Here is a 143,519-nt window from a genome sequence, read left to right on the forward strand (position 1 = left end):
TTCTCTACAGTAACTCTGAAGATTCCAAGGAAGGCAAATGTTACTTATGCAGAGTCGTACTCATCTTGCTTTTAAGGCCATCAACATCATTCACTGAAAATTAACTCTATATTGGTGCTATAGACGGAATGTTTTGTGTCCCTTCCCCCCAAAAAAACCTATGTTGAAATTCTAACCCCTAATATGATGGCATTAGGAGGTAGGGTCTTTGGGAAGTGAGTATGAGAGTAGAGCCCTCATGAATGGGATTATTGCCTTTAAAAAAAAGAGACCCCAGAGAGCTCCCACACCCCTTCTACAATGTGAGGTCACTGCAAGAAGATAGTCATTTATGAATCAGGAATTGGGCTCTCCCCAGACACTGAATCTGCTGGCACTTTGATCTTGGACTTCCTAGTCCAGAACTGCGAGAGATTTTTGTTCTTTATAAGCCACCTGGTCCATGGTATTCTGTTACAGCAGCCAAGATGGACAAAGGTAGAAATTGGTATCAGGAGTGGGGTGCTACTGTATAAATACCTAAAAATGTGGAAGCGGCTTTGGAACTGGGTAATGGGTAAAGACGGGAAGAGTTTTGAGGTGCATGCTAGAAAAAGCCTACATTACTATGAACAGGTAAGGGCAATTCTGGTGAGGGCCCAGAAAGAAAAGTAGAGAGCCATAGACAAAGTTTCAATTATCTTGGAGCATATCTCAGTAATCTTGAGCAGAATGTTGGCAGAAATATGGATGGTAAAGGCCATTATGTTGAGGTCTCAGATGGCAACGAGGGACACATTATTGGGAAATGGAGAAAAGGTGATCCTTGTTACAAAGTGACGAAGAACTTGGCTGAATTGTGTTCATGCTCTAGGGTTTTGTGGATGGAAGAACTTGTGAGCGATGAATCGAATATTTAGCTGAAGCTATTTCTAAGCAAAGCGTTGAAGGTGCAGCTTGGCTCCTCCCGACTGCTTATAATAAAATGTGAGAAGAGAGAAATGACTTAAAGATGGAATTGTTATGCAAAAAAGAACTTAAAAGATTTGGAAAATTCTCAGCCTTTACATATCACAAAAAATGAGAACATTAAGGATGTGGCCAAGTGACCTTTTGGTAAGAGTATTAGTACGGATCAGCCGCCTCAACAGAAGCATGAAGCTATTCTCTAAGACAATAGCAGAAGGTGATCCAGAAATCATCAGAGCTGCTGCTCCAATCACAGACCCAGGTAGAAGGGCAGGCAGCGGGTGGAGGGAGCAGAGTGGCTTCAAAGGAGAGACCACTGACACCTGTGGGACCTCGGCCCTTCTGCATGGCACTGCGTTACATCACAGGCTCCACTCTCTGCACTTCAGCATCATACTCATCAATCTCCGCAGGTGCAGCTCCCATAAGCCCCAGGGCAGCACAGGCCACAGTGGCTACTCGTCCAGAGGGCACAGGCAGCAGAACACAGAGTGCAAGGATTGGGGGACATAGCTGCCTCCATCTAGGTTTCAAAGAACAGAGGCAGCCAGAGCCAGGGGTGCATGACCCCAGCCAGGGAGAACTATGCGTGTGGGAGGAGGTGCAGTGGACAGCCACTGTGGGGCTGTCCTGCTGAGCCATGGGGGTGACGTTGACACCTCAGTGGTCCTGGAAGGGACAGCATTGAATCAAAGAGGATTATTCTCGACCCTGAAGGTCTGATGGAATTTTTACCATCAGGTTTTGAACTTACCTGGGAACCTTCTTCTTTCCCGTTTTTTTCTTTTAGCATGGGAATGTCTAGGCCATGCCTCTCCCACCATTACCATGTTTTAAAAGTGCATTAACTTGTTTGGCTTCATAGAAATTTGTCTTGGGATGAACGTATCTTGAGTCTCACTCCTCATATCTGGTCTAGATGATATTCAGATGAGACTTTGTATTTTAGAGATGATGCTGAAATAAGTTAAGACTTTTGAGGCTGTTTGGATGTAATTAATATATTTTGCATGTGAGAAGGACATGAATTTGGGGGGATCAGGAGCAGAATGCTATAGATTGTTTATGTCCCCCCAAATTCATGTTGAAATCCCAACCCCTAAGGTGATGGGGGATATTAAGAGGTGGGGCCTTTGGGAGGTGAATAGTCTACAAGGGTGGAGCTCTCATGAATAACATTAGTGCCCTTATTAAGAGACCCCCAAGAGAGGTCCCTCATGCCTTCTGCCATGCGAGGACACCGGAAGAAGCTGACCACGTATGAAACAGAAAGTGGGCCCCCGCCAGACATTGAATCTACTGGTGCCTGAATCTTGGACTTCCCAGCCTCCAGAACTGTGGGAAATAAATTTCTGTTGTTTATAAGCCACCCAATCTATGGTATTCTTTTATAGCAGCCTGAACAGACTAAAACAACCAAATTCTCCCAATGAATTGTCATCTCCAGCAGGAATTGAATCCTACTAATGACTTTTTTAAATGCACAATGTAAAGTTCAGGTCTGTACTTTGCTTGGATTTGTACAGTGTTTTATATTAATAGATATTGAGCTGGTTCTCCTATATCTAATACACACTGTGTGGCTGAAGGAATGATGCTCGTTTTTATGTCTTTTATTTCTGAGTAGTACATAGAACACTGTTTGCATTTATTCTATTAATAGTAATAATGATGACCCCAACTGATATTCTAGTTACTAGAATCTAGTCTTTAACAGCAACAAATTAGTACTCAAGTTCTGAAATTTTATATTATATATCATTTCTTCTGCATGACCAAAGGTCAAAATTGCATCCATTTTTAGGTGAAGAAGTGACGACTACTGACTAGCACTAGTAATCATTTTCTCCAACATTTCTGAAAAAGTTTCTGTCCACCTTGTCATACGCTTTGAAGATTGGTCCTTGAGAACACGCCAAGTAACATGTACAGAAGCACCAAACAGAATGTTGCATCGTACAAACGCCTTCACAGCCAGGATTCATCCCCCACAACAGCCCTGTGAGGTAGGTCACCTTCCTAATCCTATTTTGCAAATGGAGACCGAGACGTAAATAGAAAGGTGTGGCATAATGAGATCCACACATGTGAAATGTACAGAGGGGCCTAACGTGGAATTTAAATAGTGTAGCTCCATTCTGCAGGTTAAGAATCCTGCTATGAGGACATACTTCTCATTTCAGAACAGCAATTGTCAGATGAGAATTCATCGTCTTATTACTGGAAACCCTATTACAGAAGCAGCAAATGGTTATCATAAAAATAAAGTCTCAAGTCTGTGGATAGTCAAAGAGTCCTAAAGAACACATAATTTCTATTGTTTGAAATACATCCCATTTTCAATCCCATGGAATTCCCTCTTCTCTATCTTCCTTCCCTTTTATACTGCATTCAATGATCAATGATTTTATTTCACTAAATTTTCTCAGGGATACACACTTTAGAAAAAGTTTAGAGAGGATTTTATTTATGAACTCTTGATGAAGAACTAGGATGGAACAAGATTGCATAAAATGTTGAGGTCTAAGACATCCATGCAGCATATAAGCACTGGATATTTGCTTGCTTAAGGCATTTATGGAGAAAAACAGAAGCTACCATGATAACATCTTGCCAGACGCATGAATCATCTCTCAGGCTTTCTTTGGGGGCTTTTTAAAAAAAAAACATTTAATATATAATTTAGAATCTGGCCTTTAACAATTCCCCCTTTCCAGCCCTTACTTCTTTGATAATATCAAACAAAATGGCCAAGATAAATCCCCCTCCATCCCCAAAACTACCCATGAAGTTACGCTCCTTTCTCCAAAGAGCGTACTTCCTTTGAATAATACACAGAAGTTCTAAAATAGTTTGTTACCATCTTAGTAAAGACATCTACAAAATTCAACTTCTTAATGGTGATAAACAATTAAAGAATGTTACACAGAAAAATCTTCAAAGACCAGCTCAATCATTTCCCTTTAGATGCAAAAATTAAAGTCCATGGAGGTTAAGAGATATTTCCAAGATCACATTTACTTGATGGCAGAGCTGAAATTGGGAAGAACCCATTTATAAACACCTTCTCCCACCCAGCAATGTGGTCCTTCTTGCTTCTAAAAGAAGGTACAGGGATCAGTCCTCACTGCTCACATGCTGGCTGGCACGGCCAGAAAGAGCTGCATACAGAAGACACTGCCCATTGCCAAAGACACCACGGGCACCGCCTGCAATGAAAGGAGAGCTGGTCCTGAGGACGCACTCCTAAGTTTCCCCTTATGCCGTATCGTGGACGTGTCAGAGACCTTCCTGTCCTCTGGGTGCCCTCTGAGGCTTACGGCCTTCTACGATAAAGAATACGGAAACCGTGACATGTCGGTGGCAACAGGCTTTAGTCTCACCTGGAAGCCTCCCCACTCTCACATGGAAGGAAAATGTGATCCCATGTTGCTCCCCCCTGTTTTTTATGGAGCTCTGGTAGATGCCCCAGACTAGACAGCTGAACCTTCTCTGTGGCAGGATAAGAAATGACGGGAAACGCTCACAAACTGAATGCCTGTGGCTGTCCACCATGACAGGCTGCACATCGTCCTAAGCAACGACAAATCGGCTTCAACACAATAAGAGTTCCTGGGGACATTCCATTTCTACTCTCCCATGGATCAAAACGCACAGGCCGTCCAGCCGGAATCATACAACTCTCGCTCTTATTCTGCTCAGCAGTATAAGGGACAACTGGTAACATCTCACCGACCAAAACACACAAGGAGTCACGGCTTTACAAGACATCCCACTCTGAAGGCAAAGCGGGAGGCCCCAGGGCCAGGCAGGAGTAAGGAAGGTTAGAGAGACGACTCAGGGTATGGAGAAGAAGGTAGACACGCATATGTCCTTTTGACTGGAAGAGGAGATGGCAGACAGGCCTGAAACAGCTTTTATTACTCACTTACATCCCTGGAAACCAACAGATGGGATCTCTCATTGCCAAGTCCTAATGCACTTCGTGTTCACACTCAGCATCAGAGAACACGGGGCTTCCAAATACCAGTACACTGTTGAGAGTGCAGTGAGGACCAAAATTCCACAGCTAGATCCTCTGCCTCCATCGTGCAGGGAAAGCACTCGCTCTGACTCAGGTGAATTTCCACAAAAGGCAGCAAGTACGTGAGTCTAGACATGTCAACTGAAGGTGACCAGTGTCCATAAGAAATATTTACTTTTTTAGTATGAAAATATACAGAGGCAACCCCTAAGGGTAATTCACATCTATTATTTGACAGGGCTCATTATGAGTATTGCAGCAATTAATTCTTATCCTGATGGATAGTCAACAGAAAAGCTGTTAGGTTCAAATATTAAGGCAACCCAGAAAATACACTTCTAGAAGGTTCTAGTCTACGTCATTCCGATACTTTTTTGAAATTAGTCCTTGAATACTAGAGCCCAAAACTCCTGAGCTGAGAAATTTTGATTCCTATCCACCAGCCACCTTAGTGCCTGGGCTTCTTTCTTGGATTGTTCAAAGCTTCGTACCCACATCTCTCGCAAAGAGCTCCGACGTGGAGCCTGGGGAGGAGAGAAAGTAAACGTGGTAGGCTCCGGGCAGCTCAGATGAGTATCTTCTGCCTTCCATCTTTTGGGTGGTAAGCCCTGCATTGAGAGAAGGGAGAAATGAATTTAAAATATATGACAAGGAAGCACAATTCCTGTATTCCCATCTCACAATCATGGGACACAGCACGTATTAATCCTTCCCCTAAAGCAAATATCTTTAACTCCGCAGAGTTGAAGGGAAAAGGGAATATCTAACATTTATGAGGAATATTTTGTGCACTAGACACTCTGCCAGGCACTTTGCACAAACTGTCTCATTTAATTCTTACAGCAAGCATATTAAATAGGCACTACTATCCCATTTTTACAGAGGTGGGAACTTAAGGCACAAAAAAGTTACATAAATTGTCCCAAACAGTATACCCAAGATTGAACCTTGTTTTCTTCATGTCCTAAAGCTTTCTCCTCCTTCTTGTTATTTGTTTGATTTGTTTCCTTATTCTTTTCCCCCTCTATCCCACTACCATGACCCTCCTCCCCACTGGCAAACATTTTAATATGTTTAATGCAGTTCTTTGTATTTACCTGTAAGTGTATTTCAATGCCTTTTGCAAAATGTGTTCTCATTTTCTGGGCATCTGTTTTTAATTTTCTTAAACATTGTTATATTTTATATCTCATTCCATTTGCTACTTTTTCACCAAGCATTGTTTTTACATCTATGTTGTCACATGTTACAAATAATCCCCTTGGTTTTAACGTATTTCCACCACACGCACCTGTCTCTGATACTAAGATGTTTCCACCAAACAATAAGAATCCCTAACATTTGCGTGGTACCTTTCAGCTACAAAATGCTGCTGGGAGCTTGGTCCATGCTCGGTCTTGGGTTATTTTCATGGTCTCCTAACTAACTGCCCTGACTCCACACCCCCAGGGCACTGCAGGCTACACTCAGCAGCTCTTCTCGCTCCCAGTTAAAGTCCAAGTCCTTCAAATTGCCTACAAGTTCAGGAGACATTATGGCTAAATACAACCTAGTATCCTGGATTTGATCCTGGAACCGACAAAGGATGTTGGTGACATATGGTGAAACATGACAAATGTCTGCAGGTTAGTAGCTGTGCACTGATACAAATGCCTTAGTGTTGACAAATGCACCTCGGTTATACAAAACATTGGCATTAGTGGAAGGCTGGTGAAGAGGATACAGAACTCTGAACCATCTCTGTAACTCTTCTGAAAACAAAATTATTTCAAAATTAAAAGTTTTCTTTAAAAGGCAATGGCAAAACGCTTTCCAAATTGTGAGCAAAACTGATGTCCATTTTAGTAGTTTACGCTCAGCTAAATTACTGCTTAAATGACAGAGTAGAATGAAGACATTGTCATACATTCTCCCATGTACCAAGTACCTCTTCTAGGGAAGCCATGATCAGCCAAAAACCAGGGAATGAACTAAGAAAACAGGGGATAAAGGGTACAAGAAACAGAGGTGTCAACATACACACACACAAAAAAAAAAAAAAAAAAAGAAGAAGAAGAAAGAAAATTTCCAAAATGCTAGAGAAAGTAGATCTCAGGCTGCAACTCTACGCCAAGGCAGAGGGCAACTACACACATGGGATTAGGTCAGAACGTTCTGGGAGAGCTCCCTTCCACAAGATCAAACAAGCTGGATACCTGGTATATCTCAACATCTCTGGAGGAGATTTAAGCAATCAACAAAGATTGAATTAGGGACAAGTACGTAGAAAAGCGATCAAATAAGACAATTATTAACTAGAAAGAGACAAAGAGCTGTACAGGTAAGGCTAAAAAATCATAGTATACTACACAGTTCGACACTCACACAGTCATAATCACATAAACATTGAATGGCAAAAAATAGTGTATAAACGTGTTATTTAGAAACATCAATTAAAGACTGAAATAATTAAATAATTACCTAAATAATGTGGTCACTACTGGGGAGAAGGGAAAAGAAGTGAGAGACTGTTTTTGTTAACTACCTTTGTAGAACTATTTGATGTTATTTAACCTGTGTGCATGTATGTCTTTTCCTACAATAGTAATAATAATAATGGGAAGATAGTAACATGCATTGGGCTTATAATGATTAGAATCTTCATCCATCCCAAATCTAGAAAGCAGAATAGAAAAACCAATTTGGAAATATAAAAATTTGGGTGCTACTTATGATTGGATCAACATGTTCTCTTTTCCTTAAAACTCTCATAGGAAACATATGAGAAGACATTAGAGGTGTTCGGTGTGAGGAAGAGATGACTTTGAATGAACATAAAGTCTGTCTTCGAGCACCTGGAGGTACTGTAAGTACAAGTGTGCATTAATTTGTTTGGTAGAGTGTGAAGGATAGAGCTTCTCAAATCCTCCCTTTCTTACATGTGCCAATGGAGTTTGGCTCCATGGGCCTAGAACTTGAGCAGGGAATCTTTACCAAGCTCAGAGGACCAGAATGCAAATCCATATTGCAGACCATTAGAAAAGGCTAATACGTAAAACCTAGGAAGTCTAACTACCAACATAAAGTTCAAAAAACTAGAGGTGGGCTCAAAACCAGGACTATATTAGCCAGAGTTCACAGTTGAGACCGTATCTGGAGCAAGAGCAGAACAGAATCAAGTAAGGAGGTCCCAGGGTAATTACCATAAACTTTTGAGAGGCCACTGCCTACCTTAGTGGCTGGTAGGTTCCAGATGCCAGGCTGTAGCTCCCTAATCTAAAGGATCAGAAGCAAGCAGCTAAGAATTAACTAGGGGAAGTTTGGGTTCACCATAGAGCACTATAAATATAAACAAAAGATAATATATATAAACAAAAGATAAAAATAAGCTATCTTAAAAAATAATGAAATCACCAGCACTAGAAAAGTTCCAGCACAAATTAGCAGACACCTTGTTCATGATACTTGAATCATGAGTCCGCTGGTCATTGTACTGACCATATAACCCTCCATAACCTTCCCAACCCTGACCTTGCATAACTGCTTACGGGATAAAATGAGTAAAACATTCTATTTCCTTGCCTACCCACTCAGGAGATGAGTCCATTCAACAGCGTAGGATAAAGTTCCATCTGAAGATGACATCACAGAGAAAAGAATCTTCTGAAACGGACTCTTTCACTCTAATACTCTGCCAGAAATATTTCACAGTGTGACCTGAAGGACGTGTGTCTGATGAAAGTTATGACATTTTTAGAAGTAACTAAGTTTCAGCATCCCTGTCCAGCTGAGGTCGTGGGCAGGAAAAACAGCTGCTTCTAAAGGATGATTTTAAAAGATTTTGCCTCCCAAGAGAACATGGCTCCTATTCTAACAACGAGAAAAAAATCAGATAATTCTCAAATTCATAACTTCTTGAGCCCATCAGGGAACTGAATCCCAAAGAGTGACAAGCCCCTCCAAGGAGAGACAGATATATGATCGGTTTCACCTTTGACAGAACAGAGGAGGAAGAGGTGACCACCACATAAACAGGTAATAAGAAATCAGTTCAAATTTTAATATATATGTATTTTTTGAGACACGGTCTTGCTCTGTTGCTTGGGCTGAAGTGCAGCTGTATCATCATAACTCACTAAAATCTCAAACTCTTGGGCTCAAGCAATCCTCCTTCTTCAGCCTCCTGAGTGAAATTTTAATAAATTCTTAAAGATGAAATATAAACAACCATGTCAGTTTGGAATAGCTAGAAGGCCAAGATACAAAAGGAGAGCATAAACTCACTCAAAAACTGTTTTCCAGGGACCTGGACTGCTCTAGTCAACATCTGATATTAATGCCCACCAATAAGTACCCACTGAGAGGACATTCACAACAAGCAGGTAGACAGTATGACTTGTCCTTGTATTTCAGCCAGCCTGTCCCCTTTGTTACCCCAATGCTGGTTCCATGGGCCCACGAGCAGAGAAGACATTATGGGAATGATGAAGGCTATGCAGGAACTGAAAACCTTTGGTTCCCACTCCCAAAGGCAGAATTCATCACTGACTATGTTGAGTATCTAACCTACCAGCACAGCAATGATCAATGATGACCTTTCGATACGGCACCATTCCTTGATGAGATCATACAGCCTCTTGGTGACAGACTAAAATCCTTTCACCCCAGAAGGAACAGCTATTTGTCCTTGCTGAAACTGACATTTACTCTAGATACATGTATGGGGGGTGTCCTTGTGTCCCATACCTCTGCCGGCACTATCATCCAGGGGGTTACAGAATACCTTGTTTAGCAACATGATCTCTTGTACGACGCTAACTCAGACCTAGGGACCCACTGTGTGGTGAAAGAGGCATCATAATGGACACGTGCCACTGTGACAAAGACGATGTGCCAGTGGACACAGGACTCACTGGTTTCACTCTGTACTCCATCACTCAGAAGAAGCTGGCCTTAAAGGACCGTGGAATAGCTCAGGTACCAGCCCAAGGACAATACTCCATGGGTTTGTTAAACCAGCGGTCCATACATGGGACTGTACTCCAAATAGCTAGACTAGCTACAGGCACCAGGCAGTTGAAGTAGGATTGACTGATCTCACCATCATTCCCAGTGACCCATTTGCTTATTTTGTGCTTCTCATCCCTGCAAACTTAGGCTTTCCAAGCTTCCTGGTTCTTGGTTAGTGGGGTAGGGGACATTCTTTTCCACAAGGGGCACAGGAAGGTTCCCACTGAACTTGAACCTACAGAACTGTAACTGCTACCTGGTCCATTTGAGTTCTTCATGCCAGTGACCAGCAGGAAAATAAAGAAATGATTGCCCTGGGGGTGGTAACGGACTACACAGTAGAGGCAAACGGAGCATGTCCAGGGCCGGGCAGTGTCCACGCACAGTGATGAAAGGGAAAGTGTCACTGCAGTGATCACAGCCCAAAAGGGGCAAGGCAGCTGCAGATTCCTAAGGGAAGAAGTTCAGGGTCACCCTACCAGGCAAGCAACACAGACTAGTATAATCGCTGGCCAAGAGTGAAGGGAATAAGAGTGGGTTGTAGGGGAGGAAGAGGATGGATTCCAGTTGCTGCCTTTGGACCAGCTGCAGCAGTGGGGTCTGGGACTTGTGTCCCTAACCCTCTTGTCTGAAGTTATTCAGAGATTTGCACTGAGTGACCTTTGCAAGAGAATTCCATAACTAACTGGACTTGTACTTCCTTTCAGAGAAAAAACGATGGCATCCCCACTCATATTTGTTAAATGCTGTAGCATAATATCTGGATTTAACAGGAACACAAAGGAATCTGAGTGGTGAAAGGGAGGACTGCATTAGACACCATTCATTTCATCACTTCAGGTGCTCTCAGCATAAATGGTGTCTTGTTCTAGCTCCTCGTGGGCTCTGACAGAATTCACAGAGACATAACCTGGCAGAACGTCACCTCTCATCACCTGCTGCCTGCACCAATGCCTTTCGTCTCCTGCCCAAAAGCTGCCACACTGATGTCGCTCTGAGACCCCACAGGAAGCTGACAGGCACATGGACATTCCCCAAGTGTGCGGAAGTTGACACCTCATGGGACAAACCTATGACCAATGGGAGACAGGAACCAGTGGATAAATTCTTCCCTCTTTCTTCCTACAGAGAAAGAGATCTTGAGAAAGATTATGTAGCTTTGGGGAGTGCAGTCCCATAGACGAAGCCATCAGTCATGCTTGTAGTGGCCAGCACAAGATCACATCTTTGTGTTGTCCCTTCTTCCTTCCCTGCTTCACTCTGCCTGTCCCTCACACTCGCTCGCTGAGATCGTACTCCCCGGTAAAAATAACAGTGCAAAAGCCCTCTGCTCAGGCTGTGTTCTGGGGGGAATCTAGGCTAATACGTGACTTAAAACATGCGGGAATTACATGCAACTTCCAATAATGAATGCTGGCAGACTCTACTTTCTCCTTCTGCTCGACAAACAGAACATTTGCAACCAAATCAGCACCTCCTCTGAAGGAGACTAGAGAGCAAAGTGATAAACTGGTCAATTCATGGAGAGGATGCAATACTAAACACTTCTGTACATAATAACAGCCTGAAAATATCTGAAGCAAATATTGACAGAACTGAAAGAAGAAATAGGCAAATCCACAATTAATTCAATACTCCTCTGAATGAATAACGGAAGCAAACAGAAGATCACAGAGGATATAGAAGACTTGAACAATAGCTATCAACCAACTTGATCAAACTGACATTTATAAAACACTCTCCCCAACAACTGCAGAATATATTAATACTCAGAATATATTAATACTCTTTCCACGTGTACAAAAAAAAACATTTACCAAGGTAGACCATATTCTGGACCATAAAACCAGTCTCAAATTTAGAATGATTGAAGCCATACAGTGCATGTTCTCATAACACAGTGGAATTCAATTAAAAATTAATATCAGAGCTAGGCACAATGACACACACCTGTGGTCCCAGGTACTTGGAGGCTGAGGTGGGAGGGTCATTTGAGACTAGGAGTTCAAGGCTGCAGTGCGCTATAATTGTACCTGTGAATAGCTACTGCACTCCAGTCTGGGCAACATAGTGAGACTCTGTCTCAAAAAGAAACAAATTTTAAAAAGTAAAAATTAATATCAGAAAGGTTTTGGGAAAATCTCCAAAATCACCCACTAGGATGTCAGATATTAAAAAACTGACTACACCAAGTGTTAATGAATGGAACTCTCACAATGCTGATGAACAGGTAAGCTGGAACAACTTTGGAAAACAATTGGTCATTTCTCAAAGTGTTAAATATGCATTTACCATACAGCCCAGCCATTACATTCCTACATATTTACAGAAGAGAACTGAAAGCATATGTCCATATGAAGACTTACACATTCACACTTTGCATGACTGTTCATAGCATCTTTATTTATAACAGCCAAAAACTGGAAACAACTCAAATGTCCATTAACAGGTAGGTGGACAAGCAAATTTTGGTACATGTATATTTCAGAAATGGACTACTGATGAATGATCATGAATGTCCACATTATCACAGCATTGCATATTATATGATTCCATTTATGTAAAGTTCCAGAAAAGTGCCTGGGCTTCTTTGTCAAAAGTGACAAAAAGCAGACGGGTAGTTGCTTGAGGAAAGGAGTGGAGGGGGATGGGTTAGAAGGGGACATTAAGGAGTTTTGGGGGGGGATGATAGAAATGTTTGTCATCTTGACTGTGGGGATAGTTTCACAGGTGTCTGCATAGATCATCACCAATCAAACTGTACGACTTTAATATGTAGTTTATTGTACATAATTATACCTCAATAAAGCTATTTTTTAAAAGGTTGACCTCAATCCCATGAAGCTATATTTCTGATGATTACATGCGGTCTCCCCTTTTATAGCCTCTTTGAGGATGGATCATTTATCAATAAATGCTCTTTAGCTGAATAAATTTACTCATGGGGTGGCCCCTTCAATGCCGAAGGACTTTCCCCTACATAGTGAAAGTGTAAAAAGTAGAAAATACACTTATTCGGATTCACTAGAGGTGGCTCCCATGGTCCTCACCTCCTGGTATTAACACCCTTGTGTAATCCATGCCCCCCCTTTTGTTTTAGTCCATTCTGGCTGCTATAACAGAATACAATAGACTGGGTGGCTCAAACAACAAACATTTATTTCTACACTGCCGGAGGCTGGGGAGTCCAAGATGAAGGCACCAGCAGATTCAGTGCCTGGTGAGGGCCTGTTTCCTGGTTTATATAAGGCCATCTTCTCATTGTGTCGTCACATAGCAGAAAGAGACAAGAGAGCTCTCTGGTGTCTCTTTAAAAGGGCACTAATCCCATTCATGAGGGTTCCACCTTCATGACCTAATCACCTCCCAAAGGCCCCACCTCCAAATACCATCACATTGGGGTTTAGGATTTTAACATATGATTTGGGGCGGGGTGGGAAACAAACATTCCGTCCACAGCACCTTGCCTGTGGGTGCTACCTCTCGCTTGCTTCTAGCCAATAGAATACGGCAAAGGCGACAGGGTCTGTGTGATTACGTATATAAGACCATGGCACTGGCCTTGTTGGAGTCTCTGGCCTCCTTGCTGGCTTTGGGGAAGTGAGCAGCCCCGAGGGGGAAGCCCACAAGGCAAGGAACTATGGGTGGCCTCTTGGGGCTAAGAGAAGGCTCCAGCCTCTTGTCAGCAAGAAACTTGGTCCCACAGCACCAAAAATCTGCCAAAAAGCATGTAAGTTTAGAAGCAAACCTTTCCCTGGTTGGGCCTCCAGATGAGAACACAACCTTGTCTGACACCTTGACGTGGCCTTACAGAGGGCCCAGGTAGGCCATGCTGAGAATCCTGACCCACAGAAACTGTGAGATGACAAATGTATGTTGTTTTAAGCCACTAGGCTTGTGGTAATATTGTTGCACAGCAAAAGATCGCTAATATACTAGGTCTGCATACCTATGAGACAGAGAGGAGAGCAGAAGCAGAGTAGACAAATGGAAAATGCATTTGATATTCTAATAGTATTGTCTGCATCCTAACACAGCAATTTAAATGATTATCAATTACAAGACAAAAATAGTCAGAGTTAGAGGAAATCAAATTATTTCTTTCAGCTTTTCTTTGGCTAAAAGAGAAAAAAAGAAGAAACTTATATTCAAGTATCTTACTTTAAGTTTTGCTGTAATAAATCTGGTGAAATAAGTGCAAATAAAAACTGTTCTAATACCTTTTAATTTGCTTTCACAGTATGTTTTGTTCTGCTTTTCAATAATGAGCACATTAGCATTTTAGAATTGTAACTACTTAATTGAAATGCAAGCAAAGCCTTCTGATCATCTTCGCTGACCACCTCTGGGGGAAATCAGAGCCCACTGGAGGAAAGCCCACTCTAGCTCATTTTCCTCAATGAGTCCAAAAAGAAGGACGTTCAGTTATGGCACTGTCAGGCATTCTGAAATGCCACCACCAGTTAGCTGTTTCTGTTGGAAAAGCAGGAACGACCTCACATCTATTTAAAAGGTGTTCATCAATGTCACCACACCCTGCCTAACCATTCCATCAGGGCTCAGTCAGGCCCAGGAGCAGTCAGGGTTTGCACAGTTCTTTCAATTTTCTGTGAATACCATCTCCAAGCCTTGAAATGATCTTGAAAGCTAGCCCAGGCCAGTCATCACCCTCAGAAATTCCATTTTCTGCTTTGATATATTTTGAGAATAAATAATTGGTATAGCATGGGCAATTAATGTGGACTCTACTTTCTCATGTGTTTTCACAGTTGTATGTGTGTATGTGTACATGTGTGTGCGTGCACACATGTGTGTGCGTGGTGTATTTTATTTTTTGCTGAAATGCAGCCCTATAAATTAGATCATACAGGAAGTCACTGGAAATCAGGATGCATTCTTTGAGAAGAATGACGTAACATTTAGCGTGCCTGTTGCTGACCAAGACACTTGGCATAAAATAAATGATTTCATGAGCTAAATTGTTATATAAAACCATATAGAAGAATTTAAATTTTCATAATTATTTAAATTATGAAAAATGTTTCAAATATTTTAAATTTGTCTAAACATCTACATATTTAGTATATGAAAGCCCCATACAGTATGTGTACAATACCTAAAAATAATTTCACACACTGTTTAGGTTTATGCTTCACCTGAAATTAATACGAGAGCCTAAATAAACATTTAGATATTTAACAAAAGTCATTTGCCTTAGAGAATTTAAGTAAAACATCATGCATATCTAGGAGGCAGACAAGTGGTACATGTGGGCCCCTTCACTTTTCAAAAATTTCAAGAGAAGTCGAAACTAATCTTTTTTTCCTATAAATTTCCTTTTAACAAATTTAGTTATACATAAAGTGGGATCATTCCCATTATAAATAAATAAAGTAAGCAAATGCATGTCAAGAGTAACCTAGACACGTGGAGACATGGCTATGAACTTCCTAGTAATTTAAGAAAAAGTTTTTTAAGGATTATCTGCTTTATTATTTGAATAGTTTATATATTAATAAACATGTGTGGGCACACAGAGAGAAAAAGCAAGAATCAGAGAGAGAGAAAGAGAGATAGAGGTTAAATTGTGTATGCGAAATGAAAATGAGTTTCAAAATGGCAGCCATGGGGCCAAAGCGTAAAAGTTCTGGCGGAAGTCACTGTACTCCTTTGCCACAGCGTCAGTAGAGAGGTTAAAGGACTGACCATGTGGATGATATGCAAAGCTCTTAATATTTTTATGCTTGGGCCTTGTCCTCTCTTTCTACAGCTTCCCTGGGTCACTGCCCAACACTGCAGTGCAGCTGTCCTCCAGAAGGAACAGCAAGGAGAACTGAAGCCCTCGGGAAGAAGGACATGGCTTGTAAACTTCAGTCCCAGAGAGAGCAATGAAATATTCAACCATCTTGCAGAGCCCAGCCACTCCCACAGGATAAAGAACAGTAATGAGGCAGCAACCCCAGAAGGGAGAGCAGAGACCATCCAGGTGGCCAGCCTAGTGTCTCTCTGCCAGACCCTGCTGTGCTTACCTTTTCCTGAAGCCTGATATTATCCCACACCTTGGTGCACACCATACACTCAAACGCATCGATGTAATTGTCCTGGTTGATGTCTTGCACACCCCATTTCCGTTCCCTGAGAGCTGTCAGAAGTCTCTGGTTAGAGATCTCACCCTTCAGCTTCCATTCTATGTAGGCCTCATACAATCTGTCATCATAATCCAGTCGTTGGATGTAACTTGCCAGCTCCTTGGGGTGAGAAAATTCCGAGATGAGAATAGCGCTTTTGTTACTTGGAAGCCAGTCTGTGATGCTGGGGGATCCGTAATATACGGGGACTACGCCTAGCTTCAGTGGTCTCCAGAACTTCTCGGTGATGTAGTCATCACACACCGCATTCTCAAAAGCAAGGATAAACTTGTACTGGGCAATGATCCTGTAAAAGCCATCGGCATCCATAGAGACCGGACTTTTCAGCTGCCGGGGGAGATCTTTGTTTCGTAAACACTCCCCATAGGAGTCGATCTCGATGTAAGTCATCAGCTCGCGAACGTAGCTGTCCCTATCGGATGGTGGGTCACAGTCTGACTGTACGTACACCAGCGGAGCAAGTCTTTTCCTAAGGTTGTTCTTGGACTGCAGAGGAACTAGGTATTGGAGGGACTTCAGGACTTCTATGCCCTCCAAGTACTGGGTGGTCAGTGGCAAGTGGGAGTGCCTGCTGAATGTGGCAGTGTAGTTGAACAAGGTGACGACCGGCTTATGAAAGAGCTTGTAATTGTTTTTCGGGGACTCTTCGTGGAAAAGGGCCCAGTCGTGATGGGCTTTCCTAGGCAGAGGTAAGCTATCTATGTTAAAGTCGGTACCTAGGAAAAGAAAAGAAAATATTAATTAGTATGTCCAAAAGAATTTTGGGGTCTCAGTTTGAGTCTACCTGGTAAGATTAGCATATGGAGGAGTCTGAAGCTATAAATGAGGAGCATGTGACAATGTCACTGCAAAGCAGCTGGCAGCCAATCGTGAGGCTTTCACCCCAGCAACTGCTTAGGGGGAGGATCACTTAGGAGAACTATCTTTCTCATTTTATGGAAAAGGAAATGGGAGTAGTGTCTAGCCGGTGTCTAAAGGAGAATTTATTCCACTGCCTCTTGTAACTGTCCTTTCTTCCCCGGAGGTGCTGTCTAGGAGAGGACAGGAGAAATAAAAAGAGATAAAGATAGACAGCTCTTAAATAAGAAAAGAATAAGAAAAATGAAGCCAAAAAAGGAAAGCAACCAGGTTGGTGGATTAATTGCCAAAAAAAAAAAAAAAAGTGAAATCATGCAAAAGTAGCCAGAAGAAATATACAGGATAGATTTTTAAAATCCAAAATGATTGATTTCAACAAAGTGCAGTTAATCAATCTTTGTCAAAGTGGCAGACAAGAGGCTTTTAAGGACGAAATAGCTGATAATAGCACTATGTCACAGACCACCGCAGGATGGACAGGAATTAACAAGCACATCAAGAAATAAAAGAAGGCGTAACAGGATTATAATTATGAGTGATTCTGGCTTCCCCAGGATTAATTGGCAAACCTTTGAAACATGATAATGTGCAGACAGAATTGATGGATGCGGTAAGCAATTGTTTCCTGACTGCGTGGGTCGAGATCCAATCAGGAAGAACTTATTTCTATAAACGAGAAAGAAGAATGGAGACAATATCACAATAGGTAGTAGAGAATTTCTGAAGTGTGCCTGACACTGACGATTTTTTGGACCCTGATTTGAGTTTTTAAAAATAAACATGAGGAAATGGCCAAAAAAAAAAAAAAATTGATCTTCCAGCACCCACTAGGGGGAGAAAAAAATGCCACCAAAAGAATACTTGCAGCAGAATAAAACAAATCCTTTGATGGAGCTCATAAAAATTAATTATTTAATGGCAGTGCATACTCGCTCAAATAAATAGAAATTCTCTGGTGCCAACAGTGCATCGAGAAATCAATTAATCAAGAAAGCCTTTTAAACAAAGATCAGATAAGATTATGTCAGAGGGCACATGCTCAGCACAGAAAACTGCTGAAGAAAGTACCTCTGCATTTACAACAAGCGTTTATTCTAAATCATCAGCAATCACTAACGTGTAAAAAATAGGTATATACTCATTTACCTGACGTTTGCTATATTTGATCTTTAGCATCAAAAAGAATACTCACCTAACATACCTGAAATTTAATGGAATATAGAGTTGGATGGTTGGCAAAGGTGAATCATCATTAAGACAGAGAAAAGTGAGGACATGAAAGGGAATTTGAGAAGAAAGGCAATTTGTCACGTTGAAGTACAATAGTTGCTTATCAAAAAGGGCAAAAGCTGGTCAAGTCGCCAGTGACGGGAAATGGAACCTGTAAAATTGAGTTAGGACCTAAAGTTGCTACCTAAGGCATAACAGAGAATCCAGGCATTTATCTAGGAGAGAAAGTATTAGAATCCAATCCATGGGAATCAGAGACAGGGATCAAAGTTGTAAGATTAGTGACTAAAGAAGATAAAATTCAAACAAAAGTAAGCCCAGAATTAACTGGGGGGCGGGGGGGGGGTGTGGTTCAGGCACAGGCGTTCTGAATGAGTGACTCAAGCACAAGTCACCGTCCGCTGCTAATTGCCAGATGGCGCATGTGTGGTTCTTAATCTTAGTGTGGGTGCATCACGGCAAAGATCTCAAATGCAGAGCATGGACGCAGAAAGACACAAAGCCTGCTTCAGGGAATGAAGAGGGCTCAAATTCTATCTTAGCTTGTCTACATCACTAAAGTATAGGAAGAACTAAAACTGGCTGTGTCTAGACTCTTTTGTGACCATGATGAGGGTCCATTCAGGTTGTGTTGGTAACAGAAATAGGACTTGAAAACCCGCACCGGTTATAATGAGCCTGCGACTCATGCTGCTTGGGAGATGTGGGCTTATAGGTTCATTCTACCTCCATCCAAGTTGCTATTAGAATCTCCATGTTGGAAGGAGAGGGAGAAGAGGATGAGGTCCCGCGCACATGCAATCTACAGTAGCCAAAAAAGCCTGCAGAGTCTGAGCAAATAATATTCACATTCATATATGAAGGAGCAACACACCTTTTTAAAAATGAGAATGTGAAGTTCTCCTACATCCGTCTGAATTCTGTTTAGTTTGTAGGGGTGGGGCTCTCTTTAACAGTGGGGGGGGGGGTGCCTCTTTAATAGTTAAAGGGATCTAACTGTCTGGAAGTATTTCTCGTATTTACTATGTAAAAAAGCATTTCCTAGTAACTTCCCGGAGATAACACACACAGAACACAATCACACACGTGCTCAGGCAGGCACATACATGATCCCATTAAAATGGGTTTTGCTTTAGATTGTTTCAAACGACAATCTTTCTCTGGGGAAGAGTAGAAATAGGTCATCTTGCCCTCTGAGCTTCTCTCCTAAGCCTCGAGCTTCAGACGGTAAACATTCAACAAGAGTACTGAAATTAGAACCATGACAGACCTAAACTATTAAAAATAATATTTCACCGGGGACTTCATGGCCTAGAATAGGAGCGTCGATACTGAGCAGTTTCTAAAAGGTATTGGACGTGGCTCAGGAAACAACTGAGTTATTTAGCTCTTCCCGACTCCAGTTACCAGCAGACTACAACAAAAGAGTTGGAACTGGGGGCTGTAAAGAAATGAAAATCAATTAACCGATGGTAAATCCGTACAAATGGGACGAACTTGCACTCGAATGGTTCACTAGTTTCCTACGGTCATCTTCGCTGCCTCTTAACATTTAACAACTTCAGATTCAAACTTTCATTCCTCCGGGGTGTTATGTGTTTGCTGAATACTGACAAATGTGTATGTTCCCTTACATGACACCCGACAAACAGATCTTAAGCACGAACGTGCGCTGAAAAGGGAATGGCAACTTGGAATACAAACGGAATAAAATGAATGCTGGCAGAGGATGCCAGATTGCCGACGGTGGAGCCTAGATCTGAAGTAGCCGGGAAGCCGAGGAGCGACATACTTCATGGGATGTGTTTACGTGCCCCCTCCTCCGGCAGGGACACGCCCTCTTCCTTCATTGCTCACACACACACTGGTGAAAACAGAAGGCGACGTGGATTATGAACCCCACTTTACTAACGAAGTGTGACTCAATTATTTAGAGCTGCAAACCCCAGGTGGGGAACAGATATGTCAGGCTTGCTGACAGTAAAATACCAGAAGGATCGCCGACGAAGGAATGACTCCTTGCACTCACAAGTCCACGCACAGAAATGCTGGCCAGCTCGAGCACGCGAATGACGTGGACACCCCGGGCTGCTCGGGAAGGTGGCATGCCTCAATCTGGGAAACAGAAGTGCTCCCGCAAAATGCTCTCCCCAAAGGTAATCTCTGTTGTTTTTTTTTTTTTTTAAAAAAAAGAACCTCTACCATAAAACTGTGTCCTCTAAAATGTGGTCCCACCAAAAAATGCTCCAACAGAATTAAAACTTTCAAGGAAAACTAGTTTAGACCGAAGGGCTACCTCGTATGTTATCATCTAGCATTTGCAGAGCTCACTGCTATTTTTGAAGACTTTTCACATGCATTTTCTCAACTTAATCCACACGACTCCGTCGGATCATTTATTTTCTCCAAGGTTCTGAGGGTTAACTGAAATTTGAAAGAATGGCGCCAGTAACTGGGAAAGGCTCCTATTACACCTCATGCTGAATTCTGAACAAAGGAACTAGCCGCACAGGCAGCTCTGCAGATACCCTGGCTCCAGCCATTGCAGGGGGGCTGTGGCAGACCACCGGACTCGAAGAGCTCCCATACTGACTTCTGCACCCATGTTCCTCCCTCTTCTCCAGCCATCTCTCTTCAAGAGTCCTTTTAACCAACTATCATGCAGCCCTCTCTCAATTACACATGTTCAATTAAGTATGTCTACACTTCTCCTGGGCATGGTAATTTCTCACACCCCTTATTGAGCCCGTGCTGTAGGCCGGTCATTAACTTTGCAATCAGGGCTTGACACAAGAGTACAGAGTCCTGTGTACCAATGTCTATGTATTGAAAAGCTATGCGTCGACCTAACAAGCTGCTAAATGTTCTGTCCTTCCACCTTAGCATATATACCTTCATGATTAAAATATATATATTTAGGCCGGGCGCGGTGGCTCACGCCTGTAATCCTAGCACTCTGGGAGGCTGAGGCGGGCGGATAGTTTGAGCTCAGGAGTTCAAGACCAGCCTGAGCAAGAGCGAGACCCCATCTCTACTAAAAATAGAAAGAAATTAGCTGGACAACTAAAAATATACAGAAAAAATTAGCCAGGCATGGTGGTGCATGCCCATAGTCCCAGCTACTCAGGAGGCTGAGGCAGGAGGATCGCTTAAGCCCAGAAGTTTGAGGTTGCTGTGAACTAGGCTGACACCACGGCACTCTAGCCTGGGCAACAGAGTGAGACTCTGTCTCCAAAAAATTAAAAAAAAAAAAAAAATAAGTTTTATCACAAATTACAAACCCTCTCCACGGTATTTCTTGACACTTAATGTAAACAATAATAAAGACTTTCTTATTGCTCAAAGATTTTACTCAAGAGCCATTTACCCATCTAAAGTGAAAACTATGGTCAAAAGATGTTAAAGCTTGTAGAATGACTGGCAAAACATGACTATGTAGGAGATAGCAATAGTTCATAAATTACACCTATTGTTAATCACCTCAGCTGTCACTAAACTCCCAGTGACCTCGCCTAGTTCTTTTCTCATGTCCTGCCTTGGATTAAATCGTTTGTTTCATGAAGCTCAAAAGCTTCATTACAGCTGTTACAGCTGTCTACAATAAGCTTAAAGCAAATTAAAGTACTTCTGACAGCTTCTAAATCCAAGCGCACAACGAAATTCAGTTTCTCCCAATAATTAGAAAAAGTGAAAATTGGGTGCTGTGAAAAGGGAAGGTTTTGGGAAAAACAAGCTGAAAACAGAGCAGGGGTAATAGCTTGCAGTGCAGCCTAAGGCAATGCCCTCCGTCAGGTTGCAAAGCCAGTTCAGAGAGTTTCCAGAATGTTCTGCTGACCTCTGATATGAAACTTTCATGACAAGGCTACATAACTCCATAGAGGGTTTTTGAATATCTCTGAAGACATGTGAAGAATTTATTCTCAGTTATTATTCTCAGCTATTAAAAGTTACTAAACATGGTAAGGTGTTTCTGTGCGTCACACATGGGTTATTCTATTGCAGTCAACATATCTGGAGACAGGAGACAACACTATTAACTCAGAAAAGCATGGCCATTTCTAAAAAGCAAAGTTTTACTGAGTCCTGCTATTTGGAAAACATTAAACTAAGAACTCTGGGGCTTCAAAGATGAACAAAATAAGCCCCGAGGGATTATTATGATTATAAATGTAAATGTTAAACCATTAGCTGAAATTGAATCTTGACTAACAAAAATGCAAATAGCCATGGCAGGAGAAAGAAGGGAGTAATTATTTCTGACTGGTCAAAGAGTTAGGGGCTGAATTACTGATAAGGACATGGAAAATTCAGCAATTAAAAAAATAAGACCCAATTACCCAATTATTAACTCAGGGCAAACAAGAAAAGTAATCAGTGTACTCTCTGGTTCACCCATGAATATCATTTGCATAGTGATAATAATGTAAAGAGTGAGTACTGATCTATCAAATGTGATAATATATGTGGAGGGGGGATTCAGAAAGGGTGAATATGTATCTGTTGAAAGGAGAGAGTAAAAGAGTGAATCCTCATCTTCCAAGATAAGGAATCAATCGATAATGCTTCATACTGAAAAATCATGTTATAGTAACATCAGCATGTTAGTTACAGATATGGCGACAACCAGAAGAGTCAGGAAAAAAGTTTTGAGAGTGATAGCCTCAGGAGATAACCATTTGCTATGGAAACTTGGAATACACATAGCTTTGTTTAAATAAATAAATAAATAGATAGATGGATAAATAAAGTGAACAAAAGATTACATGGGAAAAGTAAGTCTCCCTCTCCATACCCCAGCCAACCAGGACACTGCCCTCTGTCAACAGTTTCTTGTATGCTTTGCATTTTTCAAAAAAATTAATGGATGGATGGATGGATGGATGGAAGGAATGAGGGAGGAAGGAAGGGAGGTAAGGAGGAAGGGAGAGGACAGAGACAGAAGGAAAGAGGAAAGTATATGCAATTAAACTATGATATAATGCTTTTTTATACCTAGAATTTTAATTTATACTTAGTGAAAGGTCTTTTAAATTTACTTACAGATTTTTATCACTCTTGTGAATATCACTTCTAGAAAAATATAAGTTAAATTGGTTAAAGTATCAAAATTTCAAAAGAGTCGGACTCTTCTCACTTTTTCAATCTTTGATGTCTGTTTTTCTATATAATATTTTGCCCTATAATATTAACACTGTTAGCAATAAAGTATTGCTTAAAAGAGCTCCATTATCATCTCTGAGATTTTCTTCCAAGCCACTGACAACATCTCCAAGTTTTAATGGTGATGCTTTCTTGATATTACCAGAGGTTGTCAAAGAAAGTTTTCAGACACCGAACTAGACTCATATTCTTTCTTCAAATGGTCATTCAAGGGTTTGTTGATGGAAGCATCACAGGGCTGCAGGTGCCCCACTCTTCTAGATGAAAGAACCCAGTTTCCATCCATGCAAGCATTCACATTACATCATTGCTGCTACCCGGCTGGCAAAGACTGGCAGGAGGTTATCCACTGCAAAATACATGTTGGTTTCAGGGATGTTAAAATTTGGAAAAAAAATATTTTTAGAATTAAAAAACTTTTTTCACATAAGTGAAAACATACACACTGTTAGGAACCGGGCATTATCTGTATAACTACCATGGAGATATTTCCATATCAGTACATACAGAGCTACTCTTTAATGATCACATGGTATTATTCCATTGTGTGTATACACTCACCACAATATTCTCCCAATTTTTCCACTTCATGGGGCAAAATCTAAATTATGAAAAGTGGGTGAAGAAAAAGCTATTTTCCCAAGTTAGGTGCATTGCATCTGAAGGTACTTGATACTGCTAATATCTTCAATAGCAACTAAAATTTCAGTGCACATTATCCATGTGCCTGCCTTAGACTCTTGGCTGGAGGGACATTTTACTAAACATACTAAATACAGCCATCAGTCTCCAAGCTAATTAAATCAAAGGTTTATCTTCTGAAACTAATGATCAAGACACCAACTGAGTGCTTTTTTCAAAGCAAGTCTATCCGCCAGGTAGATATAGAAACTGCCCAGTCATTTTACACCACGTAGCCTTTGGGGCACATTTGACCTCAATTGGAAGCTGTGACCTGGAGAAATAAACTCTCCTCATTCTCAAAACCTGCAGTGTTCCACTCCATTTAATCATCTTAGAGTCTCTCTCTACCCAAGAGAGAAACAGTACGGAATAAAGCACTGTCCTCCAAAGTTAATCATGTCCAGGATACTCCCAGTTTGATTTTCTAATGTGCAGGTGTCATTCCTGAAACAGCAACAAACTTGGTCAAGGATTTTTAGGGCCACATTAAGAATCCCTAGTAATATAATGAATAACTTGTATTTTATAGACCAACATCCAATACTTTAAACAAATAAAATTCAACTCTCCCATGGCAGTCAAAAAAGAACAAGACAGTGAAATCATTAAGCAGGGGACATAAATAAACGTTTTCCAATAATTTTTTGGACAGAATAATCAGGCAAGGCAAAAAAAGGGTATCCAAATTGGGAAATAGGAGGTCAAACTATCCCTGTTTGCTGATGATATAATCTTGTATGTAGAAAACCCTAAAGACTCCATCAAGAGACTCCTAGAATTGATAAATAAATTCAGCAAAGTCTCAGGTTACAAAATCAATGCACACAAATCAGTAGCATTTCCTTATACCAATAACAGTCAGGCTGAGAGTCAAATCAAAGACTCAATACCGTTCACAATAGCTACAAACAAAATAAAATACCTAGGAATATACTTACCTAAGGAGGTGAAAGATCTCTGCAAGGAGAACTATGAAACACTGATGAAAGAAATCGCAGAGGACACAAACAAATAGGAAAACATCTAATGCTCATGGATTGGTAGAATCAACATTGCTAAAATGTCCACACTGCCCAAATTGATTTACAAATTCAATGCAATCCCCATCAAAATACCAATGTCATATTTCATAGATCTAGAAAAAATAATTCTATACTTCATCTGGAACCAAAAAAGAGTCTGAATACCCAAAGCAATCTTAAGCAAAAAGAACATATTTGGAGGCATCACATTATCTGACTTCAAATTATAGTACAAGGATGTAGTAACCAAAATAGCATAGTACTGGTATAAAAGTAGAGATATAGACCAATACAACAGAACAGAGAGCCCTGATATAAAACCATCTACCTACAACCAACTGATCTTCAACCCAGCAGACAACAACATACACTGGGGAAAGGAAGCCCTATTCAATGGTGCCAGGAAAATTGGATAGACACATGCAGAAGAATGAAGCAGGACCCCATCTCTTGCCATATACAAAAACTAACTCAAGATGGATAAAAGACTTAAACGTAAAGCACGAAACCTTAAAAGTCTAGAAGAAACCATACAAAAAACTCTTTTATTTTCATTTTTATCATCAAATTTCTAGTAATAATACATGCTCAATACAAAAATATTTATTGAGCTCAAAAATGCAAAAGAAAGAGGGAGTAGGAGGAGGAGGAAGGGAAGGGGGAGGAGCATCACTCATATTCCCAAAGAAAAGAAATGTCCAACTGGCCCTTTTTTCCATGTATGTGTGTGTGTGTGTGTGTGTGTGCAAGTGTGAGATAGAGTGTGTGTGCATATGCAAGTGTATGTGTGTGTTATGAGTATGTGCATACAGGATTAAGTGAGAACATACTGATTTCAACTCACCAGTGGAGTCACTACTGACATGTCTTGAGTAAAGGACTTTATAGTGAGATTAGTTCATCTCTTATTACTTATACCTAAAGCAAGGTAAAATTTGTCTCCAAACACCCTATCCTGTAGACACTATGGCTCAAAGAAAGAATAGAGGGGCCTCAAAAGAAGAGAAGAACATTTCCACATCTACTCTCATCATAGCAAGGGAAGCCCGACAGGCAAGGCTCCTTGTTTCGTGGCTCAATTTTTCCCTGTCCTCCAAGGCTGCAGCACAGGTGTGACACACGTGCACCACATGTCTGCAGCTGAGCACAGCAGGCAGCCAACAGGCAAGCAGGTGCACACGGCAAAACACATGACACGGGGGGAGAAAATGAGGGTTCTCAGAGAGGGGTCTCTTCAGACAAAGTTAGGGAGTTGTTGGGTGTCCTTGGATAGGTGAGGTCACAGAGCTTTCAGCTGCTACCATCATCATATGATCACAGGGAAAGGCCTCATTGACATGTGGCAAAATGACAGAAAGATGTCTTCAGTGACATGCTGAATACTGAACAAAACAGGCCTGCCTGCCCCAGACTTCTGGCTAATTTAATAAATAAACGCCTTCATGGCTAAACCACTTTTGGTCAAGTTTTTGATACATGCGGCCTAATGCATTCGAATGAAGATGGCATTAGTCTATGGCCTAGGGTCTGGGAAGTCTGCATGTTGATGTTTAAGAAGCAATGGTGCAGATGTGACATTTCCTGGTTTGTTTCTCGATAGGCTAAACTGCTACTGCCAATGGGACTCTAGGAAGTGAATACTTTTGCAGGAAGAGCTTTGCAAGTTGCCCAACTTCTCATGTTAGTTGTTCCCTGTTCACTTATTCTGTGGCTTGTTGCGTGGATCTAAGCCACAGCATTGATCATACTCAATTGCAATTACGCACGTACCTGCCTAGCTCCCCATCAGACAGGGAGCTCTTCTAGTTAACCTTTGCCCAAAGAACCTAAAAGAGTATCTCCAATGTAGTGGGTACTCAAAGAGATTCAGAGAATAAATAAATGCATTGTTAGGTCTTGCCTTGTAAAAGCCAGGCCTTAGCTCATTCTGGCAATACAAGGTAGACAGTACACAAGAAGTAAAAGTAGGAATTGTGTACTAACAGCATACTTGCATAGTAGTCAGGGAGATAGAGCTCAAATGTGGAACCAATGGGAATTCTAAAAAATCTTAAGGCTGAGTGCAATGACTCACAGCTGTAATCTAGCACTTTGGGAGGCTGAAGTGGGAGGATCGCTTGAGGCCAGGAGTTCAAGACCAGCCTGGGCAATAGCAAGACCCCATCTCTACAAAAAAAAATTAAAAATTAGCTGGGTGTGGTAGCACATACCTATAGTCCCAGCTATGCTGGAGGCTGAGACAGGGGGATTGCTTGAGCCTAGGAGTTTGAGGTTGCTGTGAGCTATGATGACGCCACTGCACTCCAGCATGGGTGACAGAGCAACACCCTGTCTCAAAAAAGAAAATCTTAAAATTAAATCAAAGCATTGAAATATGGGACAGCCCTCCACACAAGTGCCATCTGAAATATCAGTACACCACAACCAAACAGGAATTTCAGTTCACGTTACTAGCTGTTAGATTTCATGACTTCTATCTCTACCAATTGAGGTCAACAGGTTTCTGGGAACATAAAAGTCTATCTTAAGTTAGGGAGAAATAAGTGAAACAAATTAACGAGAAAATCACTATATCATCTTATGAACTTTTTCTTGACTCATTTACTCTTACAAATATAGTAGCTTTATTTTAATTACTTGTGATAATATTTCATGGTAGACTAGTGACATTACCACCTCATAAAAAATAATGAAGACTTAGCAATATTATGGCATTCAGTTATTAATTCTTTGCAAAGAAAATGATTTTTCACAGAATCAATGATTTAAGAAAGAATTAGTGAATTATAAGAATAGAAAATGAGATATTAAAGAAATACTAAAGAACTCAACTGTTACCCTGAGCTTTGGTAGGGAAGATCTTTCAGTTGGAGTTAATTTCTTGATTATTCCATGCCGACTACATTTTCATGAGTGTTTATTATATAGAAGCATCTTAGCAGTCAGTCATGGGGAAACACTAAGATTCATTCTAATTCTGACCTCATGTGAAATCTGTGAAATTATAACTGGCACATAAATCAATAAGCCAAGTGTCCTAAGCTTTTCTGAGAAGTTTTATACAAATCAAATGTGTAAGTAAACAATAAATAAAATTTCATTAAAAGCAGAACCAATTCTCAATTTGCTGTTTGAGCTTGCAAAATTGAATTATCTATTTTTATTTTGCTTCCAATTTTTCACATGTTAAAAAATTCAAACTTGGAGGGGAAATTGGTACAGGCTTTTCAGAGATTAACCTAGCAATGTGTACCAAAATTTTAATTTAATTTATCCATTGCCACAGCAACTCAGATATCCATAGAAATAATAGCACATATTAAATATAAGCAGAGACACACAAGTATGTTCATAGTAACATAACAAATAACCTAAAAAAAAATTGACAGGGGAATGGTTAAATAAACGTATTAGTTCCATACTCCAGAATCAACATAGCTTTAAAAATAATTAAGTAAATTGATATAGTCTAACATAAAAAAATCTTCAAAACATATTCAAGTGGAAAAAGCAATATATATCTATGATATGATTCAGTTAAAGAAAAAAAACAGACAAAACTACAGGCTGAATTCAATTTTACATAAAAATTCTGGAAGGACAGCCATTAATCTGACTGGCATGGGACTCAAGAAAAAGATAAAATTTCATTTTTTGTCTGGCAGACTTCTTTATTGTTTAGATGTTACCGTAGTGACATATTTATGCATTAATTGTGTAATTTTTAAAAATCTAAAAATTAGCAGAAAACACAGAGACATCTCTCAAAGTGAAGCATGAAAAAGCCTCACAAACTTTGTATAATACATAAAGGCTCACAGACACACTTCAAAACCACCACATCATCTCAACAGTACTTAGGAAATATCACCCTTGGAATCCTACCTGCTTATAAGCATATCTTATTTCAGAATTTATGTGGAAAATTATGTGGCATGATCACATAATACCAGGTATTTCATCTGCCTCCAAGGAAAGTTGGCAGATTATATTTTACTTGAACATAAACAGGTGCATGTGTTCTGCAAACATCCAGCTAATGAATTATCTCAGATGTAAAGGAGAGATTTGCACACGTCCTCTGAAAAGCCCAGTGAGAACGCCTCATAGTTCAGCCGAAAAGTTGGCTGGATTTTAAAGATTAAACTGGCATCAAAGTCATCAAGCTGGAGTCCATCAAATCAAGCAGCTTGAAATAACAATTCTCATTAATTTCATTTGTTCATCTTAATGCTTTCAAATACATACTTCATAATCTTGATTACATTTAAAAACATTAAATGTTGGCAATGTTCAAGCTCTTAAAATAGTATTCTGGTAGGTAGAAAAGTCATAAAACATAATATGTCCTTAATAAAATACGAAACCAAACCATAAAGAATGTGCTCGGTTGAAATCAGGTAAGTGATGCAAGCCCTCGGCGAGAACCTCCAGCTGGACTTGGCTTCCAGAGAGATTCTCCCAGAGGTTGGTCCCTTGCAGATGAGAGCCTCAGAGTAAAGAAACATAAAGTGTTTATTTTTCTTTTTTAAAATTTTATTTATTTATTTTTATTTCAGAATATTACAGGGGTACAAATGCTTTGGTCACATAAATTGCCTTTGCACCGCCCAAGTCAAAGCTACAAGCATGCCCATCCCCCAGATAGAGTGCAACGTACCTGTTAGGTGTGAGTTTACCCATCTCCTCTTCTCACCTCCCACCTGCCCGATCCCCGATGAATGTTACTTTCACATGTACACATAAGTGTTGATCGATTAGTACCAGTCTAATGGTGAGTACATGGAGTGTTTGTCCATTCTTGGGATACTTCACTTAGTAGAATGGGCTCCAGCTCTACCCAGGATAATACAAGAGGTGCTAGATCACCATTGCTTTTTGTGGCTGAGTAGAACTCCATGGTATACATATATCACACTTTACTAATCCACTCACGTATTGATGGACACTTGGGTTATTTCCACATCTTTATGACTGTGAATTGTGCTGCTTTAAACATTTGAGTGCAGATGTCTTTTTTACAGAATGTCTTTTTTTCTTGTGGGTAAATACCCAGTGTGGGATGGCTGGATCAAATGGTAGGTCTATTTTTAGTTCTTTGAGGTGTCTCCATACTGCTTCCCACAGAGGTTGTACAAGCTTGCCGTCTTGTCCTTCTCCTGTTGGATAGAATCTCCGACACCTGGTGTCTAATGTTCTTTATAGAACTCCCGAGAGGAGGCTGGGTGAACAACCTGTCTCAATTTGCCTGGGACTTGTCTTTTTTTTACCACTGAAAATCCCATGTCAGAGGAACTCCCTGAATTCTGGGTAACTCAGGACAGTCACTTCCGGGCCATGCTCCTATCCAAGAAAAAAAAGTGTTCAGGCTCTCCTGTTGCCTCGGCGTGGGCAGAAGAGGCGTACAACTATGCTCACCCAAGCCTTATTCGTTGTCATGTGAGCTTACAACACAGGCTGAAAATCAGAGTTTAGTCTGTTGATTGGAAAATAGAGGAATCGCAAAAACATGCCGTGCAAAAGATACCAGACCAAAAAAAAAAAAAAGAGTACATAGTGTACAATTCAATTTATATGAAGTCTCTAAACTGGCAAAACTAACCTGTAGTCATAGAAATAAGCTCAGTGGTTTTGTTTGTTTTTTTTTTTGGTGGCCCCAGGGCAGGGACAGACTTACAGAGGGGCACGCGGGAACCTTCTGGAGTGAGAGGAAGGCTCTGTATCTTGATCAGGGTGGTGATTACTGAAACATCTGTCAAAACTCATCAGCTGCAGACGTAAAAATGTGTACATTTATTTTATGTAAACTTCACATTTAAAGAGCTGGTTTTAAAAAGCAGAGTGAGATTTTCTATCAACAAAAAGATCCAGGACAGATTGAGCGGTATCTTGTAGGGCTGCCGCCGGCGGGGATTTCTGAGCTAGACATAGGCCTGCTGCAAAAAGCTGGGGTCACTTTTAACTCTGATTTTCAGGACTCTAAGGGGGCAGCACATTACTCCACTCCCTTATCTAAAATAAATTCAAAATTCACTCGGAATCTGTACAGTAGTCCTTCATCACAGGAAACTGTACAGATTCTTTCTCTGGAAATACCTAAAGAAAAGCATAGTTAATGTTCCCCTATTTCATGTCGTTTTGTTGTTGTTATAACTATGAACTCGTCAAAGACCAGAAGACCAGAGGCACAAGAGAAAGGGAGATGGTATAGATTTCAGTGCCTCTGAATAATGCAACAGACCAGACCAGCACAAATGGCTCCTAGCGCAGAGATAATCCCAGCTGTGGGAGACTAATCTAATAAAAACGTGTGAGGTAGCTCTGGGTCAGGAGGTGGGCTCTGCTCCTATCACCATGCCTGCCTTACTCCAAGGAAGCATCCCAGCGTTGGCTGGATACTAGGAAAGAGAGGCATAGACTTCCAAGACAGGAGGATGCAAGCATCTGGGAGGGGAACAGAGGATGCAAACAAATGTTCTTCAATGCACCAAGTGGTCCTTCCATAGGCAAACAGTCCTTGAATATTCGATTTTTAGCTTGTCCTGATCCAAAGATCACTTTTCAGTTCCCTGCCTCTTCTGCGATGCTAACACCGCCCAGCAGATTGGCGTGCACTGCAAACCGTTGGCATGTGAGGCTGGAACTGACGGCATCTGCCTCGTTGCTGTGCGGCCCCGAGATAGGAGCGCAGCACCCACGGGGGACGAGGTGCTGCCTACTGGTGACGACTGCGGGAGAGAAAAGCAGCCTAACCCTTAAACAGCCCACAGGGAACTCCCTATGAACCCGCACTGAAATTTTTTTCAAGTGAAATGCCAGAAATCTCCCACTCGATACATATTTGGCAAGAGATAAGACCCCTGAGCCTTTGGATGTGTGTGTGCCTGTATGTTTCCACGTGCCAAATGTCTGCCGGTTCCTGTTAGCCAGTAAAGCGGCTCTTTGCACCGTACCCATAGAGCCAAGCGTCTTCCCAGAATTATTACCCGGTTGGGAAATGGAAAGTTATTAGGTTGACTCCTCCATCTGATGGTATGTAATGAAGTCCAGTACAGAGCGGAGATCCAGCCCGCTAAAACATCAGAGCCAACTGTATCCTCTGCAGCCTGAAAGCAGAGCTGGCACGCAGGGACCCCCGCACAGCACCATCTGCCCAGGCCAGATCCTGCAGGCGGGCTGCCCGTTCCTCCTGGCCACCCCTTACAGCCATCCACTCGGGCTTCCTACCACCTCACCAAGCCCCCTCTGTCTAATAACAAGCAGTGGAACACCACTGGGTGTTACGGTCCGGGCTGTTCCGATGCCAAACCTTGAAAATAAATCCTCCTCCAGCAGCTTGGAGCTAGTGCTCGGGAAAAATAATGGCACCGCAGAGATACCATTGAGCTTGCATGAAAGGAATTAGAGGATTAGAATTGGTGGGTGACGTTATGAGAAAAATAGCACATTCGCTGATCCAAGGTACATAAGAAAATGAAGATAGAATAACACAAAATCAGGATGAAGGGGTGAGACCGGGAAACGCCGAAGTCGTTTTAATCTACAGCACAGCTGGAACTAGACCAAATTGAACCACGGAGTCATATTTTTATATTTGTATTAATCTGTTCTAGCAGATATGCTGAAGAGGGTGTGTTGGTTTCCACTTCACTGAATGGCTCTATCTCAGAATGAACTCACACAGCACCATTAGTTACTAAGAAAACAGATTCGAGATTTTTTTAAGTCTTCATTTTGGATTTAAAACAATATGCCAAATGAAGACAGCATAATCTAGAACACTGTCTTAGGACCAGCTCTAAAAAAAAAAGCACCTGTCAATTTCACTGGCAGCATCACAAGGCTCTGAAACTCCAAACTCTTCACTGTGCGTGACCAGGCAATCACCATTTCCAGTTCAGAACAGGCATTTGACAATTTCCGAGTTTTCATTCACAGGTTGGACACTGAGAGTCACATCTGGTCATGCACATCATACAGGCAACACAAACCACTTGACAGAGTGAACATAAATAACAAAGCATTGTATTTAAAGCCCGTCCTTACCAAATACGCATTTTTATCTTCATTAGTCTAAAGAACTAGGACAGAAAATCCTCAATGTTATTGAAACTCACAGCTTTTGAAATCAACATTACCAAGTCAGTTGTTTTAATAAGGCCTCGAAATGTCTTCAAAAACAGTAAACACAGGGCTAAGGAAGACAAAAGTGAAGCCCAGGGAATCGATAGTAAGTCAACAGTGAAAACTTGAAAAGGCCTCAAAAACTGACACTCAGCAATGACAGTACAGCTAGAATTGTAATTTGATCCATTCAATTCACTCTTCAACTGCAAAGCCATGCAGGAAGGCAAGAATCTGAAACCAGTGGCCGTGTCGTTCACAGGGCTTCAGCCTCGCTGTAGCCTCATAGCACGGGAGCCCCTAGGTCTGGGATGTTATTAGTATTATATTTTTGCTCTGGGTCTGGGTACAGCCAATGGTATGAAGCCTGTCAAGCGAACCACTAGGAACCACTCCTTATTCAAATGAAGAACTTCTCTCATGTCACTTGTCGTATCTCTGCTTTGCCATCTTAAGAGACCCTGGGCACCAAGGCATTGCTATAATGGGTCCACGCATAAGAAAATGAAAACATACAAAACAAAAAACATTTCACTTCCTAGGTACATAAGACCGTGAGTGGTTTTGTTTATTTTATTTTTTCATTTATATTTATTTTTGAAAAAAAAAAAAAAACGTGCTGGCACCGTGCTATGGATAGAATGTTTGCACCCCTTGAAAATTCATACAATGAAGCCCTAATGCCATGGTATTGGGGAATGGAGTCTTCGGGAGGTAATAAGTTTTAGATGAGGTCATGACAGTGGAGCCCCCATGACGGGATTAGTGCCCTTATATGAAGTGGAAGTGACTAGAGTTCTCATTCTCTCTCTCTCTCTCTCTCTCTCTCCCTGGTGAGGACACAGCCAGAAGGTAGCTGTCTGCACAGCAGGAAGCCAACCCTCACCAGACACCAGATCCACAGGCACCTTGATCTTGGACTTTCCAGCCTCCAGAACTGTGAGAAATTTGGATGCCTTTTATTTTTCTCTTGCCTGATTGCTCTGGCTAGAACTTCTAGTACTATGTTGAACAGTAGTGGTGAGAGTGGGCATCCTTGTCTTGTTCCAGTTCTTAGAGGAAAGGATTTCAGCTTTTCCCCATTCAGTATGATGTCAGCTATGGGTTTGTGATACATGGTCTTTACTATGTTGAGGTATGTTCCTTCTATGCCTAGTTTGTTGAGAGTTTTTACCATGAAGGGATGTTGAAATTTATCACATGCTTTTTCTGCATCTATTGAGATGATCATATAATTTTTGTCCTTCATTCTGTTGATGTATCGCATTTGTTGATTTGTATATGTTGAACCATCTTTGCATCCCTGAGATAAATCTCACTTTATCATGATGTATTATCTTTTTGATGCGCTGTTAGATTTGGTTTGCTAGTATTTTGTTGAGGATTTTTGCATCTGTGTTCATCAAAGATATGAGGCTCTAGTTTGTTGTTGTTTCATCTTTGTCTGCCTACTCTCATCACTCCTATTCAACAGAGTACTAGAAGTCCAAGCCAGAGCAATTAGGCAAGAAAAAGAAATAAAAGGCATCCACATTGGAAAAGAGGAAGTCAAACTGTCCCTCTTTGTGGATGACATAATCTTGTATCTAGAAAAACCTAAAGACTCCAGCAAAAAACTCTTAGATCTGATAAATCAGTAAAATTGCAGGATACAAAATCAAAATACAAAAATTAGTAGTGTTTCCATCAACTAATAATGAACTAGCTGAAAAAGAAATAAAGAAAGCAATCCACTTACAATAGCTACAGAAAAATAAAATAAAATACTTAGGAATAAATTTAACCAAGAAGTGAAAGATCTCTACAAGGAAAATGACAAAACATTAATGAAAGATATTTAAGAGGACAAAAAACAAATGGAAAGACACCTCATGCTCATGGATCAGAAGAATTAATATAATTAAAATGACCATGCTACCCAAAGCAATCTACAGATTCAATGCAATCCCTACCAAAATGCCAATGTCATTTTTAAAAGAAATAACAAAAAATAATCCTAGTATTTGTAGGGAACCATAAAGGAGCCTGAATAGCCAAAGCAATCCTGAGGAAAAAGAACAAAGCTGGAGGCGTCACATTACCTGACTTCAAAATATATTACAAGGCTATAGTAACCAACACAGTGTGGTATTGGTATAAAAACAGACACACAGGCCAATGGAACAGAATAGAGAACACAGAAATAAATCCACATATTCACAGCCAACTGATTTCAACAAAAGCACCAAGAACACACATTGGGAAAGAATATCCTTGTCAATAAATGGTGCTTGGAAAATTGTATGTCCACATGCAGAAGAATGAAACTGGACCCCTATCTCTCACCATATACAAAAATCAATGCAAGGTGGAATAAAGACTTAAATATAAAATCCAAAACTATAAAACTACCAGAAAAAAACAAAGGGGAAACACTTTAGGACATTGGTCTAGGCAAAGAATTTGTGGCTAAGACCTCAAAACCAAAGGCAACAAAAACAAAAATAGACAAACGGGACTGTATTAAACTAAAAAGCTTGTGAACAGCAAATGAAATGATCAACTGAGTGAAGAGAGAACCTGTTGAGTGGGAGGAAACATTTGCAAACTATTCATCTGACAAGGGACTAATATCCACAATATACAAGGAACTCAAACAACTCAATAGTAATTTTTAAAAAACCACTAAAAAGTGAGCAAAGGACATGAATAGACATTTCTCAAAAGAACACATACAAATGGCTAATAAGTATATGGAAAAAACGCTAGGCCCGGTGCAGTGGCTCATGCCTATAATCCAACTGCACAGGGAGGCCAAGGTGGGAGGATTGCCAGAGGCCAGGAGTTTGAGGCCAGCTTGGCTAACATAGCAAGGCCCCATTTCTACAAAAAAACCTTTTTTTAAGAAACAGGAAAAATGCTCAATATCATTTATCATCAGGGAAATGCAAATCAAAACTACTGAGAGATATCATCTTACCCCAGTTAGAACAGCTGTTATTAAAAAGACAAAAAATAATAAATGCTGGTGAGGATGTACACAAAAGGGAACTCTTACACACTGTTGGTGGGAATGTAAATTAGTACAGCCACTACAGGTAACAGCATGGAGATTTCTCAAAAATCTAAAAATAGAAATATCCAATCCAGCAAACCCGCTGATGAGTATCTATCCAAAAGGAAGGAAATCAGTATATCAAAGTGACACCTGTTCCCCATGTTTATTGCAGCACTATTCACAACACCCAAGATATGGAATCAACCTAAGTGTCCACCATTGGATGAACAGGTAAAGAAAATGTGGTATACGTACACAATGGAATACTAGTCAGCCATAAAGAAGGATGAAATCACGTCATTTGCAGCAACATGGATAGAACTGGAGGTCATTATATCAAGTGAAATAAGCCATGCACTTAAATAGCTCATGTTCTCACACGTGGGAACTAGAAAGTTGATCTCATGAAGATAGAGAGTAGAATAATTGTTATTAGAGTCTGGGAAGGGGAGAAGGGAGAGGGAGAAGGCGACAGGTTGGTTCATGGGTACAAAAATACAGTTAGATAGAAAAAATAAGATCTAATGTTAAATAGCAGAGTAGGGTGACTATATTTAATACACTGTGCTAAGACTGATAAAATGGAGGGGCAAAGGTGTTATTTTATACCTTGTAAAAAAAAGCTTATGAAACTCATTTCGCCAAAGAATATTTTCAACCTCAAAGGCTAAAAAATAAAATTAACAATGATATAATAAATTCAAAATAACTTGGCATTTAAGACATTCAAAATGCTCTAGCATAAGTATCTAAAATTATGAGATTAACATTGTAAGTAACAATTAGGGTTGAACAAACCCACATTGGTTAACAACAATATATTGTATATTTCAAAATAGCTAAAAGAGAGGACTTGAGATGTTTCTAACACATAGAAATAAGAAATACTCAGTGATGGATACTCCAAATACTCCGAGTTGTTCATTATTCACTCTATGAATGTAACAAAATATCACATGTACCCCATAAATATGTAAAAATATTATGTATCAATTTAAAACAATGAAGAGAGAAGGAGGGGGACTGTAAAATAATCTTCCCTGTGGGGAAAGTAAAGTTGATAGATTATGTAACATGTTAGACCATTTATTTAAATTTCATTTATCTAAAATTTATGTATTTATATGTGTGTACATTTCATATAGCTGATGGAACACAGTTAAAATAAAATTAACAAGTAATTAATCAAAACTAAGAAAATTGTAAGAGAATTATTAATTTTAGATAAAATATACAAAAAATGAAATGTAATCACTGGTTCTATGTTAAACAATAGTTTCATAGTCGTAATAATGTAAACAATGCTGGTGAAAGGATATGATGTTTAGAATTTGTTTAAAATAATTGGGAGGAGGAGCAGATACATGGGGATAATCAAATACAAATCAAATAAGAAAACCACTGGTTGTCAAAGCTAGGTGAAGAGTATTACAGGCACTCTTTGTATCATTCTATCTGCCTTGTTTGCATATGAAAATTGCTATGATGATAAGTTAAAATTATAATTTCATTGTAAATATTAACTTCTGATGTAACAAAATTTGACTGTAATAGATTTGGGGGGAGCAGAAATATGTGTCTGGGGAAATTCATTCAAAATAAACCAAATAATCACTTGCCTCAAGAAATGTATGTACATACTGTATAAAAATATGAACGTAAATTCCAGAAGAAACTATAGGAAAAGCAGGCGTGCATAAGAGGGGAGGAGAATAGCTTTTAATGAAAAAAATTTTAATACTATTTGATCCTTTAAATTATTATCCAAGTATTACTATGATACAAATTAAATTAACAAAATTCGTCATCCTCTTAACATATTTTTATGAAGGTATATGATTTCAATATCTTTTTCCCTTTATTTATGTAATGAAATAAACAGAAGAAAGGAGTGATATTTGAACATAAGAAAAGCATCATTGGATTCGCAGAGTTCTGGACGCTAAGAAGGAAGAAAAGAAAAATAAAATAAGAAAATAAAAAGAAAAAGGAAAGCATCATTGGAAGTGCTAAGATTCAGCAGTCTACTCCCTTGCGACGTTTTTACTGTACACACTGCCCTCTAGTGTCAGGTCATGGGAAAGCACCTTGAATTCTGTAAACTAGAAAATTATTATTATTATTTGTTAATCTTCAAATGCCATCTTCTCTCTTCTTCTTCTTGGATCTTTTATCCTCCCCATGTGATCAGGACCCAGAATTCATGCTGAGACTATTAGTTTTATAGTATTACGGACTCAACAGGTTTTGATGGCCAGGCCTGGGAACCAGTAGGTTCTGAGTTCTAAACAACTGTTTATGCAGCCGGGGAAAAGAACCCGTTAGTCTGTCCTCAGCTCCTTGACAGTACTGTATATGCCTTCGGAATCAAATACAGGGCTGGAAAGAAATTTGACAGGTGGTAGATGCTCAAAGAACATTCAGTAAATTTGGCAATGACTGATTTCAGAACTCGTTTTGTTATCTATGGGCAATCCGCAGTATTCTTTTAAGTGTGTCATGCCATATAGGAAAGTGGTCACTGTTATCATTAATAAGGGCTTTAACTTAATTCCCTAACAAATATGGGCAAGGCGACACGGATGATAGGATCGGAATCATGGCGGGAGGGAGATTAACTGGCAAAAGGCCCACCTTGCTGCCTTCCAGCCCCTCCTGAAAGGAGAAAAAGAACAAAAACAAACCAGATAAAACTGCTTTTGCCCACACTCTTTTCTTTGCAATGAGAAGAATGTATTTCCTTGCTGAGCATTATTTACTATTTGATAAAATCACATATTTCTCCCTGCCAAAACTTTGAGACACGTTCAGTTCCAGGAAGTTTTTCCTCTGCTATTAGATAACAGAAGGAGACCGCCCTGTGCTCCCCCTGGCTTCAATAGTTTGCAGCTTCCAGAGTTGCTGCTCCTCCACCCGGAGGCCCCAGGCCCGAGACCTTGGGTCCCACACTTGCTTTGCTAATCAGGAAGATCAGCTTTTGCTACAGGCAGGCTTGGACTGGGGTGTTCCAGTCATGCTGTGCTCAATAACTACGACAAGGGCATTTGCTTTCCACTGAGAAGTGCTCTCGTAGAGGATTTCACAAGAATGCTCCTTCCCTGGTAGTTCTAATCAAGGTCAGAAATTCTTTTTTTTTTTTTTTTTTTGAGACAGAGTCTCACTTTGTTGCCTAGGCTAGAGTGAGTGCCGTGGCGTCAGCTTAGCTCACAGCAACCTCAGACTCCTCGGCTTAAGCGATCCTACTGCCTCAGCCTCCCGAGTAGCTGGGACTACAGGCATGCGCCACCATGCCCGGCTAATTTTTTCTATATAGATTTTTAGCTGTCCATATAATTTCTTTCTATTTTTAGTAGAGACGGGGTCTCGCTCTTGCTCAGGCTGGTCTCGAACTCCTAACCTCGAGCGATCCACCCGCCTCGGCCTCTCAGAGTGCTAGGATTACAGGCGTGAGCCACCGCGCCCGGCCCAAGGTCAGAAATTCTTTAGGGAGCTTCTAAGGTGATTCCAATTCTGGCTCATGCTCTATGAGCAGAAATCCTTTTCCTTACACTGGGATTCACTTAACACTTTGACCAAAAGAACCTCCCGGTAAGTTCGTATCCCTCAATTGAAAAGCAAGATGACAATTCTTGCAAATTCTTGCCATTTTTGACCCTCGCAAATTCTTGCCATTTTTGACCCTCGCAAACATGCCACATAGAACATGGACATTTCAACTTCTAAGTCTTTGTTGGCAATCAGAGATGATATAACTGTCAGCCTAAAATGCAATATTTTGTATTTATGGTGCACTTAATTTCCCACAAGCCAACAAGAACAGGGATAATAGGTTCTAGTATGAATTTTCAATCTACCAGAAGGGCACACAATTGAAAGGGGTAGATTTTCCTTTAGGCATAGCAGGTGAAAAAGTAGCCATTACCAAAATTTTTAAGACATCACCAGAATACATGAGAAAGCACATGGGTTTTTGAGCCGAGGGAATTAGGGTTAAAAACTCAGTTTAGCCACAGGATGATTTGAAGCATATTACCGTAACTTTCTGAGCCGCAGCACCCTCATCTTTAAAATGAGGAAAATATTGGCCTTATCAGACTACGTTGTGCCTATAACACAGAGGCTATGTAGAAAATGTTAGTTTTCACGCTCCCTCTTCTTCCCTGTGTCCCACAGCCCGACCTTGTTAGCCCTATGTCCCATGCAAGGGGTAGAACTGCCACGACCTGCCATGCCAGAAGCTTCCAAAGCAAGGCTGCTGCCAACAAGAAGAAACCAGTCTCTCCCCTCACTATACTCCCTCTGCCTGCATCATTACGGCTTCCGGGGATACCAGGGCGGGGTGCTTTCCAAACCCCCAAAGGCCCAGGGAGGAGCAGGGTGCTGGGTCGCCGACTGCTGCACCACTCACAGCTGAGACCCCTTTCCAGCCTCCTCTACCTGACTCCAGCTAGGAGCTCCTCATGGCCACTCCATTTTCCTTCTGAATAATCTGTTTCTCCTGCTTCTCGGTTTCCACTTCCACATTCCTCCCTCCGCTTCTCCATTCCTGATTCAACAGCCTGACAAACTGGATTTACTACTCTGACAAGCCGGAGGCCTTGACTGTGGCAGCTCTCTGCTGCCCCCTCTTGGCAACAAATAGAACAGGTCACTGCTCTTGCCACAGAAATCTCATTTCGGTGGGGGGAAAGGCGGTACATGGGCAACGTATGTAACCTGCAATTCTGTATCCCCCATAACAATAAGATGAAATTAAAAAAACCCAAAAAAACCACAACAACAACAACAACAACAACAAAAAAGGAAATCTCATTTCGGGTTTCAGGAACGGGCGGCATTTATTGAGGTGGGTGGCAGGCACTGGGCTAGATCCAGCGGATAAAATGGCGAGCACAATTGGAAAATGTCCCTGCTGTCCTGGAACTCACGTGCGGTAGAAAAAGCAGGCATTAATCAAACAATCACGTACATGTCAATGGAATACCAGAACTCAAATGTGTTATGAAATGCTATGAGAGCCTACAATAGGGGATTTGACCTTGTCAGAGAGGTCAAAGAAGGCTTCCTGGAGGCAGCAATGCAGGCTGAGATTGAAGGATGAGTGGAGTAAAGAGAATGAAGAGGGAGTAGGAACATTCCAGATGGGGAAGCAGCTAGTGTTACAAGGTCTACGGTAGGACTCAGCACGTTATGGGGGCTAATAGAAAAAAAACAAACTCTGTAAAATAATTTAAAGCGGTTTATTGAGACCCAGTGTGTGTAACCATGGCCCTAGGAGCATAGTCTCAAGATGTCCTGAGAAAATGCACCCAAGACAGCCAGGTTATGGTTTGGTTTTATACATGTTTAGGGAGACGAATATTGCAGGTAAAACCATAAATCAATACATAGAAGATGTACATTGGTTTGACCCAAAAAGGTGAGCTATCTCAAAGGGGTGGGGTCTTCATTACAGATTATAGGTGGGTCCAGACATTCTTTGATTTGCAATTGTGTTTTAAAGAAATAAAGCTTTGCCTAAAGGCTCGGAATGTTTTTGTTTGCTTGTTTGTTTTTATTTCAGCATATTATGGGGGTACAAAAGTTTAGGTTACATATATTTCCCTTGCCCCCCCCCACCCCAGTCAGAGCTCCAAGCGTGTCCATCCCCCGGCTGAGATAAGAACTCTGTTAATCAGAGAAGAGTCACAAAATATCTGTTAAGTAAATTGATACTGTGGACAGTAAAGAGTAGAAAAATGTGAAGTTGTGAAAAATGGGGGCTGTCTCTACTCCATCTTCGTGCTAAATAGTCCTAGAAAAATGTCGACCACGAGCTATGAGGCTCACAGTGATCTTGTCTAAACAGCTTGAGAAACCTCAGGAAAGAAAGCACAGCAAAGATGAAAGAAGCTGTAGGAAAAGGTAATTGTTCAGTGAACAGGTTGCAAAATTTGCTAACATAGTACTCAAATGCCGCAGGGGAAATGAAGTGTATCTTCTGTGTACACCAATCCAGTTTTTCTCAGGAGTCCCCATCCACAGAGCATAAAAAGGAAAAACAATAGATTCGATCCAATCTAACATAAAAACCTTAAACCTGTCTTCTCAGGATGGTTTTAAGCAATATTCATTCTCTTTAAGTAAAAATGTCTGCCTTTCAGATTTCCTGGGTCCTGCTACCCTCCCTAGGTCTCCACCAGGATTGCATTTGCCAGGGGAGAGAAGGTCCTGGGAGCCAGGTAGTTTCTGTCCTCTGATTTCTCTGACCTGGAGGTGGACATCCTGCTGCTTTTGCAGCTGAAGTCGGCACCTGGTGTCATCTGTGATCTGGCCCCAAAGGTCCCAAGCTCCACTGACAACTCAGCCCCCTTCGGCACTCACAGAGGTAATACCTCTCTGGAATAAACTTTTAGTTTTTGGGACATCTTTGAGAATGACAGAGGGCACTAACTGTAAAGGACACTAGGACAGCAGGTGAAAACTGGGCTGTCCTGGGCAAATAAGTGTAGAGTCACCCTACACGTCTCCACCACACACCTCTGCCCAGGTTTTGGCCCGGGTGCTCACTTTGCACCCTCACTTTAAGCAGACATCTGACATGATATAAAGACATATATAGGGTGTGGTGGCTCAAGCCTGTAATCCCAGCACTTTGGGAGGCCAAGGCAGGAGGATTGCCTGAGGCCAGGAGTTCGAGACCAGCCTGGGCAACACAGCAAGACCCCATCTCTACAAAAAATTTTTTAAAAAGACATAAATAAAACATCCAACAGATATAGAGTCCACTTTATATCTGTAATCCCTTTAAGAAGTGATCTTTAGGGACATGTTGTAAAGTTGAGGAATGTTTTTAGATAGTAGGGTTTTGTGAACTTTTAAACTGAGGTATAACACTCATAAATTTCTCTAATGTTAAGCATGTGGCCTATGAAATTCTAGAGCACACAGAAGCTTGGGGAGCAATCCAGAAGCCCCCTGCCTGGCCATGCCAGTCTGCCCAGTTAATGAGTTTAGCTCAAAACCTGTTGTCTTTATGTTTTCCTCAACTTATCAAGATAACTCTAAAGTCCCTTCTTCAACATCTGATCTCAAAGCAGAATTTGGAGTTGGCAAGAGCAAATACAAAACACTGGCCTCTACCTTCCTCCTCTGCCTCCCTCTCCTGGTTCTTTCCCACCGACACCTGAGATCAGAAGGCAGGGAGGTCTCTCCCCTTCCGCCTGCCACGGAGCAGCAGGCTCATGACCAAACTGCCACAGCTGGACGGAGCATGTTCACATCAGGAAAAATCTATGCACTGAGTATTCTAATCTTCATTCTTTTATGTAAAAGGGGACCTAAAGAAACTGAGAAAGTCCCCTCAAGAGAATAGAATAACTTTCTGAAGGTTGTTATTCTTACCGGAAATACCCTATTACGAATGTCAACGTTGAATATGAATGTCAAACTTTTCTCCTATAATGGTGCTATTCTTTCCAAAATAGATGGATACCCTACAACAAGAGAGATGGTCACCTACTCAAAAGAAAAAATATCTTTTTCCCCAAAAACCATCTTGATTAGTACAGTTTTTTGAATACATTTGCTACAGTTTGAATGTGGCATTTGAAAAGCGTGTGTTGGAAACTTAACCCCCAGTGCAATTGTGGGGAGGTGGGGCCACATGGGAGGTGTCTAGGTCACGAGGGCTCCACCCTCTGAATGGATTAGTGCCAATCATAAAATTATATAATTGGATTAGTGCCAATTATAAAAGGGCCTGAGGCTGTGTCATCTCCTGCTCTCTCTCTCCCTCTCTTTGTCCTTCTACCTTGAGATAACACAGCAAGAAAGACCTCTTCAGACACCAGTCCCTCCACCTGGGACTTCCCAGCCTCCAGAACTGCGAGCCAATACATTTCTGTTCAGTATAAATTACCCAGTCTCAGGTATTCTGTTACAGCAGCACAAAACAGACTGAGACGATGTTATGATCCTATTACCATTGCTCTTTAACTTTATGTATTAAAAGCCGCTCATCTGAACATGAACAGGATGTTTAAGTCTCAGGATGCAACTTACTGACAATCTACCACACCCTGGGGCAATATGTTGCCCGCTTTACAGGAATTATATTTAAACTTCACAAAAGCCCCTTAAAAATTGGGTTTACCATTTTCATTTTACAAAGAAGGAAAGAAGCTTGAAGAGATTAAGTCAAGGTGCCGATGTCACAGATCTAACAAGTGGCAGAGATGAACTCAGCCCAGCACTCACTGACTGTCACCCCAGGTCTTCCCATTACAACACAGCGTGACGTAAAGGTTCTTGCTAACGTCACGGGAAGGAATTTCAGGACGTGCACACAACGAGCAATAGCAGCAAGTTTATTGAGGGAAAGCGAACAGGCTCAGGAAAGGCTTGCGCAGAAGTCAAAGTCTGTTCTCGAGAAAGTGACCCTGTTTTTCCCACAAGGTGGGGTCAAAACCACAATGTTAATTTATTTTAATTATGATGTCATGGGGGACAGGTCACTTTGTACCTGTGCAATGGCGGGAAATCAATGGCTCTTTTCTTCTCCTCTGGTCTATTGCTTCATGGGCTGTTTGTTCGAGCCAGTTGACTAACTTTTCCGTTCCCTCCTTTCTTGCTCATACCTAACTGACCACCTGCTCTAACAACAGGGTTTTGCAAACAATTGGGGCTGTACAGCTTAGCTGTGGCATGCCTCACCTCACCCCATCCCTGCCAAATAATGTCACCATTACCTCTACAAAGCATGGAAATGTATAAAATTAGACCTGCCTTTGTTCGTCAAAAAAGAAGTTCTTTCTGTTAGCCTGAGTATTTAATAAGACTTTGACTAATGTAAATCAACTTTCAGCTTTTTTCTTCCAAGAAATAATACGGTATAAAACAGACCAGGCTAAGGTGGCATGAAGAAGACCTACCTGTACTTTCTATAATTCATGACAGAAACACGTAAAGCAATTTGGGAGGAGGAGGAGGGGGAGGAGAAGGAGAAAACAATCAAAATGCTGAGAAATAAACAGGCAGAGGAGGTACAGGTATAGACAATAATGAGGAGAAACACTTCATCTTAAATGAAATGAAATCACCCAGGTCATGTTGAAGCCTAGCAAACTTCCCCACGTACCTAAACTCACCACCCCCTGTATCACCAACCCCATTACCAGCCACTATTTCATACCCAGACTCTGACTTAGAATCAACTACTTGTCTGAGCACGATGGTGTCCTGGCACCTGGTACCTTGACCTTGAAAGAGCCTTGGCCAAGGGGCTCAGCGTTACAGGATGAGCAAAAGCAAAAGCGACTTCGTTGCCAGGAAAACCAAAAATGCTCATTTCATCTTCGTGCCTTCAACTCCTCTCAACCTACTGGGGACTCAACCAGGGACAGTTTGGGAAACTGAATTTAGAGGCTGGAAGTAGGAAACTTAGGAAATTAAGAGTGTGGTCATTTGCCTTCGCTTCAAATCATGGGACGATTTAACCAGGGAGCTTACCAATTGCTGGATGCCAAGTATGAAAATAAAAACCAGCGTTTGGTCACCTTGAGAAGAAAGGGAATATGGCCCAGCCAAGCCAATCACATGGCAAAGACCTGAGTCTCAGAAACCAGGAGCTTTATTGATCATAAAGGAAATTTTTAAAAATTGTTTTGAAGGGAACTGGGAGCTTGTGCACGGTGGCAGACAACTAAATCCAATGACCTGAAACCCTCTTCAGCCTCACTAGGTTTACAGTTTTTGGGCACCATGAGCAATTACCCTTGAAGAGTGCACACTTTGGGTTTTTCTTGGGCTGGGTGGAGACAGCAGAGAAGGATTTACATCTTATCCCTCCGGATCCATGCTTCTGTTCCGCATTAGCTAAGTAAAAGGATAGTATTCTAAGCAGACACCGCTGGTTCTGACACCTTCACCCATCACCAGATGCTGCATTAGTCCAATAACTGAGTGCTCCTCAAAGACAAAATCATGCCCACGTGGCTAAAAGAATACCCTAATTGCATAATTCCTTTGAAAGAATCATCAAAATTCACATTTTCTATTGCAAACGGCTTTCCAATTTCAACACAAAACATTCTTGGAAACTTCACCGGAATTTCAACACAAAACATTCTTGGAAACTTCACCGGGGATGTGGATGTCACATTTAGACGCTTGTGCTCAGCAAAGTAAAATATGGAGATGTCAATAACCTTAAGGATTAAATATTTATATGCCTGGAGAAGCAAAATATTTCATGAGCAACAATTTGATGGCATTTTTTTTTCACCCACCAGGAAGGAAATAAGTAACTGTATTTATTTTTTTTATGCATCGCAGTTGTGTGAAGCTGCTAACATGAGGTTAAACAAAGTGTCTGAGAGGCCGAGGAGTTAAATGAACAAGCACAGTGAATTTCTCTCTTTGGATACCTGCATATATGAAAACAGATACCACTAAACCATCAGCAAAGCATAAATTCTATCTTCAAATCATATCTCAAATCTACCCATTTCTTTCTCCACCGCCTCCCACCCAATCAAGGGCACCATCATTTCCCCTTATTTAATAAAAACTGTACCTTGCTTCTGTTTTCATGTCCCAATCTGTTCTCCATGGAAAAGCCCACAGGGATGTTTTAAAACATAATCCCAGCCCTTTGGGGAACCAAGGTGGGAAGATCGCTTGAGGGCCGGAGTTTGAGACCGGCCTGGGCAACACAGCGAGATCCTGTCTCTACAAAAAATAAGAAAAATTAGCCGGGCATGGTGGCATGCACCTGTAGTCTCAGCTCCTTGGGAGGCTGAGGCAGGAGGATTGCTGGAGCCCAGAAGTTCAAAGCTGTAGTGAGCTATGATTGCACCACTGCACTTCAGCCTGGGCAACAGAGTTGGACCCTGTCTCTCTCTCTCTAAGAACAAAAACAGGCCGGGCGCGGTGGCTCACGCCTGTAATCCTAGCACTCTGGGAGGCCGAGGCGGGTGGATCGCTCGAGGTCAGGAGTTCGAGACCAGCCTGAGCAAGAGTGAGACCCCGTCTCTACTAAAAATAGAAAGAAATTATATGGACAACTAAAATATATATATACAAAAAATTAGCCGGGCATAGTGGCGCATGCCTGTAGTCCCAGCTACTCGGGAGGCTGAGGCAGTAGGATCGCTTAAGCCCAGGAGTTTGAGGTTGCTGTGAGCTAGACTGACGCCACGGCACTCACTCTAGCCCGGGCAACAGAGTGAGACTCTGTCTCAAAAAAAAAATTTAAAAAAAAAAAAAAAAAAAAGAACAAAAACAAAACAAAAAAACCCATAAATCTGAACCATACAAAATAAAAATCAGATCATATCACCTTTGCTTAAAACCTTCTGATATTTTCCTGTGGCACCTAGAATATATCCAAACTTCTCACTCTGTGTAATGAAGCCCCGGTGCCCTGGCCCCTGTCTCTTGCTCAAACCTCATCTCATACACCTTCCTCTCCTTCCTTCCACCTTCACATCTTCTCATCTTTCCGGTCTCAGCCCCAAATGTCATGTCCTCAGAGAGGCCTCCCTGATCACTCCCAGGTCAAAATGCCCATTGCTCTCCGGTGGCATCCTCTGTACACATGTCACAGGTTCCACGAGGGCGGAGCCTGTTCTGCTCACCACTATGACCCCAGCAACTGACACACGGCTACACAGAGAATAAATGTCTCTCAGATGCCAGTGGTGTTAATGTAAATGGCTAAAGAACAGACTCTGACAGCAGCAAGGGATGCATCCGGAGACACTCTCGAATCCTCCCAAATACCAACTATTACAGCACATGATTTCTGATATCCTTAAAAAATGGAGTTATTTCACACAGGCCCAAACCATCCAGTGAGTCAAATGTTCGGCTCTTTCATCTATTTAAATTGCTATTTTCTGCCTAATAACCACTGTTTCTTAGAACACGTGACTTTGTCTTCATTTCCACTATTAGCACTACTAGTTGACTTCCTTCAGACAGGTTATTTTTTCACTAATAAAGTTTTTAATATTTTTAAGGGTATCCCAGAATATGCACCAAGTATATCACACAAAGCTGGTTGAGAGACGGACGCCGGCTGGTCTCGCCCAGAAGGCAAGTGGCTCCCAAGTGCCCCATCTCCCAAAGGCCAGGAGACTTGAATCTGTGCCTAGAACAATCTAGATAAGGCGGGTCAAACTCTGAATGTAAAATCTGTAAACAATAAAGGTTCTGCTGTCCTTACTCTTCCACGTAAGTTGTTTTGTTTTGTTTTAATTTTTAAGAGCAAAGAGAAACACATCAGCCAAAGCTGCATGGCTTGATTTTGCGTGCCTACGAGACATGGTTGTCTGCCCTGAAGAATGGAGCTGCCAGCCTGTGTCACGGGATTCCTGGGTGGCACAGGATCTGCCGAGCCCCGGAGGGAGGCCCCAACTGCAGAAACGGCAGCAACGAAATCTGTCCCCTGCCTGGTGACACCAGTCAGAAGAGAAGTACCTGGGCTGTGGGCACTTGTCACTTCTGTGCTTCCTTTCAGATCTTTTAAGGGTAACCTGAGAAATGCTGCCAGATTTCAGCCACTCTTGTTCTCCCTTTAAGGTTTATGTATCACACACTCGAGAAGGACAGAGAGGGTTCTGCAAGGGATAGGCTACATCAGAAACAGGCTAAGAGAATTCCCAGTCCTAATGGAACAACCCTTAACACTGAACATTGAGTCTCACCAAAGCCATTGCCCTTAGAATCTAGCAACATTGCATTTACTTTTTTAGTTGGAAAGATTGGAAATCAAGTAATATTAATATGTAATCTTTTCAAGGAAGGAAATGAGTATCTTAGCTATAAGAAATACTAATGTCTTTACATAATTAACATTGTTCCCAAAAGTTACCTTATAAAGCAAAAAAGCCTAGGAATTGTATAATTCATTAAAAGGGCCAGGCACAGGACAGCTGAATTGCAGTCCTTCAAGGTGGACCAACTCCATGGTCTTCCTACTCCTAACCTCACCAAAAACACAAGCAGTTCTCTTCTCTAACTACCCTCATGCTGGTGAGAGGCCCTCCGACCTCTCCTTCACGAGGGACACCCGTCAAGGGAACTGTTTAAAAATGCAGTTATGTTTTTAAATCACTACAATGACAGTTTGTGAGACTAACTGCAGCAACTCTATAGACATTGAATTAAAAAAATAATGTACTCACTCATGATTCATTAACGTTTGTTTCAGAGAATTGTTTTTTTTTTTTTTTTTTTTTTTGAGACAGAGTCTCACTCTGTTGCCCAGGCTAGAGTGAGTGCCGTGGCGTCAGCCTAGCTCACAGCAACCTCAAACTCCTGAGCTCAAGCGATCCTCCTGTCTCAGCCTCCCGAGTAGCTGGGACTACAGGCATGTGCCACCATGCCCGGCTAATTTTTTCTATATATATTTTTTAGCTGTCCATATAATTTCTTTCTATTTTTAGTAGAGGTGGGGTCTCGCTCTTGCTCAGGCTGGTCTCGAACTCCTGAGCTCAAACGATCCGCCCACCTCGGCCTCCCAGAGAGCTAGGATTACAGGCATGAGCCACCGCGCCCGGCCTCAGAGAATTGTTAATGTAGCTAAATCCTTGCAGTTCTCAAATGGAAAGACAACACAAACTAAAAAACGTTCTGGTTTACCAAAGCTTGGAGGTCACATAATCCTTTGAGTTTCCTGTACCCTGAATTAGGTCAGCTTTTGAATCATTTTTTTTCTCCCTCTTCTTTTTCAATCCTGCTGCACCAGAGTCCCATTTGCAGTTTGAAGTGACCTATTTAATTAGAATTTGGAACCCTTAGACAGAGAAGTGTGCTGTCTTCATTCTATTTTGCTCAACAGACCTTATTAATGAATTGAATTTCTAATTCAGTTTGTTAAAAAGAAATAAATAAATGTGCGCCTCTGTAATCCTAGCACTTTGGGAGGCCAAGATAGGAGGATCACTAGAGGCCAGGAGGTGGAGACCAGCCTGGGCAACATAGCGAGACCCTGTCTCTACAAAAAAATACAAAAATTAGTGGGGCACGGTGGTGCACGCCTGTAGTGCCAGCTACTCGGGAGCCTAAGGCAGGAGGATCACTTGAGCCCAGGAGTTTGAGGCTGCAGTGAGCTATGACCAGGCCACTGCACTCTAGCCCAGGGGACAGAGAAACCCATCTCAAAAGAAAAAAGACAAAATGCACCTTCATCTCAAAACCCAAATATCCAGGGTTAATTATGTTCATGAGCATCCATTCAAATATGGTCTCGGTGAAAGAAAGATCACCCGATCAGGTGTCAGGACACCTTGGTTCTCCGCCCAACTCTGCTGCTAACCGCTGTGCAATCTTAGCACATCCTCAACCTCCCTAAGCCTTAGTCTTCTCACCCTTACAAAGAGGAGTTAGACTCTCAGGTCTTCTATGGCTCTAAGTCTCTGAATATTTTCTGAGCACCTACCGCATACAAAGCACTGAGCCACATATAGGGGCTGGGAGGAGGTACAAAGATGAACTGATGTTGTCCAATCATCCAGAACTTTACCCTCTACTAGGGATGAGAAGATCACACAGTACAAGACCAAATGCCGTCATTACCTTATTTATCTTCTCTATTCCTCATGATTGGCACTGTGCCTGCCATATATTAATAGTAGCTGCTCAATTAAATGACATAACGGAGCTATAAAATGCCCTTTGGGAATTTAGAGAAGAGGGGCTCCATTTGGTGGGGGCAATCAGGAAGGTTCACAGGTGCTATATTTTTTTTGTCGTTGTTGACACATGGTCTTGCTCTGTCACCCCGGCTGGAGTGTAATGTTGTCATCATAGCTCACTGCAACCTCAAACTCCTGGGTTCAAGTGATCCTCCTGCCTCAGCCTCCCAAGTAGCTGGGACTACAGGCATGCACCACCACACCTGGCTAATTTTTCTGTTTTTTGTAAAGATGGGGTCTCGTTCTTGCTCAGGCTGGTCTTGAACTCCTGGCCTCAAGCGATCCTCCTGCCTCAGCCTCCCAAAGTGCTGGGATTACAGGCATGAGCCACCTCAGCTGGCCCAGGATCTGGATTTTTAAATACCTGGAATGTCCCTGAGTTGTACTTATACCAGGGCACTGGTGTCCACTGCTCAGTAGCCCTGACCAGCTAGTGGGGCGTATAAACCGCCCGATTCCTCCCGAACCCATTTTCTGCTTTATTTAAGCCGTCGTTAGGCAGAACACTGAGAATGATTCAGCCCCATTTCCCAATCTCAGTTCTACCTCTCCCAAGCCAGCATGAGACATACACACACATACACACACAAATGCCTACACCCACGCTACAGATTTCCTTTCACCGACTCCCAACGTAAGCGATTAACCTTGCCTGTATTCAGTCCGTTTGCTTGTCTATTTCCCCACCCCCGACCCCTGCCACCACTCACCAGCCAGGAGCCCCACCTATCTAACTGGGGCTGGCATCCTGCTAACTCCACCTCCCTGGGTCTGCTTGCCCTTCAATCCCAGCATGACAGGTAAGCGGCCTCAAGAAATGCTGAACACCAACTTGCCTTGGAAAGCTGATGCCAAACAACCTTTTCATTTTTATTTCTGATTAATCTGACATTAAAGAAATTAAAGCACATCATGTTTGGCTTCTGTCCAATTACACATCTGTTACAGTAATCAAAATCTCCCGGCTGTGTTATCACAAGTGCCAGTCTGAACTGATGTCAGCAGGATGAGGAGTACCCAACTCTCTGCACGTCAGATTCAGTAAGCACAACACCTGCCTGAAGAAAGGTGAGAAGAAAGCTCGCTTCTCCTCCGTAAATACCCAGTGGCCTGGCCAAGCACCTCGACGATGTTGGTCAGACCTGTTTGTTTACTGTATTTGCTAAGGGCTCCAGCCTTCCACAGAGCACATGCAAATGAAGTCAGGGGTGTCAAAGTGTTTTCAGGGGGAAGCATCACCAGCTCTTTCTTTGTGGGCAAGCAGTGACTCGGCTTTGGAGAAAGACAACAGCAAACAAAAGGACAAAGACATCAGCCCCACTCACCGTAGAAGAGGAGAGCTTTGGTCATGTGATGATGCAGGTAGGTCCGGTTGATGGTGAAGAAGCACGTGTCTGCCCCACACTGGCCCAGCCTTCCCGTCTCCCCGGTCAGGGGGGACCACCAGAGCATAACGGGGTAGCTGTTGCCGTCCGATGTTTTTTCCCTATGCACGGCCAGCGCTTCCTTCTTAAGGAATGGATTCAGAGGTTCAGGCACTTCCTCCATCTCCGTATGTCCATCTTGCAAATCGGAATCTTTAAACTTCGTCCTCTCAAATTTTCCCAGCTCCACCACCACCTACAAGGGAAGACGATTATTTCCAGTTGAATTTCCTTTTGCATATGTCCCATTCATCTTGATGACAGAGGCTCTTATTAGTATTTTACGGCTGCTGCGACAAATTACCGCAAATAGTCATTTAAAACAACACAGACTTATTGGCATACAGTTCTGGAAGCCAGGAGTCTGAACTAGATCTCAGTGGGCTAAAATCAAGGGGTCAGCAGGGCGATGTTCCTTTCTGGAGACTCTAGGAGAATCTGCTTTCCAGGTTTTTCTATCTCTCAGAGGCCATCCCCAATTCTCAGCTCACGGCCCTCTTCCTCCACCTTCAAACCAGCCACATTGCTCCGACTCTTCTGCTTCACTTCTCTCTCTGACCACGACCAGAAAGGGCTCTCCACTTCTAAGAACTCATGTGATTATACTGTGCCCATGTGGATAATTCAGGATAATCTCCCAACCTCGAAATGTGTCACATTGATCCCCTCTGCAAAGTCCCTTCGGCCACGTACAGTAACACATTCACAGGTTTCAGGGATCAGGGTGTGGACACAGCCTCCAAAATACCTACCGACCGGCAAGGATGCTTAATAATTCTACTAAACGCTTACAATAGAACATTTCCCCTCCATTTTGTCAATATATATAATATCCAGAAATAGTTTTAAGTCTTAATGAAACCTAGGATAGGGTTATTACTTGACTACTGCCAGAGATTACTCTAGGAAAAATAAGTTATAAATTACCAACTGGTTTCTTTTTATGACAATTAAAGGAGTCATAACATGGGTTTTATGTTTCTAGGAATACTCACTATAGCATTGAGATGGTGAAGTAACATTGAACGTCAAAATTTCCTAGAGTCTGTGTTATCCACATGGTAGACCATGAGCCTTAGGTTTCTACTAACTCCCTCTAAAAACCACATTTTTTATTTATTCACAATAGTCTAAGCCCGGGTCACGGGACAGCTAAGCCGTTATTAACAGCAATCCAGAGGGCAGGGTAGGTGCAATAGAAACTCCAGAAGTGCTGCCTTTTCATTAGACTTTGAGATTTGATATTGATATGGCATTGTAAAAATATGTTAGAGAAAGGATTGATCTGTTTCATATGCAAATGACTTTAGTACTCAAGACCAGGAAGCAAATAAAGCCGTCAAAAGGCACGTCCACATTTTTATACACTAAATCCTCCACCGGTCAGCCATGGAGGGCTGTACAGCCCTAAGACCCCACTTTTAGCAGCCAATAGTGTTGCCTTTTTTATGTGCCTGCTACTCCTGGTGTCAGAAAAAGGCCATGATCTTTGATGCGTGGAGTTATAACTCCCCACAGGCAAGGCCCATAACTTTCATTAGATTCTCAAAGGTGTCCAAGGCCAAAAAAACATATATACATGAAGAACTCTTGAGTGAAAGCCAAGTAGTACTCCAAAGAAAAAGAATTATATTAGCTGAAAAATATCATAGATCACCTGCGACACCAAAGTCAGCATTAGAGCAGCAAAACCACCACTGAAAACTAAAGTCTAACTGTTGCCAGTAGCTTTCTCAGCACTTTTACAAGGTAATATTGTGGCTCTTCCCCAGTAGCTTGATGAATGGAGTTGACTTGTAGCCACAAACTATCTTTTCATCTGACCTTCCCCTGCAGTGACAACTGGTCACTTAAAGGCTTTTAGAAAGCCCTGAGATGTAACTTCAAAGATAAAATTTGTTCCACATTTCTGATCAATGTCTACTGTACGAGGTGTTAGTTCATTTCCAAATAAGAGGAATTGTTTTAACGATAGAGTCTTCTGCCCAACAGCTTAAAAAATACACTTAGCTTCCAATATCACTACCAGGTTGTAGGAAATATGGGAGAATAAGAGGAACATATTAAACAAAACCATGAGGATAAAATCAGCCAAATCTACAATGTAGGAAATTCAAAAGGACGAATGACCCAGTTTCTTCAACAAATTCATGACATGGAAGAAATGGTGGGGCAGAAGAAACTTTGATGGTAAAAACAAATCAAAACATAAAACTTGAGACACACCAACTAAATACAACGTGTGGGGCTGGTTTGTTCCAGATTTAAACCAATCCATTATAAAAAAAACTTTTTGAGACAATTGAGAAACATTGACCCTGGCCTAAGACACAGAGGGTAATTATTGTTCATTCTTTTGGGTGTGATACTAGTCATATGATCACATTAAATTTTTAAAATTCCTATCTGTAAGAGAATCGTGCTAACATATATCCAGGTGAAATGCTATTACATCTGGGATTTGCTTTAAAATATTCCAAATGTATCCTTGAATTCTTCGTGCAAGTAAAAAGTAAATAAAATTCAAAAATACATAAAGATACATATACCCCCCAAACTTAGAGGGTATATATATATAGTTAAATGTGAATAGAAAATAATGTCTAAGATGAATGATTTCTTCCAGACAACTACAATGTTTTAGTTTAACTGGAGGTAAGCATAACATTTTCATTTTTAGATTATTATTAATTAAATAATTTATGTTATAGAATCTGCCATGGGCTGAGTTATATATATCTCAAAAATTCATGTGTTGAAGTCCTAACTCTCAGTACCTTAGAATGTGACTATATTTGGAGACAGGGTCTTTAAAGAGGTAAGTAAGTTAAACTGGGTGGACCCTCACCCAGCATGACTGGTATCCTTATAAAAAGGGGAAATTTGGACACAGAAAAGTACAGAGGGAAGACCACGTGAAGACACAGGGAGAAGACAGCCATCTATAAGCCAAGGAGAAACAGCCCAGCTGACACCTTGATCTTGGCCTTTCTAGTCTCCCAAACTGTGAGAAAACAAATTTTGGTTGTTGAAGCCACTCAGTCTGTGGTTTGTTACAGCAACCTAGCAGACTGATACAAGAGCCATGACACGATTTCTTAAATTCATTCTTCCTTTATCCTACTCATGGGGCAAATAATTTCACCTGCCCAGCCTACAAACCACTCAAAACAGGAATGGTTCTGATTCTGTAGGTATTGTATTTTTTTCATTTCCGGTGGGTTTTTTTTTTTTTTTTTATTGGCATTGCCACCATGCTGAACACTGAAGCCTTCGGTGTGGTAGTGAGAACTGGGACACAGCCCAAACCATACTGTCAGTGACAAAACTGCAACTGGGCCACAAAGGTTTAGCTCCAGTCATCAGGCCACTTCTCACGCTCTGGAAATGGCATGCACATCAAAAACGTAGCAGTGTATTCAAACGGAAAGCATCTTAGCTGAGATGCAGGCATTCCTCACAACCAGAAAAAGTGCCAGAGTGAACGCCTAGTAGGATCAAAGCTCTCTCACAATTTCCCACAGAAAGCAGCAGAAAACTGCAGCCCTTTGGTGCAGCAGGACCTGCGAACCTCCAGACAGACAAGGAAGGAGTCAAAGCTTCCTCTGACCAGAATCCCAATCTGGCAGCGGCAGGTGGCGGAAGTACGTGCCAGACGGGCTGCCAAAGTGCTCGTATGAGCACGATCTCGTTCAGTCCTCATCAGAAGGGAGACCCTACAGAGCAAAGCAGCCCCGAGAACACCTACTTTCCACCAGTCCCACACCTGAACCACTCACGTCCACAAATCATCTTCGTAAGTCCCTTGGATTTCGAAATGGACAGCTGGCACTTGGATGGGTGCAAACCATAGCCAAGCTGATGGCTATACTTTCACTACCACTGGTGAATGTTTACTTCAAGTTGAAAGCAGTAAACCAAGTTCAGAATAACTGACTGGGGGAAATAAATGAAAAGACTAAAGAAACGTTTCAGTTCATTCACCCAAACGCAGTTCTTGGCCTTGTGGCACATATTAAGAAATTTATTTACGCAGATGTTTGTATTTTGCACTCACTGCAAGATACAGACTATCTTGTTCTCAGGATGGTGCCTGAATCTTCAAGAATGCAGTCTTGCAAAAGTGGTAACAGTAGGAGATTTTGAGGAAGCCACCCCACTTTGACCCAATAAGACAGAGCTTTCCTCTCTGTTTCTCTAAAACCAGGACTCTTCAAGAATCACAAACTGACCTCCCATCTCAATGACTTTCTTTCTGCCTGGCACATCCACTCACTAAACTGCAGTTTCATCTGTTAAAAAAAAAAAAAATTTCCCTGTCTTAAACAGTAGAAAACCCCTGATCCTAAAGGATTAAGAAAAAAGTAAAATACTTGGAGTTCTGAGAGAAGGGGACGGGGCAGGAGAGGCAGATGGCAAAGGCCCAGGAATCAACTGCACAACCCAAATTCTTGGTACCTGGAGTGTGACGAGCAGGAAGACGGTAGCTGTGATGCACAGGCAAGATGCCAGAAACTTCCTCCGCTGAATCCGCACCATGCTGCCCTGCCCTGGGTGACTGACGGGGGGCTAACCTAGCTACCAGGTGTTCTCTCGTCAGCCCACAGCCCGAGACGGCTTCACGTGGAGGAACCATCTGGGTGCCAATTTCCTGCACCGCCATTCCTGCTGGGACCTGGTCTCCATGAAGGACTGAGATCCGAGGTTCTGAGTGGGCCTGGCTCGGCATGGAGAGGAAACAGCATGCCGTCTTCTCAGGCTATCATCAAGACCAGCTGGAGATTCTTCAAACAAGAAGGTATCAAAAAATTCTGTAACAAAAGAATAGATCATCTTTTAGCCACGGTGCAGAAGATTTGATAAGTGTAGTCCTGTGGGGTTATCGTGTGGAAACTAGATGTTTTAAACTAAAAGGAACCTTTGAGATCATGTAGTTCTGATACCTCACTCGCAGGTAAGAAAACTGAGACCAGAGAGGTGAAGTGACTTACTCAAGGCCACACAGCCCATTAGAAAAAAATGACAAATCTATAATCGGGTCCCAAATCTAAAATTCTCTTTCCACTTAATTTTCTCTGCCTTCAGAAGATTGAATTCCAAAGTCATTTATATGAAGTCATTTCTTTCTACCTAGGTTTCAAAGGAGAAGAATAGTGGAATAAAAACCACCGGGACTATCTACCCATTCCTGTAAAAATTAGGAAGAAAATAAAAGGTTCAGGTGTTGATCAAAAATCATGATCAGCTGGCCCCAATGCCCCGCCCCCTCACCAAGGACACCGACTTCAGCCACCACATAAGGAATTCTGTGAATATCCATTCACTTGTTAAGTCTTTTATGGCAAATGCAATGAAGCGGTGGGTTGTTAGGGCAATATGATGCTCTGGAAGATTGAAAATAAGATTTTCATCTATCTGAAATGGAAGGTCTTTTCAAAAAGTTTTTAAAAGGAACTAAAGGGCCCCAGAGAATGTCTTTTATTCCCAAGATTCTATGAAGTCCAACGTCTTGCAGTTCAGAGTGGAACAAGGATCAACATTCCAGAGGAAGGGAAGGGTGGCTTCCCAGTACTCCAGAGATCGGATTCCAAGTCAGATCTACATAGCTCTGGGATATAGAATGGAAGATATAATTAGAAATGTAGAAATGATATAGCACTCTGGTTAAAAACCTTGACCTTAAAGGTGTGCTCCCTTCTCATGGGTCTACCTTGATTTACTTTTTTTTCCCCTCAACAACAAAATGACTCTTGGTCTTAGAAATTGCCAAAAGCATACTCCTCTTCTTTCATCCATGGAATTCCCAAAACTCAGTGACTACGAGAATGGGCTCTAGAGTGAGCCCACCAGGATTCAAATCTCGACTCCCCAGCTGGCTTAACCCAGCCTCTCCATAATTCAGTTCCCAAAAGTAGATGATAATGGTTCCTAATCAGAGGGTTATTGTGAGAATTATATAAGATTGGTAAAATACTTATTTCAGAGTCTGGCACATAATAATAAACAATAAATGTTTATTACACTTATATTTAAATATTATAGTTTTACTATATCTTTAGGTGGAAAATGAAACCTATAAAATATATTGCTGCCCCATCAATTGGAACTTCAAAATGGAAAATGCTCACTTTGCCAAAGAAAAGGAGATCGCTAATATTTACTGAGTAACCTATTATGAGCAAGGCCATTCTTAAATACTTAGCATGCATAAGCTATTCAAGCCTCCCAACAACTCCATGAAGTAGCAATGACTATCTTCATCTTTAAGGGTGAAAAAAACTGAATTTGAAGGAAGTAAAGTAACTTGCCCAAGACTATAACTTGGATAAGGACTACAACCTTAAGTTCACGTGCATTAATACTATGAAATCCCCACCAGGTAATGCTAATACTCACAGGTTATCTGCCTGAACCATAGGAGAAAAAAAGAGAAAACTTGTGTAGAACATCTGTCTGTCAGCTGGTAAAAGGAACAAAAATCTATAAAAGCTTGAAAAGTATGTTTCCTTCCAATCAGTAGATGCTAGTAGCTATTAACTACATAAAATGTGGAGGTAGCATTTTGGAATCCAATCCTGGTTTAATATATTATTAAACATAATATATTAATAAATTTGTACAAGTTACTGTACCCTTGTAAGCCCCAGTTTCTTCATAGCAAATAATAAATGTTAACCATTACTACTTCTTTCCCTTGCATAACAGAAAGATTATCAAATTTTCATTTTATGTGCAAAAGCAATTTATTGTAGCTATAATTAATGTAACCCAGATTCAGTAGTGAAATAATAGTACCACCTTAAGTGGGAGTAAAATTATATCATTTTCCAAAGGTCTTTAGATATATCACTCTACTCAATCTTATTTATAACCATTTGAAAAGTAGGTAAGATAGGTATTATCATTCCCAGTTTCCATGAATAAGGATCTTCGCATGGCTGTATGAACAATGACAGAAGAATTTAAGGTTGTAAATTCCATTGCATCCAGAGAATCTCAACTTAGGTTACATTCCCAAGGCCAGAAGTATTGAAGTCTCAGGGACCAAGCTATGGTCAAATACTCACCACTCAAGAATAGAGCCCAGTCACAGTAGACAGGGGTATTTTGATCGATAGCATGCAGCCATCAACCAGGCCTCGGGCACATTTACAGCAGCAATAGTCAATCTAATACTGTAGATGGTATTAACTATCCAGCAGTCTGTCACCAAATCAGCGGTCCTCCAACGTGTGGGACAGATGGGCTTGCAGAGAGCACCCATCCTGAAGCACGAAGCCCAACAAGCTCCAATTGAACAAACTCTAAGAGGAAAGCTCCCTCTGTTTCATTGTTGCCTGCAGGGTGAATCTCAAAGCCCTCCAAGAACATGCCCCAGAATACTCCTTTCTAGGACAGAACCGTGCGTTTATTCAGACAGCCATGGTAGGCAACATCTGAAATGGACACTCACTCACCAGCCCTATCAACCCTAGGAGCTGAGCTTCTGAAACGCACCACTCGGCTGGTGTGCACTGCCCGGGCTGGCCACCTGTCACCCAGGGGGGGGGGGTTTGGAGCTCAGTGTGACCTCGTGGGTGCTATGCCATCAAAACCAGCACCACTTTCATTCTACAATAATTCCAAATTTTCCACTTTACTTTGAATTAGGATGGACAGAAGAGAGACTGAGTATCTTAAAAAGAATTAGCAGCTTGAGGGTGCCAGCTGCAAACGTTGGCCATACAGGGTACAGGTACCTGTTGAGTCTCAGAATTGTAACCAAGAGATGATTTCTGTCCCGTGTCTCTGACAAAATGAGAAGCCAGCCTTAGGTGACACGGGGAGCTTTCAGAATCTAATAGTTGGTGGGTCCCTCCTTTTCCCTCCCTCTCCCCACTGAGCAGGAGAGAGAGGGGAGGCGGAAAGCAGGGAGCTCTGTCTGGGAAGACTCCTTTGCTCATTTCTGCTCCAGGAATTGGGGGGTCAACTGGGTTAATAAGTGACCATCTTAACTGAGCTAAAGATAATGCCAGGGAGAGTTTTTAGAAGAAATGTATCTAACATACTTACGCTACTCACACTAAAGTGCAATTTCTCAAGTAGGTTTGACTCTCCCATGGTGTGATCACTGTGTAAGGTATAAATCTCCAGAACACTCCTTACGTGGTGGCTGTCTTGGAAAGAGATGACGTGGTAGGCTGATGAGGTATCTGAGGGTCCCTGAACAACTCTCCAGGCACTTTTAACTACCCTCCTCCACTATAGCTCAACCCCCTCACTCATCCCTACCTGGTTACTACAAAAGCCCAACAACTGGAGCTCTTTTCTTTTGCATTCTCCATTCGGCTACAAAGAGAAGTCCCTAGAATACAGAATAGACATCCTTCCTCTGATTAAGATCCTCCAATGGCTTCTCAAAGACTTCAAGATAAAGATCAAACTCTATTAGCTTAGAAAACAAGACCACATGGATATAGACCCCACTCTATTTCTCTAGCGTCCGTTCCTGGTCTCCACCATGCATACTCGGCTCCTTCTACTCCTGTAGCTTCCTGTTCTGGGCGCTCCTACCTCCCTTGGAACACAGCCACCTCTCTCTCCCCTCCACCTCCTTTGGGAAGCCTTGCCCCTCCCAATTCCAAGTCGGTTTGTAGACCCACATCAGCATGTGCTCGTTTCTATCAGAGCAAGAGAGGACGTATGAAGCTGGGGGATTTTAGGAAACTTTCTACAGCTGCTTTATCAGGTGTATAGAAAACAACTACTGAACATTAAAAAGTTGGCCCATTTTGTTAATTTGCAGAATGCCCTAGTACCTGAGACCATCTCTTGGGCACCTGATGAACGTGGTTTGATGGTCCTAGTTTCCCCTTTTACCCAGTTTTATCAATATTTGTATTAACGTGTTCCTCACTCTTTTTTAATGGACTTCATATTCTGCTCAGCATTTATTTTTACGCAAAGAGTGCTTTGGGTTGCAGATTTCTATCTGGGAAAGTCATCCTCTTCAACCAGGCACACAGTTCAGGCAAGACCAATGGTGAATAATAAAGGAGGAAGAGACATGGGTAGCCATGTGAATCAAGACTGGAGATCAGCGGGAGACAGACGGTGTGGCCACAGCACCTCACATTTCTATTGCAGAATTCTTAAATTCCAGACACATATGGAAGCCCTAAAATTATGCAGTGTTAATAATACAGCCTCATAAAAATGGGTACTTAGTGGATTTATTTAACGTGGAAACTAAATAAAAACCGAGACCTAGAGAGACAGATATAAAACCCCAATTAGAAGCATAGATTTTAAAAGGGGGGGAAGGCTGGGGGAGGAGCACAAGACTGTGAAGTTCATGTATCACACTAAGAATCGTGGCAACTCCTCAAGAGAAGGGACTCTTTTTCATCTTTGTTTTCCTGTGAGGTTCCCTTGATAACTATTCTTTCTCCAAGAAGGGCTTATAGGTTACCTTGTGACAATTTTTCCCACCTGGCAGGAGATCTCAATTAAGATCGTTCATCTGCTCTTACCATTTACATAATCATGCATAAGGAAGCAGTTAAATAACACTAACAGGTGAATAGTACCCCACAAGCCTAAAGACAAAAGGCTGGACCAGATGACCTTCTAGTGGTTTCATCCCAAAATTAAGCTTCCTGATCCCATGAATAGTGTCCAGGAGCAAAAACTCTCCATAGAAGAAAGATGAATCAAGTAAAGAGACAATAATCAAAATAATTTGATTTATCACAAATTAAGATTTCTGGAAATATAAAACAAAAAAAATTTGTACATAACAAGTTTAGGATTACTTTCACTTCATTTTTCCTTTTTAGTAATTCAACATTTTCTTTTTGAAACTCTAATTTGATTTTCAAGGAAAAAACTACCTGAGAAACATTGTAAATAAACTTAATTTTTTTTCATTTTCAAAAACCTATGTTCAGAAACACTGTAACAAATGTTCCTTGTAGAATACCAGTAGCTGAATTTGATATTGAATTTCTTGCTGAAATCAACACTGTAAATTACAAATATCAAAGCTATTTAAATGCGGGTTGGAGTCCAGGTGCAGAGGTTTTACGCCTGTAATCCTAGCACTCTGGGAGGCTGAGGAGGGAGAATGGCTTGAGCAGATCCCTTGAGCTCAGGAGTTTGAGACCAGCCTGAGCAAGAGTGAGACCCATCTCTACTAAAAATAGAAAATATTTAGCCAGCCTGGTAGCGAGCACCTGTAGTCCCAGCTACGTGGAAGCTGAGTCAGCAGGTATGGCCTGAGCCCAGGAATTTGAGGTTGCAGTGAGCTGTGATTATTCCACTGCACACTAGCCAGAGTGAAGGAGCAACTATGACTCAAAAAAAAAAAAAAAAAAAAAAATGGGTTGGAAATGTCTGCCTACTGAACAATATGTATACATATATGAATAACATTGTCCAAACCATAGTGTTTTCTTGAGACATAGTCGCACTCTGTCACTCAGGCTAGAGTACAGTGGTGTCATCACAGTTCACTGCAACCTCAAACTCCTGGGCTCGAGCAATCCTCCTGCCTCAGCCTCCCCAGTTGCTGGGACTACAGGCGTGCTCTACCATGCTCACATAATTTTTCTATTTTTTTTTTTTTTTGAGACAGAGTCTCACTTTGTTGCCTAGGCTAGAGTGAGTGCCGTGGCATCAGCCTAGCTCACAGCAACCTCAGACTCCTGGGCTTAAGCTATCCTACTGCCTCAGCCTCCCGAGTAGCTGGGACTACAGGCATGTGCCGCCATGCCCGGCTAATTTTTTTTCTATATATATTTTTAGTTGGCCAGATAATTTCTTTCTATTTTTAGTAGAGATGGGGTCTCGCTCTTGCTCAGGCTGGTCTCGAACTCCTGACCTTGAGCGATCCACCCGCCTCAGCCTCCCAGAGTGCTAGGATTACAGGCATGAGCCACCACTCCCGGCCAATTTTTCTATTTTTTGTAGAGACAGTCTCGTTCTTGCTCAGCCTGGTCTTGAACTCCTGACCTAAAGAGATCCTCCTGCCTCGGCCTCGTAGAGTGCTAGGATTACAGGCGTGAGCCAACGTGCCTAACCAACCCATATTTTTATTTCCTACATGTAACCGTAGTCGAATTTCTTCTTCAAAAAGGTTGTTTGTAACATAAAACTTGAAAACTTACTTTTTTCTTGTTGAAGAACAAAAGATGAGCAATGGCAACATAGTAGCAGTTGAGACTGTATTTAATTCACTGTGACACACACTGCCATCTAGCTAGAGCCCAGCAAATGAAGAGTTATCACAGCAATTTCAAAACTGGAGTAGACCTTAATGATCACCTGACCCTACAACACTGCCTCTGGCTTGTCCTTTCTCACGAGAAGGAGAAAGTTCTATAACTGAGACTAGGGTGCTGTCTAGATTGGTGGCTCTTAAACTTTAGCGTGCAAGTACCTGGGTTGCTTATTCAATGCAGATGGCCAGGCCCAGTCTGAAAGACCTCCACTGGAGACTATGGCGGACCACGGAGAAACAGGGCCAAAGTTGTAGCGCGACATCAGTAGCAAGCCCAGGATTGGTCAGGAGCTTCTGGGGAGTCTCATTTGAGAAGGAAGCATGGATGAAGGGAGTAAGGTCCTAAAGACCAACTTGCTGTATTCAAAGTTGTACCCAGCCAGAGTTGCAAGCATTGCACAAATGCAATTAACAATCCAATCACATCAGGCATAAAATACTACCCAACTATTTCAGGGAGTTGTGGCAGCCAGTAGGGGGCAGTCTGTGGGAGCTCTGGCGTTAAGAATAAGTCATTTTGCGTGGCATTTGCTGTATACTAAAAGATGCCCAGAAAATGCCTTAAATTCACATGGATGTTACTTCTGTATCTTACACAAAATGAGTTCTGTTCTGAGGGTACGAAAAGGGTGTAAAAATACCTAAGATGAACAGAGCCTGTGCTGAACTTAAAACACAACAAACCCTAAGAAATGGCTTGCAAATTGATAGCCAAAACCTGCTGTTGTTCTGGGCGCTCTCCCGGGCACTTTCCCCATGAAATACACAATGCTCTCTGCAGCTGGAAAGTCGGGATTGCTACTCTCGGGCACAAAATTCATGCAACAAGTGATTCTCAAGGGAGACCTGGGGAAGAATGCAGCAGTTCCCAACACGTCGCTGCAGAGTCAGGTCCTGGACCCGTGGGCCGCGGGCCGGGCGGGACTGGGAGGACCGCGGAGAACCGGGGAAAACCTCGTCCCCGGCGGCCGGGAGTCCGCGCTCTCCCCGGCTCCAGCGGAGGCCCCGGCCCGTCCCCTGCCTCCCCCCGGGCCGCTTCAGCAGCCGCATCGGTTCCGATCTCCGGCAGTGGCTCTGCCCGGGGTGCCTACGTCCCCCAGACTCGGATTCCCGCTCAGCGCACGGCTCCGTCCCTCTCTTAAACACACACTCCCCTGTCGGCGCACGGACGGGTTTCCTGCGGCCGGGACTCCGGCAGGCGGCGGCACCGCTTCCAGGGCCACCAGTAAAGTGTCTTTCTGCTCCCCGGCCCCGCGCCCCGGCCCCCACCGAGCTACACCGAGGCCGTAGGAAACGCAGGGCTCGCCACTCACCTGGCGGGCGCGGGATGCTCCCCGCCTGCGCCCCCGCCTGGGCCTGGAGACCGGAGCGCGGACACGGAACGGCGGAGGCCGCGGGCAGCGAGCCAACGCCGATCGCTTCCAGGCTTAGCTACACCGGATCCGGGTTTTCACTGATGCCCTATTTAAAAACACGTGGGGCGGGGCGCAGGGGCTCGCGCCTGTGATCCCAATACTTTGGAAGGCCAAGGCGGGAGGATTCCTGGACAAGAGTTCGAGACCAGCCTGAGCAACATAGCTAGACCCTCCTCTCTACAAAAAATAGAAAAATAACCGGGGGTGGTGGTGCCCGTGGAGATCCAGCTACTTGGGAGGTTGAGACAGGAGGATCACTTGAGCCCAGGAGTTGGAGGTTGCCCTGAGCTATGATGATGTCACTGCACTGTAGTTGGGGTGACAGAGCAAGACCCTGTCTTCAAAAAATATATAAAATAAAATAAAATAAAAATAAAAACATGTGGGACCTCGGTTCCAGGAACGCGGGGCTGCCCCTCCCATGTGAGCACGGGGTGCAGCCAGCCAGAGGCCTCACCCCTTCTTGAAAGTTCTCGGGAAGGCTCCTGAGGCCCCCTTCTTCAAGTTACAGGGGACTTTCTGCTTCTCCAGTTCTGCTAGGACTTGAGCATATTCAGAGTCACCTATTCAGGAAAATCAAGAGGCTTTTAAGCTGCACTAAGGCTGGGTACCTTTGAGCTGTCTCCTCGTAGTGTTTGGTAGAATGAACAGGATAATCATTTAGTTTGATTTTACTGGTTGCTGTGGTGCGAATGTTTGAGCTCTGCCCCCCCCAAAAAAATTCACATGTGAATTTTGTGCCTTTATAAATTTATAAATTTATTAGTCCCTTTATAAAAGAGGCCCGAGAGAGCTTCTGCAGTGTGAGGACACACAGAGGGCACCTCCGTGAGGCACCGACCCTATAGGGACTCAGCTGGCACCTTGATCTTGGACTTTCCAGCCCCAGACTGTGAGCAACAGAGTTCTGTTGTTTGTAAGTTACCCATTCTAAAGTATTTGTTAAAGCAGCCCCAAAATGGACTAGACACTGATAAAGGAAAACTGACTGACTTCAAGCTACTGAGTTCCAAAACCAGATAATCCCAGTAAAATGACTTTGCCCCAGTCTAGGAGGTGATAACGTAGGGAGGCAATTCAAGACTCTGGGAAGGCTGGGACTAGGGTGAGGCAAGTGTGCTGCCGAGGACTCAAACTTGAAGGGAGCACAGATTCCCATGCCTGCCAGTGCTGGGTGCAGTGGCAGGGAGCTGGGAGTGGTCTGCTGTCTTAGGCCCGCCCCACCTGGTCCCGGCCCCGCGGAGCTCCAGGGCCGAGCCCCTCGATTAACTTCGCTATAAAAACAGGTTGATAATAGTAGTATCTCCTTCCAGAAAACATCAAACACAACAGAAAAGACTGATAAATTGGATGTAGATGTACTTCAAAAGACAGGTATACTGGGCCATAAAACACACCTCAACCGATTTAAAAGAATAGACATCGTACAAAGTCTGCTGTCAGAACACAGTGGAATTCAACTAGAAGTCAGCAACTGAAAGATAACTAGAAAATCCCCAAATACGTGAAGATTAAACAACACGCTTCTATACAGCACATGGGTCAAAGAAGAAAACTCAAGGCTGGTTCTATGACTTCCTTTGGCCAGTGAGTGTGGCAGAAGGGACAAGGTGCCAGCTCTGAGCCCTGGCCTTGAGTGGCCTTGCATACTCTCATTCCTGTTCTTGCCATCCTGCCCAGCTGCCATGAGACCAATCCCAGAATAGCCTTCTGGACAATGAGGAACAATGGCTCGGTCACCCCGGTAACCCCAGACAATAGCCAGCCAACTCTAAGATACGTGAGTGAAGCCATCGTAGACCAGTCAGCCACAAGCCAGTCCACCAGGTGACTGCAGATGCATGAGTAAGCCCAGGTCAGCAGACTGCTCACCTGACTCCTAGAAACATGAGCATTAACAAATGCTTACTGTTTTAAGGCACTGAGTTTTGGAGGGATGTGTTACACAGCACATGCTCCTTCACAGCTGCCTGAAGGCTGGCAGCTGGGCTAAATATCTTTGGATGTGCTTTCGGTGAATTCAAGGCCTCTCATCTAAGATTTCTACATTCTAAACATAGAGAAATATGAGTGGGATATACTCAGGATCACTTTATTTAAAAGGAAAGTTCTTGTTAGCATTCCTGTTCCACCTTCTACTCTCTTTCTTACTTTGGTTCACGTGCTAGAATAACTGAATTTCAAAGCACATGTTCCTCTAGACCTGTCCTTGCATTGCTCCAATAGACCAATCTGGAAGGACAGACTTCATTTATGGGCAAGGCAAAAATTGCACAAACTAATAAGTATTACTGTTGATATTTCAAAGATTAACATCTTTGTAAGAAGTCTTGGCCGGTCACAGCGCTCACTCCTGTAATCCAGCACTTTGGGAGGCCAAGGTGGGAGGATTGCTTGAGGCTAGAGTTTGAGACCAGCTTGGGCAACATAGCTAGACCCCATCTCTACAAAAAATTTAAAAATTAGCCAGGCATGGTGGTGAGCACCTGTAGTCCCAAATACTTGGGAGGCAGAGCCAGCAGGATCGCTTGAGACCAGGAGTTTGAGGTTGCAGTGAACTATGATGACACCACTGCACTGTAGCCCAGGCAACAGAGTGAGACTCTGTCTCACACAAAAAAAAGGTCTTGTATAGAATATATGCCCAGCAATGGTCAGAAAAATTGACATAAGACAGCTAACTCCTGGGGGCGGGGAAACAAAAACTGCTATATATACTCCTCTACAAGTCCCCTTATTCCAAAATGTTTGCTTTTTCTCCTTGGAAAAAATTTGCCCACAGTTTCCACTGACCAACAGATGCGCTTCTACATTCACAATGACGATCAGACCCTCAAAGCAAGTCCCTTTCCGACTACTGCAGAGCTTGTAGACCCCAGCTCTAAACCACAATACCAAACCCATCGGCAAATAGACTAATGATTTTAAGAAGGTCATTAGCCATGCGTACTCAGGAACAGAACCCACGCAGGGAGTTGTGAGTTCATTTATTCAAGTGCCCACCTGGCCTTTTTTTTTTTTTCTTTACAGCTGTGGAAACTGAAGCCTAAAGAGAATAAGTTAATTGTCCCAAAATACTTTAACGAAAACATTTTGAAGTGCTTAGGCAATGTGCCTGGTGTTTTGAACAGAAAATAAATGATTTAATAATCCTTGCCCATACATGTGACCAGGCCCACGATTTGGTTTTCCATCCTAGGTATTAATAATAGTAATTATTATAACAATAACAGGCACGTACTAAGTATTTACTATATCTCACATATTTTGTTAAATACTTCATGAGGATCATCTCATTTCATGCTTATCTCAACCCTATGAAAAAGTTTCTCTTACTGTGCCCATTTAGCAGGTGAGAAAATGAAGATGCTGAGAGGTTAAGAAGTTTGCCCAGGGTCACTCAATCAACAAAGTAGAGTCAAGATTTGAACATGGCTGTGTTAACAGCAGATTCTACATTCTTAACTACTGTGCTTACTCCCTCGGGTTAGAATGCTGTATCATCAGGGGACCTAGTTCTGCAACCCAGGCTTCCCTATTACAGAGTTAAATAGAAGATTTTATAATCAACCAGTTTCATTGATTGGTTTGACCTTTCTGGGCTGCTAAGGGCTGGAGAAGATGCAGATTTGTACAGCCTGAAGCTTATATAATTTGGAGACTCACTTTAAAATTTAAAAAGTAGAAAATTACAATGACAAAATTGGATATGAAATTAAATTTTTTTTTTTTTTTTTTTTTTTTTAGAATGAGAAAATAAGAGGCCCTGGATGGGCTTGTGCAAGGGGCCTGGCGGGACCCTGCAACTTAAGTTTTGCCAGCTTCATAGGAAACCTGACTCTCTTAAATGTAGTTCTAAGAAAAGTTGTTTGTGGGAGTGAATGAAGTTGGCAAAGGCAGAGAAATTATAGGAGAGAGCCTGCTGACCTTGATTAGACAACTTCAGTTTTTGCATTCTCCTATTTCTAAGAGGGAACTAACTGCTTCAGAGTGTTAGTTCTCAAATACAAGTTCATGCACTGCCTAATGTGTCTGGCACTCTCTAACGTGATTCTGGGAGCCCTACTCCTTGAGTCTCTGTTGTAGCAGTTCTGATCTTACCAAGGAAATTTGTATTTTTAATGAATTCACAAGTTGATTCTGATGTTTGAACACAGCCAAGTTTGAAACTCAATTCTGTAGATCTTTTTTTCCTTATCACCTCCTACCCCCATTCCTACATTTCCCTTCTAAATATTCCCTTTCTCACGTGGGATGAAAAGACAGGTGAGGAAGGTAAAGGTGGGAAGATGCATCCCACCTTTTCTGCATTCCCATCTATCTTCTGTCATCTGGTAAATAAAAGAATCACAAATATATTCTACCCCAGGGTCTAAGGGTTCCCATCTTTCATCTTCTGTCTCAGGATAATCATTATGTCTTCCCCTTGCACTAGATGCAAGGCAAATATAAAGCAAATAGAAGCGGATTCCCACCCACCCATGGCAACTGTGATGAGCAAAAGAAAATACTGACTTGCTCAAGGGATATCCATGGAAGAACAGCTGAAATACTCTTCAGACACTGGTGCAAAACTCTGAAAGAGTGAGCTCATTGGCAAGAGAGGCAGAAATCACCTTCCCCATAGGACTTTTGATCATTGTGCCAGACTCAAGATCATCCAACTCCAACAAATTTTTTTTTCCTTTTCTCCTTTGCAGCTCTGCCTACCTGATTATAATTTTGGCAACATAACATATCAATAAAGAGATGCTGGGCCTCTGATAATGATTCCCACTTCAGCCAGCTACTCATTACATTACAGAAAGATGTAATGTAACCCCTATCTCTTGCTCTTGGTGAGCTCTGTGGTCTGCTAGAAAGCTACCTGTTCTACCTCCACCTAAACGGTTTATTCTTCTGATTGTGTACAAACAAACTCACGTGCTTTACAGATGAATGGCCTAATCAGGTTTAATCTTCCAACAAGCTGCCTTCCACACATCAAGGTTCCTATTCTCTCTATATATTTCCTAATTTTAAAGACCTAACAACTAATTTTTTTTTTTCCAGAGAGGGTCTCACTCTGTTGGCAAGGCTGGAATGCAGTGGCATCATCACAGCTCACTTACAACCTCAAACTTCTGGCTCAAGTGATCCTCCTGCCTCAGCCTCCTCAGTAGCTGGGACTACAGGTGTGTGGCACCATGCCCAGCTAATTCTATTTTTTTGTAGAGTCAGGGTCCTGCCATGTTGCTCAGGCTGGTCTTGAACTCCTGGCCTCAAGCTATCCTCCCACCTTGGCCTCCCAAAGAGCTGGGATTGTATGCCTGAGCCACCCAGGTCAGCCTTGAAGTCCTTGTTCTTTACGGGAAAAACTTGCTAAGAGCTATTTCTAAGATGTGGTAGTAAGTCAAGATTATTCACAGGAGAGAGAGAAAGACTCCAGAGATGCTGAAGCACAGAGAAAAGGCCTCCTGCAAATCAAGGGAAGAAGCCTCCACAGAAACCAATCCTGCAGATGTGGGGTTTCCAGGCTCCGGAACTATGAGAAAATAAATTTCTGTGGTTTAAGTGACCCAATCGGTGGTATTTTGTTATGGCAGCCCAGCAGACTAATACAGTATTCTTGATATGATGTGGTGACAGTTTTTCTGTAAACCTAAAAGTATTCTAAAATTGAAAGTTTATTTTTTAAAAGAAAGATTATTCACAGGCCTCATCTCATCTGTTGGTGGTGTGAGAGCATACTAAATCAAAGTGAAAAAAATGCACCATTTTCCCTCCGTAAAGCAATTTACAAAGCGCAGTGTGTGCGGGTAGTCCAGCCTTTGATTTCTTCCACATCGTCTGAACTTGACTTTACCGGCAGGAAAGGTACGTGCGCGGCAACAGACTCCTCTCGGTCTCTAAACCAGCCTTGCATAGCGCAGTAGGGTAGTGAGAACCAACGCAGCTATTTTTCACGATGCAATTTAAACTATGCATTAAACACACCTCCACTCCTCACGCACCCCCATTTTTGAAGTGGGTTAACAGGTTGATAAAAATTGAATCACTTGCCCCAAGATACTTGGTAAAAGGCAGTTAGTTTTTATAACTCATGTTGGGCTCCGAAGCCAGTGCTAAATCAATGCTTTCCAACGCAGTGGTTCTGAATCGCGGCTTTCACCTGGAGGCAGTAAAACTACATTATTTATAATATATTGAATTATTTCACAACGTGATTTGCATTCAAATTAAGAGCTCATCCTTATTCTGCCACTGTGCTCTTCTTACGCTTGTGGTATTAGATGGACTTTCCTTTTTAAAACGGTATGAACCAGTTAAGGTCGTTTTCCCCAGGGGACATAAAAAGGGAGGAAGGCGCCTGTACTCAGGGACGGTCACGAACCGCGCGCGGAAAAGGCCGCCCGGGGACTCTGCGGCCTGCGCGGGGCCCTCACTGGGTCACAGCCCCCGGGAGCCCGCGCGCGACAAGCCCAGAGCAGCGCGAGCGCGCGCTGACGTACCCGCTCGAGGAGACGTGGAGGCACACACGTCAGCCAGGCCGCCAGGGGTCGCTGTGTACTCCCGGCAGTCTCTGCGCTTCTCGCGATAGCCGAGGCTACGCTTTCCGGAAGTGAGTTCCCGGAAGCAGCATGTCTGCTCCCGTGGTCCGACCAGGCGCCACACGCTGAACCGCCGACACCATGCAGTCAGATGATGTGAGTCTCCTCCGGTTGCTCAGACACCCCGGGGTTCGCGCAGGGAATGGTGCCCATTTTAGGACACTCAGAAAACGCGCACTCTGCTGGCCTGTTTGCCTCGTGCTGCTACAGATGTGAAGCTTCCTGAACCCCGATTTTTGAACGTGGGGTTCTCATGTGTGTCTAACCGGGATCTCCAGCCCGCTGCCCAGCCAGGTTATGGGGACAGGACGCCGCCGCCTCAACCCACAGGGTCGATGTATCCACACCCTGATGCCTACAGTGAGGGGCGTTGTGCCATGCTGTCAGCTGTCAGCTCCGGACTTGGGGGAGGGGTAGCGGCAAGGGGGTACCGCGAAGTTTAGACTTCGGACTTAAGGATCCTTCTCATCTATGTGCACCTTACTGTTCAATCTGCTTTTCCTGAGTTAGTTTTTTCCTTACATTTACTCTACTGTGTGCCCAAGTCATAGTTTCGGAAGCAGCCTAGACTCACTTATTTGGTTCTTTTGTTGGAGAAATATTTAAGTGCTTAAAATGTGCTGCATACTGTGGTAGTTACCGGAGATTTGGTGGTTAACATGCCAGACAAAAAGTCCCTGCTCTCCTGGAGCACTGGGGCGGGGTGGGGGGATACAGATAGTAAACAAGTTAACAAATAAATAAAACAATTGCACTGTGTCATAGTACTATGAAAAAGTACTATGAAGTAGAATGTAATTAGGAGAGACCAGGTCAGGGAAGGTTTCTCTGAACAGGGGACATTTCAGCTGAGATCTAAAAGATGAGAATGAACCAGCCACTGAGTGACTGAGGGAAAAGCAATCTAGGCATTGGGAACAGTAAAGTACAGACAGATCTGAGGGTATGAGAGAAGGAACATCAAGGACAACAGTGTGACTGTGTTAAGAGAGGGGTGATGAAGTTGATATGCTTGCCAGGGCAAGATCATGCAGAGTCTTGCAGGAAGTGTTTTTAGGGCTTTTAATGATGTGATAAACGTTTTTGAAAAGCTCTTCATTTGCTGTGTGAAGGACGTTTGAAGGAGAAAGGACAGTAGGGTATGATGAAAGTAGCTTCAACTAAGGTGGTAATGGTGGAGATGAAAGGAAATGGTGAATTTGAGACCTGTTAGAACAGTATAACTGACAAGACTTGGTGATGGATTCAGTGAAGAAGAAAAGGGAGAAATCAAGGGATTTTAGATTTAAACAAATAATTCAGTGGTGATTTTATTTATTGACATGGGAAGGACTAGGGAAAGAATGCCCTATTGAGAGGTATGGAATTGATTTGGATATGGTAATATGTATACCTTTTAGGTATCCATGTGGAGATGTCAGGTAGGCCTGGATGCACATACAAGTCTGGTATTCAGGAAAGAAGTTTGACCAGGAGATGATTTGAAAATCATCAATTTAGAGATTATATATAAAGCTATAAGCCTAAATGAGCTCCCTACTTTTCCAGTTTCTTTTCCTCTTACCAGTTTCTTACTATCCCCCACCAGACACACCTATAAAATTCACACGGTGTGTTCTATTCTTTCATCCTTCATGTTTTCCCTTTAATTGCTTTAAAGCTTTTTCCCAATTCCTCAAGGCACTTCACACACAGACACCCATACTCTCGTGCACTTCTATGTGGCCTTACTGTTACTTTGTGATACTTTGTTTACGTATCTTTCTGGAGTCCCTACTGTGTGTCAGGACTTGGAGATGTCACTGCTTTACATAAATCAAGTGTATAATAAATGCAGAATGAATAAAAAGCACATTAGTGGAGGATAGCAATAATTTTCTTTGCCCTCAATAAGATAAATTTACATACGTATATCCAAAAATCTAGTACTGTGCAGCCTTCAACAGTGAATAATGAACATACTAAGTAAAAAAGGAAAGTTATGAAGTATATATATATGATTTCAAGTTGCTAAAAATATACACATAGGCATACAGTTGGTGAAATATACACTTATAGAAAGAAATCTGGAAAAATACTTATAAAATAGCAATGAAACTTTCTCTCTGGGTAATGGAGTTCTGGTTATTACTGATCCATATTTCATTGTTCTACAAGACTCTGTGTAAAGAAAAGTTAAAAAGTCAGGCGATTTTACAAAGTAAAATTTACAGAGTAAATTCTCATTCCTTAAAGACTCTTCTCAGTAAAACAGGCACTGTCCTAGGACATCGTCTTCTTGAATAAATATGGCATCTCGTGGGTTAGAACATTTGAAATGGGTTTCTACTTTGTCTCGCAGGTCATCTGGGATACACTAGGAAACAAGCAATTTTGTTCCTTCAAAATAAGGTGAGTGTGGATTTACAACTTGGACTAAGATTGCTTCAGTTGCCTTCTTGATAGCCCATCTTACAATCTTTGTGTCTTTGCTCTCTTCTAAAACCAAACCTCGGGGCTTTTGCAGAAATGAATACAGCCTGACTGGACTACGTATCTTTGTTTCTTTCTGCTCATTCTAGAACCAAGACTCAGGGCTTCTGCAGAAATGAATACAACCTGACTGGACTATGTAATCGGTCATCCTGTCCCCTGGCAAATAGTCAGTATGCCACTATTAAAGAAGAGAAAGGTAACTCCCTAGTTTTAACTTCCATGAGAACTACTCAGTAGCTTTAAAAGGGATGTTCTGTAGTCTCTGTAAATAACACTAATGGTATTTTACTTTATGCTTCAGGACAGTGCTACTTGTATATGAAGGTTATAGAACGAGCAGCTTTTCCTAGGCGTCTCTGGGAACGGGTAAGACTTATGACAAAACTATGGTGACTGTTGGTCAAGAACATAAATGGCCATAATGCTCTCTTCCTTGACCATATCTAGATTAAGCTTTTAAAGCCATCCTTATTAGCCCCTGTAAGTGTTGTTGACAGTGAAGATCTAATAAATCATTCACCCTCACCCTGCAAACTTCCTTTTTCTGTTTGGTAGGTCCGGCTTAATAAAAACTATGAGAAAGCACTGGAGCAAATTGATGAAAATTTAATTTACTGGCCCCGTTTCATTCGACACAAATGTAAGCAGCGATTCACCAAGATCACCCAATACCTAATTCGAATTAGAAAACTTACACTAAAGCGACAGTAAGTATTTGGATCATTCACTTGGATCACTTAAAAGTTTAAATCTTTCCTTCCATGGAACATGTTTTGAAGCTGAGAGATTTTGAAACTTCAATGCTTTCTATTAAATTCAACTTTGTGGAATCTTTATGATATGCTAAGAAGAAGCTTTACCTCAGATTACAGGAATGCCCTTTGATAAGGCAGGACTTCTGCCACAGTTGAGAATAACTTGGTTACCCTCCCTGCCTGAAAATCTTCTTCAGAAAATTTTCCAACTCCTGAAGGAAACTTAACATTAGAGATTTGAAAGTGATGTAAAAAATGTGAACAGGAATATAAGAACTTTATTCTGGATTCATTGAAAACTAATTTTAAAGAGTAATATGAAATTCACAGAATTAATAGACTGCCATAAAGAAGTGTCGGGCCCTAATGCTGTTTCATTGTGGCCTGTAGAGAATGCTAAAGATTAGTTTTCTACAGAAGATTCCTTTTTCTTAGTTCACTGAAGCATTAATTTTAGCATAGTGAATGCCCTGAGAATCTCAGAAAGCCTAAAGAAAACAAAAAGCCATATTCAAGTATATGTAAAAATGCCTGACTTTTTATAGTATTAAATTTCTAGAAATGTTTAAATAGTGTATCTTGCTGTATTGAGCTGAGCCCTACAAAACCAATTCCAATCCTTTTTTTTTTTCTCATCTTTTAAAAGGAATACAGAGCATGTGAACTTGCATTATCTGATAATGTGTTTTATTTCCCCTAGGAGGAAACTTGTTCCTTTGAGTAAGAAGGTGGAGCGTAGGGAGAAAAGAAGAGAGGTAACTGTTCTGATATTCATACCTTCCATATTTTCACTGGGGGAGGGCTGTGTGAACAGAGCTCATGAGAAAGATTCAGTCACCATTGTATACGTAAACTGTTTATGCCCTGGATATTGGTTCACTAATGGATAACAGTTGCCTAAGACATCTGATGTTTCATATCTTAAGATCATGACTTTTAGGGCAGGTTAAAATATGGGCACTTTGGGGAGTGGTATATGTAATAGGGAACAGAATATCTTAGAGATCCACAACTCCTTTATCTGAAATTTTTGAGGTCAAATGTTTCAGAATTCAGAATTTTGATGTTGCCTATCTTACATATCACCTTCATAAGTAGCCTCATGTCCATTCTAGTCATATTTGGCTGCTAAATTGAGTTTTTGGACTTTGAAATTGCTGGTAAAGAACTGAAAACTCAGCCAGGAATGGTGGCTCACACCCTGTAATCCCAGCACTTTGGGAGGCTGAGCCAGGACAATTGCTTTAGGCCAGGAGTTCGAGGCTGCAGTGAGCTATGATTGTGCCACTGCACTCCAGCATGGGCAACAGAGCAAGACCCTATCTCTAAAAAGGACACGAAAAAAAGAAAAAACTGGAAACTTCACTTTTGATCTAGGGTTATTTGCTTCTTTGGAGTAAACTGGGCAGTTCTGTTGTGAAAGCAATGAATAGTGATGGTAATATTATCCTATCTCTTCTCTAGTCAAGAATCTAAACTGTCCCAGCGTAGTCTGCCTGTTCACACCACTGATCTCTCACTCAAGCTGAATTCTGTTCTGCTTCAAGCTCCAGGAATCAGCTTTTCCTGACAAGATCAAATTTTCAGTCATTCTTGCAATTTGCTTTGCTTACCTCTCTTTCAACAACAGACATTTGCCTGATCATTTGTCATATCCTGCTAAGAAATAGCTTTAATAATCTTTTGATGCTTTTGTTCCCATTAGTCACCAGAAGGAACAGATTAAGTATATTTGTTTTTAAAACCTCTGCTAGGTTACATACTACTGATAGCTATTTGTTATCTTAGAAAAGGTTGGTAAAAGCCGGGCATGGTGGCACATGCCTGTAGTCCCAGCTACTCGGGAGGCTGAGACAGGAGGATCCCTTGAGCTCAGGAGTTTGAGGTTGCTGTGAGCTAGGCTGATGCCACGGCACTCACTCTAGCCTGGGCAAAAGAGTGAGACTCTGTCTCAAAAAAAAAAAAAAAAAAAGACATGTGAATATCTTTGGCCGGGCGCGGTGGCTCACGCCTGTAATCCTAGCACTCTGGGAGGCCGAGGCGGGTGGATCGCTCGAGGTCAGGAGTTCAAGACCAGCCTGAGCAAGAGTGAGACCCCGTCTCTACTAAAAATAGAAAGAAATTATATGGACAACTAAAATATATATATACAAAAAAATTAGCTGGGCATGGTGGCGCATGCCTGTAGTCCCAGCTACTAGGGAGGCTGAGGCAGTAGGATCGCCTGAGCCCAGGAGTCTGAGGTTGCTGTGAGCTAGACTGATGCCACGGCACTCACTCTAGTCCGGGCAACAGAGTGAGACTCTGTCTCAAAAAAAAAAAAAAAAAAAAAGAAAAGAAAAGGTTGGTAAAGATTTTTCTTTTAGTGAAAGACACATAGCTCATCTTTAGGTTCTACAACTTTTTTAAGTACTAACCCATTAGATCACCAGCATACCTTTATAGAACTACTCCCTGTCTTTTGCAAAATATTGTCATCTGTAAATCCACTTAACCAAGCAATTACATGCTGTAATAATCTGAATAAAAGAGACCACCACTTTCACTTTCAAACTCTATATATGGGGTCATCTTCCCTCAAGCTATCCTGCTCACCATATCTGACATATACCTATTTGCTTTATGGACAGAGTGAAGGCACCGATGTCAGTATACATGAAAAATATTAGTAAAACTTAATTTTTTAAAGAAAAAAGGACACATAAGTTTTGAGTATTTTCTTCCTCTACTTTAGTGAATCACCCCTGAGGAGTAAGCAACCACTTTAGAGAATAACACAGAACATACATGTAGCCTTTTAACTGATCCACATGCCCCTCGTCTCCCAACACTGTGAATCATTGCACATGCTTTATCATTCTAACATAGCTTCTGTGTGTAACACTTTAAAACCCTCTATGACTTTCACTATCAAATTAATGCAAACTCTTAGGCTGGAAAGATAGATCATGGTTAGATTTTTATGTTTTGGGTTTTGGGTCATACAGGTTGATGTTATATGTCATCTGAGAGATTCTTGGAAAAAGATTATTTTTACCTATTTTTCTGTCACATGCAATCCAACATGGTTTTATAAAATGTAAATGGCTGAAGATCCCTGTTCCCTTTTCTCAGCTTTTACAAAGTCTGGCTTCTGGGCTGCCAATTTTCTGAGACACTTAAATATATCTAGACCTACATGTTTTATATACCTATCAAAGGCTTTTTTAGAATTTGATTAAGAATGTTGTTTATAAACCATAGGAATTTTGAAATGGAAAGGTTCCAAAGAAAGTTTGGGAGGGAAAGAAGAAGTATATCAGGTTGGAGAGACAGAAGCCAGTAATAGCAAAGGGGAAAATGATTGTATCGTCCTTATTTTAAAAAACGGTAGTTTCTTCCACTTCTGCAGGCTGAAAAATGGGTGCTAATGAATTAAATAGGTTTTCTCTTTTTCTCGTATAGGAAAAGGCATTAATAGCTGCTCAGCTAGACAATGCCATTGAGAAGGAATTACTGGAGAGACTGAAACAAGATACGGTGAGAAAGCTAGTAGTTTTCGGGTACAAAGTTTATTCTTTAGGTGGCAGTATCATGCTAGGAAATATTGGGAAATGTGTTTTATTTTTTAAGATGCTATGGAGATCCCAACTATGATTTTATCCCTGGAATAAAATAAATCCGTATAGGTCTGGTTTCCTCATTTTAGTTCACTGATACAGCACGTAAAATGCTTTGGTTCCCCTTTACTCCACTCACTATAAGAGACCTCTCCCTTTTTGCCATTTTTCCCAATTTCCATTCCCAAATGCAACAATTCCAGATCTCTGTATGAAAGCCACAGAGTTTTGCATCCCTTATGTAGTCTTTTAAGTTTAAAATGAGCTTTTATTCTTTCTTAAAATTAGTGTCATTTATACAGACATGATATCCTTTTCCTTACTATTTCCCCTTGTCAGCAAAATTACATTTGTTTCAGTGCATAGGTTTTATAGACTACTAAAGTTTAAATGATCTGGTTCTATACTCCATTGACGTTTCCTGTTTGATAGTAACCACTGATTATTTAAATGTCAATGAGTTTTTTGGATACTGCTGGCTCTAGGCTTGAAAATAGTATAGAAATATTAGCCATCACCTCAAGTATTCTCATTTAATCATTGAGGAGAAAAGAATATGCTTGCCAGACAGTGGGACTTCAAGTGTCATATCCAAATGTAGTTAAAGCCAATCTGTGTTTGTGTTCTTCAGTATGGCGACATCTACAACTTCCCCATCCATGCCTTTGACAAGGCCCTGGAACAACAGGAGACAGAAAGTGACTCTTCAGATGCTGAGGAAAAAGATGATGAAGATGATGATGAAGAAGTAAGTCTTCTTTGTTTTTTCAAACAAACCTATAGAGAACTAGATATTTTTATGTAATTTACAGAATGTCACCTTCAGTCCCCTAACCAAAAAGAATTTGTCATTTTTTTCCTATAGTGATGCTAATCTTCGTTTAGCAGTGGCTACTTTGTTCTTCCACACTTGCCTAACAAATCATGTATAAATTAACAATTTTAGTCTTATTTATTGGCATTCTAAAATTTTTTCTGCAAGGTGACAAACTGTAAAGCTTCTCTTGTTTATAGATTTTAACCAATTAAAAGGAGGATGTTTTACCACTAATGATTTAAATTACGAATAAAAATTGTCTGATAGCCCTAAAATGTTTTTAATTCAGAAATGTTCAATTTAGGAACAACTTAATTTTGGTAGCCTAGTAAGTAGACTCTGATTCTGATTATGTTATTTATGCACTTACTTATCAAAGAATAAAAGATTTCAATGTCTAAACTGAAACTTCATTATGTATTTTGAACCTAACAGGTATATTTTATTTTAGGATGTGGGAAAAAGAGAATTTGTGGAAGATGATGAGATAGAAGAGAGCGACATAAGTGATTTTGAGGTGAGCTTTATAGGTAAAAAACATAGTGCTTTGGCCTGCAGCAAAAAAAAATGGGAGAGGGGTGGTTCTGAACACACACAAGTGAATAAATTCTTGTTTGTTCTAAATAGAGGGGACAATGGAGGGAGTTTGGAGAAGTCTAGCATTTTCCCTGCTCTTTTACCTGTTCTCTCCCCATATTAGGATATGGATAAACTGGATGCCAGCAGCGATGAAGATCAGGATGATGAATCCTCCAAGGAGGAGGAAGAAAAGGCCCTTAAAGTGAGACACAAAGGCAAAACACCCTTGAAAGGACCCTTACGGAGAAAACGAGCCTATGTGGAGATAGAGTACGAGCAGGAGACAGAGCCCATGGCCAAGGCCAAGACCACGTGATTTCCCTTCAAACGTTTGTACACAGGACTGAACATTTGGAACTTCTTTTTATCTTGAACACATACACACCTCCAGTTTTTGCTCTTTTGTGTTGTATTTAACACAATATTTGTGTTTTTAATATTTATGTCATTTCAGTGGGGCAAGAAATCTGGAGTGAGTGGAAGAAAGCCTTAAGTTGTGAACAGAGTATTTTTATAGCATATGTGTTGAACTAACAGCTTGAGCCCAAGAAGCTTAACAGATGAGTTCCTGAATCTGGGATGAGACTGTGGGTGTAAATATTTCTAAATTTTAAATGTTAAATTCCTCGGTGTCCTTTTTTCTCCCAAACTTTATTTAGAAATGGTAAGACTTCAATTTTTTCTTGTTCTCCTTTCCCTACTCTTAGGGTAAAAGGAAAGAAAGAAGGAAAAAGCAGTTCTAACTTAAACAATGTTTAGTGCATAAATACCTTTTTCCATAAATAACTCCATTCATACAATCAGATAGAAGAAAAATCCCTCCTCTTGGGAAAGTCATACAAATCTTAAGTTCCATCGAAGGGAGCGCCCTCAGAAACCTGTTGCACTTTTCTGATACAGTTCACCACCTTGGTGTCGTCACAGCTTTGGGGAATGTTGGCCAGGAGACCCTGAAACATGAAACCAGACAGGCTTTTGGGGTTTTTTTGAATTATTTTTTCCCCTTTTGCCTTGATTCTTCTTTCTGAGTATGAAGAAATGGCTTAATTCCAGCCAAGACAAATTAGGTTTGATCTAGGGTTTAAAGACTAAAGAACTAAGATAACATGGTTTGAATAAAATGGTAAAACAACAAACCATACTATCTCTAAATATTTTTAGGATATGAATTTCTTTTCATGCTGCCTTCAGTCTTTCAACTGGGGATTTCTAAGTAGGGTAAAAAAATGAGGCAGTACTTTATTAAATACATATATAAATACACATACAACTATTATATGCTCTAGCTTTAAGAAGTTAACTTTTCTGGAATAAAACCAAAGGAAGAATTTCTATGTGGATAATTAAGAATATTGAAAAATATCTACCAAAGAGATGGCTGCCTGCCAAAACTGGAAAATTATGAGATCTGAATTACTGTATCTATTACTACTCCTTGGGAGCTTATAACTCATTATTTCTTCTTCTTCTTTTTTTTTTTTTAAGTTCAGAAGACTAGAACAGAACTTAAATTTTACACTTACAGAGTCTCACTCTGTCACTTGGTCTAGAGTACAGTGGCCTCACGATAGCTCACAGCAACCTCAAACTCCTGGGCTTAGGTGATCCTCCTGCCTCAGCCTCCTGAGTAGCTGGGACTACAGGTGTGTGCCACCGTGCCCCACTATTTTTTTTCTATTTTTAGTAGAGATGGGGTCTCAAACTCCTGACCTGAAGCAATCCTCCCACCTTTGCATCCCACAGTGCTAGGAATACAGGCATGAGCCACTGTGCCCTGCCCCAAACTCTTGATTCCATTCTCTCTTGCCCTTAGCCCCAGTGACATCTGCTGATCCTCATGCCTTTTGGTTTAAGTAGTTCTGAATAGCTTTAAAAGATGAATAAGGTATTGTGCAAACTCTACGGAAGGCTAGAGACCTCAGAGATAGAAACCTAAAACTCTGCATGTTCATTTCCAGACTTGGTCGGGCACATACATAGTAAATTATCATCAACCATAGGAATTACCTGAGGATAATGAGGCCCAACTGAAACAGAGATGCATACTGTGTTACCTTCACCTGTCCTTGGGTGCAGTGGTCCAGGAGAATCAGGCAGTCTGTGGCCTCCTGTAGCAAGGCACTTTTAACAGGCTCTGGTGTAAGGTTTGGATCCCTTGCTACGTCACATATCAGTTTCAAGAGAGCCTTCAGTAAGACCACAAGTCGGCAGGAAATTCTGGAATCAAGAAGAAAAACTATGTTCATACTCTAAATCAGGATATTAAAATTGGAAGAGACCGAAGGCTGTCTAGTGCAAAGCCCTCCCTCATCTCACAAATGAAGGAACTAAAGCCAAAGTTAAATGATGTAAAAAACCACAGAGCTGGAAACAGAACCAGAGACTCCACTCCAGATTTCTTAAGTCTCCTGTTGGCGTGCTCCCTGTACACGTATGTGCGCGCGTACGCACACATACTCTGGCCTAAGAACACCTTCCTTGCTTCCAGAAGTTTGGTTCTACTATAAGAAAACAGCCCCCTCGTGGGCTGAGAAGGGGGAAGCAGGATTTTCCCTTACCAAAGGCCTGTACTTTTGGCCACAGAACAGGAGAGAGCCCACAAACCTTTAACTTTTACACCATCTCAGGCCTGGAAGTTAAAAATAAAGTGAGACTTCCGGAACTTAAACATCAACTTGAAATTTCTGTCATTTAATTTCAGATCCTAGCTTACCATGAGTTAAGTCCAACTTATTTACGTCTAATTATTTACTTTTATAAAAGTTTGTATGCCTTTGGTAAAGCTCTGGAATGGATAGCGGTGATGACTGCACATTTGTGATTGTACTTAGTGCCACTAAACTGTACACTTTAAAATGGTATATTTTATGTATTTTTTACCACAATAAAAAAATAATTAATACAAGCTAGAAAATAATTTAACTTGTGATGTGAAAACATGCACAATAAATCATATTTATTAACAGAAATGTGACTGAGAGGAAAAAATTTTCCCTTAATCTAAAAAATATTCAGCCTTTCCCTGTGGTTTGTGTGCCTCTCAGCCCTCCATCTGTTACTCAATTTATAATCTCTATCCTCCATTTCCCAGCCTCTGCCCCCTCATACACAGACAACATATTTTTTTTTAACCTCCTTACATTTGTTCACTTCTCCCTTCTTAGAATATTGGTCTCTGTTCTTTGAAGTTCTGACACAGAATTAATTTGACACAATTTCTTTCTTTCATCTATTCATGGCCATTCATTCTTCAAACATTTGTGTACCTAATGCCACGTACTGAGTACACTTTGGGGGAATGTAATAGATATGGTCTTCCATTTTCCCGGAGTTTATAGTTCAGCAGTGGAGAAAGATAGTAAGTGAACAAATGCAATCTAGTTACAAATGTGACTAAGAGAAAAGCTGTCATGGGGGAAAGTTACTCTGGATTCCTTGTACATTTATAAGGAAGTGAGAGACTATGGTCCAGAACAGATGCTCTATGTTGTTGGGGCACTGGATTCTCTGGCTGAATTAAATTTTCAGTTGCGCAAGAAAGACTTTTGCTGACTCAACGGTTTGCGTTCCAATTCATTCCTGACACCTACTTCAAGCCAGAGCTGGAATGCTTTCAAAGCAAGCAAGTCCTAAATTAGCATTCTGATCACTGGAGATGTGAAATGATGTGCTGTGAAGTACTGCACTCTCAATTAGATTTAACACATTGAAAAGCCACACTAGAAAAAAACAGATTTTTCCATGAGGCCAAAATGTTTTATTATGAAAATAGAATAAAAACTTCAAAAACAAAAATGATCCTAATTTAATGAAAAATTCATTATTTTTTATTATTTTCTATGCATGAATTACATGCAACATGAAAAACAGTTCATGTGGCTCCCAAGGTAAAGAGACATGTAAGTTACATATGCTTCACAAGGCCCTGGGCTCAAAACTAGGGTGACTTTTTTGTTATTTTCTATGCATGAATTATGTGCAACTTGAAAAACAGTTCATGTGGCTCCCAGGGTAAAGAGACATGTAAGTTACATATGCTTCACAGGGCCCTGGGCTCAAAACTAGGGTGACTTAAATATAGCTCACATGGCAGTTAATGTGTTAAGGATGAACACGTTAAGCATGTCTTTACTGCAGGACTTCTAAATGGCCTTTTATACTCTAATATACATCATAAATCTAGAGAGATGTACAACCTAGGTTTCCCAACTTACTTGACCATAGAATTTTTTTTTTCCCATGGGGCATCAAAGAGCACCTGGGTGAGTATTCACCAATCTAAGCCAGTCTTAAGATATACTTGAGTTTAAAAGAGAAGTGATTTAATAGTGGCAGAATCTGGAACTGATGCCTGGTGAAAGGGTCAAATATGAGCACCTGAAGTAACGATAGGACTATTTTATCTTTCTAATGCCACCTGCTCAGTTCAAACTCCTACAGGTGTGTGAAAATGGGAGGTATTCAAGTATATGGCATGTCCTTAATACTCTGTACTGAATGTACACCTGGGCAAGTTCTGAACAGAAAATCGGCTGAGTTTTACTCCTTTTAGCACACCTGTCTGCCTGGCTGCTATACCTGGGCCAAGTATGCTGCATGAGAAGTTTTAGAGTTTCCAGTATCTTCAATCTAGCCTCCTCCTCCGGTCCATCATAAATCTCCAGATAACCAGTGATGACTCGCTCCAGCCTCTTCATGTGCCGGACGGTTAGGATCCCCAACCTAAGGACAAGAGAAAATGTGATGCCGAAGGGTTGAAGCTGGGGAACACAGCCAGACCAGCAGCCCAGGGACTCACCTCTTCACAAAAGCCGGCAGGTGTCTTGCGTAGGTCCTGCGTAAGAGAAGGCGGTGCTCTGGCTCCATGTGGGTCAGGACCAGCTGCAGCACCTCGTCACAGTGTGTGGTGGGTCGAGCTCCATCCCCCTTCCACTGCTGGGCTTTCTCCAGGACGGGGAACAAATCCAGCAGACACAGGAGCACGACCTAGGGGGAAGGAATGGAAGGAAACTATAGTTCATCTATTTTCATTCACAGTACTCACTGTTTTTTCTAGGAACTTAATTAATCCACTGTCCTTGGGGTCCATGTCATAGAATTCTAAAAGACTAGTAATAATATATTTAGTGCTTATTCCTTTACATTCTTTCTCTTGATCTGACAGTCTCAAGTTAATAGTTTCTCCTCAGGGCCAGGCACAGTGGCTCATGCCTGTGATCCTAGCACTCCGGGAGGCCGAGGCAGGGGGATCACTTGAGCTCAGGAATACGAGACCAGCCTGAGCAAGAACGAGTCCCCATCTCTACTAAAGATAGAAAAATTACCCAGGCGTCATGGTGCGCACCTGTAGTCCCAGTTACTTGGGAGGCTGAGGCAGGAGGATCGCTTGAGCCCAGAGTATGAGACGAGGCTGAGCAAAACATAGTGAAACCCCATCTCTTAAAAAAAAAGAAAAAAAAAAAAAAAGAAAGAAAAAAACGAAAAAGAAAGGCAGTGGGGGTAGGGGGCTGGGGTGGAGAGGAGGTAGGAAAGGCATAAAAAGAAAGAAAGGATACTTCTACCTCTAATTTTATATAGCCTGTTTCTTACCTCTTCAAATTTTCTTCCTTCTAAGAAACTTTTATTCATCCTTCATAAAAGCAATTATCAGCTCCTTCCCAAAGCCTCCTAAAACCACCTCTCATACCACCCCAAGCCTGGTTAGTTGCCTATTGCTGAATACCCACTGCATTTTATACAAACCTCTTCTAATATAGTTATCGCTCTGTACTGTAGATACATGTGGATATATAAACATCTGTTCATAGATTTACATAAATGTCTCTCCAAAGGATATCCTAAAGCCAGAAACTCTGTCTGATTCATTTACTCTTGGAATCTACAATGGTTACTGGTACATAATAGTTATTCAAGTAATGTCTGTTGAACAAAAGAATAAATGACATTAAAATATCTAACATACAAGGAGTTTCAAGTGTGTGTGTTGATATAAAGCAGCACAGATGGAAGAACATTTAATTAAGAACAATTAATAAAAACAGAACTTATTCAGACATAAAGCTGCCCCCGAAGTGATACACAATTGACTCAGATGAAGATAAAACACTGGCTTATCTGATTGAGGAATGTGGATACCTGCTTGGTGTTGAGATATTTTCAACTTGGCAACAGCTTTTGGTTACCATCCTTGCTTTCCAAGAGAGGAAAACGTCTCTCAACTATTCCTACTCACATAATGCCATCTTATACTGAAATTTAGAGAACTCAGACAAAGTTATGAACAAATCATAATTACCTGAATGAGGTCGTGCTCCGGTGTGTACAGGTGGTTGAAAATGGCATGGTATAGAACCTGGGCTCTGTTATACTGCAGCAAATCAGCAGCTGGCTGGAATTAGACAAATTATCCAATTAAAAGAAAAGTTTCCCAAGATTAGCAAAATGTTGATTATCTCTGACATTGCATTATGAGTACACTAAGATTCATTATACCACTCTCTCTACTTATGTGTATAATTTAAAAGCTCCATAATACAAAGTTTTTTTAAAAAGTTTGCTTGAGTAATAGCTTGCACATTTTGGTATAATCTATTTCAGGTTCTGATTTTATTTTTTTCTTCACATTTTGGAGTTGATACCTGTAGAAGTGGTGTGTGTTTTTTTTTTTTTTTTTTTTGTCCTTCTTGGAAGTTAATAACTCAAGGTCTCATTATTCAGTTTGATAATGACCCATGCCTTGCTGTTTCTTCTATAATTATCCTTTTAGTTATTACATTACCTCTGAGATCCAATACCAGGCTGGCAGAGGAAAAATACAAGGAGGAAAATTACAAATAAGTAAACTTAATAACAGCGTTGATAGAAAACCAGTTAATAAATGATAGACGCAAAAATAAAACAGTGATAGCATGAATGAGGAACAGCCATGAATGACTTGGTCCGTCCCATCAGTACAGAGCGCAGACAGCAGAGGTTGCTTACCACATTAAGCACAATGTGATGCAGGCACTGTACACCCAGGATTTTGTTCTCAGTTTGATAATCATCTGAGATAAGCAATGAAGGGGGAAGTATCCTTTCCAGATGTTGGTTCAGCCAGGGTCGAGTGACCTGTTGCAGAGTCCATGAGAAAACATGTTTGATGGCAGGGTTATTCTTCCAGGATTCCCTAAACGGACACATGAAACCAAATCAAGTAAAGTGACATGGTGGTGTTAAGTAGCAAAGAAAATTAACCAGTTCAAGCTAAACAGAGTATTTTCTTGTTCTTGAAAAAAATACATTGCACAAAAGACAACTCTTGATTCTATACTATACGTTTTAGGATTTGGATTAGAATAATTTACGTAACTTGAACTACATATATTTAATAATCACCCAGCTTCGGGTCTAAAGCCAATCCAATGAGAAGTAGCCACTTATAATCACAGCTGGTGGTTACAGGTTGTGGTTACAGTGAGGACGTATTGAGAAGGGAAAGAGGAGTAAAGGAAACATATTAGCATTATTATAGTAAGGAAACAAATCAATCAACATTTGAACACCAATTTATAGCTTACGAGTTTACACACATGACTCAACTAATCCACAAAATAGTAATAGTGCAATAGGTATATTATCTTTATATTACAAACAATGAAACTGAGATTCAGAGAGGCTGTCTAAGCTACTCAGAGCAATAAAAAGAAGCACCAGACTTAAAACCAAGCTTTTTAACTCCATGTTCCCAGTAAAATGACAGTTCATCACTCCAGTGCCAACAAAGTAGCAAGTGGAAACTCACCAGAAGTACTTTAGCTAATAGCAAGCTAAAGGGTTCTTATTTTTCCATCCCAATCATTGCTTCCTTATCTGGTAACCATCCCTATCTAGTAACTAATGGTGAGTTTCAAGATCACTAAGTCTAAATTCAAACCATGAACTTAAATCCTCTCCAAATCCCCATCCAAATTCCAACAGTTTGGAGTTATTAACTTAATTCCATATAAGTGGGACAGAATTTCAAATTTTCCAAGGCAGCTGTCATGAGGGCTGGAAAGGGTCCCTGGAAAACTGAGTCTGAAGATGTCGGTTATGATCTCAAGTTTGCTACTGTAAGGCTGGTGGCGGGCACCCCTCCCCTCCCTAATGAAAAAAGAAAAAGCCCACGAGACCTGCTGAGAACAATGCCTGCTAGGCCCAGCTGAGTTAAAAGAATAACCACACCTGGATGGTTACCCTGACAAGGGTGTCGGCTCCTGGAGTCCGTCAGGATTCCTAGAGGCCACCCATACCACCAGCCCCTCCTATTTCTCCACACCTGCCCTAAAACTGCAACAGAAAATTCCTTGCTCTCCCCGCCATAAATCTTTCCACCAAAAAAACTCCCACCCCCAACCCCCAGCTCTAAAAAACATATATAAACCCACTCAGACTTCTGGGCAGGGCGACTTCTCAGGTGTGTCTCTTTCTCTCTCTCTCTCTCTCTCCCAGGACCTGGGAACCTCGCCCAGGCCCCTCTCTCTTGGGATCGGTTACCCTCACTCAGGAACGCTCCAGTAAAGCCTCTTTATTTATCCCTTTCAACTCTGCTTGTCTTTCTTTCTCTGGCACCGGCCAATCCAAAAAAACTTTACAGCTACTACCCAGTTATGCCATTTATAGCAAATCACAACCTTTCTGGACCTTAAGAGATGTGCTAATTACAACACCCCTATTTTACTGACGAAGACACTCGGTTCCTTTGAGCTCTAACGTTCTAAAACATGAGGTTGAGGCTCAAGTCGGTGGCAAAGCATACAGAGTACTTACTTATTCAAATCGGGTTTGAGAAGTCCCATTATCGTAGTAAATCTCCCTTTCTCATCTTCATTTTCTCCGCGTAGGAATCCTGCCACGGAACCGCATTCAGTAACTTGAAGCAGTAACGTGAGAACCTCTCTGGCAACTTCCCGCGATCTTGGGCTGGTCCATGGTTGCTCCAAGCTGTGTGTGATGGCAAAAATGTAGATGGGTCCTGCCAAGTGACGGAGACTCGTCTTCCATTCAGGGCAGACCAGAGAATTCTTGGAAGCCTCAACTTTCCCCAACAGCTTATGAAACAGTAACCCAACTTCTGTTGCTTTCGCGGCCACTTGATTGTGACCCTCACCTCTACTGTCCTCCTCCTTAAGTGGGGCTGCATACTTCTCCAGAGCTTTTGCCACCTGCCCTAGTATCTCCGGCATTCCGCGGAGCGGTGCGCCACTCCCCTCAAATAATTTATCACACTCTGTGTCTTCTATTAGAGCACCGAGGTCTTTAAGAGCTGCATCTCTTGCTTTGCCCAGTCGTGCCTCTTGGCCGGTAAGACAGTGCAAAATCTTCGAGAAGGCCTGTCCAAGGGCGGAGCGAGACCACTCTCCAGACAAGGAAGAGCCTTCCTGCGGTCGGGCTTCCCGAGCGCTGTCAAGCTCCATTCCTCAGGCTGCAGCACCGAAGGGCCGGTCTCCCCCAGAGGACGAGGAAGGAGGAGGGGAAAGAGGGAAAGGTGATCCCGCTAAAGAAGGAAGGAGAGATCACCGGAGGCTGGACTTCTCCCAGAGAACATAAACAACTAAAATCAAATTAAATAAAACGGCAAGACGTCTTGGAGAAGGGGGGGAGTCTCACCGGTATAACAATAAAGTGTGTGTAACGGAAGGGACCCCCGAAAAGGGAAAGGGGCCTCTCTGGTAACAGTCTTAGGCTTGTAACAATGGAGAAATTATTACAGCCTTTCTTAAGACTCAACAGAAAAAAAAAAATAAAAGTTTAAGAAATAAACCCCTGAACCATGACACGAGCACAACCGACAGGTACCTGCAGACTTTCCCATAGAAAGCCCGTGACTAGCAGGATCCGGACCCCGCTAACATTGCTGCCGTAAAGCACAAGGCCAGCTTCCGCCAATACTGCCGCAACGCTTCATTTCACGACCTACGGTCGTAAAGCTAATAAACATCCAGGTTCAGAAAAAAGGTGGAAGGGTGGAGCCATGGAGAATATATTTGCATATATTACGATCTGCTTTCTAATTTTATTTCCCTTTTCATCGGTTAAGACACAAACAAAACGAATAATCACGAACAATAGTGTGACTTTTTTTAAATGTAGAGGATTTTATATGTCAAGACTGACTATATGGCCCATATTGGTCACCCTTTCTGTAAAATTAGTGGCACATACCCGGGGCTCCTGAACAGGGTATCTGTGCTGATCCTTTTGTAGTTCATAAGCATGATGATTGGGTTTTCACGCGCATGCGTGAGATGTGCCTCCCTTTAAACCTTGTTACGACATCGGCACATTACCCGTCTGACATGAACTTCAGGGGATCTTTTAATTAGTGGGTAGATGGCAGAGTGTGATGCCCGGTGACAAACTTAACGCGCAGTAATGTCCTACTTTGAGTTTACTTGATTTTCTGAAACTGGTTATTTCGTTTATGTTCATAAGCGTTGTGGAATTAAAAGGCTGGTGTCTGGGCGGTGCCTGGGACAATCCCCGGAGCCAGCCTAGAGAGCCGCCCGCGCCTGCGGGCTCCGGCCCCGGGGTTGAGGGAACCGGCCGTCCTGGGCTCGGTTTGACCACGCGCTGTGCGGTTGCTCTGTGTTAGCCGTCCTCACGCCGCGTCGGCATCATTGTCACCCCTGAGGGTAGCCTTGCGTCCGCTGGACCCTCGGTTCCCCAGGGCTGGTGACGTCACAGTGCGAGGCCGTCCTTGGGAACTTGGGACTCTCTCATAGCTTCCACCGTCTGGTGGGAGGCCGAGGAGGCAAACTTCATTTGTGCCACCGCACGCGCGGGAGCGCAGAGAGATGGGCCTCGGACACCGGGAGGGGTCGCGCGAGAGACCGCTCGGCCACTGCCCGGAGAGGGATCCTCGGGGGAAGTCGCTGTTCCCGGCGCTGAATCTTTGCAGCGAATCCAGCAGGTCGCCTGTAGGCTTCGGCATTCGTCCCGCATCCGGGCCCCCGAGAGTCCAGAGAAAGCCCCGCAGGGTCTTCCGATCTAATGGGAGGTGTGGTCTGTGCGCGGGTAGGGGGCGGTTAGGGAGGGGTGAGACATGCCAAGAATCCGATGTCCTCCCAAGGAGGTGGTTATGGTGCAGGGACACATACAATACTTCTGTCCCACCTTGGAGAGGGCACGCCCTTTTTGGTACACTACTTGCAACTCTCCCATCTACGATGTCCTCGTGCCTGCCCTTTTTCTTTCTTGCTGTGTGACCTTGGGGAAAGTTCAGTAACCTCTGGGTCCCTTAATTTCTTCTTTCTTTCTCTCTCTCTCTTTCTTTTCTCTCTCTCTTTTTCTTTTCTTTCTTTTTTTTCCCCTTCCTCCCTTCTTTCCTTTCTTGTCTTTCTTTCTGTTTTAGAGACAGGGTCTCACTCTGTCACCCAGACAGCTCATTGCAGCCTCCACCTCCTGGGTTCAAGTGATCCTCCCATCTAGCCTCCCAAGTAGCTGGGACTAGAGGGCTGTGCCACCACGCCCAGCTTTTATTTGTTTGTTTTGGTTTGGTTTTTGTTGGGACACAGTCTCTCTGTGTTGCCCAAGCTGTTCCTGAACTCCTGGCCTAAAGCGATCCTCTGGCCTTGGCCTCCCAAAATGCTGGGATTACAGGCGTGAACCACTGAGCCCAGCCTGTGCCTTAATTACTTTATTGGAAAAAATGTGGGTGGTAATATTCCCTACCTCTTAGGGTTGTTATGAGAAATAAAGGAGTTAAATATATGTAAACTGCTTAGAACAATGTCTGTTCAGCGGAAAATTCTATTAATATATAGCTGTTGGCTCTTATTGTTAAACCACAGCTGCTGGGTTAACTTACATTTCCTCTTTCCGGGGGAATTTTGCCATTAGGACCTCTTTCACTACCTTCGCTGACCGATTGGTGGCACTCATGATTTTCTAAGCAATTTCAATCACTGATAGGCATTTGCTCCTAAGGGGACTCTCCTGTATAAAGGCCCTCGTGGAAGCAAGATGCCAATCAATAGACAGTTATTGTGTCCCTCCTGTACGTTAGGTTTCTTCCCTGTTCCTTGTGCCCCTTGTGCTAAGTGGATCCAAGCACGAACTTGGTTATGAGGAAAGTGCTTGTATTGTAGAGATCTCCCCCGCTACCCTCAGTTTCCTGAAGCCAGAAGCCATGTCTTTATGCCCAGTGCCTGGCACAATTTGTTCATGCAATAAATGTTTGTTGAACCCACATGTCCATCCACAGAGCTGGCTGAATAACCCACGTACATCTACACAATGCAGTTCTGTGCAGCTGTACAGAAGAAAGAGGACCATCTTTGTGGACTGTCATGGAACTCAGGATGTATTGTTAAGTGAAAAAAAAAAAAACAAACAGGGCAGAGGCCATGTATATGTTGCCTTTCTTGCAAGAAAGATGGGAAAATAGAAACAATCATGTGTGCATTTGCTTATATGTTAAAGAAGAAGCAATAGAGTATAAATGACAAGCTGATAAAATTGGTTACATATAAGAAAAGAACAGGGTGAAGGGAATAGAAGCCAGACTTCTATGTATATACTGCGTTTTATAGTTGTGACTTTGGAATCATGTAAATGTTTTACATAATTATTTTTGAAAAGAAAATAACAAAGTATTTCCTAAAAGAATAGAAATAAAATGTGTATTAGTCACTAGCATAACCACATAGAAAAATAAGAAACTGACTTTAAAACTCATTAATTTGACTACATATCCTTAGTGTAACACTGTCTAAGGACAGACAAGAATGGCAAAGAAATAAACTGCATTTAGTAATAATATTGTTAGTAATAATACTCATTATTTGGCTGCTATTACATATATTGTATATAATTTACATATATGTAAAAATAGCAAATAAGCAATTATCTTAAGATTGTTAGAAACCAAGGCTTTCAGTTAAAAGAGAAACAAGTGTCAAATCAATGAAGTTCGGTATAAATTCTATAATCTGAAATTTGAATTGGCATTGTCAGTGTGATTTCATAATTGAGTTTTCTCATTCTACAAAATAGACATATCTTGATTGTGTCCACTGAACTGACCAAGAAGCAATGACAGTCCAATAGCTGTGAGCATCCCTAGTCCAAATTCTTAGTCTAAATGCCATTTCCCAATAACAGGAACCATCGAACTTTTAGGAAATGATTGATTTCAGAATTGGGGCAGGAAGTGCACAGCTTGTAGTGTTTTATTATGCTGGAAAGCAAGGTAGCTATCAAATGCCTCTGAGGTTACGTAAAAATAACACAAGATCCCAGATGAGGGGCACCCTTTAGCCAAAGATGGAACAATCTGAGCATGAAAAAGAATAATGACAGCAATTAATTGAAACATATCAAATATGTACAAATCCATGAATTCTTGGTGATACTAAAAAAATCCCTCATCATCCACCTTTGGCTCACCTATGGAACCAACTCTTTATTTTGAACACTGGTATATAAAAGAGAAAAAAAAATCAAGCATTTATTCTGCTGTATGTTTTGTGAGGGTAAAAAGTGCCACAGAACTGATGGAATTAGCAAGTCACTATTCACACCTTCTAATGAAGTATGGGGACAAGGACAGTCACCGATGGTCATTACCATTACGAGATGAAGGATTGATGTGAAAATTAATCACTGAACTACTGATTTATCTAACATGATTACTTACAATTCAGACAACCAGACACCATGTGCCTCTTGAGGCAATGGGGTAGGAAGTATGCACCACCTGTGAAAAATCCTTTCACAAAAATTGACCCTAAACCTACTCAAACTTCTAGATCTACTACCAAATGATAAGAAATATGGAGGACAATGAAACAAAAGGCGCCAAGATAGTATAATCAGTCAAGCTAAGGATGTGGGAAATACTACAAATTACTCAGTTTCTTAAATAAATATTATAACCAGCATGAAAGCAATGGCACGGAGGGAGAACTGATATAGGTTAGAAGTTTTAAGGTATCTCAACCAGCAATGTAGGATCTTATTTTCAGTAAACAAATTATTAAAAAAAGACATATTTAAGACAATTGGGAAAATGTGAACTTAGATCAGCTATTAGGGTGTTTATATCATTTGTCATCGAAGCGGAATACGTTGAGTGTTCAAGAAGGCAGTTTTAATAATTATGCTGGTACAGAGGTGTAACCTGGATCTGTCCCAGGCAAACTTGACTATCCTGGTGTTGCTCAGTTTTGTGGAATTATTGTTAATTTTTTTAGATTGATAATGTTGGTATGGTTATGTAGTCTTTAAAGCTACTTGTTAGAAAAGCAATTCTCAAAGTGTTTAGTCTCAGGACCCTTTACACTCTAAAAAGTTATTGAGTCATACTCACTAGGATGACTAGAATCAAAAACACTGGAAATAAATTTTGGCAAGGATGTTAAGAAATGGGAAGAGAAATCGGAGTGCTCATACATTGCTGATTAAAATGGAAAATGGTGCAGCTGCTGTAGAAAATAGTTTGACAGTTTCTCAGAAAGTTAAACAGAGAGTGAACCATATAACCCAAGAATTCTAGTCCTAGATACGTAGCCAAGAGAACTAGAACATGTATTCATACAAAAACCTGGCCATGAATGCTCATTGTAGCATTATGCACAATAGCCAGTGGAAACAATCCCCAAGTCCATCAACCGATGAATGAATAAACACAATGTGCTATCTACGTACAATGGAATATCACTGGGCCATGAGAAGGAACGAGGCTCTGATAGATACTACAACTTGGGTGACCCTTAAAGACATTATGCTAAGTGAAATAAGCCAGAGACAAAAGGCCACATATCATAGGATTCCATTTATATGAAATGTCCAGAAGGGGCAAATCAGTATAGTCAGAAAGTAGATTAGTGGTTGAAGGAGAAGGAGGGGGCAGGAGAAATTAGAGAATGACGGCTAACAGGTATGGGGTTTTCTTTTTGGATGATAAGAATGCTCTGGAATTAGGCAGGGTGCGGTGGCTCATGCCTGTAATCCTAGCACTTTGGGAGGCTGAGATGCGAGGATGGCTTAAGACCAGGAGTTTGAGACCAGCCTGAGCAGCATAACGAGACTCCATCTCCACAAAAGAGAAAAATTAGCCTGGCATGGTGGCATGTGCCTGTAGTCCCAGGATCACTTGAACCCAGGAGTTTGAAGTTGCAGCGAGCTATGATGATGCCACTGCACTCCAGCCTGGGCAACAGAGTGATGAGAGTGGCGTTGTTTTACATTTCTGTAAACAAATTTGTTAAAATTTGCAACTCTCTTTCATATCTGGTTTCATAGGAGTCAGCTGGATGCTCAGGTCTGCTGCTGCATTCAGTCTGTGTTGGAAAATTCTACTGTACCCTTGAGAGAATGCACATGAATATGACAAACAATATATTAATATTGTTATAAAAATAGTTTTCAACCTAGCAGTCTCCCTGAATGAGTCTTGGTAACCCCCAGGAGCTTGCGGACCACACTTCGTGAAGTGCTATTAGAAATACACACAAGTATTAATTAATAGTGAAGTGACATAATATCTGGGATTTGCTTTAAAATTCTCCATGGGAGGGGTAGTGGGGAAGGAGCACTCGAGAGATAGAAGAAAAAGATTACCAATGTGTTGACAGTGGTTGAAGCTGGTTGATGGATCGTGTCTTTAGTCTCTTTTGTCTTTAGTGAATGTCTGAAATGACCCAGAATAGAAATTGTTGTTATTGCTCTTATTTTATCCACCACTGAGTCATAAATTATTGTTCTTATTTTAATCCATGCTTATTTAACCGAGCAAAAGACCTTGACATAGTTGGTGGGAGGGAAAAGCAAGTTAGGGATTGGATATGTAAAGATACAAAGATGAATGAGATACAGTTGCTGCCTTCAACAGGTTTTCATCTGGTTGGGGACACAGTGTGGTGCAGTTGTGGGAAGGAGCTAAAAGGAAGGCGTTTGATAAATAATCTGTCATATTTAATGAGCACCAGCTGTGGGCCTTACATACATACACTTCCTCCGCACAGCGACCCTCTGAGACCGGCATCATTATCTCCGTTTTGCAGATGAGGAAACTGGAGCTTGGAGAAGTCGAGCAACTTGCCAAGATCTCACAGCGGAAAGTGGCAGGGCTGCCATGTAAACTTAGGATCGGTGACTCCAAAGCCTGCGCTTTTCCCAGCTCCACCCTTTCTTTCTAAACCTTTCAGTTCCACAAGCCTGCGACGTCACTCTCACTGTGTACCAAGTGAATGGCACTCAACGGAGGCCCAGGTGGTGACCCAGGGGACAACTGGGTTGGCCTTCACACCGTACCTCCCCCGTCATGCAATCCACACAATTTAAATTCATGGAGTAGGCATTTGTGTCCAAGGTTGCCTTCTCCTTTCATATTCTTTCTCTTCCTGCAGTTTTTGGAAAGCCATCTGGCAACATCTCTTAAAAAAAATAAATAAATTCAATGACAACTCTACTCTTGAAACTGTCAAATACAAATAATCGTATGTACAGATAGGGACTCCAGACTGTAAAGGTAAATGAGTAGGTTCATCGCATCACTATCCTAGGGCAAAAACCTGGAAACAAAGTAAAGGCTCGTCAGTGGCACTCCACACTAGAGAATTCTCCAGCCATTTTTTGTAAAAAGAAGGACATGGAGCTAAACCAAATGTCTAGGAGGGGTAGAAACAGAAGTGAGGTTTTGTTAAATGGTGAACGTAAGACGTGGGAGATGCTGTGAACCCCTGTTGGTAAGACAGTGCTTTTAAAAAAGAATGCTCTGTCTGTGTGCAGGTATAAGACTACTTGAGCAAGAAGGAAATATGGGAGGATCTTTCCCAGGTTCTCAGCATGGGTGGGTGATGCTGGGAGGATGTCGATGTCAAAGAAAGGAGGGCGAGAGGAAGGCGAAAGGGCTAAGCAAAGCAAAGAAAAAAGGAAAGAAAAATGAAATGACCACACTTTTTTACAAAGCATGTATGTTACTCTATGTACTTAGATAAAATTATGTATGAGTGTGATTACGTATAAAGAGATTACATTTAAAAACAGTGCCTTTAGGAAAAAATGGAAGGCTGGAATACATTCCAGGGAATTTGGAAATAAATGCTAAGCCATACCTCTCAGCTTTCCAAAGACCATATGATTGACAATTTGTGGTGAAGCCCTTTTCATAAGGAAAAACAAAAGTGAGAGCAAGTAAAATAGGAGTGTTTGCTCCCCTTCATTCTACTAAGAGTAGCAACCAGTGTGATTAAAGCATCACAATATTCTGACTATGCTTTCAAGGTTCGTATGGTCTAAACATGGTTAATAATAGGATTTTGAAACACACTGTAAGATAATTATTGCTTGCAGCAGAGCTACTTTGCTGATTATAGGCCAAACGGAAAAATGATAGTACAATATTTACAGTCCTTGAATGCCTGTTAAGAGCAAGGCAACCACTATATCCTTTTGCATAGGAGGCTACAAAATTTTTAAGATTACCAGCCGGAGCAAGAATAAGACCCCGTCTCTACAAAAAATAGAAAAATTAGCTGGGCGTAGTAGCATGCACCTATAGTCCCAGCTACCTGGGAGGCTGTGGCAGGAGGATCACTGGAGCCCAGGAGTTTGAGGTTGCAGTGAGCTATCATGATGCCCCTGCATTGTAGACTCCAGCCAAGGTGACAGAGCAAGACTCTGTCTCAAAAAAAAAAAAAAAAAAAAAAAATGAACATTGATTATAAGGCTGGTCCTCATCAACTAGTTATTTGATCACCCTGAAATACAGTTTGTACAGGAAGGATAAAAAGGGCTTGATCCTTTCCTTTCATTTACCAATTTTTAGAATGAGTTCAGTGCCCTAGCAACCATCAATGGATAGCTGATATTTTGTTCTTGCTGTTCTTGTTAATTTCATATGATCTCAAGGAATTTTATAGATATGATGAGTTTTATTCCATTGTCATTATTCTTTTCACACTCAAATTGTCCCATCTTTTGCCAATGGGAGTCTTTTAGTTTTGGCTTCTGTGTTCTTTTAACATGATCAGTAGGCTGGGCACGCTGGCTCACACCTGTAATCCTAGCACTCTGGGAGGCCGAGGCGGGAGTATCGTTTGAGGCCAGGAGTTCGAGACCAGCCTGAGCAAGAGCGAGACCTCGTCTCTACTAAAAATAGAAAGAAATGATCTGGACAGCTAAAAATATATATAGAAAAAAATTAGCTGGGCATGGCGGCACATGCCGGTAGTCCCAGCTACTCGGGAGGCTGAGGCAGGAGGATCGCTTAAGCCCAGGAGTTTGAGGTTGCTGTGAACTGGGCTGATGCCATGGCACTCTAGCCCGGGCAACAGAGTGAGACTCTGTCTCAAACAAACAAACAAACAACAACAACAAAAAAACATGATCAGTAGTCTTGGATCACTTCCTTGCTTTCTAGAATGTTGAGACTGAATCAAGCATTTCTCCAAAGAGCCCTGGTGTCTTCTAAGGGAAAATGCTATTCAAGGGCTACACTTTGAAGAACGAGATACCATTGCTCCCAAATTCTTATTGATTTTCGTTTTCTAGGCCTCAGTGGACACATCTGGGAAATACATACTCTTTAAAAGGAGAAAAGAAATCATGAATTCATATATTGTAGTTCGAATTTAAGATTTTAGGCTTATACTTGTTTAATATGAGACATATCTCTCCTCTCTTTTCCTGAAAATCTTGGTTCCTAATAACATACTTACTTATTGGCTTTATCCTAAAATATGCACATAAATGTATGAAAATAATAAAGCATTATTACTAAACATAAGATTATTGAACATAATTTAAGATTTTTTTGCTGTTCTTTTTTGTCTTTAGGATACACCTAGTAAATAATTACAACCAAATGCCATGTTTCAAGTCACTTGAAATAGACTTTTTTCCTACATGGATGTGCTGGTTAATTTTAGGTGTTAACTGGGTTAAAAAATACCCAGATCGCTGGTAAAGCATGATTTCTGAGTATGTCTGCAAGCGTGTTTCCTGAAGAGACTGGCATTTGAATCAGTGGATGAGTAAGATCTGCCCTTCACCCCATGTGGGCAGGCACCATCGGATTTGCTGAGGGCCTGCACAGAACAAAAAGGCAGAGGAAAGGTGAATTCACTGTCTCTTTGGAGCTGGGACACCCGTCTCCTCCTGCCTCTGGATTTCAGAGCTCCAGGTTCTCAGACCTTCAGACTTTGGGACTCACCTAAGTGGTCCCCAGCTTCTCAGGCCTTTGACTCAGACTGGATCACACCACCGACCTCCCTGGTTTTTCAGCTTGCAGATGAGGTATCATGAGACTTCTTAGCCTCCATAATCGTGTGAGTCAATTCCCATAGTAAATCTCCTCTTACCTGTGTCTCCATCTACCTACCTTTCTGTCCATCTGTCCTACTGGTCTGTTTCTCTAGAGAATTCTAATACAATGGCTATGTGACCAACTTGATATACATTTAGATTCACTTATTTTTGGGTTTTTTTCAATTTTTTAGGAATGGCTTCTTTCTCTCTTCTCATTCATTTTCAACACACTCCGTGCTTCCTGCTCCCCTCAAATCTGGCGAAACTGCTCACGTTCAAGCCACCGATAGCCTCCTCATTGCCAAGTTCAGTGGCCACTTGCAAATCCCTCTTATATGGTCTCTGAGTAGCATGTGGCTCTTGCTCTTTCTCTCCTTAAACCCTTCTCTTCTTTCACCCGGGGTGAGCCCACCCCTCTATCTTTCTCCTCCTTTCCCAGATCTGCTGCTTCCTTCCAGGCTCGAAATGTTGTAGTGTCTCAGGACTTTGTCTCGGAAACTCTTCTCATTGCCCAGCCTTCTCTCCAGGGGCGATCCCAGGCCTCCCGTGGCCTTCAATAGCATCTGTGTCCCCTCCCTGTGGACTTCTAGCCTGTACCCTTGGCTGAGCTTCGTAATCATGCATTCAGATTTCTACCTGGTATCTCCTCGTGGGTACAGTGAACCTTTCGAAACTGAAACTCGAATCCTTCCCTCTGAAGCTTTTCCTTCTACAAGCTTCTTATTCTTTTGAACAATCTTCCAACCACCACCTGGTTCTGCAGCTCGAAGCCTGAGTGTCATCCTTGCTAATTCCCTCCCTCCCATGTGTTAAGTCCTATTGGGTTTTATCATCAAAATATTAATCATCCTCTTTTTTTTTTTTCCTGCTGATGTCACCATTTCTGTCCAAGTCTTAAAGAACCACTCCAGTGGCCCTCTATTGGCCCCTTCCATTCTTGTCCAAAATTCCATCACCATTAAAAATTTAGCTGAGCCAGGCACGGTGACTCAGGCCTGTAATCTCAGCACTTTGGGAGGCCAAGGCGGGAGGATTGCTTGATTCCAGGAGTTTGAGACCAGCATGGACAACACAGCAAGACCCCATCTCTACAAAAAATTTAAAAATTAGCCAGGCTAATTAGTCCCAGCTACTTCAGAGGCTGAGGCAGGAGGGTTGCTTGAGCCCAGGAGTTCTAGTTTGTAGGGAGCTATGATTGGGCCACTGTACTCCAGCCTGGGTGACAGAGGGAGACCTTGTCTCAAAAAAAAAAAAAAAAGGTACAATTATGCATATTGGACTTCTCTACAAATGGCACATTCAATGGATATCAGCTCTGACTGAATATAAAGCAAATCCTGAATGCAGTTCCTGTGACTTTGGACATGCTCAATAAAAGACAGCTGTCTTAATTAGGATGCTTGGGAAGAAATACACGAGCTTTCTTATTTCTTACATACTTTTCATTAAGTCCCGTTGTTTGGTTGCATAATTCCCTATGGTTTTAGAAACAAAAATAGCCCATAATTAGTGTGACTTTGAGTCTTTCCTATACATTCTTGAAAGTACTTTCTTAACCACACTCTGAGGTGGTTACTATTATCTCCATTTTACAGAGAAGAAAAATGAGGCTTAGCAAGACTAAGGATGTAGGGTGGGGGTCCCCCAGCTAATTAGAGGCAGAGCTGGGTTTAAAACCCATTCTTTGGATTCCAGAGCTAGCTTTGTTTATTCCACCATACAAATTAATCTCATAATGAGGAGTCGAAGGGCAAGCGCCCGTGTTTTCCCAAAACACAGCGACAGTTCATCCCTGACTCTTGCCAGCGACCCTTTTGTTTCTCAAAGACCGAGCTCTTCCCCATTTAAAACTAATGACTATGAACAAGAATCATTCATTCGGAACTGCTTTTTCTTCTTCGGTACTCACTTTGTGTGTTTCTCTTTGCAGACGTTAAAGAAATTACTTCTAGTTGTTTTATCCTACGGGAATGTCTCACTTTAACAAAAACGTATTTTATATGCAGATGTTAGTGTTTCAAAACACATAAATTAAAAACTGAAGAAGTCCTTAAATCCCATTTTAAAGAACGTTTTAGGCCTACAAAGACTCCGACATAGAATTTCTTTAAATAATGAAATCCCCCTGGCACGTTGAAAGCAATTATTCAATTCAGTGTGCACAACTTCCGGAGCACATAACACGCGGTTGCCTGTAATTCATTGCCCGGCAGCAAAATCTGTTTCTCATGTTTCTAAACCTGAATGTATAAATTCTTAATCTTGCAAACCTGTGATGAATTTATGGGATTACTGCGTTGGCCATATTGTCAGCATGGAATAAGATTTTGCTTCTTGGCAGAGCGATGAAGTTAAGGGTATTACATTCTAACCATGAGGAAACACAGATTTCCTTCTAGTCAGCATTCTTCCTTTCAAAATGGTTGCTCAAAGTGGTGCTTAAAAGATAATTCTAGCTTGCTAAATTTAGGGTGTGGAAAAAGTCCAAAACAAGAATATTCCATGAGTAATGGCGCAAGAAATGTTAATATGTGTGATAAGCTGAGGGTGTCCTCTCCTAATGCCTCTCTCTCTCTCTCTGTGTGTCTTTGCTTTGACACGCAGCATATAATTTAGCAAGGTTAAAAGTTAACTGAGGCAGTGAAGAACTCTACACCACCATCACCACATTTTAAATATAAAATGATTTCATACCTGAGTTATTCCTAAAACCACGCTGAAGTCAGATCTACTCTGCAAAATTTATCAGCAAATTCTCTGCTTATCTTCCTAGTCAAGGCAAATTTATGTTCATCCTCAGTTCACTTGCAAAAAAAAAAAAAGCTAGCTGTATAAGTTAATGTAAGAAGTATACTGGTATCTGAAGCTTGCTTTGCAATGCATGTAAAAAAAAAACATTAAGGGTAGCTGTTTGATGAAGTAAATATAGCGAAACGTTCATGGTGGAATTCAGGTGGTTGACTCTACAGCTGTTCTGCTTGAAAAGAAAGAAAGTAGCTGGCCCTGGCCAGGCGTGGTGGCTGACACCTGTAATCCTAGCACTCTGGGAAGCCGAGGCGGGTGGATCGCTCGAGGTCAGGAGTTCGAGACCAGCCTGAGCAAGAGCGAGACCCGCCCCCCTCCCCCCCCCCCCCCCCCCGCCATCTCTACTAAAAAAATAGAAAGAAATAATCTGGCCAACTAAAAATATATATAGAAAAAATTAGCTGGGCATGGCGGCGCATGCCTGTAGTCCCAGCTACTCCGGAGGCTGAGGCAGGAGGATCGCTTGAGCCCAGGAGTTTGAGGTTGCTGTGAGCTAGGCTGATGCCACGCACAGCACTCACTCTAGCCTGGGCAACAGAGCAAGACTCATTCTGTCTCAAAAAAAAAAAAAGAAAGAAAGTAGCTGTTCCTGAGGTTAGTGGGGACCTGCCCCTTGGCTCCCAGGGAAGAGGTGGTGACAATGCGGGCAGCTCTGTGTGGCCTGGACAAGCTGGGACAGCAAGCTTCCAACACTCTCAACTGGGCCCCAAGCATGACAGACGGGGTGCCATAGCAGGGGCCCAGAGGACACAGCTCAATGATTAAATAGTGTGTCTAGAAGGATGGGGTTGGGAGCATAGATCTGTGTAAGGCTCTGAGATACATGAATATTTCTGGAAGGAAAGATAGCATTGCAGACATAGTATGAATTTCCCATTATCTCAGAAGGTTGGTGGCTCAGGGTCAAAGGAAATTTAAAGGGAAGAAAATAATACCTTCTAGAACATCTGAGTTTGTGATGGAGATTCATGCTTGTAACCTAATCCTGAAGACCACTGCTAGGTTGACTGCCTCTTGATCTTGACACTCCAGATGTAAAATACTCCAATGTCTTCCTTATGGGGGTTTTTATAGTTTCTCTATATTTCTGCCATCAAAAAAAGGCGAGTAAAAGAATCCAATAGAAATTTGGTCGATATTGAAGGAGGCAGAAAGGATGATTCCACTGCATTTGGGATTTGTTTTGATTTTTTCTGACTTATGCCCGACCTGACGTCCACAGTGCTTCCAGGTCGATTTCTCTGACACTTGAGCAAATCTAGTTTTTCCTTCATTTGGGTTTGGATTTATTGGCCACCCCCACCTTGTATCAAAGTCACCATGACTTCTATTCCTGTCCTTGAGGGTATCAGCCACTTTTCTGAGAAATGGACATGTGCAACAGCAAACACTCAGAAACTCAGAGTTGGTTCCTGCAAGGGGGTTACACCACGATTTGGGTGTAAATCCTTAGTCATCTGAGTATCCTTGGAACCTTGCATGACAATCCTGGCCCATTGGGAGGGTTCTGCAGTGGCTTGGTGCTCTCAGCAAGAGCAGAGAGCAGCCTGGGATGAAGGGGAAAATGGGTAAAGAAAGGAAGAGGGAGGAAAAGGAATAGGAGAGCCTTCTCGAAAGTGGTTTAGAAAAATGTCCTGATGTCCAGCACCAATGGAGAGCCATGAAGACTGGGAAGAGCGCTCAGTAGCTCAAAAATCTCCCTGGGCACAAAGAGACGTAAAGGTCATAGGAAATCAATGAGGGGAGGGCTAACCACCTACCTATCGGGTACCATAAACTCAATTTGGGTGATGGGCACACTAGAAGCCTCGACTTAAGCAAAGTTCTCCCAGCCATACAAGCTTGCTCACCCCAGACACAGTGCTCACCCCACTTGCCAAGGCGAGGACATCCTGTCCCCCAGCGCCTGGCCCAGGTAGCAGCTGCTCTAGAAACACTGAATCAAGGAACAAGACCACACTCATGACTATGAATTTGGGATCTGTGCTTATTGAACTTGTGCTCAGCTGCTGCCAGCTCATATCCGACTGGCTAAACAATATCCTGTTTTCCCTTCTCTGTGCTCTGTGGTACCATTCTACCTGTTTTCAAAGCACTAAAAATAATACAAGGCAGTTTCCCACGGTCCTTTTGACTTCAGGACATTAATCTTCAAATTTGCGAACACAGATGTCTTAGTGCTAACATTTTCATCAGAATTATGCTAACACTGATGAACTTCCCTTAAGAGGAAGGGGAGATGGTACATCAGGAAAGTTGCAGCCAACCTACTGACCACGCTTTCCCCGCCTGATCCCAGCAAGGCGTCTGCCACGAGGCTGCAGCCGGAGATACAGGGCAGGCTCTGTGCTTTGCTTCGGAAATGCACTTTATTCCCACAGTAAAGCAAGCTGGCAGCAGCAACCAGGGTGTGGGGCTTTAAGGAAAAGTTAGGGGCGGGGAAGGAAGTGGCAAGAACAGGTGCACCCTTGGGCAGAAGACCCTACACCAAGACAGGTGCCCCCACTGTGTCTTGGGGCCATGCAGCAAGAGCCCAAACTGTGCCAACAGCCTCCATGGCACAATCACACCTACCTGTGGGCCTGGCACCTCTGGGTGCATGGACGTCTCTCGTGTTACCATCATCCGCACACTGTACTTGCTCAGCAAATATTCCTCCCAGCGGGCAACTATGGCCTGGTTGCTCTGTGCTCATCATGGCCAAGAAAACAATTCCCAACACTCCCAATGCACTTTGCATACCCACTACTGATTCGGTGCCCCCCTGGGTCATGGACAGAGCAACACTAGAGGGCAGGGGTGGAAGGTCAGAGTGCACACAGGGCCATGCAGTGTTACCATGCACTGCTGCTAGATCTGGTACGGGGGGCCAGATGTGGCAGTGATCGTCAGGTAGCAGGCTACGAAAAAAGTACAATAAGGCGGCCGGGCGCGGTGGCTCACGCCTGTAATCCTAGCACTCTGGGAGGCCGAGGTGGGCGGATCGTTTGAGCTCAGGAGTTCGAGACCAGCCTGAGCAAGAGCGAGACCCCATCTCTACTAAAAATAGAAAGAAATTATATGGACAGCTAAAAATATATATAGAAAAAATTAGCCAGGCATGGTGGCGCATGCTTGTAGTCCCAGCTACTCGGGAGGCTGAGACAGGAGGATCGCTCGAGCTCAGGAGTTTGAGGTTGCTGTGAGCGAGGCTGATGCCACGGCACTCACTCTAGCCTGGGCAACAGAGTGAGACTCTGTCTCAAAAAAAAAAAAAAAGTACAATAAGGGAAAAGAGATCAAGCCTCTTTGGTAGCAACCTGGACCACTTTAGTTGTGTTTAGTTGTGTTAAGAGCACTGCTGATTGCTTGAATTACAGGTACAATTCTATTCGTTTAGAGTCTTACTTGACAGAATGCTATGGTTGAAAACATCAACCTCCTTTAAAAATATTCTAGAAGTCAGATGAATAAGCCTGGCTTAGCAAGTCCTTAATGTACACTGGTGTTAGTCCTAGCCTGTGTTGTACAGGTAATAATCTAAGATCAGTTTTTGTTTTTAAGGATTAGGAATTTTCGTGTATGGGTGTTTGATTTGGATATGGGGAAGTGAAAGGAGGCAGTTAGAGAAATTTCTTTTTGCTATTGGCAGAAAAGGGCCAACTGGCCACAACCACAGGCAAAAGTAGGTTAGAGAAACTTGTTAAATTTAATTCTTTAAATACATAACTTTCTCCCACCCTCACCCACTCCGGGAAGTAACAGAAATGTCCCCCTCCCTCCCCCCATGCTGGGGATCCACGTATAAATCCTGAGTTGGTGAGAATGAAGTACAAAAATACTATTTACAGAGGGGAAGAAGGTATCTGCTGCTACCTTGACCTCAGACACCCTCCTCCCCAGGCCCCTTTTGATCCTTTACAAAAAGCCCCTGGGAATCAATTTGAGCATGGAACAAGCACTCCTCTAGAGGGGCCCACAGACCCCCACATGGAATAGGAAGCACTGAGATTGAGGAAGAGGGAGATGGGCTAGCACCTCAGGTCCTGGCAGGGGACGGGGCTGCCCCTTCACTACCCTGCAGCCAGCTGGCCGCCAGCGGCCTTTGTTTCTCGTAGGTCTCATGTAAACATTGACTTTCTCCTTTGAGATGTCCCTGCTCTTCTGTTTCAGACAGAGCCTCCCTCGCCTCTGGTGGGAGCACTTGGTTCCTTGATCTTTCCCTCTGACCTTCCCGCATTAGTGGGGAGGAGAGGGAAGGTTGTAGGTGGGGCTGAGCCCATCTCATCCTTCCTGGGTCAGGACAGTTGTCCTCCCTAAGGGAAACCTTGAAAGGGGATTTCTGCATGCTCTTGATCGGGGTGAACTCCTTCCCCCAGAGCAGGGACCAGGCAGGTAGGCAGTCTGGTACCAGGATCCAGTGGTCTCGCCGAGTGATGCCACCAGTACTGAGGAGCAGGGAGGAAGGCTTCAGGAGGCAGGAGGTGGGGCAAGTCTGATGGTGGAAGCCCAGCCCTGCACCAGCCTCCCCTTCAGCTGAGGGGAACCATCACCCCCCACCAGTCCTGTTCCTTGGAGCTGTGCCTGCAGAGGGACCAGGCACCCACGAGGCAGGAGGTCTTCTCCAGGTCTCGGCGCGGAGGTAGCGCTCACACCAGCTCATCCAGTAGGATCCCAATGCTCTGGGTGGCCTCGGAGGGGCCAGCGATGGGCTTGTTACACATGGGGCAGACACAGCGCACTTCCAGCCACTTCACTAGACACCTGAGAATGAAGGAAGAGCTGTGATTGCTAAGAAAATACCCATGACTTCTGCAGCTGCTTCTCAGAACAAGAACATCCCATCCCTGCCTCAACCTCCCCCCTCCTCTGGCTTGCTTGGTGTCCAGACAGGACATGGGGCATCCCTGGTGAGGGGTGAGTGGGAGATGGCAGGGACTGGGAGGTTCCAGACGATGCTCCCTGATTATTCCTCCTTCCAAGGGTGACCCGACACACCCCCACTTACTTGCGGTGGAAGGCGTGTTGGCACGGGAGCACGCCTAGCTCGTCTTTCCCCTTGAAGTCTTCCAGACAGACCGCGCAGGTCTGCTGCGGGGAGAAAGTTGGGCGTGTGAGAGGAGACCCGGGAAGCACGTCGCTCCCCCATCCTGAACACCCACCATCTCCTCCCCAACCAAGCAAATGAAGCTCTGACCCGGTCCCTTCTGTCGGCCAGAGAAACTATAGCCATAGTTTAGAAAACTGCATTGACAATATGGTAGCCATTAACCACATGTAGCTATTAATTTAAATTTAAATGAAGCAAACTAAGATGAAATTAAAAATTTAGTTCCTCAGTTGCACTCACCACATTTCAGAGCACTCAATAGCTACACGTGGCTAACGCTTCCCATATCGAACAGCACAGATATAGAATGTTTCTATTAACACAGAAGTTTCCGTAGAACAGTGCAGTTTTAGAAGAATGGCTTCAAATCCTTTCTAACCTAGTACACTTAGCGAGGGGGGACTTATCAACAACAGCTAGAAGTAAGGATGGGGGTATGGTATGTGTGGTCAGTTACATTCTTTAAATCCAGACTCATCTTTTTTTTTTTTTTTTTTGAGACAGAGTCTCACTCTGTTGCCCGGGCTAGAGTGAGTGCCGTGGCGTCAGCCTAGCTCACAGCAACCTCAAACTCCTGGGCTTGAACGATCCTACTGCCTCAGCCTCCCAAGTAGCTGGGACTACAGGCATGCACCACCATGCCCAGATAATTTTTTCTCTATATATATATTTTAGTTGGCCAGATGATTTCTTTCTATTTTTAGTAGAGACGGGGTCTCGCTCTTGCTCAGGCTGTTCTCAAACTCCTGAGCTCAAACAATCCACCCGCCTCGGCCTCCCAGAGTGCTAGGATTACAGGCGTGAGCCACCGCGCCCGGCCTAAATCCAGACTTATTTCCCTATACATTAACCCCCTTGATCGCAGCTGAATGACTCTCCTAGAAGAGGGCTTAAACACCCGCGCTAGCAGAGATACAATAGCAGACGAAATGAGGCCATGTCTAGGTGGTCTCAAGGTTTAGAGATACTGCGATTCTCCTTGCTCCCAGACAACCACAAACATGCTCTGATTCTAAGTGTCTGTGGCTATGGACAGAAGCCCTGGGAAATGGGTTAGGTGACCTCAAAGGCACAGCATAGGTAGGAGGGATAGGAAGTGACCAATTCCTAAAGGAGTCAGAGTTGAGGGAACCCAAGGAATTGGGGTAGGGGTTGGGGGGAAAAGGAAGGGAAACAGGGAAGAGCCGTAGGAATGAGCACACTAGTCAGATACAGTCCGTTAGGACAGGGAATACACCAGAGTAAAAGGACCTTATTATTATTATTTTAGCGGAACCAGAATGTAGGGGCTGAACACGGGGAAAGTCAGCTGCCATCTGTCTAAGGTGTGCAGTGGTGTGTCCAATCCTCCCCTTAAGGATTGTGCATTGCCAGATTCCTGGGGCCACGTGTCACTGCTTAGCCAAACCCTTCATGTCTTCTGCCTGAGCTGCTTCCAGACATAATGAATTCCATATATTGATCCCCTGCTGCGGTGAGTCCCTTTCACTTGGCCAAAGGAGATATCAGGGCAGGGACTGAGAAGATTCCTGAAAGGGTCCAGGCTGAGAGGTGGAGAAAGGTACCATCTGCCTTCCCTGCTAGGCCCCACCCCCCAACGCTGTCCCAGCACACTTACCCCATATAATTGTAACTTCTTGGCATCACCTTTAAGCACCACCTGGGGAGAAAGAAGAGGCACAATGTCCGAAGAAACCGACCACAGGGGCCACCCAGGTAGTACCGACCGAGCCCCCAGCCTTTCACAGGGGCGCCTGGCTCTCTCCAGTGACAGGGAGGGCTCTGGACTGCCTGGTGCAAGGCAGACATGGGGACGGTGAAAGGCGTTAGCCTCAGGGAGGCCCAGAGGTGAGGCCCAGGGGGATTCCAGGCCAGGGGAGCTCGAGGGGGCCTTCCCTTCCCCTCTCTTATCGGGGCAAGCAGTAGGGGGGAGTCTCAGGGAAGCATGTGGCACTTTACCTCCTTATACCCATATCGCTCGCTCTGTGCCTGGTTCCGGAGTTTGCTGGGGGAGAAAGAGAAGGAGAGAAAGCAGGTTACTCCACCTTTGCATACGCAGAGCGATTCGGTGCAGGAGAGACCGGCTGGCTGCACAGGGCATTCTTCCGGAGGAAAGGAGGGCTTGTCCCATAGACACCATGGGGCGTGGTTTGGACACATACAAGCCACCCGTCAATGATTAAGGACTAAGACTCTTGCTCAGGCTGGCTAGCCTCAGAATCCCTCTGCCAGGTCTCATACACAGATCGGGGTGCTCTGCCAAGAGAGTCCCCCAAATAGTTCATTCACTTTCCCCACCCTTTCCCAGTACGGTGAATTCCTTCAGGTACCCAAACCATACATATCAACAATGTGCTTACTGAGTGCACGGAGGGAGTCAGATAGATATTCTTAAAAGGGATATTTCCATTAAGCCAGGACAGCAGGATAAATAAGTCTCTGTTGACCCTGGGGAATTTTCCACCCGGAGAACACAAGTATTCTGGAACCAAGGCACACTCTTCCCCTCGCAGTGCCAAACAACACAGACGATGCCTTCTTTGTTCTCTTCTTTTCATTTTAAGCTGGTGGCCTGCACACGGCCTAACTCTCAATGGCCAAAGCATAGCATGTCGTTACTAACGGCGATAGCATCATAGTTAGGGAACACTCGCTGTGTTGCCGTGACGCTCATCTGCTCATATATGTCCTCACGGAATCCAGACGGACTTTAAGAGGGAGATACCTTCCCTTTTATAGATGAAAATGAAGCCCAGAGAAATTACGTAGTTTGCCCAAATGTCACCGAGCTGGCTGGCAGCAGAGTCTGGATTTGAATGAGAGTCTATGTGATTACAGGGCCCAAGCTCTTTACCACATAATGTGGCCTGTTCCTCTAATTAGGCGAAATACATCATAGTCCTGAGGATATGGTCTGGTCTTGGGACACACCCTACAACTCAGAATGGCTCACTATGCAAATGGCTGGGGCCATAATTATGCACTGAATTCTGTGCCATTTTCAGTGGGGGGCGGGAACTTTCTCTCCAAATCTTGCAGGGAGCTTCGGATGGCTTCCTGGGCTATCACGGGGGAACCGTGGGGGCTTTCTCCCACTGATCATCCTAACACAGGCCTGGTGGATCGCAAGGAAGCATCGGAAACACAGCAAGTCAGAGCAAGGGCAGGAAACTCCGGTCTGAGGGCTGCATGCAGCTCACGACCCGTTTTTATAGGGTCCACAGGCTAAGAATGGTTTTTTTTTTTTTTTTTTTTTTAGACAGAGTCTTGCTCTGTTGCTCAGGCTAGAGTGCCATGGCATCAGCCTAGTTCACAGCAACCTCAAACTCCTGGGCTTAAGCGATCCTCCTGCCTCAGCCTCCCGAGTAGCTGGGACTACAGGCATGCGCCACCATGCCCGGCTAATTTTTTCTATATATATTTTTAGTTGGCCAGATCATTTCTTTCTATTTTTAGTAGAGACGGGGTCTCGCTCTTGCTCAGGCTGGTCTCGAACTCCTGACCTCGAGCGATCCACCCGCCTCGGCCTCCCAGAGTGCTAGGATTACAGATGTGAGCCACCGCGCCCGGCCTTAAGAATGCTTTTTACTCTCAAATGGTTGAAACCAGAAATAAATAATAATATCTCCTGACACATGAGAATGAGATGAAATTCAAATTTCAGTGTCCATTAAGTTTTACCAGAACCCGGCCGTGCTCGTAGGTTACATAGTGCCCGTGGCTGCTTTTGTGCTCTGCCGGGAGCTGGGTAGTCCTAATGGAGACCTCATGATGCACAAAGCCAAAAATATTTACTATTTGACCATTTAAAGAAAAAAAGGAGTGCAGCCCCAAGTTAGCCAAAGAGAACCTCAAATCACTGAGAGCCCCGATGGACGGGGGCGAGAGATGATCGGGGCGCGGCAGAGGCTGAAGCTGCTCCCGGGGTGATGGAAGACACAGAAGGTGGGGGCAGAGCCGGGCAGGAAGCACAGTACAGGGCAGATGGGACCAGGCTGTCAGGTGACCTGGGGAGGCTGTGTGCTCCTGGAGCCTCGAGAACTCCAGTCCCAGGGGACTCCTGCCATGGGGCTGGGGGCAGCCCATCCACTGCCCCCCACCTTCTCTGCATGCTGCTTCCTGCTCATTGCAGGGGTGGCTAAAGCCTAACCAGGGCCCCCACTGTCCCATCCTTAGCTGTGCAGAGAACTCCTTAATCCAGGCACGGCCTTTATGCATACAACTTCCCAATGGGAAAGGCAGGGAAGGATGTGTCCAAAGCTCACGTGAATGGCTGTTCTCGACGACGCTGGGGTGAGAAGGAGCTCACAGCCACAGCCGCCTTCTGAGGAAGGACACCACCGTGAGGTACGTGCAGAGTAAACAAGGAAGTGGTGAAGAGCCTGTGTTTGTAACTCTGTCTGGGGGAACAAGGGACTGACTGCCACACAGCTCGAGGCTCCACTGCCTCCCCAGCCACATGGCTGTACTCACAAGGCACACGCTGCGCCCTCCCCTGGGTACCTGGGGTGTCCCCTCCCCTGCACCCATCCCTCCCGTCTGGCTGACGGTGTGGAAGGGCTTCAGCGCTGTCCCTTCATCACACACACAGATTTCAGCTCAGCCAGGACTAGACAGTCATTGCAATGGGGCCGAAGAGGTTGCAAGGAAAAACTGCAAAAAGCAAAGACCCTGGGCCCTCCTAGCCGGGGACATCGTGCCAACCACTGCAGACAGGTGGCCTTCTCAGCTGTTGGATGAGCAAAGCGACTAAAAATACCTCCGATTTTTTGAAATATGAGACCATTTCTGGCCCCTGCCGGTGGGCTTTCCCTTTCCTCTTCTCCCTCTTAGAACCAACAATGCAGCCAGGTCCTGAAAATAACCGTTCCCTTCCTGCCTGTTTGTGCTTCCCTGGCCCCTCCGTCCTGCGGAGGGCAGAGGTCAGCCCCGAGGGAGAGGGGAAGAGAAGAGGGAGCAGGGGGAGGCTGGCCTTGGCCGATGAGCTCACCAGGCAGGGAGGGGTAATCACGGGCCTATTTTGGCTGAGGAGGAAACCGAGAAGCAGGCAGAGGAAGTGGCGGCCTCTGCGCTTGTGTGTCTTTCTATATATAGGCACACACAGGCTGCCACATACCAGTGAGCCTCTGGGACCATGCAACTCCAGGGTCAACTGGCTCCGGGCAGGCAGAACAGAGGGTGGGGTGACAGGGGAGCAGATTACCGCAGAAGGGACAGGTGGTGCCGAGCTGCGCACAGCGGGGCTGCGCCGCAGCGGGGGCAGCTCTTAGCATCTTGCGGTTACTGTTCTGTTCTTTCTCTTTGGCTGGAGCAAAAGAAGTCAGCCATACACAGCTCCCCAGCTGGTCCTGCTGCGGGACCCAGCTCCTAGCTGTAAAGGGAGGGGCAGGGGACCCGCAAAGGAGTAAGTCACACGGAAGGCAACATATGGAAGGCATCGGAAAGACTCTAGCTAATCACTACCAGACTAGCCCACCTCTGTATCTTCCCTGATGCATGACCCTGGGCAAATCCTTAACTGTCTGAGCATGAACTTCCTCGTTTATAAAGTGGGCTAATACCTAAACTAAGGATGAAGTGAGCTAAATGGTTTACAAAATGCTGACCACAATGCCTGGCACACAAAAAGGAAAGAATAGCTAAAAACCTAACGTCACACTGATTAGTGGCTGGATGAGGAAGTGAACCCGGGGTACCCACTTCCTAGTCCAGAGCGATTTTCTCTAGATTGCCTTCTCTAGACCACCTTTGCTGCTTGGTGTGTGTGTGCCTAGAGGGGTGGGTGGAGGGAGAGGGAAGGGACCAAACAGAATTGGATCTACAGAGTCTTCCGGCCTCATCGTAAGTAAATCTTTGGTATTTGGTCTGTCTCCATCATGGTTTTCCAGGAATTTCGTGAATTGTTTAACATAAGGGCGCAGGGTTGAGATTGGGGGAGGTCAGTGGCTAGGAAAAAAACAGGCTTCAGACAGGGGGAAAGAGAGAGGAAGGAGAGGAAAGGGAGGGAGAAGTACCAGAAATCTACCCTCACCCCCACTTACTAGTTCGAGGCAAACTCCAGACCCAACTGTATAAGAGGGAAAATAAACCACTGTCTCCATTGCACAGACTTTTAAGTGGAAAATTCCAGTGCTAGGGACCTGTTTGAAAGGTTCTGAGAAGGAAGAAGCCCAAGGTAGCCACTGGGAGCGCTGCCTGAGGCCACTTCCCCTTCTTAGAGGAAGCTCTTCCAGCCTCAGGGAGGTCGGCTAAGTACCTGCCTCTGCTCTAGCCGCCTTGCAGAGAGGCACTCAGGCCCAGCGGGACACCTCAGTAGCGAGCAAAGACTCCTTTTCTTTAATCTTAATTTAATCTTCTTAAATGATTTGATCGGACACCAGCCTAGACCCCAGCTGATGTCTACCGAGGCATCTGGTAAGGTGTGGGTGGCAGGGAAGAGGGCCAGGGATGACCATGTGGCTGTAAGGACTACCAGCCTGTCCGCCTGGCCGGGGATGTTCGACACTCTCCGATGTGCAGGACGGCCCCACACAATGAGGAATTGTCAATACCGACAGCACGCCCCAGTCAGAAACACGACTCCTTTGACTTCCACTCTACATACCAGTCATGCCCCACATTTTTTCTAGAAAACAGCCACCAAGTTCTATGTCTTTCAGGAAGAGGCAGAGAAATAGCCCTGCCAAGCTCATATCCTTCCCTGGATCCCTAAGCAATTAAAAATAAGCGATGTTTTTAGTTGGGTTTTTTTTTTTCTCCCCCCACTCTCAAAAATAAGAGCTTGCAAGGCAGAATAAACAAGGAGCTCTCCAGACATCAGCTTGCTAATATTAGCAGCTGGAGGGCTGACAACAGGATTTCCCGGGAGGGCAAAGGAACATGCCACTGATGCCCACTTGTTCCTGGCCACCCAGAGGGCGTGAGCTGGGAGTCGAGAAAGACAGCTAAGGAACTGACTACCAACTTTGTTACTCAGACAGTAATTCTAGGCAACCTTAGAATAAGTGGCCAAGAAAGAGGTGGGATGCAGCCCAACCCGTGGTGACCCTATATGCTCTGGGACAACTTGATAGGCGGATATAAATAGAAACATCAGGCCTCGGGGGCCCAGAGAGGGACAGGGTTAGCCATGTCCCCGAGCAGCGGCTCCAGCATAAGGCCAGCGACTCTGTTCATCTTGCCTGGCCTCCTCGCTGCTGGACTCCCCCCCAGGTCAGCCAGAGATCCACTCACCTGATAAAATAGCAGCAGAAGATGAGGCTGAGCATGAACACGAAGATGCCTGTGCCAAAGATGACCATATAGATGTTGAGGGGAAGGTCCTGGAAACTGATGGGTGGCATCGAGCAGGACTTGTTGGTACTCACCAGTCCCAGGCCACAGAAACACCCTGCAAAGGGAGAAGAAAAAAAAAAAAATGGCATTAGAGTTGGAAATTGACCGCTGGGGTTGCTGGCACTGTGCCAGCAAGGACAGACAGAGAATTGGCAGGCTCTGGGGTCCTGAGCCTCTGATTCGGCCGGTGGCTTTACTTTTATATCCCAGCAGTAACACTTCCTAGCTCTGTATGCTCGAGTAAATTATTTAACCAATTAACAAAACTGAATACTGTCTAAAGTACTTACAACAGTACTCCCATCTAAGGGATCAAGGATTCAAGCAATGGGCAGAAAACAGAAAACTTAATTCCATCGGGTAGCAGCCCACGTAGCACAATAGCAAGATGAAGCGTCTTAGGTTAGAAAATACACGATCGGGGTTCCAAGGCCTCCCCTGCCTAGCTGTTTGTGACCTTTAGAAAGTTACCTCTCTGAGCTTCATTTTGTCACACAAAAACAAGCCGAATAGAGGACTGAAAATGACGGTGTGAGAAACAGGCTTTGTAAATTGCAAAGTGCAATTGCAAAGGTCATTTGTCATTATTAAGCCACCTGCTCCAGAACACAAGCTGTGCCAGGACTAGAATAGAAATTGTTCACTCCAAGGCCAGGCCAGCGCTCCAGAAAGTGGTGATGGGGGTTGGGAAGGGCAGTTGCAGCTTCCCTTACTGGTCAACTTGTCACCTCCCACTTTTTTCTTTCCTTTTAACTTCTTTTTTTTTTTTTTTTTTGAGACAGAGTCTTGCTCTGTCTCCCAGGCTGGAGTGCAGTGGTGCCCTCATAGCTCACTGCAACCTCAAACTCCTGGGCTCAAGCAATCCTCTTGCCTCAGTCACCCAAGTAGCTGGAACTACAGGCATGTGCCACCATGCCCAGCTAATTTTTTCTAGTAGAGACGGGGTCTTGCTCTTACTCAGGTTGGTCTCAAACTCCAGAGCTCAAGCAATTCTCCCACCTTGGCCTTCCAGAGTGCTAGGATGACAGGCGTGAGCTACTGCCCCCAGCCAAACTTCCCCCCTTTTAATCAAAGCCTCGATGGTACAGTCCCAGTGACAGTGGCAGCCCCTGGGAGCTTGTTAGAAATACAGACACAGGGGCCCACCCAGACTAAATGAATCAGGATCTACATTTTAACAAGATCCTCTGCACAGTCACTTTAAGAAGCACTGTTAGCCACTAGATGCTGCCTTGCACACGTGACTTGGAGATAAATCCTGGTTGGTCTACCCATCCTGATAGTCACTTCCTCCTTGCCAGTATTTGGTGCTGAGGTGAGTATGTGACCAGGTTCCAGGCAAAGAAACAAAGAGAAGGTCTGTTGGAAAAGGAAAGTTTTTTTTTTTAGGTATGTCTCCAAGATACCTAGAGTGGTGATGGCCAAGTTGTAGCTGGAAAGAGAGCAGACCCACAAAAAAAATTCGAATGGCTGAGGATGGCAGAGCAGAAAAGGAAAGAGAAGAGTCCTTGATTAACAAGAACACTAGAATTTACCATATGCCTGCTACCTCCCAAGCACATTCTCATGCTACCAACTCAATCTTTGCAATGCCACAGTAAGACGTTGTTACTTCCCCCACCAATGTGAAAAAAAAACTCAATCATTAAATAACCCGCCCACAGTCAAATAGCTAAGAAGGCCTGGCTCCAAAAGCCTCTCTGTACTCGGGCCTGGGGTTCTAGATACTTTCCTGACATCTTGGTTAGGAGCCAGGATGCATTAAGATACTGCAGAGTCCTACGTTCCAATTACCAGTACTACCAGAACTCAGCAGAAGGCTGGCTTGAAAGACTGAAAGTCAGCTTTGACATCATATATCTCATGAAGCTTCATCCCTTACACCTAACTGTTGCCCATGTAAGGAGCCTCCATTCAAACCTCTTTTAGATCGTGCCCAATTCTATTGCCACATCCCCATCCAAACACTCATTACCTACTACTGTTTCCTAATTGATGTCATCCCTATTTCTGGTTCCTTCTCTAATTTACCCCATACGCCTGACACATCCTCCCACTTGGTTTATTGTGTATTTTCCAAACTCATAACTGGCTTCTATTCCTCCTAAACATGTACCCTTTTGCCTTGCAATTTTTCACCAAATGTTCTCTAATACCACCCTATGTGGGTGTGATAGACACATAAGAGAATGAATGGATGACCTCACCATGTTGGGAAGAAGACAGACAACATGGATTTCACCATAGAAAATGAGGTACATACTAGAGGTGTGTCTATAATCCTGAGAACAAAGATGAGACTGTCACTAAGTGTGTACAGTCCTCCTAACAAGCCTAAGTACTCCTAGGTCTGATGGCACCAACTTGGACTTTTGCAAATTCTCTAGTGTCTATCCTGCCCCAGTGTTTGGCTTGTTCTTCATAACTAGTTAATAGATAAATAACTCCTCATTTTCTCAAAATAACCTGGTCCTCCTGGCTAAAGCTGCCACTTCAAAGTAACAAGAGTGATGTTTGGGAAAACTTCCCAGAAACTGCCCTCAGCCAACAGATCACCAGTCAACCCACAAGTATTACTGAGGTCAGCCTGTTCTATGCACTGATGTAGACATCATGGGAAAACGGCAAGTAAAAGTTCTTATTCTGAAAGACTTTTTGATTAAGTTGAAATTGAAGAAATAAGCAGCCACTAAACTTTGCTGTGTCTTGCTTTTAGGCTCCAGCGGGGGTTAGGAAGAAAGAAAGAATAGTTTTTGCTACCCCTCCCCACTCAAATATTTGCTCTCTGTGGGCCAAAGATCAGTTCTCCATGAAGACATCATGGCAGACCAGCTAGAGTAGGATAGCCGGCAGTCTACACTGGATGAGGGCCTCGGGACTTCCCTTCCAGAAAACTGTCCTCAGTGCCGATGCCTTGGGCCCCCAGCCATCTCCCCACCTCCAGCCTCAGCAATATTTGATGCTACAAGAGGGTCTAACACTCTATCTGCCTTCACTCTTCCATTCACCCTTATAAGCTGGATGGTTGGCATGGGAACTCCCAAAGCCGTCGCACCTGCAGAGGGTACATGCCTGTACCCTGTAGGTGCGCTGGTCCCCCCACCTCCTGGTCCTCTGACCAGTTTATGTCCACCATCTTATTCTGTCTGCGAGAAGCTTTCTCTGGGGCCCTAGGATTTTTGTCAGGTCGCTTGGGACGTCCTGCAATAAAGACATTAAGTCAGAAGAACTTCATGGTCAAGAAAAGACAGTCTGTCTGCTTGTATTCCTATTAAAGAGAAATGGACAAATAGTCTGTTGGCCAAAAGCTGACAGTGGAGTAAGTTTTCCCTCTAAAACTTGTCAGGACCGAGAATACCAACCCCAAGAAAAGAGGGGCACCTGATATTTTCCAGAAGGGTGGGGGAGGAGCTTTGATTTCTCACTGAAGTCAAAGGACAGGATCTTGCAGTCACTGTAAGAAGTCCAAAATAAAGCAGCAATCTAAACCTTCGTAGGAAAACGAGGCTGCCTAGCAGAAAAGCCAGTATTACTGACCAGCTGCCTCGTTTCTTCTCCTTAAGTCTCGTTCCATTGTCTATGCCAACCTTAGAACGCCTTGACATCAGAATGGCTCATCCTATCTGGCAGGCTGGGAGCGAGAATGACGTCAGAGCAGGGCTGGCCAAGAAAGACCAGGGGATCTGGGAACTGCTTCTGCTTCCCAGCCAACGGGAATCTTTCCCAGATGCTGGGATGCACCGGCCTTCCTCAACCCCCGCCCCCCGCCCCGTCTCCCACGAAACCACCTATCACACGCAGCTTGGTTCGTTTTCAGGAAATGAGATCCGACTAGCAAAAGGAGGAAGGGGGATGGGGGACGCTCAGACACATGCTGCCCAAACTCTGCCTTAAAACAAAAGCCTCTTGAAATAATTAATCCAAGATCTGGCAGGAGCCTACACTCAAGAATGGATTTTTTTCTCCCCTAACTAGCCAGCTTGCCATGCTCAGAGATAAGGCCAGCTGCTTCCCATCTCTCCCTCCCAGAAATTCTCAAGGCGTTAAAACAACGCAGTCAAGGGACCACGGGGGGCGAGGGGGGAGGGGTATTAGTATCTAACGTTTTTAAGTGACCTGCTCAGAAAGTATCTAAGGTTTTTAAGTGACCTGCTCAGAAAGAGCCTCCTTTCAGGTAGCTTGGGTGAGGAGTCTAACCTGTGTGACCTGAACTGCCAAAAAGCCTCAGGTGAAATGAACTAGCTTAGCAACACCACCCAGGCCTGGGAGAAACGGGGAGGCGGGGAGGAGTTGCTGGGTCTGGAGGTGCGGTCTCCACCTGGGCTCCAGAGCAGACACCCCAGTCTGGCCCTGGGGCCAGAAAGCACAGCTCCTGCCAGGCCAGCCCCGCACCCCAGGGACAGCCGAGCGCCCGGGATATCTGCAAGGCTTTATCAGCTCAGTAAAGCGACTCTTAATCCAGCGTCTCCTCCGGGCACAAGGCTCGACTAGCAGCCAGTGGGAAGCCAACAAAGAGCGAGGAAGCCGCCCCTGCACCCTGTCCCGCACGTTGCATTGTATACATATTTAAAATAGCCTGCAAAGTTTCAGGCCGGGAACTTGAGCTCCCTCTAGGAGATCCTAGCCGGAGCGCGGATTTAATTCTCCTCCAACAACCACAACAAAGAACAGAGTTTGAGCGCACAAAGGCAGGGGAAGGGGGCAGGAGAGCCGAGCCGCCACACAAAGGCCGAGGACCCCTCGGCTCCCACGCCCCCGGCCCGCCGCAAGTTCAGAGGCCCTTCCAGACCCTCGACTTAAAACTGGATTATTTCAAATTCCGCGCTGTGCAGAGCAGAGTTGGGCGCCCAGACGCCTTCTCGACCGTCCCATTTCTTCAGAAACTTGGCTGCGGAGGGAGGACGAGCCCTCTGCGGTCCAACCCCGCGCCCCGCTCCGCGCCTCCTGCTGGCCCGGGTCCGCTCGCCCCCCGCCCCGGACTCACCGTTACACCACTGGAATGGGTGCATCAATGAGGTCTCGGCTGGCTTCCCGGGCGAACGGACGCAGGCGGCGTGCCAGGCGGGCGGGGTGGGCGCACCGGCTGTCGCGCGGGGCCGCGGGAGGGGCGGGTGCGGGGCGCGGCAGCCGCCTTTCTCCAGAAGCCCAACTCCCCGCGGAGTGGGGGGCTTTGGCGAGGCCGGTTTTCAGAGCAACAAAGAGGGAAGAGGAAGAGACGAACAAACAGAAAGTCCCCCGGAGCAAAGCGCCGCAGAGGAAACGCACGAAGGGCCCCGGACTGGGGGAGATGCGGGGCGTCGCAGAGCGGGGCGGGGGTGCCCAGGCGGCGGGAGCTGTCGGCCTGCAGAGGAGAGACAATCCCTGGCAGGAGGCTCGGCTCCGGTGCCGCGACGCGGAGGTGAGAAGGCCGGGGTTCCGAAACTGACACCCGGCCGCGCACACCCCCGCCCTTTTACCGCCCCCGGGAAACCCCGCCCCCTGCCCGTCACCCGCCCTCCGGCCAATGGAAGCCTTCCTCCTGCTGGGGAGTACTCGGTGCGAGCCCGCCCCGTGCCCTGGAAGGCTGGAGCATCCCTGCACCGCCCGCCGCCCCTGCGCCCCCGTGCACCTTCCCAGGACTCGGGAAACTCCAGTCTGCAGGGACGCGCGCCGCCCGGCGACGCCCGGAGGGGGCAGGGGCCGGCCTCCTGCACCGCGGACACAGGCCAATGAACAGTTACTGCCACATGATTTTCCGCCTCCAGATCTGTTAATGTTTAGCATTTCCATAGCCCTTTGAGAAGCCAGTTCCGGGAAGTAGTGACACTTCTGCTTAGTGGGTGCGGACAGGTCCTGGGTGGCGCCTGGCGCGTCCTCCTGCTCACTGCGGAAGGGGCACCTGGAGCAAGGGAGTAAAGTGGGAGATTACCAAAGTGGCATCTAAAGCACACTAAAGGGCTTTAGTGTCATCTAACTTTTGGCCAGCCCCTCATTTTACAAACCAGGAACTAAGGCCTGAAGCTTAAGACTTGTCAGGGTTCCGCGCTCCTGAGTGGCCGAATCAAAACCAGAATCTACTGACACTGTCAACGCCTTAGGGACAGGTATCGTTGGCATCTAGCACCTCATTGCTGTTGAATAAATGGTAGTTGAAAGAAAGATTGAATCTCGTAATTTCCTGCCCAGCATTGTGTCTTTTCCATGACGATGCATCGTTTCTTTCTTTCTGTTTTTGTCTCTTTCCAGCTTTCATTTTTACAGAAAGTATTCACTGTGAGCCTATTAATACTTTATGCCAAGCACGGTTGCCGCATCGACGTCGTAGGAGACAGCAGATTTCTGCTCTCCTGGGACTTAGTGCGTGAGGCGACAGGCAAACAAGCAAACAAATAAGAACGTTGCTATCTTCCTGTGAAACATCCAATCTCCCCATTTAATCTGTTAATGGAAGATGATAAAATATGTAACACGAGGAAATTCGTGATACTCAAGGTTGTGCATATGAGGGCCTTGTCATTTAAAAGTATTGTCGTTAAGGTATCAAATGACTTGACCAACATCACGGAGCAGGCTGGAACACAGTTTAACGCTTAATTACTCAATTGTCTTAAAACATTTGTTTTCTTTCTGAGCTAGTCAGGAGAGGCATCATGTACATATCTAACTCATTTCACTTAACTGACAATTGCAAAAGCTTCCTAACTGGCACCTGTGATTCTAGTCTATTTCTCAGACTTTAAAGCCCACAAGAATCGCTCTTATGTTAGAGATGCAACAAATGCAGATTGCCAGGCCACAAGTCCAGAGATTCTGATTCAATCATTAAAAAAGTGGGCCCAGGAATCTTCATTTTAATATGCTGTTTCCCCCAATTCTCATTCAGTTATTGAGAGAAATAGTGCTCTGATTTCACTCTCAAATCCACCCTTTCTGTTGGTCCCAGAGTTATCTTTCCAAAATATAAATGTGAATATTTATTTCTTTTGCTCAATGACTTTTTTTTTTTTTGATCATTTCTTTCTATTTTTAGTAGAGATGGGGGTCTCGCTCTTGCTCAGGCTGGTCTTGAACTCCTGACCTCAAGCGATCCTCCCACCTCGGCCTCCCAGAGTGCTAGGATTACAGGCGTGAGCCACCGTGCCCGGCCTCAATGACTTTTATTGGTCTTTACTGCTTACAGAATAAAGTTCAAACTACAATGTGGCATTCAAAGTGTTTCTGTCTTCCTAGTACTCTCCTTCCCACACACTGTTCATCAGCCATGAAGCTTTTTGTTGTTGTTATCATTCCTTGAACATATTTTGTTCTTTCTTAACTGTGATCCTGTGCCTGCCATTGCTTCTGTTTGGAATGCCTGTGTTCCTTCTGTGCCTGACAAACATTTCGTGAGATTCCACCAAAAATTTACCTCTTCTATGGCTCACTGTTTTTACCCGCTGTATGAATCTCTTTTAACTTTTTGTGTGTACAATGTAGTGTGGCGTGGATTCTCGAGATAATTGTATAATTTCCTGGGTTTGATTCCTTCATGAGCCCTCCTTGTAAGAGATTTTTCCAGGGCATAGTCCACTTCTGTGGGTTAGTGTCTGATTTAATAAACGTTTCTGGACTTTATGTTGTGTGAACATGTGTATAAATAATCATACAATGTAAGCCGCATTCTAGGTACAGTGTAGAGGTTTAAAAACCATGTAGACCACACACTGTATGATTCCAAATAGATGACATTCTGGAAAGGATGAAAGTATGGAGACAGTAAAAAGACCAGTGGTTGGCAGAGGTTGGTGGGAGACAGTGATGAGTAGGTGGAGCACAGACAATTTTATGGGCAGTGAAACTCCTCTGTATGATACTGCAATGTTGGGGACATGTCATTATACATTTGAACCCGTGAAATGTACAAAACCAAGAACGAACCCTCATGTATACTTAATGTAAACTATGGACTTTGGTTGATCTCGATGTGTCGATCGATGTAGGTTGATCAATTATATAACAAATATACCATTCCCGTGGGGGACATTGATAATGGGGGAGGCTGTGCATTGTGGGGGTAGGGGGTGTTTGAGAAATCTGTATACCTGCCTCTCAATTTGGCTGTGAACCTAAAACTGCTCTGAAAAATAAAGTCTATTTTAAAACAACAACAAGTGTGCATAATGGTTACTTAACCAATAGTTCTCTCTGTTCATGGAGGAAAAGTGTGATGGGTGAGCCTAATTTCATTAAGGCTTTCCTGCTAGGTGCCTCTAGCACACAACTGTGAAATAGGGAGAGCCTTTGAAGGGAAGATTGAGAGGAAGTGATGAACACCTCCCCATCCTGCTCCCATTTAGACTGTAAAGAGAGCCTTGGTGGGAAACCACCTTGATGGTAGGAACAATGGAAGCTCTCACTGAAACAGTCAGGACAATGAACACCTCAGGTCACACCTACACAGATTGTGACTATAGTCATCAGACAGGATGTTCTATAACAACTTCTATTATATTAAGCATTCAGTAAGATCTCCTGAGGCACTTAAGGAATCCAATTAAAAAAAAAAAAACAACTATTGGATCCCTTCCTAATCTTTCACACTCATCCCTTCTGCCCAATGTGGCCACAGGGCCTCAGAGATGATGGTTTAGATTGGGAGATGCAGCTTAGAGGAAGGGCTTTGGTTTGGAGCATCTCTGGAAAGACTGGTTCAGTCCCAGCATTTCCCTAGACTCAAGGGTCCTATGGAAGACAAGTGGATTTCTTGCATCATGTCGATCCAATTTAGATCTCTCACCCACCCCCATCCCACCCAGCTTCACATGAGTCAGAAAGACAAGTCTGGTTATTTCATTGAGGAAGAAACTGAAATGGTAAAGAAGACGAGGGATCATTATTCAAAACCAATTGAGAAATCTGAAGTAGGATTATATTTCTAAATCTTCCATGGAAAGAGGCAAAAGTAATATGAAGCTTCCAGAAAAACGTCTAAGGAGTCAAGGTATCCTCTTCATTCCCACTGCCCCACCCAACATTTTCTCATACGCTCCGTGAGCCCCCACTTTAAGGACTTGCAAACATTAGAGAAACACTTGGGGAGAGACAGCCAATTCTGTGGCAGAACATGGGGGCAGAGGTCTTGAGCATTTCATTTCACCTTTACTAAGAGACTCTTTTCTATGGGCTTTCAAATCCAGACCTAAAATATGGAAGAGATGCCAACCATGGTTGGTTGTAAAAAATGATAGTTAACTCCAGGAGGACAAGGTGGGAGGATTGCTTGAGCTCAGGAGTCTGAGACCAGCATCCGATCACAATCCTATCGAGAAATGGTTCATTGGTTTTGCATATAAGAGGCGAAGATGACACTTCAAAACGATGATTTTTTTGATTTTCAGTCAGCTCAGGAGGCACCCACTTAGCGAGTTTTTTAACCTTTCTGATTTGCTTCAAATGCTGAACAACTGTAGAATGGTTGACATTGAGTTCTTTGGCAACTTCTTGTGTAGTTGGAAGGGGATCAGTTCCATGATTGCTCTCAACTGGTCATTGTCAACTTCCCACCACCAGCCACTGTGCTCATCTTCAAGGCTGTCGTCTCCTTTGCAAAACTTCTTGAACCACCACCACGCTGTACGTTCGTTAGCAGTGCCTGGGCCAAATGCGTTGATGTTTCGAGTTGTCTCTGCTGCTTTATGACCTTCTTTGAACTTGAACAAGAAAATTGCTTTTTGTCTAACATCAATTCCATAGTCTAAAATAAACATAAAATAAACAGCAAATACCAAGTCATTAGCAAAAAAACATAAAGCAAGAAATGCACGTTCAAATGATGTATAACATAACCACATTTACTTGAGAATATATTCCACTATCAGATGGCAAATTTCAACAAAGCTAAAACCACAATTACTCTTGCACCAACCTAATAATTCTTTAAAGGAATTGAGAGTTGTTCATTGTCTGTTGGGTAAATGAGGCTCTTCACTCTTTATTCTTAAAAGATCTGGCCTTTCTCTTTCTAGATACCCTGGAGGTCTCAGGACCAGAATTCTTTTAGGGGATTGACATAAGTCTTGGCCAAAGGTGTTCATAATCTACCCAGAAATGTCACCTGGTCCTGGTCTGTTGTTCCCCAGGAAAGTGAAGCAGCAATTTCCCCACCCTGCCCCCAACGCCAAACCCACAGAGGAAGTCCAACAGGAGAAAAAGCCCACTGCTGTGACTGAGGAAGAAAACTCTTTCTCTGTCCAGAAGCTGGGGCAGTTCTGGGATGGTGCCAGCAGCTTTTTCCTAAGGGAATGCCCTGATGCTTTTCCTAAGAATCAGAGGAAAGAATCAGAGGAAGAAACAAAAGCTATGCGGTTTAGGCTGACCTGGTTTCCCGGGAATTCTGCACAGTCCTGCTATGTTTTTGGCTTTCTGGAATGAAGCCAGCACTATAAGCTGGAGCTGAATCATCTCACGGGTAAGAGTGGAGATTCCAGAATAAAGAGGGGAGAGGGAGAGGGAAAGGAGAGGACCACCTGTTATCGACCACCCCTGTGTGCCAAGCCTTGTGCTTTGCATAGTGTCATTTATTCCTTACCATCTTTGAGGGATTATTTTTTTTTTCTAATTTCCTATAAGATAAAATTGAAGCCCAAGAAAGTTAGGTCTTGCCAAAGATCACATCGTTCTTAAATGTTGGTGCCAGAATTCCAACCAAACTCAGTTTCTCTCCACAAAACACACATGGTGGTTAAGAATAAGGCTCTGGGCCAGCCGTGGTGGCTAACACCTATAGTCCCAGCTACTTGGGAGGCTGAGGCAGGAGGATGGCTTTGGGCAGGATAAACCTGGCACTTGTCCCTGAGGCCACATCAGAAGAATGAGGACAAGTGGTTTGAGGAGAAAGAAAGAGGAGTTTATTCATTTGCTGGCAAATGAGGAGGTTTGCAGACTCCGGTCTCAAAGTACCACTGTCCTGCCTCTGAGCAGGAATACAGAGCTTTTAAAGGGGATGTTTTCAGCTTCAGGCTATTGCAGTTTAATTCTAGTTGATGGTTTCTGATTTATCCTATCTTTGCCTGAACAATTCCCTTGAGCCATTTCTGGTGGCACAAAGAACAAAGGACACTCCCTTGCCCCTCCCGACAACTGGGAGACAGGGATGCAGGATTAGTTCTCAAAAAGAGTGAGGGGGTTTTGAAGAGACAGAAAACATTTTCACCGCTTTTCAGGCTATTCTCTCTGTTACAGACTTAATAGAATGACACGGAGATGACAACGTTTGGCTTTGGAGACTGAGTCCCAAAAATACACGGCAGTTTCCTTCTTGGACTCCCCACCCCCCTCATCACGTGCTCTGGGGGAAGCCAGTAGCCACATCGCAAAGACACCTGTGGAGAAGCCACGTGGAGAGGAGCCGAGGTCCTCACCACACAGCTGAGCTGCTCCTGGGTTCCTGACACACAGACATGGGGAGACAATAAATGTTTGTTGCTTCAAGCCACTGGATTTGGGGCAATTTGTTACCTAGCAATAGATAGATGATAGAGCTACTGTAACAGAGAGCCACAAAAATACCAGAGTGCCCAAACCATTTATTTTATTTCTGTCTCATAAATATTCCAGAGGAAGTGGAAGGTGGAGGGTAGGAGGCGCGCTGCTCCCTGAAGCCTTGTGGAGACCTGAGTTCTTTTGCCGCTGGGCTGTGTCCTGAGACGTGAGCCTCGTTCATACGATAGAAGCTGGCTCACCAGGTGTGTATCTTATGTTCCACCCCAAAGGGAGGGTACGAAAGAGGGAAAGGGCAGCATTTTTCTTGTAAGAAATAGAGCATCACTTCTGTTCACATTCCATCGGTGAGAACTTAGTCACACGGTCACGCCTCTCTGCAAAGGAGGCTGTGGAATTTGGTCTCTGGCGGGACAGTCCTGTGTCCGGTGAAAGCCCAGGGCAGTTGTGTTAGTAATAGGCAGAAGGGGGGAATAGAATCTGTGGATGCTTAACAATCTCTCCATCCCTGAGTTCTGGCCTGGGCGCCATCTCTGTGACTTCCAGTTACTCACCTGTCTGGGTGGCCGTTTTCTCATTTATAAAGTGAAAGATTGGTAGTTTTCAAACATTTTATTTTTAGTAGCTTAATCTTTTATGCAGTAATATTTTTCTTTCTTTATTTTAATTTAATTTTTTTTTTTTTTTTTTTTTGAGACAGAGTCTCACTCTGTTGCCTGGACTAGAGTGCCATGGCATCAGCCTAGCTCACAGCAACCTCAAACTCCTGGGCTCAAGTGATCCTCCTGCCTCAGCCTTCTGAGTAGCTGGGACTACAGGCATGCGCCACCATGCCCGGCTAATTTTTTCTATATATTTTTAGTTGTCCAGATAATTTCTTTCTATTTTTTTTTGGTAGAGATGGGGGTCTCGCTCTTGCTCAGGTTGGTCTCAAACTTTTGAGCTCAAACAATCCACCCACCTTGGCCTCCCAGAGTGCTAAGATTACAGGCGTGAGCCACCGCGCCTGGCCTATTTTAATTTAATTTTTTATTGAGCGAAAAAAAAAATACAAACTGCATGGATAAAAAATAAAAATAGAAATGCTTTGTTTGAAACTTGGTGGGGTTCCTCTCCCCGCCCGTCCCCACCCCCAATCCGTATCAGTAGCCCTCGAGAAATCTATTTAAAATACTAGGGCTCTGCCAACAGCTGTCAGAAAATCACCAGACTAGAAGTTCTTCCAGATTCGTTTCAGTTCTGGCTTTTTTCTTTAGACAGAGTCTCACTTTGTTGCCCGGGCTAGAGTGAGTGCCGTGCTGTCAGCCTAGCTCACAGCAACCTCAAACTCCTGGGCTCAAGGGATCCTCCTGTCTCAGCCTCCCGAGTAGTTGGGACTACAGGCATGCACCACCATGCCCAGCTAATTTTTTCTATATATATTTTTAGCTGTCCATATAATTTCTTTCTATTTTTAGTAGAGATGGGGTCTTGCTCTTGCTAGTTCTGGCATTTTTGAGGCTGTTATCACTCACCTGTGTACCCTGAGCTGGGCTGGGTCAGTCTCGTCTTGCCGGGCAGCTGGGGTATTTTTGTACCTGGCATGTGTTGGCAGCAGAAAACGGAATGAGCTTTTGCTTTGGTTGTCCAGCCTCCCCTCCCTTCTTTTCAACCTTCGTAAGACTTCTCTTGCGACATCTCTCTCCATTCTCCTAATGCAAGTGAGGGTTCCCTCCCTCCTAGGACCAGGTGCCAAGGTACGCTGGCAGCTGAGCTGGAGCGAGACGGGCTGACACTATGTCCTACTCCCTCACTCTGCCCCACTCCTGGCGTGGACTTCGAGATTCTTGGAGCAGACTTTTTCTTCCTCCCCAGGTTAATCTGTTTCCTAACCCTCCAGTCTTGCCCCCTTCTGGGCTGCTGTTGGTCTGAACTGGGACTGGGAGCTCAGGCTCAGCCAAGGTCGTGGACTGAGAATGTGAACTTGCTCAGCCCTAACCCAGTTTGTGAACAAACTCCAGGGGTCAGAAAGGTGGGGCCTGGATTAATCTCAGTGTCTCTCCTGGACACAAACTGCTCCAGGGAAAGTTACCTAGGGGGAGGGGGCTTTCAGTCTGCAGACTGTCGGTCAGTAGCTGGCTCGGGAACTGATAAACACATCTCCCTCCCTGCTACCCAAGGACAGGGCTTGGCCTCTTTCCACTTGATTCTGAAGTTCCTTCCTGAGAAACTGGCCATTTTCACCACCCTCTCCCAGGCTGGCTTCAGATGCCGAATGGGAATTTTACTGGAGGCTTAAGTGTCTGCCGAATCAGGCCATTCTGAAGGCTGGTGACCACTGCCCACAAAGCAGGAACATTCCCAGGATGGCTGGGGGAGGGGGGTGGGAACTGAGAAAAGGGGAGAGAAGGTGGCATAGTCTGGTCTTCTTAGGATGAGGAATATCTTAAGTGTCTGGATATGACATTGGGACCTAGTGGTGGGGTTGTTTTACCCCAAGGGTTGCAGGTGAGTGATATTAAGGAGTGAAGCAGGTCTCCTGTAAGAAAGTTAGTAGAGAGGCTGGCACACGGTGGCTCATGCCTATAATCCTACCATTTGGGGAGGCCAAGGTGGGAGGGTTGCTTGAGGCCAGAAGTTTGAGACCAGCCTGGGCAACATAGTGAGACCCCATCTCTACAAAAAAATAAAAAAGTTAGCTGGGTGTGGTGGTGCCCGCCTATAGTCCCAGCTACTTGGGAAGCTGAGGTGGGAGGATTGCTTCAGCCCAGGATCTTGAGGCTGCGGGTAGCTATGATGTGCCACTGCACTCCAGCATGGGTGACACAGCGAGACCCTCTTTCAAAAAAAAAAAAAAAAAAAAAGTGGAGATGGGGAAGGGAGAGATGAACGGGAGAGTAGGCATTTAGCTCATCTAAACAGGGCAGCCCCTTCTTAGATAGTTGTCATGTGCAAATATGGGCTTATTGTCCCTTTCAACTTATTAAGAGAACCCAGGAATCCGAATTTTATGTAAAGATTTTTAGTTATCAAAGCATCGCACAGAAAACAAAACACCCTCTGCTGGTGGGTTTTGCGCTGGAGCTGCCGGTTTGCAAGCCCTGATTTAAAGCCTTTGCCAGACGAATCCTCCTGTCTGTGGTTTCTCACTCCCAGTTCTCAATTTTCAAACTATATTGGAGACTAGCCTGTCATTTTTTTAAAAAAAGATTTTTACTGAAGTAATACATACATATATACCTTATTACCTTTACCATTGTAAGTGTACTTAAATGTATTATTACCTACCAGTAGTCTCTATTTTCATGAGATCCACTGTTTTTAGCTGCTGCATATAAGTGATAATATGTCATCTTTGTCTTTGTGTATTTGGCTTATTTTTTTCCAGTATATTTCATAAGATTTATTTTCTTTTATTTATTTCTATTACCTGCTTCTTTTGCTTTTTTAAAATGTGGATTCTGGATGTGTAAGACTCATATTCTATTTTTTTCCCCCCCACACAGGGTCTCACTCTGTCTCCCAGGCTAGAGTGCAGTGGTGTCATCACAGCTCCCTGCAACCTCGAACTCCTGGGTTCAAGCAATCCTCCTGCCTCAGCCTCCTGAGTAGCTGGGATTGTAGGCATGCACCACCATGCCTAGTTAATTTTTTTATTTTTTGTAGAGACAGGGTCTCGTTCTTGCTCAGGCTGGTCTTGAACTCCTGGCCTCAAGCGATCCTCCCCTCTCGGTTCCCAGAGTGCTAGGATTACAGGCGTGAGTCATCACACCCAGCTCATATTCTATTTTTAACAGACAGCAGCTCTGGCCTCTCAGTACTACTGGGTATGGGACTGTGTTTGTGATCTGTCTTGCACACAAAGTGGAAATGTTCTCTGGTTAGGTAGTGAGCTTCCCGCGCCTGGGGTTCAAGCAGACACTGGCAGCCTCTTGGCTGGGAGGGTTCTTACCTCTAGGTAGGTGGCCTTTAAGGTCGATTCTCTCATTCTCTACCTAACCCCAGGCTGAGACCTGGAAATCCCAATGGCCTATTCTCCCAATCCCTGCTGTTCTTAAGGGCTTAGGAAAATGGTTTCCACCTGGGGGCCAATTCTGCACCCCAGGGGACACGTGGCAACATCTAGAGACGTTTGTGGTTGCCATGACTGAGGGGGGCAGCTCCTGGCATGGAGTGGGTGCATGCTGCCCGGCACCCTGCAGATCCTGGATGGCCCCACCTTTGAGAATGAGTAGGAGTCAGCAGCGTCGGGAATCCAGAGGTTGGGAAACCATAGGTCTGGGAAGGGTGGCATGGAAATCCTGGCATTTAAAAAAAATTTTTTCTTTTGAGACAGGACGTCACTCTGTCGTCCACGCTAGAGTGCGGTAGTGTCATCATAGCTCACTGTAACCTCAAACTCCTGGGCTGGAGCAATCCTCCCGCCTCAGTCTCCTGAGTAGCTGGGACTGCAGGTGCACATCAAGATGCCCGAATAATTTTTGTATTTTTAGTAGAGATGGGTCTCACTCTTGCTGAGGCTGGTCTCGAACTCCTAACCTCAAGTGGTCCTCCCCACTCAGCTTCCCAGAGTGCTGGCATTACAGGTGTGAGAGCCCACGCCCCCAGCCTATTTTTAAAAATGTTTTTGTTTTATTTTTTTTTATTATTCCCTCCCTGAGTTGAGAGCCCTGTCATTGTTGACCAGTGTCGAGAGGGGCTTGTATTAGTGTCCTATCACTGCTGTAACAAGTTACCACGAACTTAATGGCTTAAAGGACTCACATGTATTTATCGTGCAGTTGGGTATGTCACGAGTCTGCCACGGATCTCACTGGGCTGAAGCCAAGCTTGTCAGCAGGGCTGTCTCCATTCTGGAGGTTCTAGGGGAGAATCCACTCTCTTGCCCTCCCACTCCCCTCAAAATAAAGTAGTGAGGGCAGAAACCTATGGTAAACAGGGTTTATCTTTCCTTATAACCTCGCCCATTCTTCTATTCAGCCTTTTTTTTTTTTTTCTTTAAGGAATCCATTTCTAGCAGGGGCCCCTCGGTGCAGCAATGCTGAACTCACTATGGCCAGCGTGGTTCTGAGCTGCCTACCTGCCTGGTTCCAGCCCCATCTGCTACCCGGGGACTCAGAAGCAGCAGTTTTCTCTTATCTGTGCTCCCCCTGGAACTTCCCAGCTGGGATTAGTTACAGAGGTGAAGGACCTGGCAAACATCCCGCCCTGTCCCCAGAGACAGCAAAGGCTCCAGGGCCTGTCTCAGGGGTTTGAGTCACCATCTCTGAGGTGGAGGCTGGAGGTGACGGGGAAGAAGGTGGAGGAAAGGGGGAGGATGACAAGATTGACTTGACTCTCAGCTCCAGTTGGCTGGAAGCAGAGGCTGAATCTAATAAGAGCACATTTATTCCTGTTATTGATAATATTCGGGTTCTTGGCTTAGGTTCCAATGGTCAACTGCCAAGAACAGGATGGCAGAGGCTGGACTTTTAACCTCAGTTTTGGTAGGTGGGAGCAAGAGCCACCTGTGACAGGTGTCGCCCTCAGTCTCCTTGAAGGATAGAACGGATTCTACCTGTGTGATGGTCAGGCTGTGGCCTCCTCTTCCACCCTTTGAACCACAGAGGTCCTTCTAGAAGAGTGGCAATCTCTAGAAAGTACAGGGAAATTTTCAGTCAACTATCTCCAGATGTAAACAATCTAAGCAAGTGAGAGTGAGGCTGCCCAGTCTGAAGGTTTGGGGGATCTTCTCAGTAGTGACTCCTCTTCTCCCCTCCACCCCAACACACATACACACACACACATGTGCACGCACGCAGGCACACGTATATATAACCTTCAATGGTGGAGTTGAAGGTAAAACACTAGGATCATGGTTATACACACAGATTTTGGAGCCAGAGAGTTCAGGTTTCAATCCAAGCTTTTCTACTTACCATTTGTGTGTCTTTAGGCAAATTAGTTAATCTCAGTCTCCCTGTTTCTAAGCAATGGCAATTATACTTACTTCATAGGGCTTTCATGAGGATTAAATGAGTTAATATCTATAAAGAGATGAATGCCTGGACATAGCCATATTACGGCTTTGTTAAATACTAAAATATATAACCTGCTCTGTGAGGGTAATCTGGAAGCCTGTTCTGCGGTCAAATATAATTTACCAGCTATACTTCCCTACTAGGAGTTCGAATTAAATTCTGAAGTTATTTAGCAGGCAAAAATTCTAGGGCACATTCAGACTGAACCAATAGGGTTGTGGCTGTTAGGTGACATTAGTAGAAACATAATTTCTGGACTAGAACAAAGGAGGTGACAGTTCTATTGTATTCTGTACTGGTCAGATGATAGTTACAGTCAGTTCTCCTAAAAGCCCGAGTCATTTTTGGGTTCTTTTTCAGTTATACTTAAGTCCTCCAGCCCATGGTCTAATTGGTGAATCAAAGCATTTTCATTAGTCAACGTTTCTTAGGAAGGCCTCACTCTATCCCTTTGATTAAATTTGTCCCTCAACAGTGACCAAATTTTGAGACCCCAGCAGATAGATCCTGCCGGCCTCCCATGTCACAGGTCTGACCTAGAGCATCAAACCCTATAGATCCTGTGAAGCCTGCAGTCGTGGCTGCCACGGTGGGAAACAGATGCCAGTATTGGCAAGGCTGGTGAGGAAACTTGGGATACGACCAGCGCAGAAACAACTGGAAACAATCCAAGCTGTTAGAGTGAGAGTTGGAAGACAGAAGAGAACCACGAGAGCCGGTTTCACACCATGGGAAGGGCTGTCACAAGAGAGGAGGTGACAGAAAGAACACATTAAATACTGATGTGCTAGGGCTTTATATCTCTTATCTAATTAAATGATCGAAAAATCCCATGGAAGCCGCCACAACTATAGCCAGTACACAGATGGAGAAGAGAAAACGTGACTTACCCCAGTCCCCTAATTGGTGTGTGTCCCAGCCAGCCCAGGGATCCCGGGTCCTCACATCTTTCAGTCTCGTCTCCCCACCGCCATGACCTGATTGCATTACGAGTGTGCAAGGCGGAGCTTTCTAAGGTTTAGAGCAGGGAGAACGGCGTGGGAATTACACAGCGGTTCCTTATCATCGAAGATTGCTAAGCAAATGCTTCATGAGTATCATAAAATATACTGAAAAGGTGATTTAGGAGCGTGGAAATGGATCATCTGGGATGGCACCTTCCAACTTTAAAGTTCTGAATTTCTATACTTTGGGGTGGGATATACACTTCAGATATATTAAATGATTTCTTTTCCTCCCCTGTATTTTCCAATCCCTCTTCCATTCCATTCCATTCTGCAATTCAAGCAGATATCTTGTTCCAGGAACATGCCTTTTGTTAAAAGGAGGAATGAGGTGGCAATTTGGCAGTTGGGATAACAGAAAAAAAACATTGCTATCCTTTCTAGTTGTTGATTAAGCTTACTAAGGAGATTGTGTTACATTGCTTTGAGGCAACTTGTAAAGTTTAGAAGAGAAAGCTATTACATCACCGCGCCCCCCTCCCTCCAATACCTTGGCACCAGGCAAACACAAACCCCTGAATATAGGAGATTTAGGGCTAGGATTGATTTAAGGTTACTATTCTGTTATCCCATCAGCATGGGGACTTGATAGAGATCAGGTTGACTTTTTGGAAATAAAGTTATTAATATATTTCTTAACACTTGAGTGTTTACAGAGATCTACCTATTTCAGGCTTGGAAGGGGCAGGGTGAGCCCTGAGCCCAACACAAAGTAGTTGCAAATCTGAAGTTTTTGGTCCTCTGCTGCCCCTCTGTGGACTAGCTGGAAATAACACCTCAAGATTTCCCCTGCTGCAAGAGCATGAAATTGGACTTGGGAGAAGCGGTGTTACGGAAACTGGCGGAGGCTTATCACCGACATGACAAAGCCAGGAACTGTCGCTATCCCCAGCAACCCTGGGGTTCCCCGGAGAGAGGCCCAGAACTCTTTCAAACTGTCAATGACGTCAAAAAAGTCTCTTCTTTTCCAAAATCTTTATTTTTCCTTGAGACACCTGGATCCAGTAAGCGAGTGGCCATCTAAAGACTGCCAGTCATGCACCTCTGGGCTTTTTTTGGCCACGCGCAGCAGCCGTGGGCACAAGGCCAACCCTCACACGCCTCCTCTTCCAGGGCTTGGAGTGACAAGGCTGTGGGGTTTTCCCTCTGGTTTCGCAGTTTTCACACCATCTCGTCGCCGTCTGTCTCCACGCTACGGGCTCCACACAACTCATTGCATTCACGCTTGCTGCACCCCCGCAGGACAGAGATGGCCCTTTCGTTTCCGTACGTGAGAGAGGGGAACACTCAGGCACAAAGGAGGGAAGGGACTGGGGATCGCCGGGGACAGCCTGGCTGGGATCCAGGGGTGCGCGAATCTCAGGACCATCTTCTACCTACAGCCAGGCTGCCTCCTTCCCTGGTCAATCCCACTGGGGTCCCCGCCCACCACACTGCCCGGCCTCACTCCTTGTCCCCTCCCGCAAAGAGCCACAGTGGCCTGGGGCTCAGCCTCTCGCTCTCCTCCCCCAGGGGATGATGGGTTACCTGGGAATCCCGCCACCTGCTACCTGGGCCTCCTCTCTCCACCGGCGAGCCAGGGACCCACCCACAGGCCTGGCCTGCCCTCCCTTCCCCGCCCCCCACCTCATGCCTCCAGACCCTGCCGCAGCCTGCGGTCCAGGGCCAGGAGCTGCCGCAGGAAGCCCCGGTTGGGAATGATGCCTCGGTGGTCCTTGACCTTCTTGATGGCCTCCACGAGGGTGAGGCGATGGTACAGCATGAGGTAGGCCAGCACCAGCGTGGCGGATCGGCTCACTCCCACGGCACAGTGCACCAGGATCTTCCCTGAGAGGAGAGACACGGGGGGACAGTTGCAGGACTGTGGGCGGTGGCTGGGAGGAGGCTGGGGAGAGGATGACAGGGACAGGGATGAGGGAGACAGGTAGGCAGAGGTGCACGAAGGCAGGGACGCATGCACACAGGTGGTTCTGCCAACGCAGATCCAGCACAGGGGGAGAGGCCTAGACAGAGACAGAATGAGACCAGAGGACGTGCAGCAGCTTGTCCTCCATAAACCTGGAAAGTGCTCAAGGGTTTACTCATCACTGATGTAAAAGTGAAATTGCACAAAGAGTAGCGACTCGGCTGATAATTGCTGAATGAATCAATAGAAAACGCCCTCATGTCTAACCTGGCCCTGCCTCGGTCTCCCCATGCTTCTAGCTTGTTATTTCTCTGAACCATTGAATATATTTTTATTTACATATTTTTTTTCTGATCACAAAAACATTTTTACCATGCTTAAGATAAAAATAATTGGAAAGTATAGAAATATGTAAGGAAACAAAAAATTTTAAAACTCTATCAGTATAGGCAAAGAATTTATGACAAAGACCCCAAGAGCAAATACAAAAAAAAAAAGAAAAGAAAAGAAAAACAAAATGAAATAAATGGGACTTAATTAAACTGAAAAGCTTCTGTACAGCAAAAGAAATAATCAACAGAGTAAAGAGACCACCTACAGTATGGGAGAAAATATTTGTGAACCCTACATCCAACAAATGACTAATATCCAGAATCTACAAGGAGCTCAAACAAATCAGCAAGAAACAAACAAATATCTCCATTAAAAAGTGGGCAAAATACATGAATAGACATTTTTCAAAAGAAGATATACAAATGTATACTATGACACCAGTTCTTTAACAAAACAAAAAAGATATACATATGACTAACAAACATGAAAAAATGTAGAACATCATTAATATTCAGGGAAATGCAAATTAAAACCACAATGAGATACCACCTTACCCCTGTCAGAACAGCCATTATTAAAAAATCAAAAAACAATAGATGTTGGCACAGATTCCATGGAAAGGGAACACTCATACACTGTTGGTGGGACTGTAAAATAGTACAACCTCTATGGAAAACAAGTATGGAGATTCCTCAAAAAACTAAAAGTGGACCTGCCATTCGATCCAGCAACCTTACCACTGGGTATCCACCCAAAGGAAAAGAAATCATTATTTAAAAAAAATCTGTGCTAATATGTTTATTGCAGCACAACTTGCAATTGCAAAAGATACAGAATCAACTTAAGTGCCCATTAGCTGATGAATGGATAAAGAAAATGTGATATATACACCATAGAGTACTACTCAGCCATAAAAAGGAAGGCAAGAATGGCATTCACAGCAACTTAGATGGACCTGGAGACCATTATCCTAAGTGAAATATCTCGGGAATGGAAAAACAAACATCATATGTTCTCACTTATAAATGGGAGCTAAATGATGGATACACACAAGCATGCAAAGTGGTATAATGCAGCAGTCCTCAACCTTTTTGGCACTAGGGTCCAGTTTCATGGAAAACGGTTTTTCCACGGATGGTAGGGGGATGGTTTCGGGATGATTCAAGTGCATTACATTTATTGTGCAGTCGAACCTCTCTGCTAATGATAATCTGTATTTGCAGCTGCTCCCCAGCACTAGCATCACGGCCTCAGATCATCAGGCATTAGAGTCTCATAAGGAGCGGAGCACACAGCAGGTCCCTAGCAGGCACAGTTTACAGTGGGGTTCGCGCTCCTATGAGAATCTAATGCTACCGCTGATCTGACAGGAGGTGGAGCTTATGCCGTGATGCGAGCGATGGGGAGCGGCTGTCAGTACAGATGAAGCTTCCCTGGCTGCCCTGCTGTTCACCCCCTGCTCTGTGGCCCGGTTCCTAACAGGCCATGGACCGGTGCCCATCCTTGCCTGGGGTTGGAGACTCAGAAGAGGGGAAGTTGGAGAGGGTGAGGGTTGAAAAATGACCTATTGGGTACAACACACTACTGGGGTGACGGGCACACTAAAAGCCCAGACTTCACCACTCTACAATTCATCCATGTAACAAGAAACCATTTGTATCCCCTACATATTTTGAAAATAAATAAAGAAAGAAATAAAGAATAAAAACTCTATCACCCCAATCTCACCACCTAGGTGCAACCTGCCATTCTTAACATTTTGGATAATTTCCTTCTTGGTGTCTTATGAATTGCCTTGAAAAAAAAATGATTGAAAGAATATTTTTTCTTTCCTTAACACTATAGCCTGAGCATTTGGTCCTGTCCCTAAAAGTTCTCTTCATACTGGAACCCGTGGGCTTTTCCCAACTGCAGGTCCACTGCTCTGTCCCACTCCTTGGCTTTTCCTCCTACCTCCTGGCTGGCTCAGCGCCCGGTGGATGAAGTCGGCCGCCGTCTGGAAGTGGACGCTCATGTCAAAGGCAGGCGAGTCGTGGGCCTCCACTCCCAGGTAGCGGATGCCCAGGGCCTGGTAGGCCTCGGGCGGGCCGCGCCACCTGCTGTGGGAGGCGTTGAGGACGTGGGTGATGCCCAGGCGACGAAGCTCGCGGCGGTTGTTAGCCATGTCCCTGCGTTGAGTAGAGGTTAGAGGCAGGGTGGGAAAGCCAGGTTGTCGGGGATGAGTCCCTTGTCTAGACCCTGCCAACTGCCTAGATACGATCCTTAGCCCCAGGCCTCTACTCTACTTACTAGTGACCCAAAAGGGAGGAACCAAGATGGGCAATGACTGGGAGTCCTGCCCTGTGAGCATGGTTGAGAATACTGGGGGTGTTTTGCCTGGAGAAGAGAAGACTAAGGAGTCAGGGTAAAAATAGCCGTAATAAAATCTTGAATGAGTGCTCTGAGGAAGTGAGATTCTCTTTGACCTGCAGAGTCCTAAAGGGTAGAACCAAGATCAAAGAGTTGCCACTCCAGGGAAAGAGATTTCAGTTTCATGCAAGGGAGTACGTCCCAGCAGTGCGATCTAGCGGAGGAAAGACTGGCGAACCTCCGGGGAGAGTGACTTTCCCATCTCAGCAGCATTCAAGCAGAAAGGAGATCGGTGTGTAGGTGTGTAGGACCTGTTCACATTTAATGTCCCTGCCAACCTTGAGAGGACATGGTTCTGACACTCTCTCCTGCACCTAATTCCCCTGTGACTTTGAATTTTCTCTGAGATCTCTTATATGTTGGCAGTGATTCCATGGCTCGAGTTTACCCTGTTTTATGATGTCACCTTCAGGTGTTCATGCGGCCCATACCCCTCAGCTCAGTGGTAGACACCTCTCAGGCAACATGGTCATATCTCAGGGCAAACGCCCCATCCAGTGCAAATTCCTCAAGTAGAAAGAGCACTGAACTTGAACCTTGAAGTCCTGGCTCTGTTACTTATGCCCCGTGTGACCTTGGGCCAGTCACAACTTCTCTGAGCTTCAGTTTCCTCATCTGTAACCTGGGGATAGTGGTACCTACCTCCCAAGGCTGTTGTGACGATCAAGAGAGAAAATGCACGTGAAAAAAAATCCTTGTATACGGTCATGCCCTTTGAGGGAGAGAAGTGGAGATTGCTTTTCCTGGGATGTTTCTGTCTCCATAGCCCCCAAACTTGCAGAATCTCCGCAGACACTGCGGCTTTGCTTGGCCTCAAGAGGAACTGTTTCAGCTTACTCTTCCTGGCTCCCAATTACTGCCTTTTTTCAGAGCCACAGCACAATAGATGGAAGGTCAGGGAAGTCATCTATTGTGCCTGGAACTCACAATGTAGCACTGGCACTCAATAATGAATATTTGCTATGCATGACATTATTACCGGTACAGAATCTTTCTGTGCAGAGTTGGCTATTTCAATAATCTTGCCCAAAGTCTCCCAAACTCTCCAGCCTCTACTCTGTGCCCACATGCCCCCCTCCTCTTAATCGTCAACCTGGAACCAATGACACAACCCGGTGCCTGTCTGCCAGCCTTCTCCTCTCTTCACACACACACACACACACACACACACTCAGCCATGGTCCCAGTCTGCCCGGTACATACTGGTCTCCGAGGTAGAGGCCCGGCCAGACCTCATCGGCGTGGTTACAGGCTGTCTTGCCCGTGTAGAGGAGCCGCTCCAGCTCAAAGACATTGAGGAAGGGATGCTGAACTGTTGGCATCTCCTCCAGGGCCCCTCGAGTGCGAACAGGAGACCTTGAGCTACTCCGGGAGAAGCGGGCCATAAAAGTCATGGATGCCCAGAGCCAGTTACCAGGGCACATCTTAGAGGTGGCAGAAACTGTGGCAGCTGCAGGGGTGGCTGTGGTGATGGTGGGGTCAGTCGCCAAGTAGCCGTTGCTGGAAGAGGAAGGGGTGCGAGACACACTTGAGTGAGTCCAGAGCTGTTGCTCCCCTGCCTGCCAACGGGGCTGGGCCTTGGAGAGAAGGTTCTCGAGGGAGAGAAGGTAAGTCTGGCCCTGGTGGGGGCCTCCAGGTCTAGCTTTTTCTTCAAGCTGCGGCAGCGCCTTTTGCTCAGCTCTTTCGCTCTGCCACGCAAGGAGGTGGGAGAGTCACATGTCCTTGTTTACGGGGAAAGGGAGCTGCCCAGCTGCTGGGCGTCTGCTCCACACCCCACCCCCACTGCCAACACACACTCAGCAACACACACACACACATTTGGCACTTGGGTGTCAGGGCCCACTGCCGGGGCTCTTGCCAGCCTGAGTCTGGGTCTCATTTGCCCGGGGCTATAGACAGAGAGTTTAGGGAGAGAGGATGGGGTTGGGGGTGGCTTTGAACCCACCCAGACAAAATTAGCAGGAAGACAACGGCAGCTGGGGCCATGACACATGCCAGGCCTGCCTCCTTAGCGCCAGAGAGAGAGAGAGAGAGAGAGACTGTCTTAACCCCTTCCTGCCCTGCCACTGCCTCAGAAGGAAACCTGTCACGGGAGAGGTGTGTGGTCGGGGCAGACACTGGGGTGAGTGTGGAACAGCAGAAAAGAGGAAGAGTAAGTTCTGGATAAATACTTGCTGAATGCATGAGCTAATGGAGGAAGGTGCCAAATCTACGTGCACAACAGTAAACCACCCTTCTTTGACCAGCATCAGGCCTCATGTATAATGCGAGGGTTTCTGAGTCCAACCCAAGGCTGGAGTGTTGTTGTGTCTGTGTATGCGTGTAGGGTAGGGGAAGAGGTGGAGGGTAGGGGCCCGGGAGGGGGAAGGAAGGGGAAAAATGATGCATCCTGCCAGGCCCAGGAGCTCAGAGGCTCAGAATTATCACCTGTGTTGCTGTTGAAGTCAAGTGACCCTACACAGCACAGGGGGTCGCAATGAGGGGCTTAGCAGGTGTGTCTCAGACTACCTGTGGGCAGCTGGCGCTCCTCAGAGCGAAGCCAGGCTTTGAGCTGCAGAGCTGGGAGGGTCAGCCTTTGAGGGTTGCCCTGGCACCTTCTGGCAGGGAGGCAACTATGGCAAGACCCGCCTGGCCTTGGTCCTGCCGCCTGTAGAATCTCCTCCCACTCCCTTCCCCTCCCCCTCCCCCACCCCTAGGGACCTGGACCAAATGAAGAGCAGGGAGAGGCCATGTTTGTCCCTGCCCAGGTTTTGACCCCAGCCCACACCTTCAGCCAGGGCCCATGGGGCTCTCCCTTCCCCCAGAGCCGGGAGAGACCAAGCACTTAACGGGGCATAAGAAGCAGGGGATTTAGGATCAGGGCTGGTGAGACAAGATTGGACCTTAGGGTGTTTAGGGACATTTTTTTTTTTTTTCAATGACTGGGTCAGAAAGCACATAGAAATCAAGCACTACAGCCATCATCATCATCACCACCACCGTCGTCATCATCATCCTCCTCACCATCACCATCACCACCATCTACCTTTCCTCCTCAGGCCTAGAGCCTCCATCCGCCACTTTATTCCTAAGCCGCCTTTTCTTCTAGTCGGTTCTGCTGCCTACGTGGCGGTGAGTGGTAAGGGGAAGCAGGAAGCAGTGCAGGTCTAGGAAGCAGCTTCCTGGGACTCTGTCTGTCCCCAGGGGTGTGGAGAAGCCCCCATTCTGTCCCTGGATACAGCCCTGGACATTCTCCAGCCCCACCAGCCGGCATTGGGGGGCCCTGGTCCGCCGCCCGCCGCCCGCCGCCCTCCGCGCGCTGTCGCGGTTGTAACAGGTTCATGGCTGTCGCCGCAGCCCTTGCCAAGCCAGACAGCCTGGCGCTGTGCGCGCAGGGAGCGCGCCCAGACAGAAGGGCGCAGGCTGCTGCTCGCTCGGCTCCGAGGTCCCCTTCCCTGTCGCCCCCTCCCCCAGCGCCCGGAGCCGGGCGCCTCTCCCCAAGCTGGGAAGGCCAGGACCCGCCGCAGCCCCTCTACCTCTTCGCGAGCGGTGCGCGGGGCCTCAGTCCCCACGGCGGATCGCAGGCGCAGGCAGCGCCACGGCCATGACTCTCCCGCCGCCGCCGCCGCCGCCGCCGCCGCCGCCCCGCCGCCCCGCCGCCCCGCCGCCGCTGCCTCTTGCCCGAGTCGCGAGGACGGATTAGCATCTATTTTTAAGCCATGACACGCACGTCGAAGCAGGGTTCAAATCAGCGTGTGCGCTGGTGACACGCGCGGGACACGGGCTCGCATGCAGCGGCCCGAGTCGCCGGGCAGCGTGGGCTCCCCCGCGTGTTTACAGACCAGACACAGCCCTCCCAGCCTCGCGTACAGGCGTGTGTCAGCCGAGCTGCACCAATTGCAAAGCATTTCGCCTAAAGATAACATTAGGAGTCATTCTAGGCAGGGTCTTAGACACAAACACTCCTCCCAGACAGAATTAATTAATTGCACAGACACGATTTGGTACACTGGCTTGTACATTCCTCAACCTCAAGAAAACTGTGTCATAAATAACAATCGTCAGTAACCCTTATGAACATTTACCATGTGCCATGTGCTTCCCACGTCTTAACTCATTTCATCCTGCCCACAAGTCTAGGAGGTAGGTATTATTATTATTATTGTCCTTATTATAGGGAGGAGGGGACGTAGGCACAGAGGGGAGAAGTAATTTGCCCCAGTCACACAGCTAGTTACTGGCAGAGCTGAGCTTCTTCAAACAATGGCAGTGTGGCTTGCAGTTCTTGTCCTTAGCCACACTCCATGCACAGTGGAGAACACGCCACAGATTTCATTCAGGAAGCCGTTTTCCCAGCTCAGCTCATAGGGACCTCTACTTTCCCCAGATGGGAGAAGTTAATCTTCACTCCTCCGCTCCTGTGCTACCTGCTAGTGATCTTTAGCTTCACTTGCTTTTTGATGGTAAGCACCGAGGTGGTAAGCACTTTGAAGGCAGGTGCCTGCCTCATCGTGTGATGGGGGAGGTGGGGAAGAGGATGACTGTGATGGGATGATGCTGTTGAGAACTAGGCAGACTTGAACTGTAGCTATTTCTTAGAGAGGCAGCAGGAAGTAGATAAACTCAGGTTGGAGCTCATTGTATCAACTATAGCTGAAGTCAGGACTGACCATATTCCCAGCAGCGGTGGTGGACCAGGCTTTGATCTCTAGGTCAGAGACAGTACTGGCCAAAGCGACACATCACCATCGCTGGCTGCCATCTGAGATTAGTTTACCCCTCCACCTTTTCTTCTCTAGAGGAGCAAACTTAATTCCTTTCAATTTTCCTTGTGCCTTCTTGGTATGGCCGTTAACATGGAGAGATGAAATCCTCATCATTTAAAACAAAGAATTGACCTGGGAAATCTGAGATTTTTATCTGTAGATCCAGGAGAGCCTAGTTAAAAAAGTGGTCACGATATAAATTGTAAAAGAGCATTTATTAAAAGACCAACCTGATTTTAACTGAAAAGTCTTCAGGTTAGTAAGTTGAGAGGATAGTGTAGGCAAAATTGATCTCAACAAGACTCTGTTTCAACCTGCGTTTTACACTTTTCCCAAAAAGCTGGGAAAATGTGGCTTAAAGCATACCGCGGATAACACGGGCAACTGTTTATGGGTAACCACCGAAATTGACCATGGACCAGCATCTCCATGAAAACCATTTTCATGGGTCAACCTATAGCCCACACAATTTTATATTTTTCTTTGTAAGTGGGAAGTTTATTATGCTTCCAGATGACACCAAAATAAAGAATAGGGAGGAGGAAGGAGAATGGAGGAAAAAGTTAGTAGGGAGAAGATAATGGCAAAGGTAAGACAGGAAAGGGAAGGAAGGAGAGGGAAATAGGATGTATTGAAAATTTATTATCTGTCAATTCCTTCAACTTCACATATCTCATATACATAATATATATCAGGTGTTCACATATTAATTGATATCTGATAGAGACTGACATTTGGCCAGATTAGTTAACTCACCCACAGCTGATATATGGTGGAACATAGGTTCAAACCTAGGGCTATCTTATTTGAAATGCTAATATTTCAAGCCTAGGATGAAGAATCACTTCCTCTGTAAAGCCTTCTGGATCTTATGGATCCACTCTTTTTTTTTTCTTTGAGACAGAGTCTTGCTCGGTCGCCCAGGCTAGAGTACAGAGGGCATCATCATAGCTCACTGCAAACTCAAACTCCTGAGCTCAAGCAATCCTCCTGCCTCAGCCTCTGGAGTAGCTGGGACTACAGACGCGCACCATGCCTGGCTAATTTTTTCTATTTTTAGTAGAGATAGGGTCTCACTCTTGCTCAGGCTGGTCTTGAACTCATGGCCTCAAGCAATCCTCCTGCCTTGGTCTCCCAGAGTGCTAGGATTACAGGCATGAGCCATCAAGCCTGGCCTGGATCCACTCATATTTGTCTATTTCCTTCTTTGTGCTCATATAAACTCCTATCAAAGGACCTATGAGCTATATTCATTTCACTTATTTATACACTTATTTAAATCCGCATTCCCCATACTAGATGTCATGAATGGACACCCTACACTGGAATGAACAGAATAGAG

General features: G+C 43.9%; 5 protein-coding genes and 1 non-coding gene across 9 annotated transcripts; 2 read left to right on the plus strand and 4 right to left on the minus strand.

Annotated features, from left to right (window-relative positions):
- Positions 1 to 5,352: 5,352 nt before the first annotated feature.
- Positions 5,353 to 56,915, minus strand: FUT10 (fucosyltransferase 10). Its single transcript, XM_069485253.1, has 4 exons — positions 56,789 to 56,915; positions 52,232 to 52,526; positions 15,991 to 16,826; positions 5,353 to 5,580 (listed from the first exon to the last, which is right to left on the minus strand). The coding sequence occupies exons 1-4, from the start codon at positions 56,867 to 56,869 to the stop codon at positions 5,353 to 5,355; spliced, it is 1,440 nt and encodes a 479-aa protein (XP_069341354.1). The 5' UTR covers positions 56,870 to 56,915.
- A 14,725-nt stretch (positions 56,916 to 71,640) lies between these two features.
- On the plus strand, positions 71,641 to 80,147 carry MAK16 (MAK16 homolog). The gene is made up of 10 exons (XM_069484964.1): positions 71,641 to 71,691; positions 73,937 to 73,986; positions 74,157 to 74,266; positions 74,372 to 74,436; positions 74,626 to 74,777; positions 75,526 to 75,580; positions 78,270 to 78,344; positions 79,056 to 79,172; positions 79,693 to 79,758; positions 79,942 to 80,147. Exons 1-10 carry the CDS (start codon positions 71,677 to 71,679, stop codon positions 80,134 to 80,136), a joined length of 900 nt encoding a protein of 299 aa, XP_069341065.1. The 5' UTR covers positions 71,641 to 71,676; the 3' UTR covers positions 80,137 to 80,147.
- Positions 78,821 to 89,676, minus strand: TTI2 (TELO2 interacting protein 2). 4 transcript variants are annotated; one of them, XM_069484961.1, is made up of 7 exons: positions 88,611 to 89,676; positions 86,802 to 86,988; positions 86,116 to 86,208; positions 84,619 to 84,806; positions 84,399 to 84,542; positions 81,875 to 82,037; positions 78,821 to 79,100 (listed from the first exon to the last, which is right to left on the minus strand). In XM_069484961.1, the coding sequence occupies exons 1-7, from the start codon at positions 89,255 to 89,257 to the stop codon at positions 79,026 to 79,028; spliced, it is 1,497 nt and encodes a 498-aa protein (XP_069341062.1). In that variant the 5' UTR covers positions 89,258 to 89,676; the 3' UTR covers positions 78,821 to 79,025. The 4 variants fall into 4 exon arrangements, with proteins under 4 accessions (XP_069341062.1, XP_069341061.1, XP_069341063.1 ...); XM_069484960.1 differs by lacking the exon at positions 78,821 to 79,100 and adding an exon at positions 80,575 to 80,770; XM_069484962.1 differs by lacking the exons at positions 78,821 to 79,100; positions 86,116 to 86,208 and adding an exon at positions 80,599 to 80,770.
- A 359-nt stretch (positions 89,677 to 90,035) lies between these two features.
- Positions 90,036 to 90,140, plus strand: LOC138393856 (small nucleolar RNA U13). Its single transcript, XR_011235263.1, has one exon. It is a non-coding gene; the product is annotated as a small nucleolar RNA U13 (small nucleolar RNA).
- Positions 90,141 to 105,620: 15,480 nt separating this feature from the next.
- On the minus strand, positions 105,621 to 119,750 carry RNF122 (ring finger protein 122). Its single transcript, XM_069485254.1, has 6 exons — positions 119,309 to 119,750; positions 114,223 to 114,379; positions 108,949 to 108,994; positions 108,608 to 108,649; positions 106,888 to 106,970; positions 105,621 to 106,643 (listed from the first exon to the last, which is right to left on the minus strand). The coding sequence occupies exons 1-6, from the start codon at positions 119,331 to 119,333 to the stop codon at positions 106,529 to 106,531; spliced, it is 468 nt and encodes a 155-aa protein (XP_069341355.1). The 5' UTR covers positions 119,334 to 119,750; the 3' UTR covers positions 105,621 to 106,528.
- Positions 119,751 to 133,756: 14,006 nt separating this feature from the next.
- On the minus strand, positions 133,757 to 141,043 carry DUSP26 (dual specificity phosphatase 26). The gene is made up of 4 exons (XM_069485256.1): positions 140,948 to 141,043; positions 138,636 to 138,932; positions 136,977 to 137,191; positions 133,757 to 134,611 (listed from the first exon to the last, which is right to left on the minus strand). Exons 2-4 carry the CDS (start codon positions 138,854 to 138,856, stop codon positions 134,412 to 134,414), a joined length of 636 nt encoding a protein of 211 aa, XP_069341357.1. The 5' UTR covers positions 138,857 to 138,932; positions 140,948 to 141,043; the 3' UTR covers positions 133,757 to 134,411.
- Between the last annotated feature and the right edge of the window lie 2,476 nt (positions 141,044 to 143,519).

This window comes from Eulemur rufifrons, chromosome 12 (genome assembly GCF_041146395.1).
Source record: "Eulemur rufifrons isolate Redbay chromosome 12, OSU_ERuf_1, whole genome shotgun sequence".
Taxonomy (NCBI): domain Eukaryota; kingdom Metazoa; phylum Chordata; class Mammalia; order Primates; family Lemuridae; genus Eulemur; species Eulemur rufifrons.

Coding starts and splice junctions, on each gene's coding strand:
- FUT10 (XM_069485253.1), bottom strand. CDS start 56,869: ATGGTGCGGATTCAGCGGAGGAAGTTTCTGGCATCTTGCCTGTGCATC. Junction 16,827..52,231: donor CAAAGCTCTCCTCTTCTACG/GTGAGTGGGGCT, acceptor TTCTTTTCCTAG/GTACCGACTTTAACATAGAT. Junction 5,581..15,990: donor ATATCAGGCTTCAGGAAAAG/GTAAGCACAGCA, acceptor CTCTCAATGCAG/GGCTTACCACCCAAAAGATG.
- RNF122 (XM_069485254.1), bottom strand. CDS start 119,333: ATGCACCCATTCCAGTGGTGTAACG. Junction 114,380..119,308: donor CCCATTCCAGTGGTGTAACG/GTGAGTCCGGGG, acceptor CTCCCTTTGCAG/GGTGTTTCTGTGGCCTGGGA. Junction 108,995..114,222: donor TTCTGCTGCTATTTTATCAG/GTGAGTGGATCT, acceptor TTTCTCCCCCAG/CAAACTCCGGAACCAGGCAC.
- TTI2 (XM_069484960.1), bottom strand. CDS start 89,257: ATGGAGCTTGACAGCGCTCGGGAAGCCCGACCGCAGGAAGGCTCTTCC. Junction 84,543..84,618: donor CTGCCGGCTTTTGTGAAGAG/GTGAGTCCCTGG, acceptor TCTTGTCCTTAG/GTTGGGGATCCTAACCGTCC. Junction 80,771..81,874: donor GCACCCAAGGACAGGTGAAG/GTAACACAGTAT, acceptor TTCATGTTTCAG/GGTCTCCTGGCCAACATTCC.
- MAK16 (XM_069484964.1), top strand. Junction 78,345..79,055: donor AGAGACTGAAACAAGATACG/GTGAGAAAGCTA, acceptor TGTGTTCTTCAG/TATGGCGACATCTACAACTT. Junction 79,759..79,941: donor GCGACATAAGTGATTTTGAG/GTGAGCTTTATA, acceptor TCCCCATATTAG/GATATGGATAAACTGGATGC.
- DUSP26 (XM_069485256.1), bottom strand. CDS start 138,856: ATGTGCCCTGGTAACTGGCTCTGGGCATCCATGACTTTTATGGCCCGC. Junction 137,192..138,635: donor GGCCTCTACCTCGGAGACCA/GTATGTACCGGG, acceptor TACTCAACGCAG/GGACATGGCTAACAACCGCC. Junction 134,612..136,976: donor GGCGCTGAGCCAGCCAGGAG/GTAGGAGGAAAA, acceptor CTCTCCTCTCAG/GGAAGATCCTGGTGCACTGT.